Raw genomic sequence first — 144,179 nt, 5'->3', positions numbered from 1 at the left:
CCCCTTACACAGGTGTGTGGCTGAAGTCGGGGTAAATGTCAGATTATTGTAAACCCTGAGAGACTATGTGTGAGGGAGATGGAGACTCCTCTTACACAGGTGTGCGGCTGAAGACAGGGTAAATGTCAGATTATTGTAAACCCTGAGAGACTACGTGTAAGGGAGGAGGAGACTCCTCTTACACAGGCGTGCGGCTGAAGACAGGGTAAATGTCTGGTTATTGTAAACCCTGAGAGACTACGTGTAAGGGAGGAGGAGACTCCTCTTACACAGGCGTGCGGCTGAAGACAGGGTAAATGTCTGGTTATTGTAAACCCTGAGAGACTACGTGTAAGGGAGGAGGAGACTCCTCTTACACAGGCGTGCGGCTGAAGACAGGGTAAACTTCTGGTTATTGTAAACCCTGAGAGACTACATGTGAGGGAGGAGGAGACTCCCCTTACACAGGCGTGCGGCTGAAGACAGGATAAATGTCAGATTATTGTAAACCCTGAGAGACTACGTGTAAGGGAAAGGGAGATTCCCCTTACACAGACGTGTGAGCGAAGACAGGGTTAACCCACAGTTATTTGTCGAATATTACTTTCCACGGTTCTAAGTGTTATCTGTTATTTACTGTCAGTTTTACAATAAAATCCTATCTTAAAGGGGTATTCCCTTCTGAGACAATGGGGGCATATCACTAGAATATGCCGCCATTGTCTGATAGGTGCGGGTCCCACTGCTGGGACCCGCACCTATAATGAGAACGGAGCGGGGAGAGCTGTGGCTGGAGGACCCCATATTTCCCACCCCGTCTACCACCAAGCGCTGCTCCCATAGAAGTTAAGTGGAGCGTACCGCGCATGCGCAGCCCAGGCTCCTATTCATTTCTATGGGGCCGACAGAAATAGCCGAGCCAGCGCTTGGCTATTTTTCGGCGCCCCCATAGAAATGAATGGAGGGGGGCTGCGCATGCGCAGTGCGCACTCCTTCACTTGCGGGGCCCAGTTCTCGATATGGGTGCGGGTCACTTCCAGTGTCCTGCTACAGAGCCACTATTGTGATGCTGCTACCCGCCTGGTGCCACCCACCTGCTGCCTCTACTGTCATTCCTACAATGGGGCTTCTTGGCCTACTGATATGTAGATGTTACATTTTTACAAGGATGTGCATAACACTAGCCCTTGCTATCACACTGTTGTTGGATTCTGCAACTGCTGTGATCAGCCACCATCTTGTGCTGTTCGCCACTGCTGCTGCCCCCTCCTCACTCTGTCATTGGGCCACTATTGTCACTGTTTGGCCGTGTTCACATGACTGTTTATTATTCCGTTGTTCTGTTAATCCTTTTTTTTGAGTGTCCGTAAGGCCTCTTTAACATTCAATATTTGGTCAGTATTTTGCATCAGTATTTGTAAGGGTACATTGAGTTCCGTCATAGGGGCTCAATACCGGACAAAAACTGATCAGTTTTATCCTAATGCATTCTGAATGGAGAGCATTCCATTCAGGATGCATCAGTTCCGTCCCTCTTACTTTTTTTTGCCTGGAGAAAATACCGTAGCATGCTGCAGTTTTCTCTCCAGCCAAAAATCCTGAACACTTGCCAGAATGCTGGATCCGGCATTCATTTCCATTGAAATGCATTAATGCTGGATCCGGCTCCAAGTTTTCCGGCAAAATGGGTCCATTCTTCTGGTCCGCGCATGCGCAGACCTTTAAATCTGTGAAAAAAATAAATACCGGATCCGTTTTTCCGGATGACACTGGAGAGACGGATCCGGTATTGCAATGCATTTGTCAGATGGATCCACATCCGGATCCGTCTGACAAATGCCATCCGTTTGCGTCCGGATTGCCAGATTCGGCAGGCAGTTCCGGCGACGTAACTGCCTGCCGGAATCCTCTGCCGCAAGTGTGAAAGTACCCTAAGCCAAAACCAGGAGTGGTTGAAAATGCAAAATATATGCAAATATTTCCATTGTATTGTATCTCTTTATGTTCCACTCCTGGTTTTGGATTACAAATACTGATCAAATACTGATGCAAAATACTGACCAAATACTGACTATATTAAAGAAACAAAGAGACCTTACATGTGATCAAAACAAAGGATCATTTTTTTTTGTTTTTGTTCTTATGATGGATCAGAAGAATGGAAAAATAAACGGTAATGTGAACACAGTCTTACTGCTTCTGGACCTACTTTTGTGACTGTTGCTGATACCCTCTGTAGCTGGCCAGCTAGGACCTGTCCTAGGTTGCTAGTATAGCTTTTTTTTTTTTTTTTTTATTCTTTTATGTATATTCACAAATACAGTTAAAAGTTACAACATATTAATCCACAGGTAACAGGATAAATATGAAGGCACCAGGTCAACAACAGGTCATAAGAAATACAGTTACATCCTGACATCAAGGTCTAAATGTATGCATGGTATTAGAGCAGTCTTATTAAAATAAAAAAAAATAGCATGAGAAATAAATACTACCACTCTGTGAGCGGTACAAAATAATAGAACTTGATCCAACTAATTTAAGGAGAAATAAGAGAAGGGGGGGGGGGGGATCATAGTAATGACTGGACAAGCCTAGGGGGACAACAAGACTAACACACAAGAGGAAAGGTGGGCTACACAAGGTAAGAGAGGACAGTAATAGGATAAGCCAGGTACAGAGGTAGAAGTAACCTCTTCAGGTCAGTAAGGATTGGTATTCCGAGGAGTCCTGAAAGACAAACCAAGGAGACCAGGCAGTAACAAAAGCTTTGTGATCATTCTTCATAAACGCTGTTAGTTCCTCCATTCTCCGGATCTCTTCCAGTTTCTGTACCCAAAGCTCAGTGGATGGTGGAGCAGGGGATTTCCATTTCGCTGGGATGCAGGACCTGGTATGCCATGCTAGTATAGCTTATATGTGTATACAGCTAGACCTGCCAATAGCCTTAATACAGTTCCTATGTTTATGTGTTAAAGAGAACCTGTCACCAGGATTTTGTGTATAGAGCTGAGGACATGGGTTGCTAGATGGCCGCTAGCACATCAAGCAATACCCTGTCCCCATAGCTCTGTGTGCTTTTATTGTGTACAAAACCCGATTTGATACATATGCAAATTAACCTGAGATGAGTCCTGTCCCTGACTCATCTCAGTTATTATCCTTCCATCCCTGCTCATAAAAACAAATAGAGGCCTAGTCTAGTGTTAGAAAAAAGGTGTGTCAATTTACTCTCTATCTCTACCAGAAAAGATGAAGAGAAGGACTCGGACCGGATGATTCTATTCCTAGATGCCACGGCAATGCTCAGGAGAATGTTACAACCATTGTCCCAGCAAAACCACAGAGAGCAGTCCTAGCTAGACTTCCCATTCCGGAACCTACTGTATTTTCAGGAGAAGTACTGAAGTTCATAGAGTGGAAGGCAAGTTTTAAAATGACCATTGAGCATCATTGCGTCAGTTCAGTTGACAAGTTATTCTACCTTCAGAGATATGTTGGTGGAGAAGCCAAGGAAGTTCTTGAAGGTAACTTCTTTAGAAAAGACGAAGAAGCCTACAAACAAGCTTGGGAAAAATTGAATGCAAGATATGGTCATCCTTTCTTAGTACAAAGAGCCTTTAGAAAGAAACTGATTAACTGGCTTAAAATAGGACATAAAGAACACTTCAGATTCCAAAAGTATGGTGACTTCCTGCAAGCATGCAGCAATGCCATCCCACATGTTCAAGGACAGGAAATACTTAACGACTATCTAGAAAACCACAGGATGCTACCTAAGCTACCTGAAGAAGTGGCTTCTAGATGGAATCGCTATGTGACTAAACAGTTAGACCTAGGTAAGAACTTCCCAAGTTTTAAAGAGTTCTCTGAGTTCGTCAATGAGGAAGCACTGATAGCATGTAATCCAGTAACATCATCTTATGTCTTAAAATCCTTAGAAGAAAGGCCTGCAAGAGAGATAAGACATGCAAGAGCAACTAGCTTTGCAACCAACACAGCAGCTAAAGGTCCAGATACCTACGAGAGCAAGTTCAAAGTCACTACTGGGATCAGTAGAGAGACAGAACCGACAAATCTTCAAACTACCTTCAAGTGTATGTTCTGTTGAGAGAATCACTCCATACATAAGTGCCAACAATTGAAGGCGAAGTCCCCAGAACAAAAGAAAATATGTGTGCTGGATAACCAAGTATGTTTTGGATGTCTAAGAAAAGGCCATGTTACTAAGGAGTGTAAGAAAAAGGCCACATGCAGCATTTGCAAAGGATGCCATCCTACACCACTACATGAAGAACGTCCAAAGAAAGATAAATCCTCAATACCTAAAGATACTGAGGAAGGAAAGAAAGTATCGGTATTCTCTTGCAGAGTGAGGGAAGGAAAAAGCAATGGCATATCAATGGTTGTACCAGTGTGCATATTAAATCCTAAAAGGAGGAACAAGAAGGTATACTCCTATGCGCTACTGGATGCCCAGAGTGATGTCACCTCTATTGATCAAGAAATCTGCAAGAAATTACAAGTGGCTACAGAACCAGTGAAGCTCAAAGTCACCACAATGATGGGGAGAGACACATTAGTGAACAGTCAAAGGGTCAAAAGACTAAGAGTTAGAGGACTTCTTTCAAACTGCACATTAGATCTACCTCCAGCTTATACAAAAAACAATATACCTCTATATCGAGATCACATACCTACCTGTGAAACAGCCAATAAATGGGAGCACCTATCTGTCATATCTCATGAAATGTCCCCGCTGAAGGAGTTTGGTGTTGGACTGCTGATAGGTTACGATTTTCCCGAAGCCTTGGTACCACAAAAGGTAATCACAGCAAAAGTAATCAAGATCCTTGAATCCGACTTTGCAGACATAAGTTCTAAAGAAGACACAGTCTTACTGCTGCTGGAGCTACTTTTGTCACTGTTGAAGTAACCTCTTCAGGTCAGTAAGGATTGGTATTCCGAGGAGTCCTGAAAGACAACCCAAGGAGACCAGGCAGTAACAAAAGCTTTGTGATTATTCTTCATAAACGCTGTTAGTTCCTCCATTCTCCGGATCTCTTCCAGTTTCTGTACCCAAAGCTCAGTGGATGATGGAGCAGGGGATTTCCATTTCGCTGGGATGCAGGACCTAGCCTCAATTACCAAATGGCGCAAGCATGACCGATGGAGTAAGCTCAAGGGTAAATACGAAAGAAATAATAAGAAAAAAAACTGTCGTGTTTGGTACAGAAAAAGAGAACATAGTTGCCAAGGTCTTGTGGATTGATTCCCAGAAACGTTTGATTTTTTTCACATTGCACATCCCCGCTGAAGGAGCTTATATGTGTATACAGCTAGATCTGCCAATAGCCTTAATACAGTTCCTATGTTTATGTGTTAAAGGGAACCTGTCACCAGGATTTTGTGTATAGAGCTGAGGACATGGGTTGCTAGATGGCCGCTAGCACATCCGCAATACCCAGTCACTATAGCTCTGTGTGCTTTTATTGTGTAAAAAAAAAACATTTGATACATATGCTAATTAACCTGAGATGAGTCCTGTCCCTGACTCATCTCAGTTATTATCCTTCCATCCCTGCTCATAAAAACAAAGAGAGTCCTAGTTTAGTGTTAGAAAAAAGGTGTGTGAATTTACTCTCTATCTCTACCAGAAATATCTCTACCAGGTATACAAAAAACGATATACCTCTAGATCGAGATCGCATACCTACCTGTGAAACAGCCAATAAATGGGAGCACCTATCTGTCATATCTCATTAAATGTCCCCGCTGAAGGAGTTTGGTGTTGGACTGTTGATAGGTTACGATTGTCCAGAAGCCTTGGTACCACAAAAGGTAATCACAGGAGGAAAGGGTTAACCCTATGCTGTTCAAACTGAACTAGAATGGGGTGTTGTTGGAGGAAAACAGCAGATCGCAAACTCAAGACAGGTGACAGGATTGTGTCATCTAATATCTCTCCAAGAGTTACCAACTGTAAGTCCAGCAAAAGTAATCAAGATCCTTGAATACGACTTTGCAGACATAAGTTCTAAAGAAAAGAGTGTATCTCAAGAAGACATAAAGTTCGTACACACTCTAGAAGAAAGTATTCAGCAGAGTCAACAAGGTCATCTTGAAATGCCCTAACCTTTTAGAGAACGACCTCGTTTGCCAAATAACAGAAATCTTGTCCTAGCAAGATTGAAATATTTGAACAAAAAGATGGGAAGAGATCCTAAATTCAAGCAGGATTATTTGAAAATCATGGGTGGCATCCTCGAAGAAGGACATACAGAGAAAGTTAATAACAAACCAAAAGAAGGAGAAGTGTGGTACATGCCACATCAAGGTCTTTACCACTAAAAGAAACCAGATAAGATTAGAGTAGTATTTGATTGCTCAGCAAAGTACAATGGTGTTGCATTGAATATTCATCTACTAAATGGACCAGATCTTAAAAAAAAACTCTGCCTGGAGTACTCTGTAGATTCAAAAAGTATACCGTAGTGGTCATGTGTGACGTTGAAAAGATGTTCCACCAGTTTCATGTGACAAATGAAGATAGAGACTTCCTGAGGTTTATATGGTGGGAGGATGGAGATACAGATACAGAGCCAGCAGAATACAGAATGAAAGTACACTCATCTGAAGCAACAGAGAGGTACTGGAATCCATGAGTGACTCTGAACGTGCAGCAACAATAAAGAATGTAGATCTCAATTATGATCATCTTCCAGTTCAGAACATATTTGGATTGGGATGGAATGTAGAGAACGACAAGTTCTTCTTTGAAGTATCTATTGAAGAGAAAGTTGCAACTAGATGAACCATTCTTTCTGCAGTGGCTTCTATATTTGATCCATTCGGATTCTTGGCCCAGTAATCCTCAGAGCAAAATAAATACTCCAAGAATTATGCAGACAGAAGTTGAGATGGGATGAGCCCATACCTGAAAATTTTAGACCAAGGTGGGAGAGTGGGATAAGAGACTTTCAAAATTTGAGAGAAGTTCGAATACCCAGATGTTTTGTACCTCATGATTTTGGAAAGTACAAGAAAATAGAACTTCATAATTTTTCAGATGTCAGTAGTTATGGTTATGGTCAGTGCTCCTACATCACAGTATTAGGAGAAGAAAAGATACACTGTGCCTTGGTTATGGGAAAGGCAAAAGTTGCACCTACCAGTATTCAGACAATACCAAGAATTGGGATTCTCCTACCACTTGTAAAGCCATCATATGTTGCAATAGCAGCTGGTTGGTTTCCTGCTGCTGCTTATTAGCCTTATTAGCCTCCCGCTGTTGCAAGTTAGCCTCCACAATGGCTTTTACGACAGCTACCATTTTGTCGAGAAACAAACGGGTTGTAATATTTTTGGACAGACTCACAAGTTGTCCTAGGATACATAACAACGAAGCTCGAAGATTCCATATCTTTTTCGCCAACAGAGTTGCGAAAATTTGGGATATAACATATCCGGAACATTGGCATCACATTGGCACAAAGCATAACCCAGCAGATCATGCTTCAAGAGGCCTGAATGTAACTGAATAAAAAAATTCAAACTGGTTCACCGGTCCAGAGTTCCTTTGGGAAAAGGAAATCACACCCAGTAAAGGTTACACAGAATTGTCTATGGGTGATCCAGAAGTAAAAGTTGTACAAACATTGAGCACTGCTGCCAAGTGTCAAGATGACATACTTAAAAGACTAGCCAGATGTTCAAAATGGAATACAGTTATAAACGTAGTAGCTCGAATTCAACGTTTGGCAAAGGGAATCAGAAAGAACGAATTGTTGAATGTAGAAGAAAGAATGAAAGCTGAAAAAACAGTCATAAGACTCATTCAACAGAAATTCTCCAGTGAAGAGTTGAAGAGACTTAGTCAAGAACCTAAAAGGCTTCCAAACAACCACCCATTGTACAAGCTTAATCTTGTTCTGCAGGATGGTATACTGAAGGTGGAAGGGAGACTGAGAAATGCATTGTTACCTAGCAGAGTGAAGCATCCAGCAATTCTACCCAAAAACTCTACCTTCACAAGATTGTTTATTGATCACTACCACAACATGTCCTTGCATCAAGGAAAAAGCTTTACCCAAAGCTGTTTGAGAGAAAGTGTTTACTGGAATGTGAAAGGAAATTATGTATATAAGTAAATGTGTAGTCTGTAGAAAGGCATGTAGACCTACAGAAGAACAAAGAATGGCAGATTTACCGGCTGATCGTTTAAACCGATCACCACCATTTCTTTATAGCGGAATGGATTGTTTTGGCCCATTCATCACCAAACAGAACCGCAAGGAGTACAAGAGATATGGACTAATATTTACATGTCTGAGCTCGAGAGTAATTCACCTGGAAATGTTAGAGAAAGTTGTTTGAAAAAGAACACCGGAAAAATAGATGATGCTTCACTTAGGACCCTATTCTATGAAGTAATTTCTATTGTTAACACCCTTTAACTCTTTAAGTCTGATTACATACAGCCACCGCCTGGCAAGTTCACCAAAGAGGATACATATGCCAGAAGGAGATGGCGAAGAGTTCAATATCTATCAGAACAGTTTTGGAATAGATGGAGGAAAGAGTACAATCTGATGCTAAGAAGTAAATGGCAAACACCCAGAAGAAATGTCCAAGTTGGTGACATAGTGTTAGTAAAAGAAGACGATTTACCTAGAAGTCAATAGAAATTGGCCAAAGTTTTAGAAGTTCAAAAGGATGAAGACAAACTAGTAAGAAGAGACTAGTAAGAAGTTGTTACAAATAGGAGACTCAAAACTTGACAAAAAAGGAAAACGTCTCACTACTCCACTCAAGTTGGAACGTGCTATACAGAAGTTAGTTGTTCTACTTCAGACACTTGGAAGTTGAGAACCTGATGGAAAATTCCTCAAATTCATGTTCAAGCCCTACCACTAAGAACATAGAATTATAGGTAATTTTGGTGGGAGTGTAGCTGGCCAGCTAGGACCTGTCCTAGGTTGCTAGCATAGCTTATATGTATATACAGCTAGACCTGCTAATAGCCTTAATACAGTTCCTATGTTTATGTGTTAAAGACAAAAGCAGAGTTATTTACTGTGACATCATGTTTTGGATTTCATATAACTGTTATATTTTGTGTTCACAGAAGCAGAAAAAGATAATATGCCTTTAAGATTCATTTTGTAATGTAAGGTAAACTCAGTGACACAGCAGAAACAACAGAAAGCATATTATTAATCTGTTGTTGCTGGGCAGAAGTCTAGACCAATCACAGCCAGCTTCTCACACAGCAAGAGTTTTCACCAATCACAGCCAGCCTCATACACAGCCTGTCTGGGAATTCCCCTAGCAGGAGCTGCTAGAATCATTATTCAAAAAGTGAAAAAAAACTAACACACATAAATAATTAATAAATATATCTTTATTATTACCAAATAATTCATTGAAATATCAAGTAACAAAACAGCAGCAATGTTGGAGATACTGATCAGCACAAGTCTGTCACAGCTATACTCCCAGTACAAAGTATGACCAAACCAAGTGACAATAGACACTGGTGCATATTATATTCCAGGCTATTTTGTCCCATAGATAGCTACTAAATCATGCCACTAATTGCATTTAATTACATGCAGGTAAATTGCACAACTATGAATATGTGCACAGGGAACAAAGTCCTCAATATGCACTCCACCATACAAATCAATTCGCAAGGCACCGCCATCGGCAGTAATGCATGTGTGAAATAGCTATGGGTATCCTTGTCCCACAGGTAATTCACACACCATATCATTGTTTAATATTGCCATGTAGGTTGGTTTCACTGCTGTGTGCATATATATAGGGAAAAACGTTCTCAATATGTAGTCCACAGTGCACCTCAAATCAACAAGGCAATACCCTTAATAGTATTACATGTACAAAAAATAGCTGTGCAAAAAATAGCTAACATAGTCAACCAGACCGAGGGAATCACAGGACTCACCAACCCCAATGCACATTTTGCCTGAGCTTCTTCCTGGGGCGTGTCTACACATCCCACCCATCCCTCCTTTTATCCTATCTAAAAGCCTGTCATCATCCCTTTCACCTAAAAGTGGACTGAAGGATCCGGCTATGCGGCCTATCCGCCTCCTAATCTCGCGATAGTTAGCCCTACTCATGTGATCCATGTGCGGTCACACGATCGGACCAAAACATCAACAGAGTGTGAATTGTCCAAGTCTCGCAGTGCGAGAGCTGGCTGCCCACATGACTAACCACGTGAGCAGGCCAACTCGCGCACGTCACAAAGTCGGACAGCCCCAACCCGGATATAACCTAAACATCTCAACTATGTAGCTGGTTACGTCACGGAAGCATAAGCATAGCGTAAGTCAGATGTTTCATATAAACCATCGCTACAAAAAGGATCACATCCTAGCCAATGGAGCACCAGCATACGTCTATCCACATATCCATATGCACAAGAGGACATTGAACAATAATGAATAAACAGATGAAAAGATAGATGGATAAAATTAAGTAAATTAATACAATAGTATCCCACACTACAAATGGGTTGAGGTAAATACAGTCAAATCCTAGTAATTGTTATCCTTAAAAAACATAATATCCCAATAATCAGCACAATATCATATCCCACCCCCATTAAAGTGTCACAATAAATATAATAAATATAATAAACGTTATATGCAATGAAAACATAATACCGTGATTAGATGACTAAAACTTTCATAACCTTCATACGTGATTATAGTGTTATTTAAAAAATCACTGTGATATGTTTTATTTTTCAAAAATATCCTATATAAATGTTGTCATGGTTATATGAGTCATGATACCTTATTAGTGTCAACATAATTCCTTACTTAGAAGGGTGAATAGATACCCTAATAGAAAACTTAAAAACAAAAGTGCCCAGCAATAAAGTGCAAGTGCATAGTGAGATGGTACATGCAGTAGAGTGAAAAAGACTGTGAAGTTAAACAAATAAAGTGAGTGATTGAGGGGAGGTATAATAATACCATATGTTGACACTCTTGGTAAGCTGAACCACCTACAGAAGACCATTCTACAGTAGGTCCAGAAAGTCATCATATAGCCAATAACCCCATTTACGCCATTATTCTGATCATAATCACACATGGCACAAAATCAGTACATACATACATTGTTATGGTATAATAGACCTATATTCCACTGTACAATTGTGTCTCTATCCATAAGACTCGACTAAATTGACCACATGATGTCTCTATTTTGTATTTTGTTTAGATCCTCCGCTGGCACATCTCCAAAGAATCATCGATCCCAAGAACAACTCCAACAGGCCAGACCACTCCACCTCCAGCCCCGGCCCACCTGGACCGGCACAGGATCCTAACACTGTTAGAATCATTATTCACCAGACACAGGAGCTGAAGTGACATTCACTCCACTGAGAGCTGTGTTTTTATGGGAGCAAGAGGCCAAAATAGGTATTTAGAACAGTTACATAATGTTCATATTGTTAGTATTGTGATTAGAACTGTATACTGAACCAGTTATATATGTGTTTACTTAAAGTTCCACCAATTGCAACCATACAATTGCAAACTACAAAGTGCACAATCCAAATTCAAATTCCATATTGCAATCCAAATTGCATACAACCATACCAAATCATACTCAACCAATCTGCAAATAGTTACTGCAAACCCAATTTAGCCAGTAGAACTGTTAGACCTCAGATATACCTCTCAGAGAGATCATAAAGTGCTTAAATAACTTAAAGTGAGAGTACAGATACTCAAGAGAGAAATATATCCACCATTTTATGTTGAACGACAAGATTGAACAGTTGAACCACCATCTTATGCATACCGCCATTTTGTGATATCTTTTCAACACGTGTTTTGTACATGGACTATCTGCTGCGGAGGTAGCAGTGTTATATATGAAGAAAAGTTGAAGTTAATAAAGAAGTTATTTGAAGCATTTAATGTGCTCTTTAAACCTACTGTTTCCATAGAACCTCACTAGAAGAATTACAGAGTAATAGACAGTCTGGTTAGACTAAAAGTCAGAGATATCAAAATTCTTCTAATGCCACCGGGTATAAAAGGCACTTCATAGTGCTGTGACTGCCACACTCTCCCCACTCTGTCATGGGGCCACTACTGTCACTGCTACTGCGACTGCTGCCACCCTCTTCACTCTGTCATGGGGCCACTATTGTTACTTTTAGTTCCACTGCTTCTGCCACCCTCCCCACTCTGTCATGGGGCCACTACTTGAATATTGGTGCACTGCACAGTTATGTACATGGCGATAAATTGTAGCAGAATCCGTAATTTAGCAGTCTCCTATGCTCTCCCTCCACTCTCCCTGTAGTTTCACTCCCAAGCCTTCACACTCAGATTGGGTCACCATGTGGGAAGAATATGATTAGGCAGATTGACCTGGGTATACCTGACCTATCGCAATTCGTGACAAATTTATTCAGAACGAATTTCTTGTCGAACTTAGGCAATGCTTCCGAATTGAATTTTTTTAAAACCTTGCTTATCTCTAATCTTCAGTCTTGATGGACTCCTAATACTTTATGAATTCTTGTTGCCGAAGCCTTTATTTTTAATTCTGTTCAGGAAACAATGTCTGACAAAGCACAAATAATGACATTTTGCTACTTACAATAACCCCTGAACCTTCACTATAAGGCTACATTCACATGGCATATTTTCCACACACAAATTCATTTGTCATCTGCATCCCATGCATTAAAATGGGGGTTTTGCAGTCCTGTTCACATACATAGGATAATTGCAGTGTGGACTTCATGTGGTCTGCCACCTACTTATGATGGAAAAACATTTGAATGACAATGGGACTAATCCTCATTAGAATCTGTGGCATTTCAAACTGCAAATTCATGGCACATCCATGAAAGAAATGAAAGAGCCAGGCTTGCAGACAATACATGTTGTATTTGAATCCATCGTGTGAACATACCCCAAAAAAAATTCATGAAGGAAACAGTAGTGCATGCAGATACGTTTTTCACAGATTCAGGGAAGGCATGATATTTCATTTGAAATTAGAGATTACTAAGGTTACTTTCACACTAGCGTTTTGGCTTTCCGTTTGTGAGATCCGTTCAGGGCTCTCAAAAGCGGTCCAAAACGGATCAGTTTTGCCCTAATACATTCTGAATGGAAAAGGATCCGCTCAGTTTGCCTCCGTTCAGTCATCATTTCGCTCTGGAGGCGGACACCAAAACGCTGCATGCAGCATTTTGCTGTCCGCCTGACAAAGCGGAGCCAATCGGATCCGTCCTGGTATACAATGTAAGTCAATGGGGACGGATCTGTTTTCTCTGACACAATCTGGCACAATAGAAAACGGATCCGTCCCCCATTGACTTTCAATGGAGTTCAAGACGGATTCGTCATAGCTATAGAAGACATAATACAACCGGATCCGTTCATGATGGATGCATGCAGTTGTATTGTTGTAACAGAAGCGTTTTTGCAGATTCATGACGGATCTGCAAAAAACGATGTTTCTATACCTTGATTGGAGTCCACCTGTGGTAAATTCAGTTCCTTGGACATGATTTGAAAAGATACACCCCTTCCTATATAAGGTCTCTCAACTGACAATGCATATCAGAGGAAAAACCAAGCCATGAGGAGGAAAGAACTGCCTGTAGAGCCCAGAGACAGGATTGTATGGAGGCACAGATATGGAGAAGGGTGCAAAAACATTTCTGCTGCACTGAAAGTTCACAAGAGCACAGTAGCTTCCATAATTCTTAAATGCAGAATTCTACCAATCTGGACTTTATGGCAAGCAGGAAACTAGGCATTCCCAATACAATCCCCAAGCATGGTGGTGTCAGCATTATGCTGTGGGGATGTTTTTCAGCAGCTGGGACAGGGAGACTGGTCAGTGTTTAGTAAAAGCTAAATGGAGCAAAGTACAGAGATATTTTTAATGAAAACCTGATCCAGAGTGCTCTGGAACTCAGACTGAGCCAAGCAGGGGCAGACAAACTGCATGTGCAACTGATTCAGCTGCACAGGGGCCCAGCAAGGGAGGGGGCCCTTTCCAGTGCCAGCAGAGGTGTTTATTTTTTATTTTATCATATTTTTCATTCCATACCTCTGCCAACAGGGTAACCTGGGCACCTTGAGGTGGAGGTCAGGAGGGATTGGAGTTTGGGGGGGCCTGATTAGGACTTACTGCGAATTTGCTGCCCATTGTATCTACACTCCCTAGATGATGGTCCTGCGATAACATCATAGTCATGCGATCTTTTCAACAGTGGAAGTGGTGGTAGTACCTGTGATGAAGTCACCATCATGTGATCAGTGCAGAAAAAGGCAGGACTCAGCAGTGGAGACCTGTGATGCCATGGAATGAATGTAAGTGCCAGAGAAATGCTGGGAGATGTGGTTCTCCCCTGTTATACCTTCTCCTGCTTAGTGGGAGGGAAATATGCTATTTAACTGAGACTGTATGTTAGAGGGGCTGGAGGGGAGGGGTGTTAGTTACATGGGACTGTATGTTATAGAAGACTTTAAGAAAGAGATGTGTTATTTACAAGGGGCTGTATGTTACAGAAGACTGTAAGAAAGAGAGATGTTTTTTACATGGGACTATATGTTAAAGAAGATTGGATGGTAAGGAGTGATGGTATTTACATGAGACTATGTGTTAGAGGGGGCGTGAAGGAGGGGATTTAAGTTATTTACATGGGACTGTATGTTATAGAGAACTATAAGGAATAGACGTTATTTACATGGGCTTGGAGGGAGAGGACTGGTGTTATTTAAATGGGACTGCATGGTATAAAAGACTGTAAGGAAGAGAGGTTATTTATATTGGACTGTATCATATAGAAGATTAGTGAGAGGGGTGTGGTAGGTGCAGCACTATGAAGTGCCTTTTGCGCTGTGGCATTAGAAGAATTTTGATATCTCTGACTTTTAGTCTAACCAGACTGTTTATTACTCTGTAATTCTTCTAATGCGGTTCTATGGAAACAGTAGGTTTAAAGAGCACACCAAATGCTTGAAATAACTTCTTTATTAACTTATACTTTTCTTCATATGTATCACTACCGCCTCCGCAGTAGATAGTCCATGTACATAACACGTGTTGAAAAGATATCACAAAATGGCGGTATGATTAAGATGGTGGTTCAACTGTTCAATCTTGTCATTCAACATAAAATGGTGGATATATTTCTCTCTTGAGTATCTGTACTCTCACTTTAAGTTATTTAAGCACTTTATGATCTCTCTGAGAGGTATATCTGAGGTCTAACTAATAGTTCAGTTTCTTAATTTGGTCTCAATTTGCAGTATGCAGTTAGCAGTAACTATTTGCAGATTGGTTGAGTATGATCTGGTATGGTTGTATGCAATTTGGATTGCAATATGGAATTTGAATTTGGATTGTGAACTTTGTAGTTTGCAATTGAATTTGTATGCTTGGAATTTTTAGCTAGCAATTTGTATTTGGTGGAACTGTAAGTAAACACATATATAACTGGTTCAGTATACAGTTCTAATCACAATACTAACAATATGAACATTATATAACTGTTCTAAATACCTATTTTGTCCTCTTGTTCCCATAAAACTAGACTCTGACTGGAACTGTGTGTCTGTTCAGCTCCTCTCTCTGGGAAGTAATGATTTCAGCAGCTCCTGCTAGGGGAATTCCCAGACAGGCTGTGTGTGAGGCTGGCTGTGATTGGTGAAAACTCTTGCTGTGTGAGAAGCTGGCTGTGATTGGTCTAGACTTCTGCCCAGCAACAACAGATTAACACTATGCTTTCTGTTGTTTCTGCTGTGTCACTGAGCTTACCTTACATTATAAAATGAATCTTAAAGGCATATTATCTTTTTCTGTGAACACAAAATATAACAGTTATATGACATCCAAAACATGATGTCACAGTAAATAACTTTGCTTTTGTCTTTAACACATAAACATAGGAACTGTATTAAGGTTATTAGCAGGTTTAGCTGTATACAAATATAAGGCATATTAGCAAACTATGACAAGTCTTAGCTGGCCAGCTACACTCCCACCAAAATTACCTATAATTCTATGTTCTTAGTGGTAGGACTTGAACATGAATTTGAGGAATTTTCCATCAGGTTCTCAACTTCCAAGTGTCTTTTATTGCTCTCAAGTAGAGCAACTAACTTCTGTATAGCACGTTCCAACTTGAGTGGAGTAGTGAGACGTTTTACTTTTTTGTCAAGTTTTGAGTCTCCTATTTGTAACAACACTCTTCTTACTAGTTTGTCTTTATCCTTTTGAACTTCTAGAACTTTGGCCAATTTCCACTGACTTCTAGGTAAATCGTCTTCTTTTACTAACACTTTGTCACCAACTTGGATATTTCTTCTAGGTGTTTGCCATTTACTTCTTAGCATAAGATTGTACTCTTTCCTCCATATATTCCAAAACTGTTCTGATAGATATTGAACTCTTCGCCATCTCCTTTTAGCATATAAATCCTCTTTGGTGAACTTGCCAGGCGGCGGCTGTATGTAATCAGACTTAAGGTTAAGTAGATGGTTGGGAGTTAAAGGGTCCAAACTTGTTGGATCGTTGATGTTATCAACTGTAAGTTGACGACTGTTAACAATAGACATTACTTCATAGAATAGTTCTATGTTGAATCCTACTTCGTAGCATATTGAAACATGAAAATGTATAAATTCTTGCTACATTCAAACCATACTACCAATACTTTGATGTAACTGGAAACGTTTGCAAATTATTCTTTATTGCTTGTACTGTATTTACATAAACATACTTCAATGTTTTAAATGTAAGTTTACATTGAAAAATCCTAATAAAAATCATCTTTGAAAGAATAGGGTCCTAAGTGAAGCATCATCTATTCTACCGGCGTGCTTTTTCAACACTGAACTTAACACATTGCATGTGGAGCATTCATATGAAAATCACACTGTTTCTCTAACAAATACTCAGTTACTTTTTCTTTAACAATCTCTTTTAGAGCTTTCTTCAATTCATTCTTTACTCTGACAAAATTAGATCCTTGGTCAGATCTAAGCTCTCTGACGGTACCTCTAATGGCTATGAAGCATCTTAAGGCATTGATGAATGCGTCAGTTCTAACATTTCCAGGTGAAATAATCTGGAGCTTAGACATGTAAATATTAGTCCATATCTCTTGTACTCCTTGCGGTTCTGTTTGGTGATGAATGGGCCAAAACAATCCATTCCGCTATAAAGAAATGGTGGTGATGGGTTTAAACGATCTGCTGGTAAATCTGCCATTCTTTGTTCTTCTGTAGGTCTACGTGCCCTTCTGAAGACTACACATTTACTTATATACTTTGCTATAACTTTGCTTACTTTCACATTCCAGTAACCACCTTCTCTCAAACAGCTTTGTGTAAAGCTTCTTCGTTGATGCAAGGATATGTTGTGGTAGTGATCAATAAACAATCTTGTGAAGGTCGAATTTTTGGGTAGAATTGCTGGATGCTTCACTCTACTAGGTAACAATGTATTTTTCAGTCTCTCTCCCACCTTTAGTATACCGTCCTGCAGAACAAGATTAAGCTTGTAAATGGGTGGTTGTTTGGAAGCCTTTTAGGTTCTTGACTAAGTTTCTTCAACTCTTCACTGTAGAATGTCTGTTGAATGAGTCTTATGACTGTTTCTTCAGCTTTCATTCTTTCTTCTACATTCAAGAATTCCTTCTTTCTGATTCCCTTTGCCAAACGTTGAATTCGAGCCACTACGCTTATTACTGTATTCCATTTTGAACATCTGGCTAGTCTTTCAAGTATGTCATCTTGACACTTGGCAGCAGTGCTCAATGTTTGTACAACATTTACTTCTGGATCACCCATAGACAATTCTGTGTAACCTTTACTGGGTGTGATTTCCTTTTCCCAAATTAACTCTGGACCTGTGAACCAATTAGAATTTTTCAATTCAGTTACATTCAGGCTGCATGATCTGCTGGGTTATGCTTTGAGTAAATGTGATGCCAATGTTCTGTATTTGTTATTTCCCAAATTTTCTCAACTCTGTTGGCAACAAAGATATGGAATCTTCGAGCTTCGTTCTTTATGTATCCTAGGACAACTTGTGACTTGAGTCTGTCCAAAAATATTACAACCCCTTTGTTTCTCGACAAAATGGTAGCTGTCGTGAAAGCCATCGTGGAGGCTAACTTGCAACAGTGGGAGGCTAATAAGCAGCATCAGGAAAACAACCAGCTGCTATTGCAACATGTGATGGCTTTACAAGTGGCAGGAGAATCCCAGAGCATCCACAATGCCCGAAAAGTGGTCCGTGCGGCGATCCCTAAGATGACCCCCTCAGACAATATAGAGACCTATCTGGTGGTGTTTGAAAAGGTGGCCGTGAGGAAGAAACTACCCCAAGATCAGTGGGCTGAGGTCGTTGCTCCGTTCATGGCATCCGGACCCCAGCAAATGTTTTTCGACATACGGTACCAGATGATCAAGCCGCCGATTACACGACAGTAAAGGGTGAGATTCTGGAAAGACTGGGGTGAATGTGTTGATCCAGGCCCAGCGGGTGCATCAGTGGGAGTTTAAACCGGCTGAACCCGCAAGACCTCAGCATTATGATCTGTTACACCGGTTGCAAAAATGGCTGCAGCCTGACGTGTTGAGTTCCACTCCTATGCTGGACCGTCTGTTGGCTGATGTATTCTGGAGGGCTTTGCCGTACCCTCTCCAGCACTGGATCGGCCAGGTGTCTCCTGGTAATGCGCTTGAGATGGTCGACCTGGTGAAGCGCTATCAGGCTACCAAGACTCTACAGGGGGGTTCTTTTGGGAGGGGGGTCAGTCAAACCCCTTAAATCTCCACCCCAGACCCGGCGACTGGTGCCAGCAAAACCCGCCCGGGATGTACCCCCTACATACCTAGCTCCGATATCTGCTGGTGGTGTCAGGAGCCTGGCCACATAAGGGCCGACTGTCCCCATCGGGGAGAACCCATGGATATTAACTATGGCTACCGCCACCACTTGTATGCCAGGAAGCTGTGTGCAACAGGTACCCCAGAGACTATAGATAATAGCCACCTGTACCACGTGGAAGTAGGAGACACTCTGGCGGTAGCTCTGGCGGGAGCTCTGCTGGACTCAGCGAGTCTGGTGTCCCTGGTAAGAGCTTCCCTGGTGCAGCCCGCCGAGTATACTGGCCAAAAAGACGGGGTCGTGTGCATCCATGGAGATTTAAAGGACTATCCCACCGCCCTGGTGTCTCTGTCCACGGTGGTCAGCAAGTGGACTCATGAGGTGGCCGTCGCCACCAATTTACATTATGAATATATAATTGGGAGAGACTTCCCGGGTTTCCCGGAATTGTGGCCTGATACGTAAGTTACCGATTCCCTTGAGAGTGGCGTAACCCCAGTAGAGTGGCCTTGCTCAGGGGGAGGCCAGAACCCTGGGAACCTGAGACTGAAGGGCCAGCAGTAGGGGTGGCCGCCACTTCGGTGGAAGAGGGAAAGACAACCCCGCTGAGTGTAATGGTGGGAGACGTGGAGGATTTGCCGCCGGGTCCTGAATTGGCAGACCTCAATGTCTCTGGGGAAAATTTCGGTACAGCACAACACAGGGACCCAACACTATCTTGGGCCTGGGAAAATGTTGTAATAGTTGATGGTGAACCTCAACAACCAGGGGCCGAGTTGATGTGGTTCATCAGAAGATGCTGTATCGGGTAAACCAACTACAGGGTGAGCATGTTGAACAGCTGGTGGTGCCCAAGGCGTATCGCAAGCTTGTGTTGGAGCTAGCCCACTAACATGTTCTTGGGGGACACCTGGGATGGCAGAAAATGCAGGACTGGATACTACAGGATTACTGGCCCAGGACCGGATTACTGGTCCAGTGTGTTCAAAGAGGTGGAAGAATTTTGTAAGTCTTGCCCAACCTGCCAGATAACTAGCCCCCAGCCACATTTCCCTAGTCCCCTGGTACCTCTCCCGAATATTGAGGTTCCGTTCGAGCAAATCGCTATGGATCTCATAGGCCCAGTACCTAAGTCCGCTAGAGGGCACCAACACATCTTGGTCATCCTAGACTATGCCACTTGATACACGGAGGCGGTGCCCCTGTGACATACATCTGCCAAACTCATAGCTAAGGAGTTAATGGAGATGTTTTCCCAAGTGGGGCTACCTAAAGAGGTTTTGACCAAGGGACCCCTTTTATGTTAAAGGTCATGAGGGAACTGTAAATTAGTGCAGATAAAACAGCTATGGACGTCTGTTTATCATCCGCAAATGAACAGCCTGGTAGAAAGGTTTAATCAAACATTAAAAAACATGTTAAAAAGAGTGGTGTCTAAGGATGGGAGGGATTGGGACTTTCTTCTCCCATATCTCATATTCGCAGTGTGAGAGGTGCCCCAGGCTTCTACTGGGTTCTCGCCCTTAGAACTGCTATATGGCCGGTCTGTTGGACATTGGACAGTGTTGGACAGTGTTGCAGCTTGTTAGGGAACATATGGAGGCAGCCCAGTGAGCCCAGAGTGGGGTCTATAATCGGCAGGCTCAGGTCCGGATATTTAACCCGGGAGATAGGTTTTGGTTCTGGTACCGATAGTCGACAGTAAGTTCCTGGCTAGGTGGCAGGGACCCTATGAAGTACTAGAAAAAGTTGGTGAGGTAAACTACAAGGTACACCAGCTAGGGCGGCGAAAGCCGGAGCAGGTGTATCATGTGAATTTACTCAAACCTTGGAAAGATAGGGAGACCAGTACAGATGACAGCTCGCAACCGGGTTTTCTGGGGAAGAGGTTCCAGCCCCACAGTCTGATACAAGAGAAGCAGTTGCCACAGTGAAGATTGCTGAAAGCCTTTCCTCTAAACAGACTCAGGAGGCCAGGGAGTAGTCAGCAGGAACCCAGACGTGTTCTCGGACCTCCCTGGATGCACTTCTATCATCCAACATGACATTGTCACTGAGCCTCAGGCCAGAGTCCGGTTGAAACCATACCGGGTACCCGAGGCTCGGTGTCAAGCCATCTCGGAAGAAGGGCAGCTAATGCTACAACTAGACGTAATTGAAAAGTCCAAAAGTGAATGGGCCAGTCCAATAGTTTTAATTCCCAAGGCAGACAGGACGTTACGGTTCGTAATGATTTCTGCAAACTAAATGAGATTTCCAAATTTGATGCATATCCCATGCCTCGAGTGGATGAGCTTATTGAGAGGTTAGGCCAAGCGCTGTATTTTTCTGTTTTGGACCTCACCAAAGGGTACTGGCAGGTACCCTTAACGGAGGTTGCCAAAAATAAAACTGCCTTCATCACTCCAGAGGGGCTGAATCAGTATAAGGTGTTTCCCTTTGGTCTGCAAGGCGCCTCTGCCACCTTTCAACGGCTCATGGACATTGTGCTGCATCCACACCATCGGTACGCTTCGGCTTACCTGGACGATATTGTCATCCACAGTACTGACTGGGAAAGTCACCTACCCAAGGTACAGGCTGTAGTGTACTCCATTCGAAAGGCTGGACTAACAGCCAGGGGCGTTGCTAGGTTAAAACATTCGGGGCCTGGGCACCTGATGTTTTGTCCCAGGCCCCGAATGTACTGTCAGATAGACAGTAGCGCACCTACAGGAGGGGTCCAGCAGGTCTGGACCCCCCCTAGAACAACCAGCCAATATTATTTTTTTTTTATCCTTCAGGGCCGCACCGCCGATCACCACAGGTGGTGCGGCCCTGGATGTAATTGCGGCGGCGGTGGTGGGGGGGGGGCGGGGGTGCTGTAGGAGTAACTAGGAGATGGGCGCTTCCATTGTGGAAGCGCTCATCTCCATATCTAATCCATCTGTATCGCCGTCCTTAGGACAGCGATACAGATGCCTGTGCTGTGCTGCGGCAGGGGAGGGAGAGGTGTGTCCCTCCCCTGTTCTTCTGATAGGCCGCAGGCACTAATGCCTGCAGCCTATCAGAGGCCGGCTCAGGCGGCGCGATGGCGTCATCATCACGCGCCTGAGCCGGGCAGCACACAGCAGGGACACAGGCCAGAAGAGCCTGCATCGCATCGCTGCTGATGGAGGTAAGTATCAGTGTATTTTTTGTTTTGTTTTTTTGGAGGGGGGGAGCTGGCACTATGGGGGCACTAAAGGGGAGAACGGCACTATGGGGCATCTGGTGGTATTTTTTTTTAGGTGGCACTTCTTACTGGCACATTATGGGGGGGGCACCATGGGGGAGAGGAGCACTATAGGGGCTCTAAAGGGGCTTTTTTTTTTTACACCTTATGGGGGGCCATATAGGGGAGAACGGCACTAGGGGCATCTGGTGGCACTATAGGGGCATTATTTGGGGGGCACCATGGGGGAGAGGAGCACTATGGGGGCTCTAAAGGGGCTTTTGACACATTATGGGGGACACTATAGGGGAGAACGACACTATGGGGCATCTGGTGGCACTATAGGGGCATTATTTGGGGGCACTATGGGGAAGTGGGGGTTCTAAAGGGGCCTTTTTTTCTTATTGGCACATGGGGGCATTATGGCATCTGGTGGCACTAAGGGGGCATTTTTTACTGGCACATTATGGGAGGCACTATATGGGAGGGTGGCACTATGGAGGAGTGGAGCACTATTGGGGCATATGGTGGCACTTTGAAGGGGCATTTTTTACTGGCACATTTTGGGGCGGCACCATGGGGGAGAGGAGCACTATGTGGGCATCTGGGGGGTATAAAGGGGCTTTTTTTTATTGACATATTATGGGGGCACTATAGGGGAGAATGGCACTATGGGGCATCTGGTGGCACTATAGGGGCATTATTTGGGGGCACTAAGGGGAAGTGGGGGCTCTAAAGGGGCCTTTATTCTTATTGGCACATTATGGGGGCATTATGGCATCTGGTGGCACTAAGGGGGCATTTTTTTACTGGCACATTCTGGTAGGCACTATAGGGGAGAGCGGCACTATGGGGGAGAGGAGCACTATTGGGGCATATGGCAGCACTTAGAAGGGGCATTTTTTACTGGCATATTATGGGGGACACTATGGGGAAGGGGGAGAGGAGCACTATGAGGGCATTTACTGGGGCACTATATAGGGGTATTTTATACTGGCATACATTATGGGGACATTAGCTCAACAGCGGGCACTAAGCGGGGGTTTTTCATGTACTGTCATATTGTAGGGAGAATTATTAGTACTAGGAGGTATTATGCGGAGCTTTGCTAAAACTCGGGGGCTATGAGGAACATGATTACTAGTATGGGCACTATAGGGGCATTATTACTACTAAGTGTGCTCTGGCAGAGAATTGTTTCTATTTTGGGGAGCCCTGTTACTTTGGGGGGCACCCTGCCACAGTATCAGCTTAGCACAATAATTTTTGGGGGACATTATCTTTATACTATTAGTGTCTGGGCGCAGTTATTTTTTTAGAGCACTGTGTGCCAATAATTGTTGAAGGGGGCACTATCTGTGTGGTAGTAGTATTTCCAGGGGGACTGTTTCTGCAGTATAGTATTGGGGGCACAGCGGGCACAGTATTGGGGGTGGCAGGAAAGGGTGTTCAGAAGATGTGAAGATGATGGAAATGTGGGAAACTAATGTCTGTTTGTTAATCTCTGCAGAGACGGGAGATGGCTGAAAAATCATCATGGCGGTCTAGTCTGAATGGAGAAGATGAGGAAAGAGAACGTCTACAACAAAGGTGACATCACTGGATGTAAGTGGTATGGGGCGCTATGTAGGAGAGGAGATGCTCCGGCTCCTCCCCCTGCCATTTGCAGAAGGAGGATTCAGAGCTGGGTGAGGCCGGTCAAGGGGGGCAGCAGGCCACGGGCGGGTGGCAGATGGTGGGGGGAACCACAGGCCTTGAGCAGGATCAGGGGAGGGAGGAGAGCGGAGGAGCTTCCTGGCTGTAGCCGGCTGTCTATTGTATAATGTGAAGCAGGCAGTGCAGCCAGGACAGACCTCCCCTCTCTCCGTATGATGTTGTCACGGCTGAAGATGGGGGAAACCCTCAGCCGTGTGCCGGAAGGAAGATGGTCGCTGCTTGACCAGGACGAACAGGATTAGGGAGCAGGTCACCTCCTAACAGCGTCCCTAACCTGACCCTAACTCCTACCTGCATGGGCCGACCTTGAAGGTAGGAGGACCCATGCGCAGGAACCTCGGATCCCTACTCGCCCTCCGCCGGTCCCTAGGCTAGGAGTCAGAGTAAGACATCCTGTTCCTTCTGGATCCGGAGGAACAGGAGTCTCACTGGCCAAGCTGCAAGCAAGGGGAACAAGTGCAACCTGTGGCAGTGGCAGGTACTTGCCACAAACATCACACTGACCTGCCACAGACAACCAAACCTGGAACCCATGTGGGTGTACTGCCCACAGACAGCAGGACTCAGCACACAAACATACAACACACGGGAACCCAGGACCACAGGTGCAATAAAACAACATAAAAGCAAACACATCTTCAGACACCAAAGGACATATATAAGCTTATGACCAGAAGGTTGGCCCCCACTGGCAGTTGGTAAGTAACCAGGAGGATGTCTACAGCCAGCATGGCTGAAACACCCTCCCTGGCTACTGCCTACAACTGAGGCTATATAGGGCCAAGAGGCCACACCCAACAGTCAGACACACCCCGTGACTCAGACACACAGAAAGGGAGTTAACCCTTCCAATACCACAGAAGGGAAAACATAACATAAAGGGGAAGTGTCAAAACTACAAACACACTGTGGCTGTTGCCGCAGGCAACGACATGGGTGGCAAGTGTGCCCTGGGAGTCAGCCCGAAGGCCGGGACACTGCCACCACATGTACACATACAACCAAACGTTGCCACGGGCAACCACAGTGAAGGGAAGATGTCAGTGCACACCACACACAAAACAGAGTGCACACAGACATACGAAAGTGCATACAAAACGTGCACATAACTCCAAGGGAACCGCACACATAGCTGTTGTCCACGGCAACCGCACCTGAGGCCAACTACATTATGCCTCAAGCTGCGGTTGACACAACAACCCAAAACCGCGGGCAACAGTATGCGGCTCCCAAGGAGTCACGGCCAAAACCGTGGCCGTGACAGATGTGTAGAGACAGGCCGCAACTATAGAATGTCAGCTGTACAGTGTTTGTTGGGAGTGGCCTATTATATGTAGGCGGGGCTTTTAATAATGGGCGGGGCGGCAATACAATTAAATCTAATGCCCTGCAAGAGCTGAAGGACCTGTGATGACATCACAGTCCATGTAATCAGTTCTTAATGCAGTAGCTCAAAAGGACCTGCGATGATGTCACCATCATGTGACCAGTGCAGGAGAGGACGGCACAGCAGTGAAGAGAATTCCTGGGAAGAAGTTGTGGTGAGGTCTCCTACATGAGGAAAAGTAAGTGAAGGGAGAGGCAGAGCAATGCTGGGAGTTGTAGTTATTTAACTGGGACTGTATGTTAGGGATGAAGGGAGGGAAGTTATTTACATGGGACAGTGGGGTGGAGTGATGTTGTTTACATGGACTGAAAGTTGAAGGGGTGATGTTATTTACATGGGAATGCATGTTGGAAGTGGCTGGGGCACGGTGATGTTATTTACATGGGACTATATGTTGAAGGCAGCTGTGGGAGGAAGTGATATTATTTACATGGGACTGAATGTTGAGGGGAATGTTATTTACATGGGACTGCATGTTGGAGGTGGCTGGGGAGGGGGTGATTTTATATACATGGGACTGTATGTTGAAGTTGTCTGGTGGAGTGATGTTATTTACATGAGACAGAATATTAAGGGGGTGATGGGACTGTATGTTGGAGGTGGCTGGGGAGGGGGTGATGTTCTTTAGACGGGAATATATGTTGAAGGCGGCCGGGGAGGAGGTGATGTTATTTATGTGGGACTGTATATTGGAGGGGGCAGGAGAGATGGTGTGATGTTATTCACATGGGACTGTATTTTGGAGGGGGCTGTAGATAGATAGGGATGTTATTTACATAGAATTGTATATTGGAGGGGGCTGGGGAGATGGTGTGATTGTATTTACATGGGACTCTATGGCGGAGGGAGGGAAAAAATGTTATTTACATGGGATTGTATGGTGGAGGGGCTGAGGAATTATAATTTCTGAGGACACTAAACTGAGGAATATAAATACAGGGCGAGCATTATAACAGTAGGGGGCGATATAAATACTGAGGGCAATGTAGGGGCATTATAACAATAGGGGGCGATATAAAAACTGGGGGCACTGTAGGGGCATTATAACAGTAGGGGGCGATATAAATACTGAATACTGGGGCACTTCAGGGTGAGCATTATAACAGTAGGGGGCATTATAAATACTGGGGGCACTGGCGGGCATTTAAAATCCAGGTGACATTAGGCGTTCTTATTACTACTGGAAGCTCTATAGCAGGGACTTATAGATCCACATTATTTTTACTAAGAGCACTATGGGGGCCTTATTACTACTGAGGGGTCTGCAGGGAGCTTTATTACCACTGGGGGAACAATAGGGGGCCTTATTTCTACTGGAGGCTCTGTAATGGCACTCTCTTGGGGAGCACTATCACTGTTGTAGGCACTGTAGAGGGTATTCTAGAAGGGAATTACTATTGGTGGGACTATGAGGAGCACTATTACTATGGGAAAGATTATCTGTATAGCACCAATTTTTCTTCAGGATAGTGTTTGGGGGTACAGAAAAGTGAGGAAGCTAAGATGTCTGTGTGCTACACTCTGCAGAGACGGGGCGGCTGAGAGAAGTTGTCCGGACTGAATGACAGAGAAGATCTACATGAGAGGAGATGTCACCTGGGTTGCACTGGATGTGAGAGGTATGTGCTGCTGTATAGCAAGTACAGTAAAATGTCTTCAGTGCTTAGTGTTTGCGAGGGAAGGGGGCGGTTGGTCGACTTAGAGAATTGGGCCATATGCATTGGGGTTTCTGCCCCAGAACTTTTGAGACCCTAGCAACACCCCTGCTAACAGCTAACCCCCCAAAAATGTGCAATAGGGTTAGAGGAGACAAAATACCTGGGGTATGTCATTGGGAGCGGAGTCATCAAACCCCAAGTGAACAAAATAGAGGCGATATGGAATTGGCCCCGACCTGTCACTACTAGGCAAGTAAAGTCGTTCCTGGGAATGGTGCGATATTATGAGGTTTGTCCCCCACTTTGCTACGGTGGCAGCACCCTTGACAGGGATCTTGAAAGATCTTGATCACTGCAGGGGTCCGGCAGTCCCTGGTAGCTGGGCCCCTGCTGTATCCGCCGGCATTGCTGTATCAGAGATTCATTGACCCCTTCTATGCCGAGGTCCGCGCTGACCGCGACATAGAAGTGGTTTGCGGCAGGTGAAGCAGCGCATCGAGTCCCCGCGCTGCTGTGGCGGGGACTCGATGCGTGACAAGGCAGCCCGATGCCGTGCAGAGGCTGCCAAATGCCCTGCATGGCATCGGGACCTGCCTTCTACGGGTGCCGAGGAGATCCAGCCTCAGGCTGGGTCTCCTAGGCAACCTGTTTGTGTACTACTCACTGTAGTACACGAACAGGCAATGGATTACAATACAGATGTTTTGTAATGCATTGCAGAGGGGATAAGACCCCCAAAAGCTGAAGTCCCAGAGTGGGACAGAAATAAAGTTTAAAAAAAAAGTTAAAAAAAAGTTTGAATAAAAAAAAATAAAGTTCGAAGTAAAAAATAAAAAAAACGCCCCTTTCCCCTGATTTTATAATGAAAAAAATTAGAAAAACCGCACATATTAGGTATTGCCACGTCCGTAATGACCGACTCTATAAATATATCACATGATCCACCCCGTCCGATAGACACCATAAAAAATTAAAAATATAAACTGTGTAAAAAAAAGCCATTTTTGTCACCATGCATCACTAAAAGTGCAACACCAAGCGATCAAAAAGGCGTATGCCCCCCAAAATAGTACCAATAAAACCGTCACCTCATCCCGCAAAAAATGAACCCCTACATAAGACAATCGCCCAAAAAAAAAAAAAAAACTATGGCTCTCAGACTATGGAGACACTAAAACATGATTTTTTTGTTTCAAAAATGCTTTTATTGTGTTAAATGTTAAAAAAAAAATGTATACATATTAGATATCGCTACGTCCGTAAAAACCTGTTCTATAAAAATACCACATGGCCTAACCCCTCAGATGAACACCGTAAAAAAAAATGAAAAACGGTGTCAAAAAAGATTTTTTTTTTGTCACCTTACATCACAAAAAGTGAGCGATCAAAAAGTCATATGCACCCAAAAATGTTACCAATCAAACTGTAATCTCGTCCCACAAAAAAGGATACCCTACCTAAGAGAATTGCCCAAAAAATTAAAAAAAACTATGGCTCTCAAACTATGGTGACACTAAAACATGATAAATTTTTTTTCAAAAATGATATTAGTCTATAAAACTTAAATAAATAAAAAAAAGTATGCATATTAGGTTTCACCGTGTCCGTATCAACCTTCTCTTTAAATATATCACATGATTTAACCCCTCAGGTGAACACCGTAAAAAAATAAAAAAATAAAAACAATGTAAAAAAAACATGTTGTCACCTTACATCACAAAAAGTGTAATAGCAAGCGATCAAAAAGTCATATGCACCCAAAAATGTTACCAATCAAACCGTAACCTCGTCCCGCAAAAAAGGATACCCTACTAAAGAGAATTGCCCAAAAAAAATAAAAACTATGGCTCTCAGACTATGGTGACACTAAAACATGATAATTTTTTTTTCAAAAATGATATTAGTCTATAAAACTTAAATAAATAAAAAAAGTATGTATATTAGGTATCACCGTGTCCGTATCAACCTTCTCTTTAAATATATCACATAATTTAACCCCTCAGGTGAACACCGTAAAAAAAATTAAAATAAAAACAATGTAAAAAAGCCATTTTGTCACCATACATCACAAAAAGTGTAATAGCAAGCGATCAAAAAGTCATATGCACCCCAAAATTGTACCAATCAAACCGCCATCTCATCCCGCAAAAAATGATACCCTACTTAAGAAAATCGGCCAAAAAATTTAAAACTATGGCTCTCAGACTATGGTGACACTAAAACATGATTTTTTTTTATTTTTATGACATTAGTGTATAAAACATAAATAAATTTAAAAAAAGCATACATATTAGGTATCGCCGCATCTGTATAAACCTTCTCTATAAAAATATCACAAGATTTAACCCCTCAGGTGAACACCGTAAAAAAATAAAAATAAAAACAGTGTAAAAAAGCCATTTTGTCACCCTACATCACAAAAAGTGTAATAGCAAGCGATCAAAAAGTCATATGCACCCCAAAATTGAAATAATCGAACCGTCATCTCACACAAAAAAAAATTAGCCCCTACATAAAATATGGCTTTCAGAATATGGAGACACTAAAAAATAAAATTTTTAAAAATGCTTTATTATGTAAAACTGAAACAAACAACCAAAAAAGTTGACATATTTGTTATTGTCACGTCCGTAACAACCTGCTCTATAAAAATAGCTCATGACCTAACCTGTAAGATGAACGATGTAAATAACAAAAAATAAAAACAGTGGCAAAACAGCTATTTTTTTGTTACATTGCCTCACAAAAAGTGTAATATAGAGCAACCAAAAATCATCTGTACCCTAAAATAGTACCAACAAAACTGCCAGCTTATCACGTAGTTTCCAAAATGGGGTCACTTTTTTGTAGTTTCCACTCTAGGGGTGCATCAGGGGGTCTTCAAATGTGACATGGCAAGTTAAAATTATCCCAGTGAAATCTGCCCTCCAAAAACCATATGGCATTCCTTTCCTTCTGTGCCCTGCCGTGTGGCCATACAGCAGTTTTTGACCACATATTTCTGTTTCTGTAAACTCCAGAATCAGGGCAATAAATATTGAGTTTAGTTTGGCTTTTAATCCTTGCTTTGTTAGCGGAAAAAAATTATTAAAATGGAAAATCTGCCAAAAAGTGAAATTCTGACATTTCATCTCCATTTTCCATTAATTCTTGTGGGGAGAGCAGGCCACCTAAAGCCTGCATTTAGACTGCTGGAGGCAGAACCGCCGACAAGGTGACGTTTTTGTTATGCATGAACTTTCTACTCGGTGTGAACAAACACCAACCCTGCAAAGAGTGTATTTTGTTTGATCTTATGTGTGAATAAACACAGAAATTTTAATTACGAACTTGTACTTTGCCTCTGCACTGCACCCGCTTATCCCAACTACCAGAGCGAATCCCCACAATATATATACATATTGACCCATATTAACAAGAGGTTTTTTGTTTGCACATACAGTATGTGTTTATATTTGTATGTGTGGTTGGGGGGTGGGGGGGCCCAGGTACATCCTTTGCAAAGGTTTACCTTCCAAAAAGATAATGACTCTAAGCACACAGCCAAGAGTTGTCCGTAAACCACTCTTGTCCGACACCCCCACCAATCAGCTGTTTGAAGAGGAGGCGGCGCTCCATCCTTTTCATTACACTATGCGTCGTCTCCCTTGCAGCCGCGATGTAGTGTAATTATAAGTACTCAGAAAGTTTTTCCTTGGCAACTTGGGGTGGGTTGCGGAGTGAGCACCATATTTGTATCCAGTAACTAGGTGTAGCCACTGCTACCCCTATTGTTACACATAATTACAAGTACGGTACTCGCTCAATTCATGTGATGTGCCAGGTGTCGGACCCCCACAGATCAGATATTGATGACCTATCATGAGGCTAGGTCATCAATATAAAACCACCGCACAACTTCTTTAACCGTTTGGCAAGTTATTCACCAATCAGATACTGATGACCTATCCAGAGGGCCAGAGGATAGGTCATCAGTAAAAACTGTTGGAAAACCCCTTTAATGCTGTAAATAGTATTGTGTGGTATTACGGTAATACATATGAAAACAATTAGCAGCGTCACAGTGTCTTTTGCTGACCATGGTGCCAGGTAGGCCAGACTTGGAGACATTGTGACAATGGTCACAAATACAAGTGCAATAAATCTACATATTTTAGACATGGATCATGATATGTCTCAAGATCCTTTACCACCTCAGGGATTAAAGGTCTTCCTGAAGACAATGACATGAAATCTTACTAAACGTATTGTTCGATTTCCTCTTACTTACAGGACACCTATCAGACTTTTCTTAACCCCCAAACAGGAACCTTTGTCACTCAGATCCCCTTCTGTTTCCTGTTATGTGGCTGCAGTTCGTGGTGTCCCTTCATTTCCATGGTAACCTGCATCCTTGACTGTCTGTGACCGAAACTATAAAAGGGGACAAAGGGCGAGAAGCTTAGAATTTTTCTGTGGTGACTCATGCGGCTTCTGTTTTGTTTTGCAGTTGCAGATAAAATTCCTCTGGACTTGAAAATTTCAGGAAGCTGCAGTTAGTAAACACAAAATCCTGTTTTGCTGACTAGAAAGTTCCAAAAAATTAAGAACTGAAGAAATAGGAAAAAGGGGGGGGGGGGGAGTTTTGGGTTACTTCATTGTCTGATTACAATGATATAATATTAACAGTGTAGTAATAAACCATTTTGTCTCCTAATATGTCCAGATCAACCACTACAATTAGGCTACATTTTTAACATACGTTTATTTCACTGATGCCTTTCTGAGAAACGGACGTTAAAAATGGACTCATACAATTGTATGGGCAGTCTGTCAGTGAAAAATGGACAAGATAATACATGTTCTATATTTTTACGTCCGTTTTTCACTGAAAAAAATGCAGTGTGAATAACCCCACAGACTACCATTGGTCTTAAAACAGACATGTGATGGCTGTTAAAAAAACATCCAGCACATGTCCGTTTTTCACTGTCGTGTGCATGTAGCCTTATTCTTCTGAAATGTATCATAATTATATCATTCATACTGTTGACTAATATAGCATACTATACACCAGACTGGATCAAGACCTCTAGAGGCCCATGGGATAAGCAAGTATGAACATACCATATTTGCGGGTGCAAATAGGGGAGACATGGTGTCATGACCCCATTATTTGCATGTGCACATTTACACATTAATAATCTACTTACCTGGAAACAGATGGACATGGATCAGGCTGAAATCCTCATGCAAGAGCCAAGGAGCAACTTGATTGGAGGAAGAGTCAACAGTTGCCACAAGGATCGACCTATAAGAGAAGGAGAAAGACAGTTAGCTGCGCACGCACGTAAGTGGCAGTGAAGAAACCTGCACTTGCATGAAAAATGGAAGACCTCCTAAAACAATTAATTAAAAAAGCAGAAACTCTCAAAGGAGAACAATGGCTAAAGCGATGTCTTTGGGAGGAGCGCAACATCGATGAAGCGGATCTTCAATCATCCAATCCGGTCTGCTCCGTCGCAGCGATGCTCCTCAGTCTCCACTTCCATCAAAAAGAAACCACAAGGAAAAAAGAAACTATTCTCCACATCAAGACACCAGAAGACGCACGAATAGAAATTATTCTGCATCATGCAGCACAAGAGGCAGTGAATAGAAAAGATCTTTATCTCACCAACAGTCTCCTCCAGTAACTGCCAGTACGGCTCTTAAAACCAACCGCATCAGATCTTCTAGCAAGACACAAGAGGGTGAGAATATAACTAATATACCCACATTGAATAGTGACTGCTTTTTACAGTGCACTAAGTCAAATATAATAAATAATACTCTCATTTCTGACACATTATCCGATAAAAAAAATACAACTCTTTAACCACCTCCTGTCCGCAAGTTGACTAAAAACGTCCGGGAGGTGGTTCTATATCTCTGAATGGACGTTTCTGAACGTCCATTCAGAGATTGCAGCTGCACGCTAATCATGCAGTTGCAAATCGGGTTGCCCACTGTCAGTGACAGTAGGGGAACCCTTAGAGAAGGCAGGGACAGTTCCCAGGTGTCCCTGCCTTTTAGATCGCTATGCGCTTCCTGTTCCGGCCCGGAAGTCATGTGACCGCCGGGGCCGGAGAGTGCAGGAGCTGTCAGGTCTTTCACAGACCTCGATCAGCCTTGCACTGAGGCTGTACAGCGCAGTATACCGCTGTACAGCCTCTCTGGGGGGTGTATTTCCCCTATAACTGGGGCCACTATGTCAGCCCCAGTTACAGGAGAAATAAATAGTGAAGTTAAATGCCCCCCAAGGGTCTAAAAAAAATTAGGGTTCACATGTAAAAATAAAAATAAATCCCCAAGTATGGAATACATATTTTTTTGGAAAAATAGAAAAAATTAAATAGACATATTTGGTATTGCCGCGTCCGTGACGGTCGGCTCTATAAATATATCTCATGATCCACCCAGTCCGATAAACACCATAAAAAATAAAATAGAGATAAATGTGTCAAAAAAAGCAATTTTTTCACCTTACATCACAAAAAGTGCAACACCAAGTGATCAAAAACCGTGTGTCCCACAAAATGGTACCAAAAAAAACGTCACCTCATCCTGCAAAAAATGAGCCCCTACATAAGAAAATAATTTAAAAAATTAAAAACTATAGCTCTCAGAACATGGACACATTAAAACATAATTTATTTGTTTAAAAAATGCTATTATTGTGTAACTTAAATAAATAAATAAGAAAAAGTATACATATTAGGTATCACCACATCCATAACAATCTGATCTATAAAAATGTCACATGACCTAACCCCTCAGGTGAACGCTGTAAAAATAAATCAATAAAAACTGTGCTAAAACAACCAACTTTTTGTGTCACTACCAGAGCTTTGGGACGTTCTCACAGCTCTGTTTCTCCACCCCTGTGAGTATATCACTACTAGAGCTGGGAGGAGTTCTCGCTGCTCTGTTTACTTTTGGTTTCCTTCCTCCCAGCTGTTCCCTTATGCGTTTGATTTCCCTCTCTTTATATCACCCCTCCTCCTATTGTAGGGCGTGGATTATAGTTCTCATTTCAGTTGTAGCTCTTGCTTTAGTATCTTCACTTGTAGCTATCAGTTCACTGGACCTGTGTTCTGCTGCAGCAAGCACTCCGGATATTGCCAGCTGTCCTTGGATCTGTCTTCTCTGCGGCTGCAACACCTTCAGCTAAGTGTACAGACATTGTTGTGTACCTGATTATTTTCTGACTGGATCTGAGGTGGCCACGGTTCCCTCCATATACTGAGTAGGGCACCGGTGGCCGTGCCCCTTCCACTATTGTAGGGGTTACAGTGGTCATCAGTCTTAGGCACGTGGGCATGCCTCGTTCCGCCATTTGGATCCGGGCATGTGCTTTAGCAGAATAGGGAGAGCTTTGAGGGTCTGACAGGGGTCACCCTTTATCCTCCCTAGTTTGGGTCCGGTCAGTAGCTCTTTTACTGTGTATACTATTGTTGCTCACATACAGCCGTGACATTATAATCCACCAAAACCGTCCTTTTTTGACATGGATCCGCTTTCTGGCCTGGTTGACCGCATGCAGGGTCTTTCTTTGGAAGTAGCGGATCTCCGTCAATCTATGACTCAGCTTCAAGCATTGGGCTCTGCTCCGGCTCATGGAGTCTGTTGCGAGCCAAAGGTCTCACTTCCGGAAACGTTCTCCGGGGGCAGTGAGAATTTTGTTCGCTTCAGAGAGGCATGCAAACTCCATTTTTGCTTGTGTCCCCACTCCTCTGGTAAGGAGGAGCAGAGGGTGAGGATTGTCATCTCCCTGCTCAGGGGTAATGCTCAGACTTGGGCTTTTTCGCTGCCTTTAGGGGATCCCTCCCTTCGATCCGTGGAAAGATTTTTTGTGGCCCTGGGGCAGATTTATGATGACCCGGATCGTGTTGCTCTGGCCGAATCTAACTTACGTGTTTTATGCCAGAACAAACTGTCTGCGGAGCTTTATTGTTCTGAATTTCGGAGATGGGCAGCTGATTCGGGTTGGAATGATGCTGCACTCCGGAGTCAGTTCTGTCATGGTCTCTCAGAGAGATTGAAAGATGCGTTTGCTTTCCATGAGAGACCAACGTCCTTAGAGTCTGCCATGTCATTGGCGGTACGCCTTGACAGGCGTCTAAGAGAAAGAAATGAGACCTCTCTGTCCAGCCATTGTCAGTCTAGGGGCAGTGGTGCGGACTCATTCAGTGTGCAGGGGCCTCATCCTGTCTTGCTCCCCTCTGAGGAGGAGCCCATGCAGCTAGGTCGACTTGCCCCTGATAAAAGAGGATTTAGTCCTCAGAGTATGGTGTGTTTTTGTTGTGGGGGCATAGGTCATTTGGCAAATGTTTGTCCCTCTAGGAGATTCTTGAACTGTACTAAGAGCGATAATAAGAGAAAAACCTCAAAAGGTAAATCATCAAATTCTGCTTCATCTGCTACTTTGGGCAAAGTTGATGTAGGAATTGATGCTTTTCCTCTGACCTGCAGTTCCCGTTTTCTCCTGTCTGCCAGGGTGGCGCTAGAGAGCAAAGTCATTTCTTGTCAGATTTTTGTCGATAGTGGAGCGGCCGTCAATCTTATTGACACTCAATTTGTAGCCATGCATGGTTTTCAGGTTTGCACATTAGAAAAGGATATACCTGTTTTTGCTATTGACTCTGCTCCACTCTCACAGAGATCTCTGAAGGGCATTGTTCACAATATCCGGCTAGCTGTAGGTGACACTCATGTGGAGGATATATCTTGTTTTGTCCTTAACGGATTGCCTTCTCCTCTAGTTTTGGGGTTACCCTGGCTCACTAGACATAACCCCACTATTGATTGACAAGGAAGGCAAATAAATGAGTGGAGTGACTTTTGTAGAGAGAATTGTCTCACAGCGACTTTTGCAGAGGTGTCTACTAAAACTGTGCCATCATTTCTCTCTGATTTCTCGGACGTGATTTCCGAGAGCGGTGTTCAGGAGCTACCTCCTCACCGGGAGTTTGACTGTCCCATTAACCTCATTCCCGGCGCCAAGCTGCCAAAAGCACGCCTCTACAATCTCTCACAACCGGAAAGAATCGCAATGCAAACTTATATCTCCGAGAGTCTCGAGAAGGGGCATATTCGTCCCTCAAAGTCACCTGTGGCCGCGGGTTTTTTTTTTGTTAAAAAAAAAGATGGCTCTCTGAGACCTTGCCTAGATTTTAGGGAGCTGAACCGTATCACGATTCGCGATCCCTATCCCCTTCCTCTGATCCCGGACCTCTTCAACCAAATTGTTAGGGCCAAGGTGTTTTCCAAATTGGATTTGAGAGGCGCGTACAACCTGGTCAGGGTCAGAGAGGGGGATGAATGGAAAACGGCCTTTAATACCCCTAACGGGCATTTCGAGAATCTCGTTATGCCTTTCGGCCTGATGAATGCTCCGGACGTCTTTCAGCATTTTGTTAATAGTATTTTCTACCATTTAATGGGGAAATTTGTATTGGTGTATCTTGATGATATTTTGATTTTTTCCCCTGATGTTCAGACCCATCAGGATCATCTTTTTCAGGTTCTGCAGATTCTGCGGGAAAATAAATTGTACGCCAAGCTGGAGAAATGTCTTTTTATGGTATCGGAGATTCAATTTCTGGGTTTTCTCCTCTCTGCTTCTGGTTTTCGCATGGATCCGGAGAAGGTCCGTGCTGTACTTGAGTGGGAGCTTCCTGAGAATCAGAAGGCATTGATGCGCTTTCTGGCTTTTGCGAACTATTACAGAAAGTTCATTTTGAATTATTCCTCTGTTGTCAAACCCCTTACTGACATGACAAAAAAAGGGGCGGATTTTTCCTCTTGGTCGGAGGAGGCGCTTGCAGCCTTTTCTAAGATTAAAGAGAGTTTTGCGTCTGCTCCCGTCTTGGTGCATCCCGATGTTTCCTTACCTTTTATTGTTGAGGTGGATGCTTCCGAGGTGGGTGTGGGTGCGGTTTTGTCCCAGGGCCCTTCTCCTGCCGAATGGCGACCCTGTGCCTTTTTCTCTAAAAAACTCTCCCCGGCAGAGAGAAACTATGATGTGGGAGATAGGGAGTTGTTGGCCATCAAGTTGGCTTTCGAGGAATGGCGCCATTGGTTGGAGGGGGCCAGGCACCCTATCACCGTTTTTACCGACCATAAGAATCTGGCATACTTGGAGTCGGCCAGGCATATGAATCTGAGACAGGCCAGATGGTCTCTGTTCTTCTCCAGATTCAATTTTGTTGTTACATTCCGACCTGGGATAAAAAATGTGAAGGCTGATGCTCTCTCTCGCTGTTTTCCGGGAGGAGGAAACTCCGAGGACCCGGGTCCCATTTTGGCGGAGGGGGTAGTTGTTTCTGCTCTATATTCGGATTTGGAGGCCGAGGTCCAGGCTGCCCAGACTGAGGCACATGCCCGTTGTCCTTCTGGGAAGTTGTTCGTGCCTCCTGAGCTACGTCACGAACTCTTTAAGGAGCATCATGATACGGTTCTTGCTGGTCACCCCGGGAGTAGAGCCACGGTAGATCTCATTGCTCGGAGATTTTGGTGGCCGACTCTTCGTAAGTCGGTGGAGGGTTTTGTGGCTGCTTGTGAGACGTGCGCTCGCGCTAAGGTCCCTCGTTCACGGCCTTCAGGTTCCCTTCTCCCGTTACCCATACCTTCCCGTCCTTGGACACACCTGTCCATGGACTTTATCACGGATCTTCCTCGTTCCTCGGGGAAGTCGGTGATCCTGGTGGTGGTGGACCGTTTTAGCAAGATGGCTCATTTCGTACCTTTCCCTGGTTTACCCAATGCTAAAACGTTGGCGCAAGCTTTTGTCGACCATATTGTTAAATTGCACGGCATTCCCTCTGAAATTGTTTCCGATAGAGGCACGCAGTTTGTGTCCAGGTTCTGGAAGGCTTTCTGTTCTCGCATGGGGGTTCGGCTGTCCTTCTCTTCTGCTTTTCACCCGCAGTCGAATGGTCAGACTGAGCGCCTCAATCAGAATCTGGAGACATATTTGCGCTGTTTTGTGGCAGAGAACCAGGAGGATTGGTGTTCATTTCTCCCTCTTGCTGAGTTTGCTCTGAACAACCGTCGTCAGGAATCTTCTGATAAGTCACCATTCTTTGGTGCATATGGGTTCCATCCGCAGTTTGGGACATTCTCGGGAGGGGCTCTTTCTGGTTTACCTGAGGAGGAGAGATTTTCCTCGTCTTTGTCTACCATTTGGCACAAAAAATTCAGAGTAATCTTAAAAAGATGAGTGAGAGGTATAGGTGTGTGGCTGATAAGAGACGTGTGCCTGGTCCGGACCTGAATGTGGGTGATCTGGTGTGGTTGTCTACAAGAAATATTAAACTGAAGGTTCCCTCCTGGAAATTGGGTCCCAAGTTTATTGGGCCTTATAAAATCTTGTCAGTCATCAATCCTGTTGCCTTCTGTCTTGATCTTCCACGGGTTTGGAAGATACATAATGTATTTCACAGATCTCTCTTAAAACCATATGTCCAGCCCACGGTACCCTCCTCTTTGCCTCCTCCTCCGATTTTGGTTGATGGCAATCTGGAGTTTGAGGTTTCCAGAATTGTGGACTCTCGCATTGTCCGCGGTTCTCTTCAGTACCTCGTTCATTGGAAGGGTTATGGTCCTGAGGAGAGGATGTGGGTTCCGGTGTCGGACATTAAAGCCACTCGCCTCATCAGGGCATTTCATAGGGCTCATCCTGAGAAGGTGGGTCCTGGGTGTCCGGAGTCCACCCGTAGAGGGGGGGGGGTACTGTCACTACCAGAGCTTTGGGACGTTCTCACAGCTCTGTTTCTCCACCCCTGTGAGTATGTCACTACTAGAGCTGGGAGGAGTTCTCACTGCTCTGTTTACTTTTGGTTTCCTTCCTCCCAGCTGTTCCTCATGCGTTTGATTTCCCTCTCTTTATATCACCCCTCCTCCTATTGTAGGGCGTGGATTATAGTTCTCATTTCAGTTGTAGCTCTTGCTTTAGTATCTTCACTTGTAGCTATCAGTTCACTGGACCTGTGTTCTGCTGCAGCAAGCACTCCGGATATTGCCAGCTGTCCTTGGATCCGTCTTCTCTGCGGCTGCAACACCTTCAGCTAAGTGTACAGACATTGTTGTGTACCTGATTATTTTCTGACTGGATCTGAGGTGGCCACGGTTCCCTCCATATACTGAGTAGGGCACCGGTGGCCGTGCCCCTTCCACTATTGTAGGGGTTACAGTGGTCATCAGTCTTAGGCACGTGGGCATGCCTCGTTCCGCCATTTGGATCCGGGCATGTGCTTTAGCAGAATAGGGAGAGCTTTGAGGGTCTGACAGGGGTCACCCTTTATCCTCCCTAGTTTGGGTCCGGTCAGTAGCTCTTTTACTGTGTATACTATTGTTGCTCACATACAGCCGTGACATTTTGGTCACCTTGCCCCATAAAGTGTTATAATGAATTATCAAAAAATCATATGTACCCAAAAATAGTACCAATTAAACTGGCACCTTAGCACCTAGTTTCCAAAATGGGGTCACTTTTTGGGAGTTTCTACTGTAAGGGTGCATCAGGGGGCTTCAAATGGGACATTGCATCTAAAAACCAGTTTATCAAAATCTGCCTTCCAAAAACCATGTGGCGCTCCTTTTCTTCTGCGCCCTGCCGTGTGCCCATACATCACAGTTTATTACCACATGTGGGGTGTTTCTGTAAACCGCAGAATAAGGGTAATAAATATTGAGTTTTGTTTGGCTGTTAACCCTCGATATGTTAAAGAAAAAAATTTATTAAAAAGGAAAATCTGCCAAAAAAGTCAAATTTTAAAATTTGATCTCCATTTTCCTTTAATTCTTGTGGAACGCCTAAAGGGTTAACAAAGTTTGTAAAATTAGTTTTAAGTAACTTGAGGGGAGTAGTTTCGACAATGGGGTCATTTATGGGGGTATCCACTATGTAAGCCCCACAAAGTGACTTCAGACCTGAACTAGTCCTTAAAAAGTGGGTTTTTGTAATTTTCTTAAAAATTTTAAGAATTACTTCTAAAATTCTAAGCCTTCTAACGTCCTAAATAATAAAATGACATTTCCAAAATGATGCTAACCTAAAGTAGACATATGGGGAATGTTAAGTAATACCGTATTTTTCGCACCTAGGTTTTTGAGGAGGAAGATAAGAAAAAAACATTTTTTAACCAAAAGGTGTGCTTTTGGTGGGTTTTGAACTAATGGTGGTCTGTGCATGACACTATTATGGGGGATCTGTGGATGACGCACTGTTATGGAGGGGATCTGTGGATGGCACTGTTATGGGGGATCTGTGGATGGCACTGTTATGGGGGGGTGATCTGTGGATGGACTGTTATGGAGGGGGATCTGTGGATGGCACTGTTATGGGGGGTGGATCTGTGGATGGCACTGCTATATATGTGTCACCCACTGATCCCCCAACCAATAACAGTGCCATCCACAGATGCCCTAATATACCATAGCTAAACCTGTGGGAGGGGGGAGGGAGGAGGGGCCGATGTCATGCAAATGCGGTGGGGCCGGTGCGGTCACTGTACTCCGGCCCCGCCGCTCACTCACTGCTTTATTGCTTAAACCTTTTATAATAATAACTTTAATTGACGTTCCGATCCCCAGCCCCATCTGTACTACCGTACTTACTAAATGTCCTGTAGCAGGCAGAGCAGGGCGGGCAGCCAGAACTCACTGATGTCACGTGACGTGCCTGCGCTGCCTACTTTGTGAATGAAGTAGGCGGCGCAGGCACGTGACGTCAGTGATTTACGGCCGGCCGCCCGCCCTGCTCTGCCTGCTACAGGGCATTTTGTAAGTACGGTAGTACAGATGGGGCTGGGGATCGGAACGTCAATTAAAGTTATTATTATAAAAGGTTTAAGCAATAAAGCAGTGAGTGAGCGCCGCATTTGCATGACACCGGCCCCTCCTCCCTCCCCACTCCAGCTGATACATCGCAGTCTGCGATGCTGCAGCATCGCAGACTGCGATGTAAAATGGCAGCATTTGCCCCATAAGACGCAGGGGCATTTTCCCCCCACTTTTGGGGGGGAAAGTGCGTCTTATGGGGCGAAAAATACGGTAAATATTTTATGAGGTATCACTTTCTGTTTTAAAAGCAGAGAAATAGAAATTTTTAAAATTGTGAATTTTTAAAAATTTTGGGTAAATTTGGGATGTTTTCATAAATAAAGGTGAAATATATTGACACATATTTATGACTGTAATGAAGTACAATTTGTCACAAGAAAACGATCTCTGAATGGCTTGGATAAGTAAAAGTGTTCCAAAGTTATTACCACATAAAGTGAGATATGTCAGATTTGCAAAATTAGGCCTGGTCAGGAAGGGGGCAAATGGCCCAGATGTGAAGTGGTTAAAGAATGTATTTCTTTTATGTCTCACAAGGAAGCTATGAAGTATACAGCTACAGCTTATTTGGTTTGCAATTATGTTGATTCAGGTTTTTATTTGACTCGCGGCAATATTCATATCGTATAACTTTTCGGCACGCAGGCCTTCTTCAGATACTGTACATGATAAAACATAGAGAGAGACATTTAAAAAAAATGTATCCCAAACATAATGACCATGATTCAGTACAATTGATATCGTATGGAGGTATATATTACCAGCATTATGCTGTTAATATATACCTCCATACGATATCAATTGTGCTGAATCATGGTTATTATGTTTGGGATACATTTTTTAAATAAATCTCCACTGAGTCTAGTCCCAAAAAAGGAACATAATAGTTACTGCCTCATTCACCATTTATCATTTCCCAAAGATGATTCTTTGAATGATTTCATTGATAAAAATTCAACTACTGTCCATTATTCTTCATTCGACCAAGTATTGTAATTAATGGCTAAAACGGACATAAAATCTGCCTTCAGATTATTACCAATAAACCCAACGAGCTACAACTCACTTGTTTTTCAATTTGAAGGCAAATATTATTATGACAAAGCAATACCGATGGGTTTCTCTTTATCCTGTTTTTACTTTGAGGCATTCTCGACCTTCTTGCAATGGATGTTAGAAAGTAATTCAAGTGGCGGTTATGTAATACACTACTATTTCTATTTATTGGAAAAAGCAACACGGATGATTGCAATAAACTTCTAACTACTTTCTATAACATAGCAGAGTACTTCAATATTCCAATAGCCGAAGAAAATACTGTCTATCCCACAAACACTATAATGTTTTTGGGCATTTCCATAGACACAGAAAAAATGAAATTTAAAATACCAGAAGAAAAAATATTATCCTCACGTATTATATTAAACAACTTATTATCAACAAAGAAAACCACCTTAAAATGGTTACAATAAGCCCTAGGCTCCAGGGACGGTGCAAGGATTTTTGCCAACACAAGTGAAGCTACATTTTGGCGCCCCGCCCCCCCCCCTCGCAGCTCAACTGGCCCTGGTCCCTTCTGTAGCAGCTGGCTTATCCTCTGTGTGTTCCTGGTCTCTTCTCTCTGCTTCAGACAATCACTGGTTTGAGGACTGTATTTTTTCCGCCCTATGAGATGCACCGGCCCATAAGACGCACCTAGGTTTTTAGAGGAGGATAAGAAAAAAATATTTTCCATTATACCTCAGGTCAGACCAGCAAACAGACCCCCAATGCTAATCAGACCTCAGCTCACAGCCCCAATCAGACCCCCAATGTTAATCAGACCTCAGATCAGCCCCCTATGTCAGCCATCAGCCTCCCATGTAAGCCATCAGTCTCCCATGTAAGCCATCATGTCCCCCATGTAAGCCATCATGCCCCCATGTCAGCCATCATGCCCCCATGTCAGCCATCATACCCCCATGTCAGCCATCATACCCCCATTGTCAGCCATCATGCCCCGATGTCAGCCATCATGCCACTATGTCAGCCATCAGCCCCCCATGTCAGCCATCAGCCCCCCATGTCAGCCATAAGCCCCCCCATGTCAACCATCACCCCACATTGTCAGCCATCATGCCTCCATGTCAGCCATCAGCCCCCATCCATCAGCCCCCATGTCAGCCATCATGCCCCCATGTCAGCCATCATGCCCCCCCATGTCAGCTATCAGCGCAAATAAAATTAAAAAAAATAACTTACCTCTCCTGCTCCTGGACGCCGCTCCTCACCACCAGAGCTCTCTCTCTTCTTACTGGTTCTTGGCTGTCAGCTGTGAAGGCTGCGCACAGTGAGTTCACATGGTGCGCAGCCCTGCACAGCAGACAGCCGAGCGGTAGACCAGGAAGCGGCGAGTACAGATCCTTCACTGCTTCCCGGTCCTACGGTACTAATGAAGCGCTTACAAAAGGGAAGCACTTTATTAGTATTTGCCCCATAAGATATCACGCAGTGGCATTTTTCCCCCACTTTGGGGGGCAAAAACTGTGTCTTATGGGGTGAAAAATACAGGGTATTTAAAAAAGTTTCATTTTAAACCCCCGTCTCTCCCCCCCATCCCATCTCTGCAACCTAAGGCAGCCGTTTGGTCTGCCTTATTATAGAGCCGGGCCTGCTAGGCTCATTAAACTTTATATCCAGATTCATCCCAATGGTGAGAGTTTTTGCGAGACGCATGTATGCAGCCACCAAAGGAAAAAACTCCCCATTCGATCATATCAGCTTAACAAAACAAATAAAAGACCACATACAAATTTGGTTACGTTTTTTAGAAAACTATGTGGCAACAATAATTTATTGATTCAGATTCTCTGCAACTATATACTGATGTGGCTGCTTCTGTAGGTTACGAAGCAATTTTCAAAAATCATCTGAAAGGTGGCCATTAAACTGGTCAAGTCAATCCTTTTGTAATAACATCGTACTTTTTCCCGTACATGTAGCATTAACTATTTGGCAAGAAGAATTTAGAAATAGACGCATTTTATTATTTTCTGACAATAAAGGAGTGGTATTCTCCATAAATTGTCTATCTGCTAAATCAGAGGTAGTAGTACATTTATTAGGACAAATTGTTTTAACTTGTTTAAGCAATAACATATGGCTTAAGGCCAAATATATAGAAGGTAAAACTAATTTAATTGCACATTGTTTGTCTCGGCAGAATTTCGCTTTTTTCAGACATTTGGTACCAGAAGCAGTGGAGATCGGAATTCCTTGCCCACAACAACTTTGGAAGACAATATGGAAATGATCAACGGATTAATCAGTTATTAATTAGATCAGAACACATGGGCTGCTTATACAGCAGCATTGAAAAATTGGGGGACATTTTGTTATGCCAATGATGTAAAAATTTTAGACAACAACGTTGATCATGCTATCCTTTTTGTTTTGGAACTGACAAAAAATGGCAAAAAAGCCGATTACATTAAAAAAAAATGTAGCCGGAGTTTAATTTTTCCAAAGAATCTACAATTTAATCCCTTTTTCATCTAATTTCTTATTAAAACAAATATTAAAAGGTCTAAAAAGAGGCAATACAGTCAAAATCAGAACTGGGCCTTTATCGCTAAAAAACAACAAAAAATTCCTTGACTACTTACCTTATATCTGTACGTCTTCTTACGTGGTTTCCTTATTCAAAGCTGCATATTTAACCGCCTTTTTCGGAGCTTTCCGAATAAGCAAAATAGTAGCTGCGAATAAATTAAAAGAAGCACCATTACAAATTAATGATTTATTCTTACATCCTGACTACATCAAATTGGATGAACATGGATAAAATTAAATAAATTACAATACTCAGCACTGTGCCCAGTTCAGGCCTTGAAAGAATGGGTAACCAATAGGTCATGTAAACCAGGCCCACAATTTATGCACAAAGACAGATCCCCATTAACAAAATTTCAATTAAATTCCATTTTGTGTAAATGTAAAAACCATTACGGTTTACAAAAATAAATAAATTACAGCACATTCTATCCGCATTGGTGCAGCAACTTTAGCTTCAAAGATAGGTTTAAAGGAAAAAACTATAAAGAAAATTGGTAGATGGAATTCTGCAAGATATAAATTATACATCAGACCTGAATTAATAATTTAATCTCTTGCAGAGATCTGGATAGTCGGAAATGAACTCATATTTTCCGCCAGAAAACACTCTTCTTTTAAATTTAATGCAGATAATTTAGGTTTCGGTACTAATGTCAATATTTTCTGGAAAAGTATTTATGGAATTCGCATAAATTTTTTTTTAAGGATTGTATACAGTTGTTAGAAACTTGTCCGACACCTGACATGCTAATTATTCATGCCGGTTTGTTTGATATGGGCAGATTGCGTACACACAAACTAATAAACGACTTAAAAAATACTATTAATTTCCCATTGACTAAAATCATCTTTCAGAAATACCGCCAAGATGGGCCTGTAATTGCAAGAAAATGAAATTCATGGAAAAAATATATGACTTCAATTCTTGGTTCTTCGTATAGACATAAAGAATTGGAAGGATATGTTAGAGGTCTATATGACAAATATAAACAAACATTGTCAGATATTGGCCTAGATACTGTATGTTTAATGTTGGACTACAAAATGTGATTAAAGTAGGCTTCGGTGCACCGTGGCCAATATCTTTCCACTAATAAAAGATTTAACAAATTTAAGGTGGTTAATCATTATTTACTAACGGCTAATAAATGATAATCATAGTTGGGCTCTATGACACCTTGAACATACCTTATTTGCAGATGCAAATAGGGGAGACATGGTGTCATGACCCCACTATTTGCATGTGCAAATTTACGCATCAATAATCTACTTACCTGGAAACAGATGGACATGGATCAGGCTGAAATCCTCATGCAAGAGCCAAGGAGCAACTTGATTGGAGGAAGAGTCAACAGTTGCCACGAGGATCAACCTATAAGAGAAGGAGAAAGACAGCTGCGCACGCACGTAAGTGGCAGTGAGGAAACCCCCTCCTCCCCCCCCCCCTATTTTATTAATTTAATTAATTTAATACACAATGTCACAGTTCTGAGAATGGGGTTAAGTCACTCTTCAAGTGGACTATGTTGTTTATTAAGTTATTATGTATATTGGATATGGATAATTTAATTGGTTAGTAGTGTTGATCAAGCACCAAAGTGCTCGGGTGCTCTAGGCGAACACATCGGGATCTACCGAGCACCCAAGTATAATGGAAGTCAATGGGAGAACCCGAGCATTAGGAAAGGTCAGAAATTGATGGAAACACCACAGAAATGGTTCGGGAACAGCATGGGGAGGATTTCTGGATGCATCTTGGACTCCTAGGTCGCTGATGGGAACGATGTTGTCTGAGTAGTACGCCACTTTTGCAGACTGACAATAATAAGTACAAATCAGAAGAAGAAAAAATCGATTTTAGAGGAAAAATTGTTAGGAAACATTCTTTCCTGTATATTTACTTGTATATAAAGTGCAAGTGCTGCCAAAAATTACAAGGAAGAGGCACTCCGATACAACCTGTATATCACATAAAGGAGGGCCTCATTCACATTGTGGTACAATTGTTCATGTAGTGAGACTCCTAAACTCATAAAGCCTATGCACTAAGTGAAAGGGCTGCCAAAAATTTCAAGGAACTGGCACTCCAATACACCCTTTGTTACACATAAAGGAGGGCATCATACACAGCCTTGAAAAATTATGATTGATGGCCTGCTGGTGACCCTCAAAAACATTTGGAGAAAGGGCCTGCTGATCTGACCATCTAAAACATTATGGGCGAGGGCCTGCTGCCGCTTTGGTGACTGTAGATAACCTGGGGCCGATCAGACGTCCCCGTGACGGCGCCGATCCATTCGGATGTCTACCCTATCAACTTTCGATGTTATTTTCAGCGCAAACCATGGTGACCACGGGTAACGGTGAATTAGTGTTCGATTCCGGAGAAGGAGCCTGAGAAACAGTTACGTCTACCACATCCAAGCAAGGCAGCATGCGCGCAAATTACCTATTAGGTATAATTAGGTGAAGGCTTGCAGGTGTGCTGACCCTGTAAAAGATTTTAGGTGTGGGCCTGCAGGTGAGCTGACCCTGTAAAAGATTTTAGGTGAAGGCCTGCTGGTGAGCTGACCCTGTAAATAATTATATGCGAGGGCCTGCTGGGGAGCTGACCCTGTAAAACATTGTAGGTGAGGGCCTGCCGGTGAGCTGACCCTGTAAAACATTATATGCGAGGGCCTGCTGGTGAGCTGACCCTGTAAAACATTGTAGGTGAGGGCCTGCTGGTGAGCTGACACTCTAAAAAATTATATACGAGGGCCTGCAGCTGAGCTGACCCTGTAAAACATTATATGCAAAGGGCATATATGCGAGGACATTATATGCGACGAATAAGCATGTTGATATGATGGAAGAGGAGAAGGAGGATGAGAAAAGGAGGATTCAACCATATACCCTTGTTTGCGGTGGAAGGGGTGCATGGGAATACAGAGTATTCAGTACATTTTAAACAACACATTTAAAGTGCCTTTATGTTCATCAGCTTTAATCTGATGGAGTCGAGAAGTCATGGTCAATCCAGGCCTTGTTGATTTTTATAAGAGTCAACCTGTCAGCATTTTCAGTTGACAGGCGGATACGCTTATTTGTTATAATGCCACCAGCAGCACTAAATACCCGCTCAGACAAAACGCTGGCGGCAGAGCAGGCCAGCACTTCCAAGACGTACAGCGCCAGTTCGTGCCACGTGTCCAGCTTGGACACCCAGTAGTTGTAAGGCACTAGGAACCGGTGTAGAAATAAGTTAACTGTTCACAGTTTTTTGTAGGGCCTATTTATTTAAAGGGGTTGTCTCACCTCAGAAATAGCATTTATTATGTAGAGAAAGTTAATACAATAATCATAATAATAATATTTATATAGAGCCACCATATTCAGCAGTACTTTACAAATTACTTACTAATGTATTGTGACTGTCCATATTGCCTTTTTTCTGGCATGATTCATTTTTCCATCACATTATACACAGCTTGTATCCAGGTGTTACGACCACCCTGCAATCCAGCAGTCGTGGTCATGCTTACACATTATGGGAAAAAATTGTGGCCTCTCTGTCAGCTGGGACTGGGGAAGTATGCATAGGCCAGCACTTTTTCCTATAATGTACAAGCATTGCCACCGCTTCCTATATTGTGCAAGCACGACCACCACCAATGGATTGCAGGATGGGCTGTAACTATGGAATCGGGCAGTGTATAATGTGATAGAAAAATGAATCCATCCAGCAAATGAAGCAATATGGATAATAACAATATATTAGTAAGTGGCTTGTATTATCTTTATCTACATGATAAATGCCACTTACTGAAGTGAGACAACCCCTTTAAAGAAGTTACCCCATGATTAATGTAAAAGATAAAAATCAGACATCATATAGTACATGACAGTGTCTTTCTAACAAAGCTATAACCAGCCCTGTATCTAACATGGATCCAGGTGTCTCCTCAATCATTCTCAGGGGGCGTGTCTATGACCATGTAATATGGAATGCCTCTTACAGGCTTCCGTGGTGCATTCTGTCATAAAATTCTGTTATGGTCCGTTGTAGCGGAATCCATAACGTGATTTTTTGATAATCCTTACCTGTCAGCCGAACTTGAAAACATGAGTTCGCTCATCAGTTATCTCAATATCTCTCCACTGAACTTTTGGCTAACAGTTGGAAGCTGACAGTTGTGGTTGTAGGTGTCTACTTGGTAGAAAAACTGGCTTTTATTAGTTGGCTTGGCTTGGATGTGATCTAGGTGATGGGTGTCTGGTCCCTAATGCCCTTGTAGCAGACTGATTCGGTGCAAAGAGCTCCTTGACCTGAATCATGGGAGCCGGCTCCCAAGCGAGAGTGAGCCGAAAACACAGACAGGGCAAAGGGCAGGCACAGTAGCAGTCTGCAGAAAATAAATGTTTTGGGGAGGCATCAGTGGCCCAGCCCTACTAGTCTCGTTATGATCAACAGGCATTAGATTACATTATTGAAGAACTGGAGCATACCTCAAAACTTTTGAAAAACAGAAAGAGGGGTAATATGGATGGTGCACATAGCTCGCCACAGCAATTGTTTTCATACCAGCGCTGCTCCAGATGTTTAGAACACTTATAGAGAAAATCGCGAATATCAGCAGACTTCCTCCATCATAAATTTATGCTCAAAACATACAATTCGGCCCTCAACATTGCCAAACAAAAGTACTTCCCCTCTCTCTTCGCCTCACTCTCAAATAACCTAAAATGACTTTTTGACACTTTTCATTCCCTTCTAATCCTTAAGATTCCAGAACCTGTCACTGACCTCTGCGCTGATGGCATGGCCACTTACTTCAGAGACAAGATTGGCAGTATCCGGCAGGAAATAATCTCCCAGTCCTCAAACAATTTCAATCCTCCTCCCTCCCATTCTTCCATATGCTCTCTCTCCTCTTTTGACCCTATAACAGATGAAGAAGTCTCCAGGCTCCTCTCTTCTTCTCGACCCACGACCTGTAGTAGTGATCCTGTTCCATCACACCTCCTCCAGTCCCTCTTCCCGGCTGTCATTACTCACCTAACTACAATTTTGAACCTCTCTCTCTCTTTTGGTATCTTTCCCTCCTCTTTCAAACACTCTGTTATAACCCCACTACAAAAAAAAAATCTCTTGACCCGACCTGTGCTGCTAACTACCGACCTGTTTCTAACCTCCCCTTCATCTCTAAACTGCTTGAACGTCTTGTCTACTCTCGCTTAATAAGCTATCTCTCTGCAAACTCTCTTCTTGACCCCTTACAATCTACCTTTCACCCTCTTCACTCTACAGAAACTGCCCTAACTAAAGTGTCTAACGATCTCCTGACAGCAAAAAGAAATGGTGATTATCCTCTACTGATTCTTCTGGATCTCTCTGCAGTGTTTGATACCATAGACCATAAACTCCTCCTCACCATGCTCCGCTCAATTGGCCTTAAGAACACTGCTCTCTCTTGGTTCTCTTCCTATCTCTCTGGCCGCTCCTTTAGTGTATCATTCGCTGGCTCCTCTTCTTCTCCTCTTCCTCTTGATGTTGGCGCTCCTCAGGGCTCAGTACTAGGCCCTCTAATCTTCTCCCTCTACACAGCCCCCATCGGACAGACTATCAGTAGATTTGGCTTTCAGTACCATCTCTATGCTGATGACACCCAACTATACATTTCATCCCCTGACACCACCCCTGCTTTACTCCAAAACACCAGTAATTGTCTGGCAGCTGTCTCTAATATCATGTCCACTCTGTATCTAAAACTGAACCTCTCAAAAACTAAACTTCTTGTCTTTCCCCCATCTACTAACCCACCTAAACTTCATATTTCAATTTCAGTCTGCAGCACTATCATAACTCCTGTGCAACATGCCCGCTGTCTTGGGGCCACGTTTGACTCAAATCTTTCCTTTGTTCCCCATATTCAATCACTTGCACGCTCTTGTCGTCTGCACCTCGAGAATATCACCAGAATGCGCCCTTTTCTTACGGTAGAAACATGAAAAACTCTGTTGCCTTGATTCATTCTCGTCTTGACTACTGCAACGCATTACTAATTGGTCTCCCTCTCACTAAACTGTCCCCCCTTCAGTCTGTCCTAAATGCTGCAGCCAGGCTCATCTATCTATCCAACCGCTACACTGATGCTACTAGCCTGTGCCAGTCACTTCACTGGTTGCCCATTCACCAGAGAATACAGTTCAGACTTTTCACCCTGACCCACAAAGCTCTCCACAGTGCTGCACCTCAATACATCTCCTCCCTCATTTCCATCTACCACCCTACTCGTGCTCTCCATTCTGTTAGTGACCTAAGATTAACATCCTCCATAATTCGTACCTCTCACTCCCGTCTTCAAGACTTTTCTCGAGCTACACCTACTCTCTGGAACACTCTGCCCCGGAATATCAGGTCAATTCACAATTTCTCCACCTTCAAACACATCTTTTCAGGCAGGTTTATCAAGCTACTTAAAATTACTATTCCCCGAGTAGACCTCTCCCCCACCAACTCCTCTGGCCTGAACTCGATCCTCTAACTGTTCCAAACCCGAAGCAGATCGTCCGGCACCACTTCTTTCAGTTCAATAATGGCTTGAATCAGTGGCGTACATAGAGAAGTAAGGGCCCCGTAGCAAGGGTCAAACTAGGCCCCCCCACACAGGACAGAAGGGTTTCTGCCTAAACTCCTTTTAATGACCCTTGGGCCATTTTTTCACTGCCTCATTTGCTAAAAGTTGTTTCTTTAGAGGGTAGAGTCCTGACCAAGTTTTCACCTCCAGTAGAAGAGGAGATAATCCCAACTAAGACTGTACCCCCTCTTGCTCTGGGCCCCATAGTAACATGGTCTGCCACTATGGTAGTTACACCCCTGGCTTGAATCCTACTTATCACAATCAACTTACTTATGTGTCACCCCCAATTCCTCATAGATTGTAAGCTCTTGTGAGCAGGACCCTGACTCCTAGTGTCTCAGTTCTATATTAGCCAGTTACTTTTGTTTTGTACACAAACCCAATGAAATTGTAAAGCACTGCAGAATATGGTGGCGCTATACAAATAAATATTATTATTGTTATTATTATTATTACTAGACCAACCCTCTAACGCCACCCAAAACAGAACGATACACACCCAGTACTCTTAATGTACCCACATAGTAATTACTCCCCTTTTGTGGCAGCACACAGTAGTAATGTCCACACTGTGCCTCTTTCACAGTAGTTATGACCTCACTGCGCCCCTCACAGTAGTAGTTATGGTCAGTTATATGCCCCCTTCAGAGGAAGTAAAAAAAAATATATATATAAATACTCACCTGGTTCCTCTGATGATCACAGCTGTCGGCGCTCCCCAGCAGCAGCAAGGAGGATATACATCATGCTTGCTATGTAGGAGGAGAAGAGGCAGATTCACGGCCGGCATACTCCTCCTACACAACCAACAGTGCGATATGTGACAGATATCGTGATGCTGCTGGGGAGAGCGGGGTGCGGATAGCTCCTGCTTCACAATTACAATCAGCTATCTCTGCATTCAATGGATGCAGAGACAGCTGAGAGCAGGACATACCTCAGCTATTCCGGGACCGCAGGACAGCAACTAAAATCCAGGACTGTTCCACTGGATCTTGGATGGTTGGGAGGTATGCTGGAGGTGTGGACTATAATGTCATTATTGAGCCATCCACCTACTCAGTCCTTCAAAGAGAATCTTCAGCAAACCAGGGCAAATAATAACATACAGAAGCATCTTTCCCTGCTCTGATGATGTTCCATGTACAAGCCCGAGGGAGCAGTAGGGGCAGGTCTGCCTCTGTGCACGACTGTGTTGGTTGGAGTTATAAGCCACGCACCCTGCACTGCCCAATCTGCTGTCTGCTCTGTCTCCCCTCCCACTGGATTCTTCAGCAAAGTTTAACCCCTTCTACCATCAGCAGCACAGACTCAGGGCTGGAAGCTCTGCCTCAGGTGCTGAGCAGCTTCAGGGTTTCCTCTTCTCCAGGCGCTGAAGAGACAAATGCTGTGCAAAGGATTCTCCTTTCCTCCTAACCCTGCAAACATAGAGCTGACATACACCGGAGGAGTTCTCTCCTCTGTACTCTTTTGCTGGATGTGAGGAAGTGTCTGCAGAGCATTGCACAAGAACAGATAGGGAAGGATCCTGTGTGCATCAGCAATGTCATTGTACCATACAGCTGGGACTTCTATTCCTACATATACAACATGGGTATCTTAGCAGTCAGACTGCAGGCAGGGCAGCAATTTTATTTACTCCCTTTGTAGAGCAGGGGGAGGAGAAAGGCGGTCTTTGTTGACACCCACAAAATATTCATGACCTCAGAGATTATTGTTACACGCCCCAACAGCTCTGCAACTGCTTGTCAACCAAGGGCCAAAAGAGAACTAGGGAAATGAGGAAATATATAGATTTTTTTTTTTGCCTAAAACTTAATTAGCTTATGTATACAGGGTGGGCCATTTATATGGATACACCTTAATAAAATGGGAATGGTTGGTGATATTAACTTCCTGTTTGTGGGACATTAGTATATGTGAGGGGGGGGACTTTTCAAGATGGGTTGTGACCATTTTGAAGTCAGCCATTTTGAATCCAACTTTAGTTTTTTCAATAGGAAGAGGGTCATGTGACACATCAAACTTATTGGGAATTTCACAAGAAAAACAATGGTGTGCTTGGTTTTAACGTAACTTTATTCTTTCATGAGTTATTTACAAGTTTCTGACCACATAAAATGTGTTCAATGTGCTGCCCATTGTGTTGGATTGTCAATGCAACCCTCTTCTCCCACTCTTCACACACTGATAGCAACACCGCAGGAGAAATGCTAGCACAGGCTTCCAGTATCCGTAGTTTCAGGTGCTGCACATCTCGTATCTTCACAGCATAGACGATTGCCTTCAGATGATACGAGATGTGCAGCACCTGAAACTACGGATACTGGAAGCCTGTGCTAGCATTTCTCCTGCGGTGTTGCTATCAGTGTGTGAAGAGTGGGAGAAAAGGGTTGCATTGATAATTCAACACAATGGGCAGCACATTGAACACATTTTGTAAGTGGTCAGAAACTTGTAAATAACTCATGAAAGAATGAAGTTACGTTAAAACCAAGCACACCATTGTTTTTCTTGTGAAATTCCCAATAAGTTTGATGTGTCAAATGACCCTCTTCCTATTGAAAAAACTAAAGTTGGATTCAAAATGGCTGACTTCAAAATGGCCGCCATGGTCACCACCCATCTTGAAAAGTTTCCCCCCTCACATATACTAATGTGCCACAAACAGGAAGTTAATATCACCAACCATTCCCATTTTATTAAGGTGTATCCATATAAATGCCCCACCCTGTATATTGCTTACATCAGATTTACAGTAGTGATGAGCGAGCATACTTGGCCGAATACCTGTTCGGCTCAAGCATCGCTATGCTTGATAGATCCGAGTGCTCGGCCAAATAATTTGGGTGCTTGAATACAGTTTAATACAAATGGGAGACAACCAGGCACCCCCTGCTCTGAAGACAAGAGGGTGGCTGGTTCATAAAAAAGGTTAGAAATTCATAGAAACCCCATCAAAATGGTTTAGCAACAGCATTAAGAGGATAGCTGGATGCATCTTAGACTCCAATTATGTACAACATACAATAGACAACCACACAAAGGCTATATGCCAAAAGCCAGGTATGTGCCCAATCTAACCATGAGACAGATAACAGCCTTGTACACTATGAGCTATTCCAAGCCAGCTCTCATCTGACTGAGATCCAGTAAATCTCAAAGTTATTTTGCATCTGTTGGATGGCTTGGGTGGACCTGCACACCTAGATCAATATCATTAGGGCAACAAAAAGTTTTACCGATTGTCCTAACAAAATATTCAATAACCTTTCTATACAGTTTTGTCATGTAACTCATTTGCATAAATATGGGCTTATGGGAAAGACATGCAAATTAGCAGAATCTGCCTTGTTTTTCAGCTGTCATAAGACTATGAAAACCAATAGATGGCGCCCTCTATTGGTTTTACAGTCTTATGACAAGTCTAATATTCTTGTCAGAAGACTATGAAACCAATAGAGGGCGCTGTTCATAACTCAATAGCGCCCTCTATTGGTTTCATAGTCTTCTGACAAGAATATTAAACTGTATTCTTATGACAAGCTTATTAGTCTTTTGCATGGAAAATTCGAGATTAGAATATTCACGATCTACACTAGAATGATATCTGACACTGGGAAAGCTGGGTAATAACTCAGTGAAAAAATCTGACACTGGGAAAGCTGGGTAATAACTCGCAATCTACACTGAGTTATTACCCAGCTTTTCCAGTGTCAGATATTATCACTGACTTACTACATAATTATTACATTTTATTCGCTATATTGCATTATATTTGTTTTTTAGAATATTCGTAATATTCTAAAAAAGAATATATAGCAATATAGCGAATATTATGTAATAATTATGTAGTAAGTCAGCTCTCAGATGAGAGCTGGTTTGGAATATCTCATAGTGCACAAGACTGCCATTGTAGGGTATGCTGGCTGTTATCTGTCTCAGGGATAGATTGGGCACATACCTGGCTTTTGGCATATAGCTTTTATGTGGTTGTCTGTTGTATGTAAGGGGAGTCTAAGATGCATCCAGCTATCTTTAAAATGCTGCTTCCAAACCATTTTGATGGGATATCCATCAATTAATTTTTTTCATTTTTTAAATCAGATAGTTTTTATTAACAATATTCCACAGACTAAAGAATGCTTGTACAATTTCTTGGTAATAAAGAATAAAACGGTTACAAATATCATCACAGAGTCCGTCTGTTCATTAAACGCATGAAAAGGATATAATATACTCGATACAATAATAAATGTCAACAGTGACCGCCATTACAGTGTGTTATGGTCAATTGTACAAGGCATATACATCGACTTTTTCACTTTAAAATAATGAACAAAAAATTTCCCACCCAACCAACAAACTTCCACCCCCCCTCCCCCCCAGGCCGTGAAACGGGCACTAGGCTTCCAACCCAGTACAATGTTCATAACTCTAGTGGTCAATACCTGAAGTACCACCCATATAAGTACAGCAGGCATTATCCTACCATATCAACGGTATTTCAATTATACATACCAGGGAACCCAAACTTGGCGCCATGTATAAGCATCATAGAGAGGAGAATATTTTGATCGACACAGCAGCTCCCGAATCTACCGTACATCCTTAGTAAGGACTAGTCAGGGTAACGTATCCTATAGTTTTCCCAAGTTTCCCATATATTAGCAAATATCGCCACACACTTTCTTTTAACATAAACACCTTTTTCTAGTCACAAGACTTCCGACAACTTATTTAAGAATTCTTTCCTAGTCGGAGCTTGCGGTCGAAGCCAGTGTTTGGCGGTCAATTTCCTGGCCTGAAAAAGCATGCGTTGTACTCCCAGACGGTGATGACGATTTTTAATGTCCAATATCCCAGCCATGCATGCCCTCGGTCCAGGCGGAACCACTATGTTATAGGCGATATCCATCAATTTTTAACCTTTTATTATAAACCAGATACTCTTTTCTCTTCCAAGCAGGGGGTGCCTGGTTGTCTCCCATTGACTTCCATTATACTCGGGTGCTTGGCTGAGCACACGAATATAGCAATGTGTTCAGGCGAAACACCGAATACTTTGGGGCTCGCTCATCATTAATTTATAGTGCTTAATTGTTATTTTTTTTTTCATAAATCAAACAACCCCTTTAAGTAACTCTTAATTTTAAGTAAATCTTTAAATACATACATGCAATTGCTCATTTGAGAAATGTCGAATATTTTTTATGGGACAATCCCTCCATGTATAGGGTCATTTATTAAACTAGTGTAAAGTAGAACTGACTTTGTCGCCCATAGCAACCAATCAGATTCTACCTTTCATTTTTGACAACTCCTTTGGACAAGTCCTTTGGAAAATGAAAGGTGGAATCTGCTATGGGCAACTAACCGGTTCTGCTTTACACCTGTTTGATAAATGACCCCAGTAGTGTATATTTCAGCCATAACATTAAATCCAACTGCCTAACACTGTGTAGGTACCTCTCATACCAACAAAACAACTCTAACCCATGAAGGCATGGACTCTACAAGACTAGGGATGAGCGAACCTGAACTGTATAGTGTATTTTGGGGTGTTCGTGACACGGACCCGAACATTTTCGTAAAAGTCCGGGTTCGGGTTCGGTGTTCGGCGCTTTCTTGGCGCTTTTTGAAAGGCTGCAAAGCAGCCAATCAACAAGCGTCATACTACTTGCCCCAAGAGGACATCACAGCCATGCCTACTATTGGCATGGCTGTGATTGGCCAGTGCAGCATGTGACCCAGCCTCTATTTAGGCTGGAGTCACGTAGCGCCGCACGTCACTCTGCTCTGATCAGTGTAGGGAGAGGATGCAGCTGCTGCTGTTAGGGCGAGATTAGGCAGTGATTTACTTACTGAAGTGATCGATGTACAGCTGTGTATCATTCAACCTCTGCTATTCAATTGCTCACTGTTTTAAGGCTGCCCAGAGCGTTTTTCAGTCACTTTTTTCTGGGGTGATCGGCGGCCATTTTGTGTCTTGTGGTGCGCCACAGGGGTGAAATTATACAATTGCCAAAATAGCAGTACCCTAAATCTGGTGTTTCAGCTGTGGCTAGCCAAATGCAATACTGTCTGCTGTCTGGCAAAGGATATATTTTTTTCTGGGTTGAAATACAATTCCCTAATTCAGTGGTTTCTGCTGTATCAGGCCAAGTTTAAATCTATCCATAAAAGGGTATATTAGATTGAAGGTGCGGATAGGGTCATTCTCAATAACTTCAAACGCTACAGTGCATCTCCAAGTCTAATTCGGTCCGTAAACGAATACCTGTCATCCACCGCCTAAATACTGGGCCTACAATTTATATTCAGCTAAATCTGTGGTTACTGCTGTGCCTGGCAAAGTTATTTAGTGTCTGCCAAGGCACAGTTTTTGTTCTGGGTTGAAATACAATTCCCAACTTAGCAATTCCCCAAATCAGTGGTTTCTGCTGTATCAGGCCAAGTTTAAATCTATCCATAAAAGGGTATATTACATTGAAGGTGCGGATAGGGTCATTCTCAATAACTTCAAACGCTACCGTGCATCTCCAAGTCTAATTCTGTCCGTAAACGTATACCTGTCATCCACCGCTTAAATACTAGGCCTACAATTTATATTCAGCTAAATCTGTGGTTACTGCTGTGCCTGGTCAAGTTATTTAGTGTCCGTCAAAGCACAGTTTTTGTTCTGGGTTGAAATACAATTCCCAACTTAGCAATTCCCCAAATCAGTGGTTTCTGCTGTATCAGGCCAAGTTAAAATCTATCCATAAAAGGGTATATTACATTGAAGGTGCGGATAGGGTCATTCTCAATAACTTCAAACGCTACCGTGCATCTCCAAGTCTAATTCTGTCCATAAACATATACCTGTCATCCAGCGCCTAAATAATAGGCCTACAATTTATATTCAGCTAAATCTGTGGTTACTGCTGTGCCTGTATTAGTGTAATACGGTACCTAAGTAGATAGCCAGATAGTGTTAGGTGCCTGTAAAAAAAGGCCTGAATTTGAATTCAATACATTGGGCCAAATAATTTTTTTCTTATTGTGGTGAATGGTAACAATGAGGAAAACATCTAGTAAGGGACGCGGATATGGTCGTGGTGGTGTTAGTGGACCCTCTGGTGCTGGGAGAGGACGTGGCCGTTCTGCCACAGTCACACATCCTAGTGTACCAACTACCTCAGGTCCCAGTACACGCCAGAATTTACAGCGATATTTGGTGGGGCCAAATGCCGTTCTAAGGATGGTAAGGCCTGAGCAGGTACAGGCATTAGTCAATTGGGTGGCCGACAGTGGATCCAGCACGTTCACATTATCTCCCACCCAGTCTTCTGCAGAAAGCGCACATATGGCGCCTGAAAACCAAGCCCATCAGTCTGTCACATCACCCCCATGCATATCAGGGAAACTGTCTGAGCCTCAACTTATGCAGCAGTCTCTTATGCTGTTTGAAGACTCTGCTAGCAGGGTTTCCAAAGGGCATCCATCTAGCCCTTCCCCAGCGGTGGAAGACATAGAATGCACTGACGCACAACCACTTATGTTTCCTGATGATGAGGACATGGGAATACCACCTCAGCACGTCTCTGATGATGAAACACAGGTGCCAACTGCTGCGTCTTTCTGCAGTGTGCAGACTGAACAGGAGGTCAGGGAGGAAGACTGGGTGGAAGACGATGCAGGGGATGATGAGGTCCTAGACCCCACATGGAATGAAGGTCGTGCCACTGACTTTCACAGTTCGGAGGAAGAGGCAGTGGTGAGACCGAGCCAACAGCGTAGCAAAAGAGGGAGCAGTGGGCAAAAGCAGAACACCCGCCGCCAAGAGAGTCCGTCTGCTACTGGCCACCGCCATCTGGGACCGAGCACCCCAAAGGCAGCTTCAAGGAGTTCCCTGGCGTGGCAGTTCTTCAAACAATGTGCTGACGACAAGACCCGAGTGGTTTGCACGCTGTGCCATTAGAGCCTGAAGTGAGGCATTAACGTTCTGAACCTTAGCACAACCTGCATGACCAGGCACCTGCATGCAAAGCATGAACTGCAGTGGAGTAAACAACTTAAAAACAAGGAACTCACTCAGGCTCCCCCTGCTACCTCTTCTGCTGCTGCCTCGGCCTCTTCCTCCGCCTCTGGAGGAACGTTGGCACCTGCCGCCCAGCAAACAGAGGATGTAGCACCAACACCACCACCTCCGTCACCAAGTACCTCAACCATGTCACACGGCAGCGTTCAGCTCTCCATCTCACAAACATTTGAGAGAAAGCGTAAATTCCCACCTAGCCACCCTCGATTTCTGGCACTGAATGCCAGCATTTCTAAACTACTGGCCTATGAAATGCTGTCATTCAGGCTGGTGGACACAGACAGCTTCAAACAGCTCATGTCGCTTGCTGTCCCACAGTATGTTGTTCCCAGCCGCCACTACTTCTCCAAGAGAGCCGTGCCTTCCCTGCACAACCAAGTATCCGATAAAATCAAGTGTGCACTGCGGAACGCCATCTGTGGCAAGGTCCACCTAACCACAGATACGTGGACCAGTAAGCACGGCCAGGGATGCTATATCTCCCTAACTGCACACTGGGTAAATGTAGTGGCGGCTGGGCCCCAGGCGGAGAGCAGTTTGGCGCACGTCCTTCCGCCGCCAAGGATCGCAGGGCAACATTCTTTGCCTCCTGTAGCCTCCTCCTCCTACTCGGCTTCCTCCTCCTCTTCTTCCACCTGCTCATCCAGTCAGCCACACACCTTCACCACCAACTTCAGCACAGCCCGGGGTAAACGTCAGCAGGCCATTCTGAAACTCATATGTTTGGGGGACAGGCCTTACACCGCGCAGGAGTTGTGGCGGGGTATTGAACAACAGACCGACGAGTCGTTGCTGCCTGTGAGCCTCAAGCCCGGCCTGGTGGTGTGCGATAATAGGCGAAATCTCGTCACAGCTCTGGGACTAGCCGGTTTGACGCACATCCCTTGCCTGGCTCATGTGCTGAATTTGGTGGTGCAGAAGTTCATTCACAACTACCCCGACATGTCAGAGCTGCTGCATAAAGTGCGGTCCGTCTGTGCGCGCTTCCGGCGTTCACATCCTGCCGCTGCTCGCCTGCCTGCGCTACAGCGCAACTTCGGCCTTCCCGCTCACCGCCTCATATGCGACGTGCCTACCAGGTGGAACTCCACCTTGCACATGATGGACAGACTGTGCGAGCAGCAGCAGGCCATAGTGGAGTTTCAGCTGCAGCACGCACGGGTCAGTCGCACTGCGGAACAGCACCACTTCACCACCAATGACTGGGCCTCCATGCGAGACCTGTGTGCCCTGTTGCGCTGTTTCGAGTACTCCACCAACATAGCCAGTGGCGATGACGCCGTTATCAGCGTTACAATACCACTTCTATGTCTCCTTGAGAAAACACTTAGGGCGATGATGGAAGAGGAGGTGGCCAAGGAGGAGACGGAGGAGGAGGAGGAAGAGGGGTCATTTTTAGCACTTTCAGGCCAGTCTCTTAGAAGTGACTCAGAGGGAGGTTTTTTGCAACAGCAGAGGCCAGGTCCAAATGTGGCCAGACAGGGCACACTACTGGAGGACGAGGAGGACGAGGATGAGGAGGAGGTGGAGGAGGATGAGGATGAAGCATGTTCACAGCGGGGTGGCACCCAATGCAGCTCGGGCCCATCACTGGTGCGTGGCTGGGGGGAAACGCAGGGCAATGACAATACGCCTCCCACAGAGGACAGCTTTTCCTTACCTCTGGGCAGCCTGGCACACATGAGCGACTACATGCTGCAGTGCCTGCGCAACGACAGCAGAGTTGCCCACATTTTAACGTGTGCGGACTACTGGGTTGCCACCCTGCTGGATCCCCAGTACAAAGACAATGTGCCCACCTTACTTCCTGCACTGCAGCGTGATAGGAAGATGGCGAGTACAAGCGCACGTTGGTAGACGCGCTACTGAGAGCATTCCCAAATGTCACAGGGGTACAAGTGGAAGCCCAAGGCGAAGGCAGAGGAGAAGCAAGAGGTCGCCAACGCAGCTGTGTCACGGCCAGCTCCTCTGAGGGCAGGGTTAGCATGGCATAGATGTGGAAAGGTTTTGTCAACACGCCACAGCTAACTGCACCACCACTGCACCACCACCTGCACCCCTCCACGTACTGACTGATGGTTCGGCCCCATTCAACTTCTGGGTCTCCAAATTGTCCACGTGGCCAGAGCTAGCCTTTTATTCCTTGGAGGTGCTGGCCTGCCCGGCGGCCAGCGTTTTGTCTGAACGCGTATTCAGCACGGCAGGGGGCGTCATTACAGACAAACGCAGCCGCCTGTCTACAGCCAATGTGGACAAGCTGACGTTCATAAAAATGAACCAGGCATGGATCCCACAGGACCTGTCCATCCCTTGTGCAGATTAGACATTAACTACCTCCCCTTAACCATATATTATTGTACTCCAGGGCACTTCCTCATTCAATCCTTTTTATTTTCATTTTACCATTATATTGCGGGGCAACCCAAAGTTGAATGAACCTCTCCTCTGTCTGGGTGTCGGGGCCTAAATGTGTGACAGTGGCCTGTTCCAGTGGTGGGTGACATGAAGCATGATTCTCTGCTATGACATGAAGCCTGATTCTCTGCTATGGGACCTCTCTCCAATTAATATTGGTTAATTTTTATTTATTTTATTTTTATTTTCATTCATTTCCCTATCCACATTTGTTTGCAGGGGATTTACCTACATTTTTCTGCCTTTTGCAGTCCTCTAGCCCTTTCCTGGGCTGTTTTACAGCCTTTTTAGTGCCAAAAAGTTCGGGTCCCCATTGACTTCAATGGGGTTCGGGTTCGGGACGAAGTTCGGGTCGAGTTCGGATCCCGAACCCGAACATTTCCGGAAAGTTCGGCCGAACTTCTCGAACCCGAACATCCAGGTGTTCGCTCAACTCTATACAAGACCTATAAAGGTTTCCTGTGGTATCTGGCACTGAGATGTTAGCAGCAGCCTTTTTATATTCTATATGTTGCAAGGAGGCATCTCCATCAATCAGACTTGTTTTTCTCACTGCAGTTGCATGATCAGATTGAGTTCTATGGAATTTGAAGGCCAGATTAACACTGAATTCTTTGTTCCTCAAACAATTTTTTTTGCATTGTGACAGAGTTTATTATCCTGCCTGCCTTCTTCCTATGTTGCATCCTAGTGTCATCTCTTCTACAGGCAAGTGACATAAATGCACCCTGACATACACATGATGTAAAAGACTGTGATTCATCCGACCAGGTCACCTTCTTCCATTAGTTCATTTTCCACTTCTGATGTTCACTGTAGGCATTTTCAGGGGTAGGCAGGTGTCAGCATGGTAACTCTGACTAGTCTTTAGATAAGCAGTCCCATGCACAGCTGTGGCACAATGCACAGTATGTTCTGACACCTTTCTATTATTAAGGAAGTACTCCCACAAAATGTTTTATTTTCTGACCTGTTAGAAAGGTACATGATGTAAACCGTAGGTAATTTTCTTACCAGTGACTGTATTTGTTCATTATCCCCTATTTTCTGATACTCAGCTGTGTCATGTGACCAAAACTCTGACTTTCCAAATAACACAGCATCCTATTTGTGGACAGGAGGACAGTTTCTCTATGTATTCCTATGGGAGCCTCAATGTCAGTCTCATAGGAACGAATAGAGAACTAACTGACTTCCTGTCCTGTGTCAGTTGCAGATCAGAGTACTGGTCACATGACACAGCTGAGGATCAGAAGGGAGGTTATAACTCACAAATACTGGTTAGAAGATTACATTCACTACAGTTTACATTGTACATTTCTAACAGGTCAGAGAATAAAAATTATTGTGGGAGTGCTTCTTTAATTTTATTTCAGCAATTTCTGCTAAAGTAGTTATTCAGTTGAATCAAACTAAACAGGCTAGCCTTCCCTCCCCATATACATTAATAACCCACAATCCTGATGCAGGTTCACCACATTTGGTAGCCCTAACCACTGCAACATGCCACAAAACCTGCTTTTTTGAAGAAGCTCTGACCAAGTTGTCTGGCTTTTATTTTTTTAAAGAAAGTTAAAGATTGGGCTGAGCACTCAAATACTGGAATACTGCATACATACGGTAATAAATTAATAATATTTATTCTCTGCAAGGCATACACAATAAAAGCGATTTAAAACTGACATATATAACAAACACGGACATATAAGTCCTAAAATAAACTCTGCATTATATGGATCCAAATAAATGTGATGATATATTGCAATATAGTATCAGTTGATCCTCTCACATAAAGGGGTTAAAATACGTGAAGGGTTTCCACTATACCCCTTCCTCAGTGGTCACCACTGAGGAAGGGGTATAGTGGAAACCCCGAAAGGCGTTTGGTCAGGACCTGTTATATTTACAGATGAGCAACTGTATATTTGCCTTCATCCACCATCTTCTTTGAAAAATTGCAGATTGAAAGATATCCCTCTGGAATCCCACCGACTCCCTGGTGTTGCTGGACACTGGCTGTACTATACGCCTTGAGATTTCTGCCAACATCTGAACGTATTACTCATCACAAACTTGGTCAATTGAGGACCATATGAACGGGCCCGTTCACAAAGGATACTTACAGCAATAGAAGCCGTCCGGAAAGGTAAAAGGCGTTTTAGGCAGCGCGGTATAGTGGGACGCCACAAATACACCGTTAATTCTTCTGCCATATCTCCTTATTTTATGACTGTTTTACAGTTCATTATATGACCGCTTCACATTTTACTATTCTGTCCTGGAACAGTGTGGGTATTTTCCTGCAGGTGGACAAACACACCTGTCGATTAATTAATTAATTAATTAATGACGCTGGCAAACTGAACTTGAGGTGTATACACACTCACCATTGAAACCTAATGTGGATATATACCAAACCTTGCTGATTCTACTACTTCACGTATTTTAACCCCTTCATGTGAGAGGATCAACTGATACTATATTGCAATATATCGCCACATTTATTTGGATCCATATAATGCAGAGTTTATTTTAGGACTTATATGTCCGTGTTTGTTATATATGTCAGTTTTAAATCGCTTTTATTGTGTATGCCTTGCAGAGAATAAATATTATTCATTTATTATTACCTTATATATGCAGCATTCCAGTATTTGAGTTCTCAGCCCAATCTTTAACTTTCTTTATATATAATTGTGTTGGTTGGGTGGATCAACGGGGCTTTGTAGCACCACTCCTTTGTTAAAGGTACAGTGAGCCACTATTACCTTTGTTTTTTATTTTTTTTATTCCAAAAAGCAGCACTGTTTTTCCTGTTTCACATAAACACAGACAGCACAATGTGTAGATTACAGAAATGAGAAAGTTTGCCGTAGTATATAAGCAGCATTTCTGTTTTTTCCAATTTCATAAAGAAGGATGTGTGTCAGCACAGTCCAGAGTACAGATATTTGTAAAAAAAAATAATGTAAGTTTGCTGATGTGTAATAGTAGACTCTTTGGGGCACATTTTAGACACCGGTCTTAATAACCTGTATACCTGCCTGTGGATCCGCTGCAGGTAGTGGCACCGGCCTCTTTATAACTTTGACGGATCCTCCGCCACTTCTAAATGTAAGGCAGCTTCCTAGCTGTCTTACATTTAGGCCATTTTCTACGCCTAAAACAGGCGTAGAAAATGGTAAAAAAAAAAGGGCCTGCCTTCCCGTCCCCTTCCCTACCCACACCACGCACACTTTTTTAGACCTGGCATAAGCATAAAGAAGTCGCAGATTGCGGCGCAAATTATTATAATATCTCTCAGCAGTGCTCCCTGCCAGGGGCGTAACTAGAAGTGACTGGGCCCCACAGCAAATATTTGTAAGGGCCCCTCCAGCGTGCTTCACACCTCCCTCCTCCTGTGTAAACCCCACTCCTTTGGCACAGTGTAGCGGTATAGTGTATATTGTGTGGCACAGTGTAGAGGTATACTGTACATTGTGTGGCACAGTGTAGAGGTATAGTGTATATTGTGTGGCACAGTGTAGAGGTATACTGTACATTGTGTGGCACAGTGTAGAGGTATACTGTATATTGTGTGGCACAGTGTAGAGGTATACTGTATATTGTGGGGCACAGTGTAGAGGTATACTGTATATTGTGTGGCACAGTGTAGAGGTATACTGTATATTGTGTGGCACAGTGGATGCTATATGTGTATAACATAAACATATTTCATATGAAAACTTACAGTTACTTGACCCTTGGGGATCTCGGACGCCACTTCAACACTTGGCCGGGGGCATCCTAATGAGAAAGATTTCATAATAAGGATTTGGAGAAGGGGCAGAGGGATAGCAGAGCAGGGAGAGGCTGGTGCTGCTACTAGGGGGTCATACCATGGGGGAGTAATAAAGCCCACTATAATGCCCCCCCCCCCAGTAGTACTAATTCTCCTTATAATGTGACAGTGCAAAAATACCCCCTTGTAATGCCCCCAGTTGAGCTAATGTCCCCATAGTGCCCCCATAATGTCCCAATATAAAATACCCCTATATAGTGCCCCCAGTAAATTCCCCCATAGTGCTCCTCTCCCCCCTTCCTGCTAGTGCCCCCCATAATGTACCAGTATAAAATGCCCCATATATAGTGCCCCAGTAGATGCCCCTCAGTGTCCGGCCTCTGATAGGCTGCCGGCCTAGTGTCCCCCATGATGCCCCCCAATAATGTGCCAGTAAGTGTCCCCATAGATGCCCCCCATCATGTGCCAGTATCAAGTGCCTCTCTCCTCCCCCCCACATGTCCCAGTATCATAGTGCCATCTCCCCCCCCCCCAATGTGCCAGTATCAAGTGCCTCTCCCCTTCCCACCCCCATGTGCCAGTATCATAGTGCCAAACCCCCCCATGTGCCAGTATCAAGTGCCTCTCTCTTCCCCCCCATGTCCCAGTATCATAGTACAATTTCCCCCCCCAAAAAAGTGGCAGTATCAAGTGCCTCTCCCTCCCCATGTGCCAGTATCATAGTGCCAACCCCCCCCCCCACATGCCAGTATCAAGTGCCTCTCTCCTCCCCCCCATGTCCCAGTATCATAGTGCCATCTCCCCCCCCATGTGCCAGTATCAGGTGCCAACCCCCTCCCCCCCAGGTGCCATTATCAGGTACCTCTCTCCCCCCCATGTGCCAGTATCAGGTGCCAACCCCCCCCTCCCCCAGGTGTCAGTATCAAGTGCCTCTCCCCCCCCATGTGCCAGTATCAGGTGCCAACCCCCCTCCCCCCCAGGTGCCAGTATCAGGTGCCTCTCTCCCCCCCATGTGCCAGTATCAGGTGCCAACCCCCCCTCCCCCCAGATGTCAGTATCAAGTGCCTCTCTCCTCCCCCCCATGTCCCAGTATCATAGTGCCATCTCCCCCACCACAAAAAAAGTGCCAGTATCAAGTGCCTCTCTCCCTCCCCCCCCATGTGCCAGTATCAGGTGCCTCTCTCCCCCACCATGTGCCAGTATCAGGTGCCAACCCCCCCCCCCCCACCCAGGTGTCAGTATCAAGTGCCTCTCTCCTCCCCCCATGTCCCAGTATCATAGTGCCATCTCCCCCCCCCCACAAAAAAAGTGCCAGTATCAAGTGCCTTTCTCCCTCCCCCCCATGTGCCAGTATCAGGTGCCTCTCTTCCCCCCCATGTGCCAGTATCAGGTGCCCACCCCCCCCTCCCCCCAGGTATCAGTATCAAGTGCCTCTCTCCTCCCCCCCATGTCCCAGTATCATAGTGCAATTCCCCCCCCCCCCCAAAAAAAGTGGCAGTATCAAGTGCCTCTCCCCCCCCCCCATGTGCCAGTATCATAGTGCCAACCCCCGCCTCACATGCCAGTATCAAGTGCCTCTCTCCTCCCCCCCATGTCCCAGTATCATAGTGCCATCCCCCCCCATGTGCCAGTATAAGGTGCCAACCCCCTCCCCCCCCAGGTGCCAGTATCAGGTACCTCTCTCCCCCCCATGTGCCAGTATCAGGTGCCAACCCCCCCTCCCCCCAGGTGTCAGTATCAAGTGCCTCTCCCCCCCCCATGTGCCAGTATCAGGTGCCAACCCCCCTCCCCCCAGGTGCCAGTATCAGGTGCCTCTCTCCCCCCCATGTGCCAGTATCAGGTGCCAACCCCCCCTCCCCCAGATGTCAGTATCAAGTGCCTCTCTCCTCCCCCCCATGTCCCAGTATCATAGTGCCATCTCCCCCACCACAAAAAAAGTGCCAGTATCAAGTGCCTCTCTCCCTCCCCCCCATGTGCCAGTATCAGGTGCCTCTCTCCCCCCCCCCCATGTGCCAGTATCAGGTGCCAACCCCCCCTCCCCCCAGGTGTCAGTATCAAGTGCCTCTCTCCTCCCCCCATGTCCCAGTATCATAGTGCCATCTCCCCCCCCCCCCCACAAAAAAAGTGCCAGTATCAAGTGCTCTCTCCCCCCCCCCCCCCATGTGCCAGTATCAGGTGCCTCTCTTCCCCCCCATGTGCCAGTATCAGGTGCCAACCCCCCCCCCCCCCTCCCCCCAGGTGTCAGTATCAAGTGCCTCTCTCTAACTGTGTTCTTGAATGTAGTACTGCAAAATACCGTTCAGTTATAGCAAAGTTGCAAATGCATTTTACTGCAATACTGCCATTAGTATACGGATGTTAGTGAATGCATTGTATTACTGCAAGGTACCATTTAGTTACAGCACTACAGGGCAAAGTTGAAAACACATTTTACTGCAATAACACCATTAGTACAACCATATTAGTGAACTCGTTCTACTGCAAAAACTGCATTAGTATACCCATTTTAGTGAACGCATTGTATTACTTTAGATATTGTGTAATTACAGCTAAAGCATTTTACTTCAAAAACTGCAATGGCGTATGGCAATGGCGTACACACAATCCATGGGGCCCCGGTGCGAAACTGATCTATGGGGCCCCCTCCCCGTCGCCCCCCCCCCCCCCCCCCCAACCTGCCTCCAAGCCCCCCCCCCCACTACCTCCCCTACTAGTGTTGTAACTATAGTGTAATGGGCCACAGTGCAAACATTTTTACAAAGAAGCGGCAGATTTTCTTACTAAGGGCTCTTTCCGTGCGGGTAATCCGCGGCGTGACTGAGTGCCAAGCCCCATTCTGGACAGCAGAGACACGGAGCAGTAACATGATTGACTGTGATCTTTTTACTACAAAATCACGGTGACAACTTTATGTCTCTGTGATTTTGTAGTAAAAAGATCACAGAGAGGCACAGAGCGTTACCAATCATGTTAATGCTCCGTGTCTCTGCTGTCCGGAATGGGGCTTGGCACTCTTTCACGCAGTGGAGTACCCGCACGGGATCCGCTCGTGTTAAAGAGCCCTAAGCCCAATGCATGGCTACACTCACCCATTCCTAATAAAATCTGGTCCTACCCCATCCAGGGTGTCGCTGGTATCGGCGTGATGTCCGCTGGAGCCAGAACAAGGTCCCTGTGGTGAGAAAAAAAGAATAATCACATAAGGAAGGGATGGTGACTGCCCCTGTGAAATCATCAGCAGGGGGCGCTGTGCTGGCCTGTAACACTGAGCCATGCCAATGTATAGCAGGGTAATCTAGGACATTTCCTCTAAGTGCAACCACACAGTACTAATGCCCACCTTGTGGCCCCTCACAGTAGTTATGCCCACCTTTGTTCCTGTCACAGTAATTATGCCCAGATATGTGCCCCCCTCATAGTAGTTATGCCAAATATGTGTCCCCTTACAGTAGTTATGCCCAGATATGTGCCCCCTCAGAGTGGTTATGCCAGATTATGTGTCCCCTCATAGTAGTAATGCCAGGTTATGTGTCCCCTCACAGTAGTAATGCCAGATTATGTGCCCCCTCAAAGTAGTAATGCCAGACTATGTGCCCTCACCTAGTAACGCCAGATTATGTGCCCCTCACAGTAGTAATGGCAGATTATGTGCCCCTCACAGTAGTTATGGCAGATTATGTGCCCCTTCACAGTATTTATGCCCGGTTATGTGCCCCCTCAAAGTAAATATGCCCAGATATGTGCCCCCTCAGAGTGGTTATGCCAGATTTTGTGTCCCCTCACAGTAGTAATGCCAGATTATGTGCCCCTTCACAGTATTTATGCCCGGTTATGTGCCCCCTCAAAGTAAATATGCCCAGATATGTGTCCCCTCAGAGTGGTTATGCCAGATTATGTGCCCCTCACATTAGATATGCCCACATATGTGCCCCTCACATTGGTTATGCCAGATTACATGCCCCATCACAGTAGTTATGCCTTCATATGTGCCCCTTCATAGTTATGCTTTTATATGTGCCCCCCTCACAGTAGTTATGCCACATTAGGTGCCCCCTCAAATTAGTTATGGCAGATTAGGTGCCCCCCTCAAATTAGGTATGGCAGATTAGGTGCCCCTCAGTAGAGATGCCAACTTTTGTGCCCCCTCACTTTAGTTGTGCCCATCAAACCCCCCGCCCCCCTGCCCCCCTGCCCCCAGTCTGCAGCGTTAGAAAAAAAAAATACACATACTTACCTTCTTCCGTGATGAGAGGAGGCAGATTGCCGGGCTTTCAGGTCTCCTCCCACAGCAAGCAGCTGGGGCCAGCAGGGGGAGCTCCTGAGCTCTGAAGATCAGTGAAGCAGGGAGCAGAGAGGTTTCCCTGCTTCACTATATGGAAACGGAACTGCCTGGCCGGATGTGAGTGAGTGCGCTCCCCCGCTCCCCCCCCCTCCCTCTACCTTGACCCTCCGCCCCCCCCCATATTATACATGTAATGGAGGCATAGAGCGCTCTGATGGGGCCCGAAATTGCCACTGTACTTCATGCCGGGCCCCATCAGAGCACTCCATTACATGTGAGTACAGCGTGGGCCCTGCCAGCGGCCTGGGGGGGGGTCCACAGGTGGCTGGGCCCCCTGGAGTGCCGGGCCCGGTCGCAACTGCGACCCCTGCGACCCTGGTATGTACGCCACTGCTACAGAGACTACTGTAGTGTACCCATGTTATTGAATGCATTTTACAGAAAAAACTGCATTAGTATACCCATTTTAGTGAACGTGTTGTATTACTTTAGATATTGTGTAATTACAGCTAAAGCATTTTACTGCAGAGACTACTGTAGTATACCCATATTAGTGAATGCATTTTGAAGAAAAAAAACTGCATTAGTATACCCATTTTAGTGAACGTGTTGTATTACTTTAGATATTGTGTAATTACAGCTAAAGCATTTTACTTCAAAAACTGCATTAGTATGCCTGCTTTAGTGAACACATTTTTTCCTGCAATAACTGCATTGGTATACCCATTTTAGTAAACATTTATCACTTTAAGATACAGTGTAGTTACAGAAAAAACATTGCATTATTGCCAATGAAAATTGTTAATACCAGTGTGCTGCATGTTTAAAGAAGGGGATTGACATTTAATTGTACCTCTGTTATAAAATACAGCAAAACACTTGCAACTTTGCTAGTACCGTTTAATTATCTGTGTACCAGACTCGTGACTTTTCATTTATGGGCCTCATAATAAAATGTCTGGTAAATGGAAGACTCAAAATATGAGTAGTATTGCAAACAGCAGTAGCAGCACCAGCTGTCCACCCAGTTATAGTAGTAGTAGCAGGCCACATTTCCCCCTCGCTTCCAATAGGTGCCACGTTATTCCAATGTGTTGCCAAGGAGCATCAGGTATTGGCAAAGGAAGAAGTAGACCAGCTAGTCTAGGTCTGGAACGCTTGTTTTGGGGTCAAATCACACAAACAGAAACAAAGTCTTGGATAGCATGACGATGAGATGGCCACCAATAATATCTGGACATAAGTTCAATGCTTTTATGAACCCCTAGATGCCCTGTTAGTAATAGTTAGGACTTATGTCCCCAGGAGTGGAAGTGTGAATGTCTGGCCAAAGAAACATATGTTCTTCCTGGAGGGATATCTTTAATCTGAGCCAGAGCAATGGACACAATATAGGCTGGATCTATATGTGCTGAGGCTCCATCTCTTGATCAGAAGGATCAAAGAAACGAGACAAGGCATCAACCTTAATGTTCCTGTCTGCTGTATGACAATGCAACAAAACATTAAAACACAAAAAATAGCAACCATCAGGTATGGCAGAGGTGGAGTTGCTGAGCGGATTGGAGAATTTTTGTGATCTGTGTAAATAACTACCTGATGATTTACTCTTTCTAACAGATGGAGCCACTCCTCCAAGGCCAACTCAATTGCCAGGTGCTCCCAGTTCCCAATGGAATAATTCCTTTCTGCAGATGAAAAGGCTTTAGAAAAAAAACACAGGTGCGCATCTTCATACAATCCCCCTTGTACGGCACCAGCACCTACAAACGACCATATCTATAATTGTTTTATGATATCTGGATGGTGAAGGGCAGGTGCAGAGGAGAAGGTCTGTTTCAACGTCTGTAAAGCAGACTTAGCTTCCGGTGTCCACCCCTTGGCATCACACTTTTTGCGCGTCAGGGCAGAGATTGGTGTGGTTAAGGAGGAAACTTGGGGAACAAACTGTCTATAGTAAATTGGCAAAGCCCAGGAATCATTGAATTGCACGTAAGCCGGTGGACAAGGCCAATTGAATACAGTTGTCAACTTCTTGGGATACAGATAAAGTCCTTGATCAGAGATGACATAACCCAGGAAGAAAAAGGAAGTTCTCTCAAAGATATACTTTTTAAATTTAGCATACATGTACTCTCTCTAAGGCGCTGGAGAACAGTGCGGACGTGCCTGCAGTGAGATGTCATATCAGACAAGATGATTAAGATGTTGTCGAGATATTACACAACAGAAGTGTAGAGGAGGTCCCAGAATATATCATTTATGAATCCTTGAAAAACCACTGAAGTCCAAATGGCATAACTAAATATTCATGATGACTGTTCATAATGCCATCTTCCATTCATCTCCCTCACATATCTGGATCAAGTTGTATGTATTCCATTTGGAAAAGATTTTAGCACCAGGGAGCCTATTGAACAATTCTGGAATCAATGGCAGTGCCATATTTTTCGCTTTATAAGACGCACTTTTCCCCAAAAAAACTGGGGGGGAAATGACTGTGCATCTTATAAAGTGAATACTAGTGAGCACTTCCATTATGTAGCTGGACAGAAAGGAAGAGGGAAGGTTAATATTTTTATTACTACAAGGAAGTTTCACTGCATACTATTCATCATACAGACAGGGTGAGTAAAGCGACAAACTTGCTTGCCCTGGATAGCAAGGCAACAGTGGACCTGGGTTATCTGTGTGACACTCAGCCTCACTAACAGTTACCTAGCCACCATTATTCCTCCAAAAAAATCATCCTTGCTTTCTACTTTCATATGGCAGACAACAACTGTTGCTATGTGGCAAGATGCACGCCACCTTGGACACCTGGGGCAGCTGTTACAGACATGGACCATACATATCTTTCATGCCCCACTGTGGCCATTTTTTCGTGGCACAAAGCACTCACCTGCCTCCTTCATGTCTTCTTCAATGGGCATCCTCCCATCCCCAACAGAAGCAGAAAAGACCATTGCTTCTGTTGGCCTCCTTCCAAGCATATGTGTAAACTGAAGTGTTGCCAGGCTTTGTGAAAGCTAATAAAACTGGGCGAGAGTAGCCACATAGCCAATCAGTTGCTAAAGTGCATCAAGCGGCAAACATCCGGCTCGCTGTTTTCCCGCCAATTCCAACTGGGCAAAGTGGTCAGTGACCATGGCAGGAACATCATGGCTGCTCTGCACATGATAAATTTAGTCATGAAATGCTTTTTGAAAGAGTACTGTGGCTTTTAGAGAGTGCTGGGCATGTCCAGGAGATTGTCCTCACATTCCAGACATTCTTATGTGTCAAGGAACTTACCCCTAGACTTGCAGCAACAGAATGGTCTGCCATTGGACTGCTTGATCTGCAACATGCCAACATACTTGAATTCTACCTTGCATATGCTAGAGCATCTGTATGAGCAGCGTAAAGCAGTGAATGATTTCTACATGCACCAGACCACCTCAGCAGGCAGCATGTGTTATTTTGAAGGCAGGCAGTGGCAGCTCATCAGAGACGTGTGTTGCGTACACATGCCCTCCGAATAAGCCACCATATTTGTAAGTAGGGACAACTTCAGCATGAACAAAGTCATCCTACTGATATTTATCAAACAGCAGATGCTTATGCTGATGCAACAAGTGATGGTGGAAGAAAATAGTTTTCACACCATGCTGGCCACCTTGAAGCTGTTGGGGACCCACACAGACAGGAGGATGAGGATGAAAAACTACCACTGGAGGAGGAGCAGAAGGAGAAGTAGTCACTTGTGCGGGAGGATGAAGTTGATGATGATAACGGTGACACTGGCCATGATGACCAGTCACTGCAGTGGGCAGTGGGGTGCAGAGCTGAAAAGAACTGGGTTCTCGGGCACACTGACAAGCATGACAAACTGCATGCTTGCTTGCTTATGTACTAGCAGGTGCATTGTTAGCATCAAGAAATCTGTTGATTACTGGATAGCCATGCTTTTAAACCCTCTCTATCAAAGCTAAATGGGGGAATGTTTTCCTGTTGTCCAAAGGGAGGCCAAATTGATGCGTTACTAGGATACTCTGCCACAGATTCCTGCCACCTGCCTGTCTGACCAGAAGGCCCCTCTCTACCCCCCACCAAGTCACACACCTCTCGCCATCTCTGCTACCACAAGTAGCAGAAGCTGAGGCAGCCAGTTCAGTATTATAAACATGATGGAGCCATCAGCTGACAGTGTGCAAAACACCACTTTTTTCAAAATCAATCAGGCATGGATCCATGAGGATTTTCACACATCTCTGGCTGAGGCCATCTGCCATTGCTGACGGTGGCTATTTATCACTAGTTGCATCATGCCACTGTCTGCCTGCCTACCATCATTCTGCATACTGTATTTGTTCTGCCACAGCTGCTACTTCCTGCTTCTAATCTCTCTACTGCCACTTCCATTACCTCTACTACAACTACCATTATCCCTACAAAGCCGCCACTTTTTCAACTACTACATCTAAATAGCCACACACATCTAATGCCTTTTCTGTTCCATGCTGTGCTGCTAATGCTGGCACTACTATTGCTGCCGCTATTACCCTACACACCTCACCCTTTTAACTTCCACATTTTACTGCTGTTGCTCCCAAACAAAATGGAGAATTTTTCCAGGCTTGTTCAACTTCAGAACAACCCACTGTTTCTTATGACAACACTTGTGTGGATAATTACGGGCAGGTGTTCTGCACCCGTTAATGCATAATTTTTAGATGCTTGTGCAGAACAAGCCACTGTTTCTTATGACACTAACATGTGTGTGTATAAACAAGGACAGGGATTTGCCTTAGTTAAAGCATAATTTATGGACGCTTGGTCCCACCAAGCTACTGTTTTTTTTTCAATAACACTGTGTGTTTAAACACCATCAGCCCCTATAAGGGACAATTTTTGAAAGGTTTCTAATATTAAAAAGCATACCAAACGCAAGTGGCGCAGTGTGCTTTTAAACATGCTACTTGTTAACACCATCAACCATGTATTTACCTATAGCCATATTGCTGTCATTGCGCTAATGAGCTTAAAATGAAGGGGAAGGAGAGAAAGAGCAATAATTCTTAAAAAAATATAAAAAAGAGACAATGACAAGATATTTAAAAAAAAAATCCTAGGAGACCTCAGAGTGTCATATACCAATTCTCAAGCTAATTAGAGGACTTTTGATTTGTGGAGACCTGATTCAGCCACAAATTTCCGAGATTAAACAAATTTAAGAAAGTCACTCATCTCTACTGCAGCCTCTTCACTCTCAGAATCCCTGGGAGATCCAGAGGTCAGAATGATCATAAAGAGATTACATATTAAAATGATATACCATCACTTTACAAGATAGAGAATACCTCTTTGGAATGGTCAGAAGGTATTACAAACACAATATATGAAGACAAGGTACTCTGGACCGATCAGTACCTTGCTGATAAGGGTTGATACTTTGGTTTGCTCCATGTCTCAGGTTCCTTCCACAGTACTCTTTTGGCATTGTATCTTTTTATTAGAATAATATATCCTGCAATATCAAGCAAAAGGGTTGAAGGAATTGTCTCACTATGACAACCCATCTGGAGGCCATAGACAGGGGTCTCCTTCCTTGAACCATCCTCTAGGACCTAAAGATGAATGCCAATAACAAATTGCCACCATGTAATGTTCAATTTACCTGGCTGGCTGCAACTGTCCTTGGAAGGGGGGGGGTTCAAGCTGTCCCTGCTCAATTTATGAAAGTAGTTATCTTAATGAGATTTAAAATACATTGAAAAAGTGTTTCCTCTAGTCACGTAGCACAGAACATATTTTGGCCACAGCTGAACTTCCTACCTAGTTTTGCTAGCCATCAGTTACGCAACAGCATGTTTTCCAAACTTTTCAGGATGGAACACACTGCTCTTTTGGTACACAACTTAAACTGTTAGCACATTTCCTACATGCTTCCTATTTTCTTATAGACTTTGTGCCCTTGAAGAGCAAGAATTAGTCACTCATGGTTCACAGCTTTATCTTATGATTTTACCCACTTACTGTATGCTGTATATCCACCTTGTAGTAGTCGTGCAGCAATAGCTGCTGAAACGCAACATTCTACTACAAGCAGTTTTACCATGTTCATCAAATTAAGGTTTTTTATTGTTTTAAAAATGTAAACTAGCCCCACATTTTGGGTAAATGTTCAGTGTGTTTTGTAGGAAAATTAAGTAACATATCTGTAACATACCTATGGACTTTCATTATCCAGACATGCCAAATGGCATACAACTGTATGAAATTTTTTTTTACAATTGTGTTCAAAATAATAGCAGTGTGTTTAAAAAAGTGAATAAAGCTCAACATCCGTCTAATAGCTTTTATTTCCATACACACAAATGCATTGGGAACACTACACATTCTATTCCAAATTAAAACATGAAGAAAAGTGTATCAAATTTGTGTTGTTCCTCTAAGAAAATTGAAGAAAAGTAAATAGCAGTGTTTGTATTCTTCTTTACAAACTTAAACATTCACTATATAAACTGAAAAACGTTTGAAGATTTTGCTTTCCTTTGAATCACTTCACTAATATTTAGTTGTATAACCGCTGTTTCTGAGAACTGCTGTACATCTGTGTTGCATGGAGTCAACCAACTTCTGGCCCCTGTGAACAGGTATTCCAGTCCAGGATGATTGGACTACATTCCACAGTTCTTCTCTATTTCTTGGTTTTGCCTCAGAAACTGCATTTTTGATGTCACCCCACAAGTTTTCTATCGGATTAAGATCCGGGGATTGGGCTGACCACTCCATAACGTCAATCTTGTTGGTCTGGAACCAAGATGTTTCACGTTTCCTGGTGTGTTTGGGGTCGTTGTCTTGTTGGAACACCCTTTTCAAGGGCATTTCCTTTTCAGCATAAGGCAGCATGACCTCTTCAAGTATTCTGATGTATTCAAACTGATCCATGATCCCTGGTATGTGATAAATAGGCCCAACACTGTAGTATGAGAAACATCCCCATATCATGATGCTTGTGCCACCATGCTTCACTGTCTTTAGTGTACTGTGGCTTGAATTCAGTGTTTGGGGGTCGTCTGACAAACTGTCTCCGGCCACTAGACCCAAAAAGAACAATCTTACTTTCATCAGTCCACAAAATGCTGCGCCATTTCTCTTTAGGCCGGTCAATGTGCTCTTTGGCAAATTGTCACCTCTTCAGCACAGGTCTTTTTTTCAACAGTGGGACTTTGTGGGGGTTTCTTGCAGATAGCTTGGCTTCACATAGGTGTCTTCTAATTGTAACAGTACTCACAGGTAACTTTAGACTTTCTTTGATCTTCCTGGAGCTGATTGTTGGCTGAGTCCTTGCCATTTTGGTTATTCTTCTATCTATTGGAATGGTAGTTTTCGCTTTCTTCCACGTCTTTCAGGTTTTGGTTGCCATTTTAAAGCATTTGCGATCATTTTAGCTGAGCAGCCTATTATTTTCTGCATTTCTTTATATGTTTTCACCTCTCCAATCAACTTTTTAATCAAGGTACATTGTTCTTCTGAACAATGTCTGGAACGACCCATTTTCTAAGAATTTCTGAGAGAAATGCACTGTAACCAGCATGTACATGCTGCCTTCCTTCCTTAAATAAGGGCAATAATTGCCACCTGTTTTTGGCCTCACTAATTGAACTCCACACTGCTATTATTTTGAACATGCCCCTTTCAAAAAGTGATTGAATTACAGAGAATCAGCAGCATGCATGTCATGACTGTTGGGTCTGTTGGATTTCTATTACTCTACTACACCTGCTAGTAAATAATTTGCCATGTAGAAATATCATTTCTACCAAAAACAGTGATTGATCAGGTTAGTGATGTCTGACTGCTATTATTTTGAACACAAATGTATTTTGCTTGCCATATGCAGCTGAACAGACATTCATTTGCATATCGACAAACATTGTGTGAACTTAACCTTATGTGTACTTATTTTCCAAAGAAATTAACCGCCTCACGTCCGCCCATAGACTATAAACGTCCTATGGGTGGACGTCTATTTCTGACAGCACGTTTTAAAACGTCCTGTCAGAAATAGCAGCTGCACGCTAATCGTGCAGCTGCTGATCGGGTTGCCCGCTGTCAGTGACAGCAGGGCAACCCTAAGACAAGGCAGGGACAGTGCCCAGGTGTCCCTGCCTTCACGATCGCTGCAGACACAGCGCTCACCGAGCGCTGTGTCTGCAGAGCAGGAAGCGCTGTGCGCTTCCTGTTCCGCCCGGCGGTCATGTGACCGCCGTGACCGGAGTGTGCAGGAGCTGTGTGAGGTCTCTCAGAGACCTCGATCAGCCCTGCACTGAGGCTGTACAGCGCTGGATTGCTGCTGTACAGCCTCTATAGGGGTGCATTTGTCCTGTAACTGGGGCTACTATGTCAGCCCCAGTTACAGGAGAAATCAACTGTGAAAAAAAAAAGAAAAAGTGAAGCAAATGTCCCCCAGAGGTCTTGTATGACCTTATGGGGGACGAAAAGTGTAAAAAAAAAATAAAAAAAATAAAGGGTTGAAAAAATAAAATAAAATAAAGTTTCACATGTAAAAAAAAAAAAAGTTCCCAAGTTAGGAATAAAAAAAAAAAATTAAAAATAGAAAAAATAAAATAAAATAGACATATTTGGTATTGCCGCGTACGTAAAAACCAGCTCTATAAAAATATCACATGACCTAACCCCTCGGGTGAACACCGTAAAAAAAAAACTGTCATAACAAGCAATTTTTGTCACCTTGCATCACAAAAGGTGCAACACCAAGTGATCAAAAACGCGTATGTCCCACAAAATAGTACCAATAAAACCGTCACCTCATCCCACAAAAAATGAGCCCCTACATAAGAAAATCTTTAAAAAAATAAAAAAAACTATAGCTCTTAGAACATGGAGACACTAAAACATCATTTTTTTGGTTTCAAAAATGCTATTATTGTGTTAAAGTGAAACAAATAAAAAAAAGTATACATATTAGGTATTGCCGCGTCCGTAAAAACCAGCTCTATAAAAATATCACATGACCTAACCCCTCGGGTGAACACCGTAAAAAAAAAAAAAAAAAAAACTGTGTCAAAACAAGCAATTTTTGTCACCTTGCATCACAAAAGGTGCAACACCAAGTGATCAAAAATGCGTATGTCCCACAAAATAGTACCAATAAAACCGTCACCTCATCCCGCAAAAAATGAGCCCCTACATAAGAAAATCTCTCAAAAAATAAAAAAACTATAGCTCTCAGAACATGGACACATTAAAACACAATTTTTTTGTTTCAAAAATGCTATTATTGTGTAAAACTTTAATAAATGAGAAAAAGTATACATATTAGGTATCGCCACGTCCGTAACAATCTGCTCTATAAAAATGTCACTTGACTGAACCCCTCAGGTGAACGCTGTAAAAATAAATAAATAGAAACTGTGCTAAAACAACCAATTTTTTGGTCACCTTGCCCCATAAAGTGTTATAATGAATGATCAAAAAATCATATGTACCCAAAAATAGTACTAATAAAACTGGCACCTTATCCCCTAGTTTCCAAAATGGGGTCACTTCTTGGGAGTTTCTACTGTAAGGGTGCATCAGGGGGCTTCAAATGGGACATGGCATCTAAAAACCATGTGGAGTTTCTTTTCTTCTGCGCCCTGCCGTGTGCCCATACAGCAGTTTATGACCACATGTGGGGTGTTTCTGTAAACCGCAGAATCTGGGTAATAAATATTGAGTTTTGTTTGGCTGTTAACCATCGATGTGTTAAAGAAAAAAATTGATTAAAATGGAAAATCTGCCAAAAAAGTGAAATTTAAAAATTTGATCTCCATTTTCCTTTAATTCTTGTGGAACGCCTAAAGGGTTAACAAAGTTTGTAAAATCGGTTTTGAATACCTTGAGGGGTGTAGTTTCTACAATGGGGTCATTTATGGGGGTATCCACTATCTAGGCCCCACAAAGTGACTTCAGACCTGAACTGGTCCTTATAAAGTGGGTTTTGGCAATTTTCTTATAAATTTGAAGAATTGCTTCTAAACTTCTAAGCCTTCTAACGTCCTAAAAAAATAAAATGACATTTCCAAAATGATGCCAACATAAAGTAGACATATGGGGAATGTTAAATAATAAATATTTTATGAGGTATCACTTTCTGTTTTAAAAGCAGAGAAATTGAAATTTAGAAAATTGCAAATTTTTCAAATTTTTGGGTAAATTTGGGATTTTTTCATAAATAAAGGTGAAATATTTTGACTCAAATTTATGACTATCATGAAGTACAATGTGTCACGAGAAAACAATCTCTGAATGACTTGGATAAATAAAGGCGTTCCAAAGTTATTACCACATAAAGTGAGATATGTCAGTTTTGCAAAATCTGGCCTGGTCAGGAAGGGGGCAAATGGCCCAGATGGGAAGTGGTTAAAGAAGAACATGGCAGTCACCATCTGACCTTTTCATCCACTTTATTAAAGCATAAAAACAGCCTGGTGCGGACAGGGTTAGAGCGATGACTGTTTTGTGCTGTCTTCACTTCGCTTGGCTCCATAGCTGCACAAGTGTTCCTCCCCTTTTGTATCCATATACGCACACACATGATTAATTATGCAACTTCAGAATAACACAAATTACATAAAATATATATTGTGTCGATACTTAAAGATACAAAAAAATTCATTAAAACAATAATAGATCCTTGTGAAATCATCACATTTTACCTAATCCAGAAATATGCCCTTGTAATTTCTATCATTGTGGCCGAGCGGTCCTAGTGCCCTGCTTAATATAATCAATTCAGCCTCTTTCCATAATAACTTTCTATGCCTATCACCCCTAGTATGCAACAGCTGAATTATTTTCAAGCCCAAAAATTGCATCAATCTTGGCTACCTTTGCTTTCAGTAATTGTAGTAGTGCTGCTGAAACGCAAAATGCTACAGTACTACAAGCAGTTTTACTATGTGCAGCAGTTTGTTTTTTTATGTTTTAAAAATGTAAACCAGCCTTTTAAGGAAAATAGTCTATCTTAGGCTACTTTCACACTAGCTTTTTTGCTGGATCAGGCAGGGTTCAGCATAAACGCTTCCCTTACTGATAATACAACATCTGCATCTGTTATGAACTGATCCGGTTGTATTATCTGTAACATAGCCAAGATGGATCCGTCATGAACTCCATTGAAAGTCAATGGGGGACGGATCCGTTTTCTATTGTGTCAGATCGTGTCAGAGAAAATGGATCCATCCCCACTGACTTGCATTGTAGGTCATCGCATCCCAGGACGGAAATCAAACCGCAGCATTTTGGAGCATTCCGTTCTGTTCAGTTACGTTTTGTTCCCATTGACAATGAATGGGGACAAAACTGAAGCATTTTTTTCCGGTATTAAGACCCTATGATGGATCTCAATACCGGAAAATATTAACACTAGTGTGAAAGCAGCCTTAGGCTAGGTTAAAACCACATCTGGGGTAAAAGTTCAGTGTGTTTAATTGGAAAATTAAACAACATATACACTCACCTAAAGAATTATTAGGAACACCATACTAATACGGTGTTGGACCCCCTTTTGCCTTCAGAACTGCCTTAATTCTACGTGGCATTGATTCAACAAGGTGCTGATTGCATTCTTTGGAAATGTTGGCCCATATTGATAGGATAGCATCTTGCAGTTGATGGAGATTTGAGGGATGCACATCCAGTGCACGAAGCTCCCGTTCCACCACATCCCAAAGATGCTCTATTGGGTTGAGATCTGGTGACTGTGGGGGCCATTTTAGTACAGTGAACTCATTGTCATGTTCAAGAAACCAGTTTGAAATGATTCGAGCTTTGTGACATGGTGCATTATCCTGCTGGAAGTAGCCGTCAGAGGATGGATACATGTTCTCATTCTGTTTATGCCAAATTCGGACTCTACCATTTGAATGTCTCAACAGAAATCGAGACTCATCAGACCAGGCAACATTTTTCCAGTCTTCAACAGTCCAATTTTGGTGAGCCCGTGCAAATTGTAGCCTCTTTTTCCTATTTGTAGTGGAGATGAGTGGTACCCGGTGGGGTCTTCTGCTGTTGTAGCCCATCCGCCTCAAGGTTGTGCGTGTTGTGGCTTCACAAATGCTTTGCTGCATACCTCGGTTGTAACGAGTGGTTATTTCAGTCAACGTTGCTCTTCTATCAGCTTGAATCAGTCGGCCCATTCACCTCTGACCTCTAGCATCCACAAGGCATTTTTGCGTGAAAATCCCAGTAACTGAGCAGATTGTGAAATACTCAGACCGGCCCGTCTGGCACCAACAACCATGCCACACTCAAAATTGCTTAAATCCCCTTTCTTTCCCATTCTGACATTCAGTTTGGAGTTCAGGAGATTGTCTTGACCAGGACCACCCCCCTAAATGCATTGAAGCCACTGCCTTGTGATTGGTTGACTAGATAATTGCATTAATGAGAAATAGAACAGGTGTTCCTAATAATGCTTTAGGTGAGTGTATGTGTAACATACCTATGGACTTTCATTATCCAGACATGCCAAATGGCATACAACTGTATGCAAAAAAAAAAGTATATTGCCTACCATATGCAGCTGAAAAGACATTAATTTCCATATCGACAAATATGGTGCGAACTTAACCTTCTGTGTAGTTTATGTGCAGCTGGGTATACCATGCTTCCCTGTAAGCAGCTTTCTCCAGCTTGGGAGAGGCCAACTATAGTGCTCCTCAACAGAAAATTGTCTTCTCCCCAAATCATGCCTGCACATATCTCTAGTTCTGAGAACCTTCAGACACGTATATGCACATGTGTGACAGCAGCACAACTATAAGCTGAATAGTTCTATGTGTCAAATCAAGACAAACCCTTCCATAAACGCCCCTAGCAATCAGGTAATCACCACAAGTCCAGATCCTGGATCCCTCAGCTGGGGGACGTTTTAGCTAGCCAAATACAGTATTACACAAACAGGCCATATCAGAAAATGCTCTTAAAGGGGTTGTCTCACTTCTTACTTTAGCAAATGGCATTTATCATGCAAAGTGAATACAAGGCACTTATTAATAAACCTGATTAATTTTTCCATCGCATTATACACTGCTTGTTTACAGGGGTTACAACCACCACTGCAGCGCAGATACGAGACATATCTGGAGCTGCTGCGCATAGGTACATGCTTATGTGCACCCCACAGTCCCCAGCCACCAGAGAATCCAGTGCTTTTATCCATAGTGTGCAAGCATGGTCACCACCGCTGGATTACAGAATGGTCATAACTCCTGGAAACGACGCGTGTATAATGTGATTGTTGTAGAAATATTAATAATCCGCTCTCCAATATCTTTGTGTAAGGAAAGGTAAAAATCTCAACCGCAGTCAGCCAAAGGTGTTTTCATGTTAAGTTCTGCTGAGCAACTGCCCCGCCCTGCTCAGTCTGTTCACTTTTATTTACTCACAAAAGGTGTAAAAGAGGCTGGCCCAAGACAAGGATGCAGGAAGTGATGACATACAGGAAGTGATGACATAGGAAGACAAGACACCATCATTTAGAATACCCTAGCCAACAAACACATGTATGCAATAATCTACCATTACCACTGGAGTTAATTTTATCTAGCCTTGCTCAGTGATCAATGCCAGATAGTTACTCTGTTCCTCATGCATGCTTATTTACAGGACAACGTCATTATCTCCAGCGGCTGATCAGGCGCACTAGAGACAACAAACGCGCGTTCCTTTCGTTATATTGTTCTCTTAACAAATGCATCCACGCCAAGCCAATAAATCTGCGTCTTGCGCGGGGGCCCTTGCCGGCGTCCATACATCAGCCAACAAAACACTGCTCTGCTGAACACATCAGTCTCCCCCGGCCCACAGCCCAGTGCTTAGCACATGGACCATTCGCCGACGGAGACCTCTGCGCCCAGCAGCTGTGACAGGACATACACGGGAAGATATCCACTCCAATGGTTTACCCTGACACTGAGAGACATGATGACAATACACAATATATTAAATACACATCCTAATAAAATTTCCACAACAGTCCCTCCTCTTTGTCATATGCTCCCCAGTGTCCTTTGACGAATCTCGATCTTCTTCTTTGAAAAAAACTGTCTTGTCTACGAAAAGTCCTCCTGAATCCATAAAACAAAACAGATGATGGAAAACAGAAAGTCATTCTTGACCTGTAGCTTAAAACAAATCTTGACTCGGAGATTCTTTTCTCTGGGAGCTGACTCAGGAGGTGGTGTTTCGCACTGGTCGCCGGCTGATTTGGAATCCTCTACATCTGGTCCATGGTTTGGTCTTCAGGGCATCTTGTCTGTTCGGGCTTCGGTAGCTCAGTCGATTAGACATCAGGAACATCTCACTCCGGCGTATAGAAGGAATGGAAACAAAAAAAATAAGTACATGTCCTATTTCCTTTCGCCCGGATCCAATGGAAAACCAGTGAGCCCCAAGACCTCCCAAAGCTTTAAAAAGGATTCCGACCCTCACTAGTCATAGCTCCACCTCTGCCCTGCTCCTGTCAGTATGGGCCTGACCATTGTCAATGGTGTCTGCTAGCCAGGCATAACCGTATACCTTCCTCACAACTGGAGGATCCCACAAACTTATGCCCTTTACCACATCTATGGGCCGCATAGCTGCCCGGACACCCATAAGGATTAACAAGCGAGGAGCAGGAGCCAGAGCTAATATTAATATTACCCTCTAGGAATGTAAAACCAGTGCTATCAACAAATGTCTCCTAGTAACAAATAAACAAAAGTGATACTCTTCATTCTTTGACTTAGTTGAGCAGCTTCTTGCAATGACTGGTGTGGATCCAGTTGTCTCGTCCCTCGAACTTCAAAGAGGTTGGCGTCATCAGCAGCACCTGGAATGGCCCAAGATATCTCGTCTCTAGTCCTGTCCTCGGATGTTTCTTTAGCACGACCCAATCACCTGGTTGACTAGAATGAACACTGGTTATTGAGTCTGGGTCCGGGAGAAACTCCCGAACCCGGTGGTGGACATCGGGTGATAACCCGTGGGGCTGCCTGGGGGCATACCTGATGGATTAAAAGGGTTACAGCGGAACCTTCAGGCCATGGATCGGCCGTGATTTTTACCTTCTTTGCAAAAATCTGACCCAAGTACCGTCAAAGAAAAGGCAGTCGTGATGGTTCTCAACGTAATTCCCTACTAGGTTAGAAATTGATTGACATTTGAGAGGTTAGAGTGGTTAGTAAAAAGTTTGAAGATCGCTGTTTTCGGCACCACTTTCCCCCCTTTTCATCGTCCTTAAAACCAGGACGAAGAGAAGCTGGATTAGGATTAAACATGGTGCATCGTCTCAAGGTTAGATGGAGAGATGAGGGAGGGATGAGAGAGAGAGGGAGAGATAGCGAGAGAGAGAAAGAGAAAAGAGAAAAGCGCTTCTCTTGGACTCTCCAGTCTTAGCGGGACGGGAGTACATGACAGTGTTAGTTTGCACTGTCTGAGACTTTTGAATGCCCTGTTGCTGGAGATCGATGGATTCGTGTAGCCACAGTTATGCTTTCTGGAGGGAACCATGGCTTTGGAGTCTAGTGGGGAATTTACGGACAAACGTTTTCCCAATCCAGACCTCAAAGGTCCCTTCTGTGGGGATGGTCCACTCAGAACCTTCAGTCCCTTGGTGCCAATCTTTGAGGGGCTTAACAACTCCTCCTCCATAGATGGATTTCATGTACTGCTTGGCTGTCCTATTTATGTTGAGGGGCACACAAAATCTACTTTATGCACTAACTAGTGTATTTATTCATTCATGGCATACTGATATTAAAAGTTTGATAAAATAAATAAAAAGCTGTTAAACAATGAAAAGAATTATCTTTTTTTTGTCCATGTGTATCCAGCATATGTGTCACTTACATCTCTTGCCAAAGATCCAATCTATGGGGGTTGCACTTGCATAAAGAATTTTCACAGCAAAGATTCAAGCACATGCTGCACCCTATAACATTCTTTAAATAATTTTGCCAAAAAGAGGAATTCAGTTCTCTGGAAATAAAAGAGTTTGCCATTATATATTACATGCAGACTTTAATTGTTGTAGGGACTGAGATTGTCACCTAGCAACAATTAGTGGGAGATATTAAATGTTCATGGGAGGCCCCCAACTGCAGACACAATAACAGATTGTGTAGATGTAAACTAACCAACTGTGATATAAGAATAAACATCACATTGACTAAACAACTCAGAAAGATTTACTCTTACATGGATAGATACACAGATATAAATTCAAAATGTTACAATAATTTATAGGCAGCAGACATGCAAACACAAATCATTCCTGGAACATATTTTATTGTGTAGCTTTGGTAAATCTAAGTTTCTGTAGTTGTAGAATCCTATATACAAGGAATCATTCTCCTTGGAGGCTGCAAGTTTAATTAATAGATGAATAAATGCATGTAAAATAGAGGGAGAAATGGCAAGGTGCAGAGGTCTAAAACTAGAGTCACACTGGAAGATATAAGATGGTATTGAGCTTCATAATATAATAAGGATAAACTCCACTCAAAATTAAAGTTTTTCATGTGTCCCATGAGTTGTACAGGTCAAAAAACCCATTTTTCTACTTTCCTCTAAAGCAGTGGTTCTCAACCTTTCTAAAGCCCCCTTAATACAGTTCCTCATGTTGTGGTGACCCCCAACCATTACATTTCCCATATGAGCCGCTGACGCGGCTGGGTATGACATAGTTATGGGGGATCTGTGGATGACGCTGAGTTATGGGGATCTGTGGATGACGCGGTGTTGTGGGGGATCTGTGGATGGCACTGTGTTGTGGGGGATCTGTGGATGGCGCTGTGTTGTGGGGGATCTGTGGATGGCACTGTGTTGTGGGGGATCTGTGGATGGCGCTGTGTTGTGGGGGATCTGTGGATGGCGCTGTGTTGTGGGGGATCTGTGGATGGCGCTGTGTTGTGGGGGATCTGTGGATGGCGCTGTGTTGTGGGGGATCTGTGGAGGGCGCTGGTTGTGGGGGGATCTGTGGAGGGCGCTGTGTTGTGGGGGATCTGTGGAGGACGCTGTTATATGGGGGATCTGTGGAGGACGCTGTTATATGGGGGATCTGTGGAGGACGCTGTTATATGGGGGATCTGTGGAGGACGCTGTTATATGGGGATCTGTGGAGGACGCTGTTATGGGGGATCTGTGGAGGACGCTGTTATGGGGGGATCTGTGGAGGACAGTGTTATGGGGGATCTGTGGAGGACACTTATGGGGGACCTGTGGATGGCACTGTTATGGGGTGGATCTGTGGAGTACGCTGTTATAGGGGGATGTGTGCTATGACACATAGGGCCATGACGGGGGGCCAGCATAAGACATATAGCATCTTATGCTAGTCTACCTCATGGCCCTATGTGTCCCCTCATGTGTCCTAAACTGCGCACATAACTGTCTTTGCGTGTAAAGTATGTTACTCCTGTGTGAAACAATCTCTCTCCTATTTGTAGCGTTATACTACCCTACCTCGTGAGATTTCCCTACCTCCTGACTTCCTGTCGCACTGCTAATGACGTGAGGAGGCGTTCCTGAGTTTTGATCTGCGCATGCGAAAACCGACAGTTTATGGAAAATCTCAGCGGAGTTCAGCTTTACACCGGGACACTGCGCATGCGCAGGAGAGCCTTAGTAGGGAAATATTACGGCCCAGTTCGCAAGCGCGGCTAACTCCGGCCGGCGCATGCGCAGTGTCCCGGTGTGAAGATGAACTCCGCTGAGATTTTCCATAAACTGTCGGTTTGCGCATGCGCAGATCGTCAAAACTCAGGAACGCATCCTCACGTCATTAGCAGTGCGACGGGAAGTCAGGAGGTAGGGAAATCTCACCAAGTAGGGTAATGTAACGCTACAATCGTGCAGCCCTAATAGGAAGCCTCAGGGCGACCCCCCGAAAGGGCCGATCGACCCCCAAAGGGGTCGCGACCCCTAGGTTGAGAACCGCTGCACTAAAGGGACACATCCATCATGTTTTGCCCATATTAATCAAAATATGTGAATATTCAGTAATTTTTTTCTAAAAACCGGCTGATGGTTTTCTGGATAGAATTTGTTTTACGCCACTTAAAAAGGACCTTTCAACCATTTATTTTTTATTTTTTGTTAAGCTTAGTACCTTTACAAGCGGGAAACGCTCCACTGATACTGCTATAACTTTTCTTTTTTTTTCAAATGCCTCTAGGCTGCCCTGCTGTGCCCCCGTTCTGTTTTCGCGCACTGTATCATAATAGAAAGCATTCGTACAGTGAGGAGGAGACACCAGCGTTTCACAGTGGGCGTCTCCTTCGCCCTGGCTCTGGCGCAATCCAATTGCAGTGGACCATGTCACAGCCAGGGAGAAAACACAGCTCATCTTCTCCCTGGCTGTGATGTGTTCCGCTGCGATTAGGCCACACCACAGCCAGGGAGAAGCAGACACCCACTAAGAAGCACTGGTGTCTCGTCCTCCCTGTGTCGATGCAATCTATTAGCATACAAGGTGCTAAAGCAGTACAGAGGCACAGTGGGGCAGCCTGCCAATTATGGTCATTAAAGCATTTAGCTTCCGTGATCAAGTGAGATCATGGCATCTAAAGGGTGAAAAACGCAGAAGCTTGCACTTTCGGGGTTCTTGGCGGCATCCTCTGCGGCCAATGAGGATGCCGGTAATTGACTTCAATATGCTGGGTCTCCCTGAGACCCATGGTATTGAAGCTCCAATTCTTATTTTGGCAAACAGGTGGCAGGCCAACATAAGAAATGATCAATTCTCCTCAAATCATGGGTCTAAAAGAGAGAAAAAAAAGGGCTTTGTAGGCCCAAATACGAGCTTCAGAATAATAAAAAAGTTTTAAAAAAAAACTATAAAAAATATATAAAAAGATTTAAAAAATATAAAATTACCCCCGTTTCTGTAGAATAAAAAACTAAATACACAAGGAACAAAAAAAAAAAAATCATGGTGATTACTGCGTCCAAAAATGCCTGTACTATTAAAAAATATAAATATTTTTCCAATACGGCGAATGGCGTAATGGAATAAAGGGTCAAAGTGACCAATTTGCCATTTTTTCATTGCTTCTTTACCCAAATTTTTTTTATAAAATGTGATGAAAAACTCACACCTACTCCAAAATGGTATCATTAAAAACAACATATTGTCCCGCCAAAAATTAGCCCCCACACAGCTCAGTAGATATAACTATTAGGGTTGAGCGAACCCGAACTGTAAAGTTCGGGTTCGTAACGAACTTTAGGATTTTTGGACCCCGGACCCAAACCCGAACTTTTCAGTAAAAGTTCGGGTTCGGGTTCGGGTTCGGTGTTCGGCGAGTTAATGGCGCTTTTTGAAAGACTGCAGAGCAGCCAATCAACAAGCGTTTAACTCGTGTGCCCTTAGAAGCCATCACAGCCATGCCTACTAATGGCATGGCTGTGATTGGCCAATGCAGCATGTGACCCAGCCTCTATATAAGCTGGAGTCACGTAGCGCTGCACGTCACTCTGCTGTTACTAGTGTAGGGAGAGGATGCTGCTGCTGGGAGGGAGAGAATGATAATCTTTAATCAGAAGTGCTTGTTAACTCAGAGATCTACCTAGGTTTAGTTTTGTGGGTGCAGTGCACAATCTTTTTACCCTGCCCTGAGCCCAGTGACACAGAAAAATAACTTTTATACGTCTATTAGTTAGGTGGGCAACAGCGGCCATTTTATGCAAGCTCAGTGCACCAGCACAGCATATGTGCTTTTGTGACATTCAAATCCAAGCTTGAAATACTACAATAAAAAAACACCCATTTTTCGCAATATCCTACATCTGGTGCCTTTTTAGCATCTTTCAGTGTGAAATAAAAGCTTGCAATGCTTCAATAATTTTCTGGGTTTAAAAAATCACCCATTTTTTGCAAGACCCTACATCTGGGGCCTTTGCAGCATTTGTCAGTGTGAAATCCGATCTTAAAATACTGCAATAATTTTCTGGGTTTAAAAAACACCCATTTGTGGCAATACCCTACATCTGGGGTCTATGCTGCATTTTTTTGTGTGAAATTCAAGCTTGAAATACTGCAATAATAATCTGGGTTTAAAAAAATACCAATTTTTGGCAATATCCTACATCTGGTGCCTTTGCAGCATTTGTCAGTGTGAAAGACAAGCTTGAAATACTGCAATAATATTCAGGGTTTAAAAAAACACCCATTTTTGGAAATACCCTACATCTGGGGCCTATATTGCATTTGTTAGTGTGACATACAAGCTAGAAATACTGCAATAATATTTTGGGTTTAAAAAAACACCTATTTTGGGCAAAAAACTACATTTTCAGCCTTTGCTGCATCTGTCAATGTGAGATACATGCGTTAAATACTGGTGAATTATTCTGTTATTAAAAAAACACCCATTTTTGGCAAAATAATAAATCTGCGGCCTTTGCTGCATCTGTCAGTGTGAGATACACGCGTTAGATACTGCTGTTCTATTCTGTTATCAAAAAAACCTAAGATCCTAAATTTGAGAAATACGAGGAGAGCGTCAAATAAGGGATGTGGCCCCGGTCATGGTGCTGCTGGTGGAGCTCCTGTTGCAGGGAGAGGACGTGGTCAATCTGTGCCAGCTACACGCACAAGTGAAACACCTTCCTCAGGTGCGAGTAGGCAACAGAACCTTCAGCGTTATTTGGTCGGGCCCAATGCGGCTCTAAGAATGGTGAGGCCAGAACAAGTATAGGCAATAGTAGATTGCCTCCAGTTCCTTTACATTGTCTCCCACCCAGTCTCCTGCTGAAAGATCAGAGTTGGCACCTGCAGCCGATGGTCATCAGTCTTTCACCTCACCCCCTTGCAAATCAGCCAAGCAGTCTGAGCCCCAAGTCATGCAGCTGTCTCTTCTGCTTATTGATGACTCTGCTAGCAGGGTTTCCCAGGGCCATCCATCTAGCCCTGCCCCAGAAGTGGCACCGATGCCCAACCACTTATGTTTCAAGATGAGTACATGGGAGGACCACCGCAGCACGTCTCGGATGATGACGAAACACAGGTGCCAACTGCTGTGGCTTTCGAAAGTGTGCAGACCGACAAGGAGGGCAGGGGTGAAGACTGGGTGGAAGATGATGTGGAGGACGATAAGGTTCTCGACCCCACATGGAATCAAGGTCATGCGAGTGACGTGTGTAGTTCGGTGGTCGCACAGAGCCACTAGCACAGCAGAAGAGGGAGCAGGGTGCAAAAGCGGAGCCGCCGTCCTCTAGACAGTATGCCTGCTACTGCCCACCGCAGCAAGGGACCGAGCACACCAAAGCCAGCTCCAAGGAGTTCCCTGGCGTGGCAGTTCTTCAGACAATGTGCTGACGACAAGACACAAGTGGTTTGCACGCTGTGCAATCAGAGCCTGAAGCGAGGCATAAACGTTCTCAACCTGAGCACAACCTGCATGACCAGGCATCTAAGTCCAAAGCACGAGCTGCAGTGGAGTAGACACCTCAAAAACCAAGAAAGGTCTTTGGCTCCTCCTGCTTCTTTTCTGCTTCAGTCTCGGCCTCTTCATCCACCTCTGGAGTGACAGTGCCACCTGCCACCCCGCAGAGGATCTGACAGCATCACCACCACCTGGGTCGCCAAACATCTCCACAATGTCCCACAGAAGTGTTCAGCTCTCCATCTCTCAAACACTGGAGCAGAAGAGGAAGTACCCCCCTACCCAACCGCGATTCCTGGCCCTGATTGCCAGCATTTCTAAATTACTGTCCTATGAAATTCTGGTGGAGACTGAGAGTTTTAAAAGCCTTATGGCGGTGGCTGTCCCACAGTACGTCGTGGACAGCCGCCACTACTTTTCCAGGCGTGCCATCCCTTCCCTGCACAACCAAGTGGGGGACAAAATCAGGTGTGCACTGCGCAACGCCATCTGTGGCAAGGTGCACCTAACTACGGATACGTGGACCTGTAACCCCACACCACGCAGTAGCTGTGGATGGGCCTTGAGCAACAGACCGATGAGTGGTTGGAGCCAATGAGCTTCAAGCCCGGCCTGGTGGTGTGCGATAATGGGCGAAATCTCTTAGCAGCTCTGGGACTAGCCGGTTTGACGCACATCCCTTGCCTGGCGCATGTGCTGAATTTGAGGGTGCAGAGGTTCCTTAAAAATTACCCCAATATGTCAGAGCTGCTGCATAAAATGTGGGCCGTCTGTGCCAGCTTTCGGCGTTCTCACCCTGCTGCTTGCCTGTCAGCGCTGCAGCGTAACTTTGGCCTTCCCACTCACCGCCTCATATGTGACGTGCCCACAAGGTGGAACTCCACCTTGCACATGCTGAGCGAGCAGCAGCAGGCGATAGTTGAGTTTCAGCTGCAGCACGCAGGGGTGAGTCGCTCTGCGGATCAGCACCACTTCACCACCAATGACTGGGCCTTCATGCGAGACCTGTGTTTCTTTTTTGCACTATTTCGAGTACTCCACCAACATGGCCAGTGCCGATAATGCTGTTCTCAGCGTTACTATCACACTTCTATATGTCTCCTTGAAAAAACGCTTCTGGCGATGATAGAAGAGGATGTGGTACAGGAGGAGGAGGAAGAGGGATCATTTCATAGGGTTTCACTCCGTGGCTTCGAGGGTGGGTTCCTGCACCCACAAACGCCAGGTACACATTTGTCCAGCCAGGGCACAGTTCTGGAGGATGATAAGGTGGAGGATGAGGAGGAGGATATGGAGGAGGAGGAACCGTGTTCACAGCAGGGTGGCACCCAAACCAGCTCATGACCATCACTGGTGCGTGGCTGGGGGGATACAGAGGACACAGACAATACACCTCCCACAGAGGACAGATTTTCTTTGCTTTTGGGCAGCCTGGCACACATGAGCGATTACATGCTGCAGTGTCTCAGCAATGACCGCCGAGTTGCCTACATTCTAACTTGTGCTGATTACTGGATGGCCACGCTGCTGGATCCCCGTTCCAAGGACAACATACCGTCCTAAATTCCCTCACTAGAGCGTGATCGTAAAATGCGCGAGTACAAGCGCATGCTGGTAGACGCGCTGCTGGTGGCATTCCCACCTGACAGCGGGGGCACAGTGGAAGCACAAGGCGAAGGCAGAGGGGGAGGAAGAGGTCGTCAACGCAGCTGGGGCACCACCAGCACCTCAGAAGGCAGGGTTAGCATAGCCGAAATGTGTAAAAGATTTGTCAGCACGCCACAACAACCAGCACCACCAGCTGATATGGAACGTCTTAGCAGGAGGCAGCATTTCAGCAACATGGGGGAGCAGTATGTGTGCATACGCCTACACGTACTGAATGACTGGTGTGCCCCCTTCAACTTCTGGGTCTCCAAATTGGGCACATGGCCTGAGCTTGCCCTTGACGCCTTGGAGGTGTTGGCCTGCCCTGCAGCCAGTGTATTGTCTGAACGTGTGTTTAGCACGGCAGGGGGTGTTATCACAGACAAGCGCAGCCGCCTGTCCACAGCCAATGCGGACAAGCTCACGTTTATTAAAATGAACCAGGCATGGATCCCACAGGACTTGTCCGTACCTTGTGCAGAGTAGACACGTATACCGGCCTTACCCAGCCATTATTATACTACAGCGCAATTGCTCATTGTTGTATTTTGGATATTTCCCACTCTTTTGGAGTGTACCCTAATAAAAATAAAAAATAAAAACCAAAAACCAGTGTTGGCTACCTCGTCCTCCTACACCGCTATGTCCGCCGCCTCCTCAAACACCTACTCCATATGGACCTCCACCTTTTTTTTTATTTGTACATATTTTATTTTATGTAATTTCACAAATTTTTTCACTAATTTGTCTGTTACATTCTCGGGTGAAATTCACCAATTTTTGGCTGTGATATATCCCTGATATACCTAGTAGACAGGTAAAAAAAAAACATTTAACTAATTTGTCTGTTGCATTCTTTGGTGACATTTGACAATTTTTGCTGTGATTAAACCCCTGCTCTGCATAGGTGACAGAGACATAAATTTTTAAAAAATCATCTGTTACATTGTCAGGTGACATTTTACCAATTTTGCCGTATACAAACCCCTGCTCTGCATAGGTGACAGGGAATTAAATTTCAAAAATTCTTCTTTAATTGACGCGCGCCTCGTCCTTTACTTGTCAGCTTCGGCATCAATAATTTATCACACTTTTCCGCTCGATCAACATTCAATTTCATCTATTGACCTCCCTTTGATGTGATATCTCTTTCTCACACTCCCTCTCTGGCGTGGAACCCTGATTCGCCTATAACCGTGATCAACATGGTAGGCTCAGAAAAGAACATCGAAATTTGATAGAGAAGATATCCATATGGATCGTGGACGTCACGGGGACGTGCGATCAGGCAGAAGTTATCTAGAGTCAACAAAGCGACAGCAGGGCCTCTCCTGTCTAACGTTTCCAAATTCAAAATACCCCAGTGACATTCCTTATAATTTTTTATTAATCATTCCAATAACCGGCATCTTAAGAGTCTTGTATTCTTATTTATCGTCACTACCTCCCCGAGTCGGGAGTGGGTAATTGCCGTGCTCCCCCTCCTTTCCTTCGATTATTCCGTTTTAATAGCTTCTGCCACATTTCCGCTCGATCACAATAAAATTTCATCCATTGATCTCCCTTGGATGTGGTATCCCTTTCTCGGGCTCCCTCTCCGGCGTGGAACCCTGATTCGCCGCTAACCGTGATCAACATGGTAGGCGCAGAAAAGAACATCGAAAGTTGATAGAGCAGATATCCAATTGGATAGTGAACATCACAGGGACGTGCGACAAGGTGGGGCAGTATGTGTGCACACGCCTACACGTACTGAATGATGGGTCTGCCCCTGCAACTTCTGGGTCTCCAAATTGGGCACATGCCCTGAGCATGCCCTTTATGCCTTGGAGGTGCTGGCCTTCCCTGCGGTCAGTGTATTGTCTGAACGTGTGTTTAGCACGACTAGAGGGGGTTATCACAGGTTATATTTCCCAATGTTTTGTGGTGTACCCTAATTTAAACGAAAAATAATAAAAATGAAAACCAAAAAACAGTGTAGGCTACCTCCTCCTCCACCGCTGCTTCCACCTACACTGCCACATCCACTGCCTCCTCAACCTCCGACTCCAGATGGACCTCGTCCTCCTAGATCAAGATTATAATTTTTTTTATTTTACGTATTTTATGTTATTTAAAGTCATTTCCCTATCCACATTTGTTTGCAGAGCACTTGCCATGCTCTTAACCACATTTTGCTGGCATTTGCAGCCCTCTAGCCCAAAGTTTACATTTATTTTTACAATATTGAGACATAAAAAAACAATACATATGTGGTATCGTTGTAATCGTACTGACCCAGAGAATGAAGGGCACAGGTCAGTTTTGCCGCAAAGGGAACGCCGTGGGAACACAACCCGTAAAACAGCGGAATTGCATTTTTTCCAATTCCGCCCAATTTGGAATTTCTTTCCTGCTTCTCACTACATTGTATGCCATATTAAATTATGGCATTAGAAAGTACAACTTGTCCTGCAAAAAAAAGCCCTCATACAGCTATGTGAACAAAAAAATAAAAAAGTTATGGTGCAAGGAGGATAGCAGGGCTCGAGTCCTGCGGGAATGTGTGGCAACGGCGTTCTTGCACTTTTTTCATAGCAGGAACGCCGTTCCCTTTCAGGGCTGCCCTTCTTTAACGCCGAGCAAAAGGACAAGGAAGTGGTGAAGGCTTTGTACTCACCGCTTCCTGGTCCTCGGTAGGTAACGCTTGAATTTTAAATATACCATCGGATTGGAGAAAACTCCGATCCGATGGTATATTCTAAATCCGAGGCGTTCCCATGGTGATGGGGACGCTGCATCATTGGTGGGCAGTGCGCCCTCCCCCCCTCCCCGGTATTAAAATCATTGGTGGGAAGTGCGCCCTCCCCTCGCCCTTCCCAGTATTAAAATCATTGGTGGGCAGTGTGCGCCTCCCCCAGTATTAAAATCATTGGTGGGTGGTGTGCCCCCCCCTTCATTGGTGACAGCGGCAGTTCTGATCGGAGTCCAAGCAGTGTAATGCTGGGGCTCTGATCGGTTACAATGACAGCCAGGACGCTACTGAAGTCCTGTCTGCCATGGCCAGTTACTCTGAAGCATTATACTTACATGTGCTGTGGCCGCCCGGTTGCTCCTTCTTCTTGTAACTCACAGGTCTGTGCAGTGCATTGCTATAAGCATAAGCAATGCTACGCACAGATCTGTGAGTTACAAGAAGTAGGAGCGCCGGGCAGCCACAGCGCATGTAAGTATGCTGCTGACTAACTGACCATGGCAGCCAGACAGGACTTCAGTAGCGTCCTGGCTGCCATGGTAACCGATCGGAGCCCCAGCATTACACTGCTGGGACTCCGATCGGAACTGCCGCTGCCACCAATGATGGGGGTGGGGAGGGCGTACTGCCCACCAATGATTTAAATACTGGGGAGGGCGCACTGCCCACCAATGATTTTAATATCGGGGAGGGCACACTGCCCACTAATGATTTTAATACTGGGGAGGGGAGGGCGCACTGCCCACCAATGATTTTAATACCGGGGAGGGGGGGAGGGCACAGTGCCCACTAATGATTTTAAAAACTGGGGAGGTGGGGGAGGGTGCACTGCCCACCAATGATTTTAATACCAGGGAGGGGGGGAGGGCGCACTGCCCACCAATGATTTTAATATTGGGGAGGTTGCACTGCCCACCAATGATTTTAATACCAGGGAGGGGGGGAGGGCGCACTGCCCACCAATGATTTTAATACCAGGGAGGGGGGGAGGGCGCACTGCCCACCAATGATTTTAATATCGGGGAGGGTGCACTGCCCACTAATGATTTTAATACTGGGGGGGAGGGCGCACTGCCCACCAATGATTTTAATACCGTGGAGGGGGGGAGGATGCACTGCCCACCAATGATTTTAATACCGGGGAGGGTGCACTGGGGGCTGATGGAGAGGCACTGGGGGCTGATGGAGAGGGTACTGGGGGCTGGTGAGAGGCACTTGGGGCTGATGGAGAGAAACTGGGAGCTGATGGAGAGGCACTGGGGGCTGGTGAGAGGCACTGGGGGCTGATGGAGAGGCACTGGGGGCTGGTGAGAGGCACTGTGGGCTGATGGAGAGGCACTGGGGGCTGGTGAAAGGCACTGGGAGCTGGTGAGAGGCACTGGGGGCTGATGGAGAGGCTACTGGGAGCTGCTATGAGGCTACTAGGAGCTGCTATGAGGCTACTACGGCCTGCTATGAGGCTACTGGGGGCTGCTATGAGGCATGGGGCTCTTATCTGAGGTCTGATTGGGGGTTATTACTACTGGGGTCTGAGCTGAGGTGCGATCTGAGGTCTTTTTGGGGTCTTATTAACATTGGGGATCTTATTGGGGCTGTTAGCTGAGGTCTGATTAACCACCTCCGGACCGCCTAACGCAGATTCGCGTTCCGGAGGTGGCAGCGCTGCGCACAGTCACGCATATACGCGTCATCTCGCGAGACGCGAGATTTCGCTCCAAGCCGGCCCGCGCATGCGCATCGCGGGCCGGCAAAAGTTAAAGAACAAGTTAGTCACCAGCCTGCCAGCAACGATCATTGGCTGGCAGGCTGGCGATTTTTAAAAAATCCAATCACAAGCCATATAACAGATCATATTAGTAAATATGATCTGTTATATGGCTTCTCTGCTCCTGTGCTGGTCATTTTCGGCGGTTGGATCCAGCACAGGAGCAGACTGAACTGTGAGTAGCACCAACACTACACCTTAGCCCCAGATCACCCCCCTGCACCCCAATTAACCCTTTGATCACCCCTTTGATCGCCCCTGTCAATCACCAGTGAAAGGAAAAAAAGTGATCAGTGTAAACTGTCACTTTTTTTTTTTCACTAGTATTGGCTGTTAGGTTTTAGGGATAGTTTAGGCCCCTTGGTTAGGTAGTTAGCGTCAGTTAGCGCCCACCCCACCGCACCGCAGTCACTTATATTCGCTGAATAGCGTATCGCTAATCAGCATTTGTACTTTTATAGTATCTGTAAGTGATCAAAACTGATCACGGTCAGATCTATAATAGTATTAGTGTCACTTTAGTTCGCCCTCCACCCAAAACGCAGTGTTTGCCCGATCAGGCCTGATCGGTCTCCCACACGTGCGTTCACCCACGCCCGCCCCACCGCAGTGACAAAAAATATATATTTTTTGATCACTGCACATTCATTTTACACGCACTGCGGCGATAAAAAAATCAGTTTTGATATTTTTTATCAACCGCAGCGGCCTCCGGTACTTCGCTAGCCTCCCCTTTGTAAGACAGGTTTGCTTTTTTTCTTGGGTAGTCTCAGGGAATACCCCTAAATTTAGTAGTCCAAAATGTCAAACAGGGGGTATTCTTCTGAAGAGGCCTACAGGATTCTGACCCAGTCGGATGAGGAGTGGGAACCCTCATCTGATGAATCTAGCGGGTCAGAATATGAACCTGTGGAAAGCAGTGGCTCTCTGACCCAAAGTTCGGACGAGGAGGTGGAGGTCCCTGGCAGCACCAGGCGTACCCGGCCCCATGTCGCTAGACCACAGGTTATGCAGGATCCGCTTCAAGAGCAGCAGAGTGGGGCTGTCGCTGCCGGATCACGTGGTGAGGCATACACCAGCAGCGCAGCCCTCCCTGGACCTAGTACCAGCACTGCCGTACAACATGGTGACGTGGCGAGCACCAGAAGGGCAGTTGAAGCTGGTACGGTGGCACGTGCACTAGTTACCCCGTCGCAGCCACCGCAAAGACAGGCCCGTAGAGCCCCTAGAATCCCTGAGGTGCTGGCAAACCCTGATTGGCAGTCACCAACTTCAGCCGCACCTGTAGTTCCCCCTTTCACCGCCCAGTCTGGAGTTCGGGTTGAGACGGCTCAAATCGGTTCGGCCCTGGGATTTTTTGAGCTGTTCTTGACTGCGGAGCTCTTGGACTTAGTCGTGGCAGAGACCAACCAGTATGCCACACAATTTATATCCGCCAACCCGGGAAGCTTTTATGCCCAGCCTTTCCGGTGGAAACCAGTCCAAGTTTCCGAAATTAAAATTTTTTTGGGCCTTCTCCTCAACATGGGCCTGACAAAAAAGCATGAATTGCGGTCATATTGGTCAACGCACCCGATTCATCACATGCCCATGTTCTCTGCTGCTATGTCCAGGGCACGATTTGAGGCCATCCTCCGTTTCCTGCATTTTAGCGACAACACCACCTCCCGTCCCAGAGGCCACCCAGCTTTTGACCGGCTCCACAAAATTCGGCCCCTCATAGACCATTTCAACCAGAAATTTGCAGATTTGTATACCCCCGAGCAAAACATCTGCGTAGACGAGTCCCTAATACATTTTACCGGGCGCCTTGGCTTCAAACAGTACATCCCAAGCAAGCGTGCCCGGTATGGGGTCAAATTGTATAAGCTCTGTGAAAGGGCCACAGGCTATACCCACAAATTTCGTGTCTATGAGGGAAAAGATCAGACCCTGGAGCCGGTCGGTTGCCCTGACTACCTGGGGAGCAGTGGGAAGACAGTCTGGGACTTGGTGTCACCCTTATTCGGCAAGGGGTACCATCTTTATGTGGACAATTTTTACACAAGTGTGGCCCTCTTTAGGCATTTGTTTCTAGAACGGATTTGCGCCTGTGGCACCGCGCGAACTAGTCGCGTGGGCTTCCCCCAACGGCTTGTAACCACCCGTCTTGCAAGGGGGCAGAGGGCTGCCTTGTGTAACGAAGAACTGCTCGCGGTGAAATGGAGAGACAAGCGTGACGTTTACATGCTCTCCTCCATTCACGCAGACACGACAATCCAAATTGAGCGAGCAACCCGTGTCATTGAAAAGCCCCTCTGTGTCCACGACTATAATGCGCTCATGGGAGGGGTGGACTTCAATGACCAGATGTTGTCTCCGTATTTAGTTTCCCGCAGAACCAGACGCTGGTATAAGAAGGTGTCTGTATATTTAATTCAATTGGCGCTGTACAATAGTTTTGTTCTCTACAGTAAGGCTGGGAGAACACGATCTTTCCTCAAATTCCAGGAAGAGATCATCGAGAACCTCCTTTACCCAGGAGGTTCCGTGGCCCCATCCCCCAGTGTAGTTAGCCGTCTACACGAGCGACATTTCCCCAGTGTCGTTCCTGGTACCTCAACCCAACCGTCACCCCGAAAAAGATGTCGTGTCTGTAGCAGGAGTGGAATAAGGCGTGACACCCGCTATTTCTGTCCTGACTGTGCTGACCACCCTGCCCTATGCTATGGAGAGTGTTTCCGGAAGTACCACACACAGGTACACCTAGCATAGGGATTGCATCTCACAGGACAGGCACACAGGGCTATTAGGGCCCTTTTACTCTCAGCTGCTGCAAACCTCTCCTTTCACCTGGGATAAAGTGCATAACGTACTTCGCCACATCTTTGGGCGATTTGCGCTTTGCACATTGTCCCATGGGGAAGGAGAGGTTTGTTCTATAAAGGTAAAAAAAACTAAACAAAAAAAAAATTACCGGTAAGTAAAAAAGTTAAAAAAGTTTAAAAAAGTTAATATGTTCTGTTCTAAAGTTAATAAAGTTATTGCTTTGCGGCCTGGTTTTTTCTTTTTTGTTTTGTTTTTTTTACCTTCCAGGTGGACCAACCGATCGACCAGCTGCAGCACTGATGTGCATTCGGACAGAAGCATTGTGCTGCTGTCAGATTACACGCAAGTCGGTGTATGCGGCGCTGCAAGACGAGATTTCTCCTCTGCAGTAAAAGATATGTTTGCCGAGGCATATGAGCTGAGGAGGTGGCGGTGTTCATATACTTTGGCAAACACTTTGTATATATAAAAAAAAAAATCCCGGCAATGATTTATTCATCCACATCGATTGATGTGAATGGAGAAATCTGGTTTGCCAGGGCATACGAGCTGAAGTGGGTATGGATGTTGGGCGGAGCTCCTATGTCCTGGCAGACGCCTTTCCCCTCCTTTTTCTTTTTTTGGCAGAGATTTTTTCATCCACATTGATCGATGCGAATGAAGAAATCTGTGCCGTTCATTTTTTTCTTTCAGCCCAGAGGCTGAACGAAAAAAAAAAATCTCATTACCCGTATGCTCAATATAAGGAGAATAGCAGAAACTCCTAATGCTGGGCATACATGTAATGATTGCGGAGACCCTCAAATGCCAGGGCAGTACAAACACCCCACAAATAACACCATTTTGGAAAGAAGACACCCCAAGGTATTTGCTGAGGGGCATATTGAGTCCATGAAAGATTGAAATTTTTGTCCCAAGTTAGCGGAAAGGGAGACTTTGTGAGAACAAAATCCAAAAAATCAATTTCCGCTAACTTGTGCCAAAATTTTTTTTTTTCAATGAACTCGCCATGCCCCTCATTGAATACCTTGGGGTGTCTTCTTTCCAAAATGGGGTCACATGTGGGGTATTTATACTGCCCTGGCATTTTAGGGGCCCCAAAGCGTGAGAAGAAGTCTGGTATCCAAATGTCTAAAAATGCCCTCCTAAAAGGAATTTGGGCCCCTTTGCCCACCTAGGCTGCAAAAAAGTGTCACACATGTGGTATCTCCGTATTCAGCAGAAGTTGGGGAATATGTTTTGGGGTGTCATTTTACATATACCCATGCTGGGTGAGATAAATATCTTGGTCAAATGCCAACTTTGTATAAAAAAAATGGGAAAAGTTGTCTTTTGCCAAGATATTTCTCTCACCCAGCATGGGTATATGTAAAATGACACCCCAAAACACATTCCTTACCTTCTCCTGAGTACGGAGATACCAGATGTGTGACACTTTTTTGCAGCCTAGGTGGGCAAAGGGGCCCATATTCCAAAGAGCACCTTTCGGATTTCACTCGTCATTTTTTACTGAATTTGATTTCAAACTCCTTACCACACATTTGGGCCCCTAGAATGCCAGGGCAGTATAACTACCCCACAAGTGACCCCATTTTGGAAAGAAGAGACCCCAAGGTATTCGCTGATGGGCATAGTGAGTTCATGGAAGTTTTTATTTTTTGTCACAAGTTAGTGGAATATGAGACTTTGTATGAAAAAAAAAATCATCATTTTCCACTAACTTGTGACAAAAAATAAAAAATTCTAGGAACTCGCCATGCCCCTCACGGAATAGCTTGGGGTGTCTTCTTTCCAAAATGGGGTCACTTGTGGGGTAGTTATACTGCCCTGGCATTCTAGGGGCCCAAATGTGTGGTAAGGAGTTTGAAATCAAATTCTGTTAAAAATGACGAGTGAAATCCGAAAGGTGCTCTTTGGAATATGGGCCCCTTTGCCCACCTAGGCTGCAAAAAAGTGTCACACATCTGGTATCTCCGTACTCAGGAGAAGGTGGGGAATGTGTTTTGGGGTGTCATTTTACATATACCCATGCTGGGTGAGAGAAATATCTTGGCAAAAGACAACTTTTCCCATTTTTTTATACAAAGTTGTCATTTGACCAAGATATTTATCTCACCCAGCATGGGTATATGTAAAAAGACACCCCAAAACACATTCCTCAACTTCTCCTGAGTACGGGGATACCAGATGTGTGACACTTTTTTGCAGCCTAGGTGGGCAAAGGGGCCCATATTCCAAAGAGCACCTTTCGGATTTCACTCGTCATTTTTTACAGAATTTGATTTCAAACTCCTTACCACACATTTGGGCCCCTAGAATGCCAGGGCAGTATAACTACCCCACAAGTGACCCCATTTTGGAAAGAAGAGACCCCAAGGTATTCGCTGATGGGCATAGTGAGTTCATGGAAGTTTTTATTTTTTGTCACAAGTTAGTGGAATATGAGACTTTGTATGAAAAAAAAAAAAAAAAAAAAATCATCATTTTCCACTAACTTGTGACAAAAAATAAAAAATTCTAGGAACTCGCCATGCCCCTCACGGAATAGCTTGGGGTGTCTTCTTTCCAAAATGGGGTCACTTGTGGGGTAGTTATACTGCCCTGGCATTCTAGGGGCCCAAATGTGTGGTAAGGAGTTAGAAATCAAATTCTGTAAAAAATGATGAGTGAAATCCGAAAGGTGCTCTTTGGAATATGGGCCCCTTTGCCCACCTAGGCTGCAAAAAAGTGTCACACATCTGGTATCTCCGTACTCAGGAGAAGGTGGGGAATGTGTTTTGGGGTGTCATTTTATATATACCCATGCTGGGTGAGAGAAATATCTTGGCAAAAGACAACTTTTCCCATTTTTTTATACAAAGTTGTCATTTGACCAAGATATTTATCTCACCCAGCATGGGTATATGTAAAAAGACACCCCAAAACACATTCCTCAACTTCTCCTGAGTACGGGGATACCAGATGTGTGACACTTTTTTGCAGCCTAGGTGGGCAAAGGGGCCCATATTCCAAAGAGCACCTTTCGGATTTCACTCGTCATTTTTTACTGAATTTGATTTCAAACTCTTTACCACACATTTGGGCCCCTAGAATGCCAGGGCAGTATAACTACCCCACAAGTGACCCCATTTTGGAAAGAAGAGACCCCAAGGTATTCGCTGATGGGCATAGTGAGTTCATAGAACTTTTTATTTTTTGTCACAAGTTAGTGGAATATGAGACTTTGTAAGAAAAAAAAAAAAAATCATCATTTTCCGCTAACTTGTGACAAAAAATAAAAAGTTCTATGAACTCACTATGCCCATCAGCGAATACCTTAGGGTGTGTACTTTCAGAAATGGGGTCATTTGTGGGGTGTTTGTACTGTCTGGGCATTGTAGAACCTCAGGAAACATGACAGGTGCTCAGAAAGTCAGAGCTGCTTCAAAAAGCGGAAATTCACATTTTTGTACCATAGTTTGTAAACGCTATAACTTTTACCCAAACCATTTTTTTTTTACCCAAACATTTTTTTTTTATCAAAGACATGTAGAACTATAAATTTAGAGCAAAATTTCTATATGGATGTCGTTTTTTTTGCAAAATTTTACAACTGAAAGTGAAAAATGTCATTTTTTTGCAAAAAAATCGTTAAATTTCGATTAATAACAAAAAAAAGTAAAAATGTCAGCAGCAATGAAATACCACCAAATGAAAGCTCTATCAGTGAGAAGAAAAGGAGGTAAAATTCATTTGGGTGGTAAGTTGCATGACCGAGCAATAAATGGTGAAAGTAGTGTAGGTCAGAAGTGTAAAAAGTGGCCTGGTCTTTCAGGGTGTTTAAGCACTGGGGGCTGAGGTGGTTAACATTCGGAGTCTGTTTGGTGGTCTGACCTGAGGTGTAATGAAAAATATTTTTTTTCCGGAGCAGCTTGGAGAAAAAAGGCCTCACAGTCTCCCACACTACTTCTGCCCGGCCAAGCGAGCCAGCACCCCTGAGGCCAAGCCTGTCAGCACCCCTGAGGCCAAGCCAGCCAGCACCCTTGAGGCCAAGCCTGTCAGCACCTCTGAGTCTTCAGAACTGTTAGTAAATTATATATAAGGGGAGCTTATAATATGAAAGAGACTAATTATAACTGAACAGACATATAGCGCAAATTCCAGTTTTTGTTTACATTTTATGTTGCGTTGAATTTTCTGCGAAATATATATATGTGTTAAGCAAAGAAGTTTGCTGAATTTGTGGGAGGGGAGGGTCATTACAAGGCTAATTACACGCACCTGTGGGCCCAGGCTGGCTGATTACTAGGCTATTTATAGGCACCTGTGGGCCCAGACTGACGATGATTCAGCTGATTTCACTAACTCTGGCTCAGCTCTAGGATACAGCAGCATGGTGTGGAGGCTCCTTACGGCTGGGCGACGGCAGGAGGGCGCTGGTATCCATGGTAGGATCGGAATTGGTTGTACGGGACCCACGCTGCGGCCCGCGATATGTTAGCGCTCTGGGATACAGCAGAGTTTGGGCGCTAATGGTCAAACCATGGTTGTTTGTATTGTTTGTCTGGCTATTCAGAGGCCTGATGAGGCCATTGCATACAGTTATTGGGGTAGCATGTGCTTAGAGTGGGCATGGTTGTATGTTTTCTGATACCTGGTTTACATGCGGGGCGCGTGTCTGCAGTTGGTTCAAGCTACGCTTGCTGGGTTTAAGTGATGGTAAATATGGATCAATGGTCGCTGATTTAAAAAAAAAAAAAAAAAAAAAAAAAAAAAACTCCTGCAGCATCATGTGGAGGTTCGGTTGCGCCTGGGCAATGGCAGAAGGTGCCAGGCAAGTGCTGGCATTCACGGTAGGATTGGACTTGGTTACACGGTCCGTGACTTGTAGCGCTCTGGGGCAAAGGGGGTTGGGCTTCAATGGTCAAATGATCGTGGTTAGGATTGTTACCTTCAAAGCTACGTCCGTGTGTCTGCATTTACATTTTGTCCTATACACCGTTCACTACTAGAGCTGCGTTCATACGTCCGCTGTTGCATTACATTAATACTCTGCTCACTTTCAGATTGCATTCATATGGCTGCTCTATACCATGCTCCTCATACTCATACACAGAGCTGTGCCCATACCATGTTTTTAGGCACCACTCACATCCAGAGCTGCATTCACCCACTTGTTCTTACATCATGTGTTATACTCTGCTTCCACTTAAAGCTGCATTTCTTTTCATTGCTACATAATGGTTACTCAGTATTCTTACTAGGGCTATAAGCACACCGCTCTGATACTGCTCTTCCGATAAAGATAGCCGCTTTCTTTTCAGGCTTACGTTTTGATATCTGCTTAAAAAAAAAAAAAAGTGTGGGGTTTCTGTTACCTGTTTTACATGTGGGGGCACATCCGCAGTTAACGCCAGACATGCTAGGTGTGGGGGTTTGTATATCAGTGGTCTGTATATGGGTACTCAAGCAGATCGGTCTAGGTGCCTGTATTTGAGTTCTGATGCTCTTGTATGGAAGTGTGTTTAATCTATAAACCGTATGTTATGGGCACGCATGTGTCAGCGGTTTTGTGCTAGGTCATAGGTGCACTATATGTTGATTAATTGGCGTTGCATCAGGGTTTACGTTCAAAACGCATTTATGTTTTCTTGGGTGGTGGTGATGTCCATTAAAAAAAAACAAAAAAAAAAAAAACCTACAGCATTATGTGGAGGTTTCATTCGCACCTGGGTAATGGCAGAAGGTGCCAGGCGAGTACTAGCATTCACGGTAGGATTGGACTTGGATACACCATGGGGGACTTGTAGCGCTCTGGGGCGAGGGGGGTGGGGCGCTAATGGTCGAATGATCATGGTTAGGTTCGTTACCTTCAAAAGCCACGTCCATGTGTCTGCATTAACAATGTTATACTCCATTTACTACTAGAGCTGCGTTTATGAGTTGCTGTTGCATCACATCAATACCCTGTCACTTCAGGTTGCATTCATACAGCTGCGTTATACCTTGCTCTTCATGCTCAGAGCTGGGCCCATACCATGTTTTTAGGCACTACTCACATCCAGAGCTGCATTCACCCACCTGTTCTTACATCAGTTGCTGCATATTCGGCTTCCACTTAAAGCTGCATTTTCCTTTTCGTTGCTACATCATGGTTACTGAGTATTTTCTCTAGGGCAGTCAGTGCACCGCTCTGATACCGTTCTCCCGATAAACATAGCTGCTTTCTTTCAGGTTACGTTTCTTTCCTCACTGGTGGTTATGTTATAGGCCTACTTTTTCTGTTTCACTTCAGCAGGAAAAAAAAAAGTGTCCTGTTCTTTAGTCCTGGTTCGCATTCACTCAGACTTGTCTCCTTTACTTCTGGTTCGCATTCACTCGGATTGGCCTCCTGCCCCGGTTCACCATGCAGTCCTCAGCGGTTAGTTGGCTAATAGGAGTAAGATTCCTACTATGTTTCACAAGTAGTTCATTTGTTTTCACGATAAGGGTCTTCTCTTAGCGAACTGTAATGCCTCTGGCGCTTTTCTCCCATCTGTTTATTCACGGTTGGTTTAATGTTTTATTTAGGCACGTGGTTCGGTTCACTAACGTCGATGCATATCCCATCAGGTCTAGCTCACCTTTTAATTACTTATCGTCACTGCAATGTCATCGAGTGCAGTCTTGGCTTCGGGAGCCTGATGATCTCTTCAGCCTCATGGCTCTGTGGGGCCTATGACCGATCTTCATGTTAGGGGTACGATATGGTTATAAGCTTGCTAGTGTCCTAGGTTTATTGTCGAAGGGGGTCATGGTTATGCAAGTCCCCAAGTCATACTGGTGCTGCATAAGTGGATAAAAAGAAAATAAATATATATATATTAAAAATAAATAAATAATAATAATAATAATAAATCGCCATTTGTTTCGCATTCATGGCTACGCCATTAGAGTCTCTGACGCATTGCTTCTCCGTTTAAGTTTGACGCGCATGGCCCCGCCATTAGTGTCTCTTGCGCATGGCCCCGCCATTAGTGTCTCTTGCGCATGGCCCCGCCATTAGTGTCTCTTGCGCATGGCCCCGCCATTAGTGTCTCTTGCGCATGGCCCCGCCATTAGTGTCTCTTGCGCATGGCCCCGCCATTAGTGTCTCTTGCGCATGGCCCCGCCATTAGTGTCTCTTGCGCATGGCCCCGCCATTAGTGTCTCTTGCGCATGGCCCCGCCATTAGTGTCTCTTGCGCATGGCCCCGCCATTAGTGTCTCTTGCGCATGGCCCCGCCATTAGTGTCTCTTGCGCATGGCCCCTTTCGCGCTTGGTTCCACCATTAGTGTCTTTAGTCCCTTTCGCGCTTGGTTCCACCATTAGTGTCTTTAGTCCCTTTCGCGCTTGGTTCCACCATTAGTGTCTTTAGTCCCTTTCGCGCTTGGTTCCACCATTAGTGTCTTTAGTCCCTTTCGCGCTTGGTTCCACCATTAGTGTCTTTAGTCCCTCTAGCGCTTGGTTCCACCATTAGTGTCTTTAGTCCCTCTAGCGCTTGGTTCCACCATTAGTGTCTTTAGTCCCTCTAGCGCTTGGTTCCACCATTAGTGTCTTTAGTCCCTCTAGCGCTTGGTTCCACCATTAGTGTCTTTAGTCCCTCTAGCGCTTTAGTCCCTTTCGCGCTTGGTTCCGCCATTAGTCTCTCACGCATGTCTTCAGTTTACATTTTACTCACACAACTCCGCCATTCGAGGTTGGCTGCGTGGTCCCGCCACAGTATGTTCATGCCTTTTCTGCATTCAGGCCACTCGCATGCCTCGGTCAGCTGTGGCTCGCGTTACAATTCTTCTCGTGGTGGCTCGTAGGCGCGGCTTTGCCATTAGAACCTCACTCACATTATTGTTGTAGGTCGTTGGGTCTTCATTGTTTCTTTTCAAGCAGTCATCCCAAGCCTTCCTTTCGGACATCACCTTCTCCCGGGTTCGCATTTTCTCACATTTAATCTCTCTAGGTTCTTGAATTATAGACCTATTCTCCCAGGGAAATGACCCTGGGGTCTCACAATTCCGCTTCTCAAGGGGTTGTTAAAAAAAAAAAAAAAAGGGAAACAACTATACTGTGGCATCAGGTTCGTCCACAGGGAGTCCGGTCACCACTACAGGTGATTACGAAGTCTGTCACGATTACAGACTAATAAGTCCTGTCACGACTACAGGCGATTTACGAAGTCTGTCACGATTACAGACTAATAAGTCCTGTCACGACTACAGGCGATTTACGAAGTCTGTCACGACTACAGACTAATAAGTCCTGTCACGACTACAAGCGATTTTACGAAGTCTGTCACGTTTACTGACACGATAAGTCCTAGCACGACTACAGGCGCAGCATAGGTAGTCTATCATGACCTTAAGCTCGTCCTGTCATAGCAGTAGGCATTGTGTGTACATTATGTCTTCATTATAGGCACGCTTACTTCATCTTCAAACTCGGGCTGAGGGTGTTGGTGTTGCACCTTGTACCGGTCCATCTTCAAGTGGGAGGTACAACAATAAGGCGCAATATATATAGTCTGTCACGTCTACGGACACAAGTCCTATCACTATCACAGGCGCAACATACATAGTTATCATGACTTTAAGCTTATTTCCTGTCACAACTGCTAGTATAGTGGGTATGTTTTTTCCTCAGTGCAGGCGACATTAGCTCGTTAATTTCAACCAGCCATGTATTCGTGCTTATGGTTCCCCAGGCCTGGTGAGTCTACACATTTCACTTGATCCATTACTAGAGTTAAACGGCATACGCCATCTTCTAACTTTTGGGTCCTTTATAAAATAATAATAATTAAAGCGGTCGCCTGGGGAATAAGTATAGGTGAAGTATTTGCCACCAGTAACAGTTGGTGTCCAAGCAGGACCCTTAGCGAATGGTTGGACTTAATTTAAGCCCTTCCATCAGATTCACCATTGTTTCAGTCTGCAGCTCTCGGGATTCAGACCTCCTCGTAATATGTTCATATGTTTGTCAACATAGGAGTAAATCGTTCCTGATTACCGACCACTCTTTCAAAAGCATCAACTTTAGCTACCTTCAAGGGCAATGTGCCGTCGCACGTGACAAAGAGGTAACATATATAGAAGTCTCTGATATGTACGGTATATTCCGCACCTTCATCATGTAGTGTCTTTTGAGTGCAAAGCGGGTGTCGTAATGGTATGTATATGTTTTACTCTAAACTAAGGTCTACGCTTTTTGGCCACTTTAGGCTGCCCTACCGCAGCAGTTATGGCACAATTCTACTGCTTGTTGTAGATGGGTGTACCCATCCTATCTAACCCTTTCTGATAGCCGATCCGACCACAAGTGTTAAGCAAAGAAGTTTGCTGAATTTGTGGGAGGGGAGGGTCATTACAAGGCTACTTTCATGCACCTGTGAGCCCAGGCTGGCTGGTTACTAGGCTATTTATAGGCACCTGTGGGTCCAGACTGACGCCGATTCAGCTGATTTCACCCACCCACCCACTCACTCCATCTTAGTCACTTCATACTAGGGTGGCCCACTTTAGGCTGCCCTACCGCAGCAGTTATGGCACAATTCTACTGCTTGTTGTAGATGGGTGTACCCATCCTATCTAACCCTTTCTGATAGCCGATCCGACCACAAATGTGTATGTGTGTGTGTGTGTGTGTGTGTGTGTGTGTGTGTGTATATGTGTATATATATATATATATATATATATATATATATATATATATATATATATTATACTGCTCAAAAAAATAAAGGGAACACAAAAATAACACATCCTAGATCTGAATTAATTAAATATTTTTCTGAAATACTTTGTTCTTTACATAGTTGAATGTGCTGACAACAAAATCACACAAAAATAAAAAAATGGAAATCAAATTTTTTAACCCATGGAGGTCTGGATTTGGAGTCACACTCAAAATTAAAGTGGAAAAACACACTACAGGCTGATCCAACTTTGATGTAATGTCCTTAAAACAAGTCAAAATGAGGCTCAGTAGTGTGTGTGACCTCCAGTTGCCTTTATGACCTCCCTACAACGCCTGTGCATGCTCCTGATGAGGTGGCGGACGGTCTCCTGAGGGATCTCCTCCCAGACCTGGACTAAAGCATCTGCCAACTCCTGGACAGTCTGTGGTGCAATGTGACGTTGGTGGATAGAGCGAGACATGATGTCCCAGATGTGCTCAATTGGATTCAGGTCTGGGGAACGGGCGGGCCAGTCCATAGCATCAATGCCTTCGTCTTGCAGGAACTGCTGACACTCTCCAGCCACATGAGGTCTAGCATTGTCTTGCATTAGGAGGAACCCAGGGCCAACCGCACCAGCATATGGTCTCACAAGGGGTCTGAGGATCTCATCTCGGTACCTAATGGCAGTCAGGCTACCTCTGGCGAGCACATGGAGGGCTGTGCGGCCCTCCAAAGAAATGCCACCCCACACCATTACTGACCCAATGCCAAACCGGTCATACTGGAGGATGTTGCAGGCAGCAGAACGTTCTCCACGGCGTCTCCAGGCTCTGTCACATCTGTCACATGTGCTCAGTGTGAACCTGCTTTCATCTGTGAAGAGCACAGGGCGCCAGTGGCAAATTTGCCAATCTTGGTGTTCTCTGGCAAATGCCAAACGTCCTGCACGGTGTTGGGCTGTAAGCACAACCCCCACCTGTGGACGTCGGGCCCTCATATCACCCTCATGGAGTCTGTTTATGACCGTTTGAGCAGACACATGCACATTTGTGGCCTGCTGGAGGTCATTTTGCAGGGCTCTGGGAGTGCTCCTCCTGTTCTTCCTTGCACAAAGGCAGAGGTAGCGGTCCTGCTGCTGGGTTGTTGCCCTCCTACAGTCTCCTCCACGTCTCCTGATGTACTGGCCTGTCTCCTGGTAGCGCCTCCATGCTCTGGACACTACGCTGACAGACACAGCAAACCTTCTTGCCACAGCTCGCATTGATGTGCCATCCTGGATAAGTTGCACTACCTGAGCCACTTGTGTGGGTTGTAGACTCAGTCTCATGCTACCACTAGAGTGAAAGCACCGCCAGCATTCAAAAGTGACCAAAACATCAGCCAGGAAGCATAGGAACTGAGAAGTGGTCTGTGGTTACCACCTGCAGAACCACTCCTTTATTGGGGGTGTCTTGCTAATTGCCCAGAATTTCCACCTGTTGTCTATCCCATTTGCACAACAGCATGTGAAATTGATTGTCACTCAGTGTTGCTTCCTAAGTGGACAGTTTGATTTCACAGAAGTGTGATTGACTTGGAGTTACATTGTGTTTAAGTGTTCCCTTTATTTTTTTGAGCAATATATATATATATATATATATATATATATATATATATATATTTTATTTTTATTTATTTTTGGGGGGAGGGTCGGGGTGGCAGTGGATCTTGGGTGAGTTCCCACACATTTTTTTTGTCAGGACTTGACCCCTGGAAGATAGGGAAGAAAAATAAAACGCAAAAACAAAAAAAACCTTTGGTATACTAAGACATTTTGTCACACAACAATTTTTATAATGATAGTCTATGGTGTTGCATTGCAACATGCTGCAATTGTCATGTCGCATGTCGCAGTGCGACACCATAGACTATCATTATAAAAATTGTCGTGCGACATTGGTGCGAAAAAATGTCGCGCGACAAATGTCGACGTGTAGCCCTAGCCTTACTGGGACCAGAGGGAGACCCTTGTATTCACTCAAAAATTGCTTCACCCATTATACTAATCAATGGTTTTTCATGTGGAACGATTATGCATAAACCCAGTGGGCCAGATTTATCATTACTCTGACCGCTCAATCCACTTTCACATGTGGCTAAAGTCAGTTTTAGCCAAGTCAGATTTATGATCGGCCCTTTAAGACTGTAATAAATGTGGTTGGACGGTAGCAGTTTATCCGTCAGTAAGCAGCTTTACAAATGTTGCACGTCTTTACGAAAAAGTCGCATGTTCTATTAAAAAGTCTCATAAGATAAGCATGGTCCTCACTGGAGTGAAATTGCAAATTTTTTTGCGACTTTTTAAATAGTCGCAATAGTAAATCTGTCTAGAGATTAATTTACATAAGAAAACACACCCACTTTAAAAGAACTGGCGAGCATAGCGCAGAGCCGAAAAATGTCGCAAATTTTTGCACAGTTTTTGCGCAAAAATTTGGGGCTTTTTCACTCCATTATTCTGACTTGAGCTAATGATAAATCTGGCCCATTAACTTTAAAGGGACAGGTGTCAGGTGTCTGATTTAAAGGGCTTCTGTCAGCCCACTAAACCGTTTTTTTTTTTGTTTACTAATAATCCCCACACTGCGAGCTCTGCATACATAAGTTAAATAATCATTTCTGTTCAGTAGAATTTGCTAAAAAGCTATTTTTAAAATATGCAAATTACCTTGCTACCAGCAAGTAGGGCGGCTACTTGCTGGTAGCAGCCGCATCCTCCGACCCTAATGACGCCCCCTCCGCATTGTGATTGACAGGGCCAGGGAACGGAATCGTTCTCTGCTGGCCCTGCCTGTTAGCATTCAAAATCTGACGCCTGCGCCGCGGCCGTACCTATCTTCAATCTGCGCAGGCGCACTGAGAGACGGCCACTCGCTCGGCCGCTCCATTCTCAATGCGCCTGCGCCGATGACGTCACATCTACACCCGGCGCAGGCGCATTGAGGAGAGAGCGGCCGCCTCTCAGTGCGCCTGCGCAGATTGAAGATACGTACGGCCGCAGCGAAGGCGCCAGATTTTGAATGCTAACAGGCAGGGCCAGCAGAGAACGATTCCGTTCCCTGGCCCTGTCAATCACAATGCGGAGGGGGCGTCATTAGGGTCGGAGGATGCGGCTGCTACCAGCAAGTAGCCGCCCTACTTGCTGGTAGCAAGGTAATTAGCATATTTTAAAAATAGCTTTTAAGGCCTCTTTCACACTTGCGTTGTCCGGATCCGGCGTGTACTCCACTTGCCGGAATTACACTCCGGATCCGGAAAAACGCAAGTGTACTGAAAGCATTTGAAGACGGAACCGTCTTCCAAATGCTTTCAGTGTTACTATGGCACCCAGGACGCTATTAAAGTCCTGGTTGCCATAGTAGGAGCGGGGAGCGGGGGAGCAGTATACTTACAGTCCGTGCGGCTCCCGGGGCGCTCCAGAATGACGTCAGAGCGCCCCATGCGCATGGATGACGTGATCCATGCGATCACGTGATCCATGCGCTTGGGGCGCCCTGACGTCACTCTGGAGCGCCCGGGGAGCCGCACGGACGGTAAGTACACTGCTCCCCCGCTCCCCGCTACACTTACCATGGCTGTCAGGACTTTAGCGTCCCGGCAGCCATGGTAACCACTCTGAAAAAGCTAAATGTCGGCTCCGGCAATGCGCCGAAACGACGTTTAGCTTAAGGCCGGATCCGGATCAATGCCTTCCAATGGGCATTAATTCCGGATCCGGCCTTGCGGCAAGTGTTCCGGATTTTTGGCCGGAGCAAAAAGCGCAGCATGCTGCGGTATTTTCTCCGGCCAACAAACGTTCCGTACCGGAACTGAAGACATCCTGATGCATCCTGAACGGATTACTCTCCATTCAGAATGCATTAGGATAATCCTGATCAGGATTCTTCCGGCATAGAGCCCCGACGACGGAACTCTATGCCGGAAGACAATAACGCAGGTGTGAAAGAGCCCTTAGCAAGTTCTACTGAACAGAAATGATTATTTAACTTATGTATGCATAAATCGCAGTGTATGGATTATTAGTAAACAAACAAAAACGGTTTAGTGGGCTGACAGAAGCCCGTTAAACACATACTGTACCCATCCGTGAAAATTGCTTGTGTGCGTAAGATCTTAGGGTACAGCTACACAGCGCAAGATTTGTTGTGAATTTGCTGCATATTTTATCCTATGCATTGTGAGAAGGTGAAATCAGCAGTGGAAATCCACAGCATAGAATGACATGCTGCAGATTTAAAATCCACACCGCATGTCAACTTCCACAGCAGATTTTTTATTCAGAGTGCGGATTACACTTGTTTTAATCTCATTCACTTTGCTGCTACTGTTAAACAGTATGGATTCATATACAGTATCTGTACATATTAATATTTATCTTTATTATTTACATTCTACCCATAAAAAATGGCGGTACATATTACATGAATAGGTCAGGCAGGGGTGCAAATCTTCCCCTAAAAAACTAAATACTGTGGTTTACAGTGTGATATAACCAGCACAGCTTTCAGATTTGATCTTCACTGGCTCCTACTGACAATGAAGATCCTTTTTATGGACCAATAAGGGAGACTTCACACACGGCACATTTTGTGGCAGAGGATTCTGCGACAGAAATCAGTTCCGTTCATTTGAATAGGGCAGAAAGCACATGGATTTCTGCAAGCCCCATTAAGGTTATTGGAACTGATTTTCAGTCACTGAATTTTCTGCCACAAAATCTGCCACTTGTGAAGGCACCCTAATTATGCCAATTACCAGAGATGAGCATTTGTAGAAACGCTTGTTCCTGAAAATGGGCCCTTGTAAAGGTGCCAGCAATCACAAGATGAAGCTGGCACCTTTACAAGCTTGTTCATCGGGTGATTGTGTCTTTCCAAAACCGTGGTTTATGTGCAGCACATCTCCCTGTGCAAACAAGGATCTGCAGCCCAGAAACAATGATTTTCTATGGAAATGTAGCTATCGCTGTCCCCATACAGAGGAGATGATTGCTGTGTGTACAGTCCTTTGAAAAAGTATTCATACCACTTGAACTTTGCCACAGTTTTTCAAGTTGCACCCACAAACTTAAATGTATTTTATTGGGATTTTATGTGATAGACCAAAACAAAGTAGCTAGTACTGTATATGTGTGATGTGAAAAGAAAATTACTTTCAAAATGTTTAATAAATAAAAATAAAAGTGCGGTGTGCATTTGTATTCAGCCCCCCTGAGTGAATACTTTGTAGGACCACCTTTTGCTGCAATTACAGCTGCAAGTCTTTTGGGGTACGTCTCTACACATCTAGAGGCTAAAATTTTGCCCATTCTTCTTTGCCAAATAGCTCAAGCTCATTCAGATTGGGTGGAGATCATCTGTGAAGAGATATTTTCAAGTTTTGCCACAGATTCTCAATGGGGTTTAGGTCAAAGACTGGACCATTCTAACACATGGATATGCTTTAATCTAAACCATTACATTGTAGCTCTGGCTTTATGTTTAGGGTCGTTGTCCTGCTGGAAGGTCAACCTCTGCCCAGTCTTAAGTCTTTTGCAGCATCTACCAGGTTTTCCTCCAGGATTTCCCTGTATTTAGCTCCATCCATCTTCCCATCAACTCTGACCCACTTTCCTGTCCCTGCTGAAGAAAAGCATCCCCACAGCATGATGCTGCCACCACCATGTTTCGGTGGGGATGGTGTGTTTAGGGTGATGTGCAGTGTTAGTTTTCCACCACACATATCGTTTTGCATTTAGGCCAAAAAGTTCAACTTTGGTCCCATCTTACATAAATTCCAGATTTGTGAAGTACATGACTAATAGTTCTCTTGTGGACAGATTCTCCCACCTGAGCTGTGAATCTCTGCATCTCTGCATCTCCGCCAGAGTGACTGTGGGCCTCTTGGCTGCCTCTCTAATTAGTGCTCTCCTTGCCTGGGCTGTCAGTTTAGGTGAACAGCTATGTCTTGGTAAGTTTGCAGTTGTGCCATACTTTTTCCATTTTCAGATGATGGATTGAACAGTGCACTGTGAGATGTTCAGAGCTTGGGATATTTATTTTTTGTTTCAAAATGTATGCATTGGAACAACAGCAAAAATAAAAACAAACTCACAAAGCATGCATGTGAATACATAAGAAAAAAGCATAAGCATCCATTATTGGAATATTTTTTTATAATATAACCCTACTTTACACTTCTCCACACCTTTATCCCTGGCCTTTCTGGTGTGAAGTGGCGGATTATAATTGGGGCGCTTGGGTCTGTAGCCCTGGGCCCGGCATCGCTGGCGGGCCCAACACCTACCCAAATGCCCACAAACTATGGCGGGGCATGGGAGTGCATAGGTCCCTACCCCTCCGCCTATCACCACCATAGGCTTCAAGCCTAGTAGGCCTGAGGTCTATGTGGTGGTAAAAGCCCAGCGTGGCGTGCGTGGTGATGTCATCTCCCGGCGTGTGTGATGACGTCATCGCACACCTATATAGGGGCGCACGCAGGGCTTTGACGTACGCACGCCTGCCTCACCATTCCGGACACAGGTAAGTATTAGCCTTTTTTGTTTGTTTGTTTTTTTGTGTGTGTGCCAACTTTGGGGGGCAGAGGAGAATATATTACTACAGGGACAGTGGGGGAAAATGTTTCCATGAGGGCAAATTACTTAATTGGGGGCAGTGTGGGGGCAAATTACTTAATGAAGGGCAGTGTGGGGGCAAATTACTTAAAGGGCAGTGTGGGGGCACATTATTTAATGGGGGGCAGTATGAGGGCACATTACTTAATAAAGGGCAGTGTGGATGCAAATTACTTAATTGGGGGCAGTGTGGGGGTAAATTACTTAATAAAGGGCAGTGTGGGGGCAAATTACTTAATGAAGGGCAATGTGGGGCAAATTACTTAATGGATGGCAGTTTCGGGGCAAATTACTTAATGGATGGCAGTGTCAGGGCAAATTACATAATGGGGGACAGTGTGGGGGTTATTAGTTGATGGGGGCAGTGTGGGGGCAAATTACTTTGTGGGGGTAAACTACTACATGGGGAACAGTGTGGGGGGAATTGCTATATGGGGGCAGTGTGGAAGAAATTACAGTATGGAGCAGTGAGGGGAAATTACAGTATGGAGCAGTGTGGGGGAAATTACTGTATAAAGCAGTGTGGGGGAAATTACTGTATAAAGCAGTGTGGGGGAAATTACTATATGGGGCAGTGTGGGGGGAAATTACTATATGGAGCAGTGTGGGGGAAATTACTATATGGGGGTAGAGTGGGAGAAATTATTATATGGGGCAGTGTGGGGGAATTGCTATATGGGGCAGTGTGGGGGGAAAGTACTATATGGAGCAGTGTGGGGGAAATTACTATATGGAGCAGTGTGGGGGAAATTACTATATGGAGCAGTGTGGGGGAAATTACAATATGGGGCAGTGTGGGGTAAATTACAATATGGGGCAGTGTGGGGTAAATTACTCTATGGGGCAGTGTGGGGGAAATTACTATATGGGGCAGTGTGGGGGAAATTACTATATGGGGCAGTGTGGGGGAAATTACTATATGGGGCAGTGTGGGGGGAATTATTATATGGAGCAGTGTGGGGGAAATTACTATATGGAGCAGTGTGGGGGAAATTACAATATGGGGCAGTGTGGGGGAAATTACAATATGGGGCAGTGTGGGGGAAATTACTCTATGGGGCAGTGTGGGGGAAATTAGGGAAATTACTATATGGGGCCGTGTGGGGGAAATTACTATATGGGGCAGTGTGGGGCAAATTACTATATGGGGGCAGTGTGGGGGGAATTATTATATGGAGCAGTGTGGGGGAAATTATTATATGGAGCAGTGTGGGGGAAATTACTATATGGGGCAGTGTGTGGGAAATTACTATATGGGTGAAGTGTGGGGGAAATTACTATATGGGCAGTGTACTATATTTTGTTCGTTCGTTTTTTTGTGTGTGTGACAACTTTGGGGGGCAGAGGAGGACATATTACTACAGGGACAGTGGGGGCAAATTTTTCCATGGGGGCAAATTACTGAATTAGGGGCAGTGTGTGGGAAATTACTATATGGGGCAGTGTGTGGGAAATTACTATATGGGGGCAGTGTGGGGGAAATTACTATATGGGGGCAGTGTGGGGGAAATAACTATATAGCACAGTGTGGGGGATAATTACTATATGGGGCAGTGTGGGAGAATTACTATATGGAGCAGTGTGGGGGAAATTACTGCAGGTAAGTAAAGAAAGGTCCCGGAGACAAATAGAGTTCCTCTGTCAGCTCTTCTTTATTGATCAAATATAGTTGACAGACATGACCACCCCATACACGGCAGGAACGTTGACGCGTTTCGGGTGAGTAACCTTAGTCGTAACCACGACTAAGGGTACTCACCCGAAACGCGTCAACGTTCCTGCCGTGTATGGGGTGGTTATGTCTGTCAACTATATTTGATCAATAAAGAAGAGCTGACAGAGGAACTCTATTTGTCTCCGGGACCTTTCTTTACTTACCTGCAGCCTGCCACGGGAACACTCCCCTAGGGCCTCTGGAGCCGGGACTTTACATTCTACCAGTGAGGTGAGCTGGATAAAAGTTTTTCATTATCTCTGGGGGAAATTACTATATAGAGCAGTGTGGGGGAAATTACTATATGGGGCAGTGTGGGGCAAATTACTATATGGGGGCAGTGTGGGGGGAATTATTATATGGAGCAGTGTGGGGGAAATTATTATATGGAGCAGTGTGGGGGAAATTACAATATGGGGCAGTGTGGGGGAAATTACTAGATGGGAGCAGTGTGGGGGGAAATTACTATATGGGGCAGTGTGGGGGAAATAACTATATGGAGCAGTGTGTGGGATGATTACTATATGGGGCAGTGTGGGGGAAATTAATGTATGGAGCAGTCTGGGGGAAATAACTATTAGGAGCAGTGTGGGGGAAATTACTATTAGAAGCAGTGTGGGGGATAATTACTATATGGATCAGTGTGGGGGAAATTACTATATGGGGCAGTGTGGGGGAAATTACTATATGGGGCAGTGTGGGGGAAATTACTATATGGGGAAGTGTGGGGGAAATTACTATATGGGGGCAGTGTGGGGGAAATTACTATGTGGAGCAGTATGGGGGGAAATTACTATATGGAGCAGTGTGGGGGAAATTACTATATGGAGCAGTGTGGGGGAAATTACTATGTGGAGCAGTGTGGGGGGAAATTACTATATGGGGCAATGTGGGAGAAATTACTGTATGGAGCAGTGTGGTGGAAATAACTATGGCGCAGTGTGGGGGATAATTACTGTATGGGGGCAGTGTGGGGGGAATTACTATATGGAGCAGTGTGGGGGAAATTACTATATGGAGCAGTGTGGGGGAAATTACTATGTTTGAACAGTGTTGGGGAAATTACTATATGGGGCTCTGTGGGGAAAATTACTATATAGGGGCAGTGTGGGGGAAATTACTATATAGGGGCAGTGTGGGGGAAATTACTATATAGGAGCAGGGTGGGGGAAATTACTATATAGGGGCAGGGTGGGGAAAATTACTATATGGGGAAGAGTGGGGTAAATTACTATATGGGGAAGAGTGGGGGAAATTACTATATGGGGCAGTGTGGGGGAAATTACTATATGGGGCAATGTGGGAGAAATTACTGTATGGAGCAGTGTGGGGCAAATTACCATATGGGGGCAGTGTGGGGGGAATTATTATATGGAGCAGTGTGGGGGGAATTACTATATGGAGCAGTGTGGGGGAAATTACTATATGGGGCAGTGTGGGGCAAATTACTATATGGGGGCAGTGTGGGGGGAATTATTATATGGAGCAGTGTGGGGGAAATTACTATATGGAGCAGTGTGGGGGAAATTACAATATGGGGCAGTGTGGGGGAAATTACAATATGGGGCAGTGTGGGGGAAATTACTATATGGGGCAGTGTGGGATAAATTACTATAAGGGGCAATGCAGGGGAAATTACTGTATGGAGCAGTGTGGGGGAAATAACTATATGGAGCAGTGTGGGGGGAATTACTATATGGTGGCAGTGTGGGGGGAATTACTATATGGAGGAGTGTGGGGGAAATTACTATATGGAGCAATGTGGGGGAAATTACTGTATGGGGGCATTGTGGGGAAAATTACTATATGGGATAGTGTGGGGAAAATTACTATATAGGGGCAGTGTGGGGGAAATAACTATATGGAGCCGTTTGGGGGATAATTACTATATGGGGCAGTGTGGGGGAAATTACTGTATAGAGCAGTGTGGGGGAAATAACTATTAGGAGCAGTGTGGGGGAAATAACTATTAGGAGCAGTGTGGGCGAAATAACTATTAGGAGCAGTGTGGGCGAAATAACTATTAGGAGCAGTGTGGGGGATAATTACTATATGGAGCAGTGTGGGGTAAATTACTATGTGGAACAGTGTGGGGGAAATTACTATATGGAGCAGTGTGGGGGAAATTACTAGATGGGAGCAGTGTGGGGGGAAATTACTATATGGGGCAGTGTGGGGGAAATAACTATATGGAGCAGTGTGTGGGATGATTACTATATGGGGCAGTGTGGGGGAAATTACTATATGGGGCAATGTGGGAGAAATTACTGTATGGAGCAGTGTGGTGGAAATAACTACGGCGCAGTGTGGGGGATAATTACTGTATGGGGGCAGTGTGGGGGTAATTACTATATGGAGCAGTGTGGGGGAAATTACTATATGGAGCAGTGTGGGGGAAATTACTATGTTTGAACAGTGTTGGGGAAATTACTATATGGGGCTCTGTGGGGAAAATTACTATATGGAGCAGTGTGGGGGAAATTACTATATAGGGGCAGTGTGGGGGAAATTACTATATAGGGACAGGGTGGGGGAAATTACTATATAGGGGCAGGGTGGGGGAAATTACTATATAGGGGCAGGGTGGGGGAAATTACTATATGGGGAAGAGTGGGGGAAATTACTATATGGGGCAGTGTGGGGGAAATTACTATATGGGGCAATGTGGGAGAAATTACTGTATGGAGCAGTGTGGGGGGAATTACTATATGGGGCAGTGTGGGGCAAATTACTATATGGGGGCAGTGTGGGGGGAATTATTATATGGGGCAGTGTGGGGGAAATTACAATATGGGGCAGTGTGGGGGAAATTACAATATGGGGCAGTGTGGGGTAAATTACTCTATGGGGCAGTGTGGGGGAAATTACTGTATGGAGCAGTGTGGGGGAAATAACTATTAGGAGCAGTGTGGGCGAAATAACTATTAGGAGCAGTGTGGGGGATAATTACTATATGGAACAGTGTGGGGGAAATTACTATATGGAGCAGTGTGGGGGAAATTACTAGATGGGAGCAGTGTGGGGGGAAATTACTATATGGGGCAGTGTGGGGGAAATAACTATATGGAGCAGTGTGTGGGATTACTATATGGGGCATTGTGGGGGAAATTAATGTATGGAGCAGTCTGGGGGAAATAACTATTAGGAGCAGTGTGGGGGAAATTACTATTAGAAGCAGTGTGGGGGATAATTACTATATGGAGCAGTGTGGGGGAAATTACTATGTGGAGCAGTGTGGGGGAAATTACTATGTGGAGCAGTGTGGGGGGAAATTACTATATGGGGCAGTGTGGGGGAAATTACTATATGGGAAAGAGTGGGGGAAATTACTATATGGGGGCAGTGTGGGGGAAATTACTATATGGGGCAATGTGGGAGAAATTACTGTATGGAGCAGTGTGGTGGAAATAACTATGGCGCAGTGTGGGGGATAATTACTGTATGGGGGCAGTGTGGGGGGAATTACTATATGGAGCAGTGTGGGGGAAATTACTATATGGGGCAGTGTGGGGGAAATTACTATATGGGGAAGAGTGGGGGAAATTACTATATGGGGCAGTGTGGGGGAAATTACTATATGGGGCAATGTGGGAGAAATTACTGTATGGAGCAGTGTGGGGGGAATTACTATATGGAGCAGTGTGGGGGAAATTACTATATGGGGCAATGTGGGGGATAATTACTGTATGGGGGCAGTGTGGGGGGAATTACTATATGGAGCAGTGTGGGGGAAATTACTATATGGAGCAGTGTGGGGGAAATTACTATGTTTGAACAGTGTTGGGGAAATTACTATATGGGGCAGTGTGGGGGAAATTACTATATAGGGGCAGTGTGGGGGAAATTACTATATAGGGGCAGTGTGGGGGAAATTACTATATAGGGGCAGTGTGGGGGAAATTACTATATAGGGGCAGGGTGGGGGAAATTACTATATAGGGGCAGGGTGGGGGAAATTACTATATGGGGAAGAGTGGGGTAAATTACTATATGGGGCAGTGTGGGGGAAATTACTATATGGGGAAGAGTGGGGGGAATTACTATATGGGGCAGTGTTGGGGAATTTACTATATGGGGCAATGTGGGGGAAATTACTGTATGGAGCAGTATGGGGGAAATAACTATATGGAACTGTGTGGGGAATAATTGTTATATGGAGCAGTGTGGGGGGAATTACTATATGGAGCAGTATGGGGGAAATAACTATATGGAACTGTGTGGGGAATAATTGTTATATGGAGCAGTGTGGGGGGAATTACTATATGGAGCAGTGTGGGGGAAATTACTATATGGAGCAGTGTGGGGGAAATTACTATATAGCGGCAGTTTGGGGGAAATTTCTATATAGGGGCAGTGTGGGGAAAATATGGGGGTAGTGTGGGGGCATTGCTATTAGGGGACAATATTTTTGGGGACACTATACAGGCATTATTACCTGGAGCACAATATTATTACTGGGGGCACTCTAGGGGACATTATTGCTGTAGACACTATAGGGACCTTTGGGGTAATTTATCAAACTGGTGTATTGGTCCAGTTTATCAAACTTGATTGCTATGGGCACCTAAGCTAGTTATACTTTACACCAGTTTGATATATGACCCCATGAGAACTCTAACATGTCTGTGTAACAAACTGTAGAGACGAGATGTGGCTTAAAGAATTTGTCATGGCGGTCTGTGTCAAATGGAGGAGAAGAGGAAAGAGAAGGTCTACATGGCAGGAGATGTCACTGGATGTAACAGGTATGTGATGTTGTATTGCCCTATATGTAGAGCTGGCTCACTACTGTGACCTGCATCTCATCTTCTCCTCCAAGTCTTTTTTTATCATAATCATATGTATTTTAAATTTGGCATCTGCAGTCCTATGTAACAGCCCAGATAACAGATAACTTTCTGTGTGCAGATAATGTAGTAGATGTTCCATGCAGTCCTATGTAACACCCCACATAACACAATAGTTCACTGTGTTATGTGTGGTGTTAAATCGGACTACAGGCAACATCTATAAAATCTGTACTCAGAGAGTTATGAGATGGTGGGGGTCCGAGTCCTGGCACCCCCGCCAATCAGCTGTTTGAGGAGACCGCGATGTCAAAGTGAGCGCCGCAGCCTCTTTGCTCCATACCAAGCACAGTGCTGTCCTTTTGATAACACTGTGATTGGTACTGCAGCTCAGCCCCAATCACTCAAATGGGACAGAGCTGCACCAAGACTATGTGACCGATGTCATATGGCCTAGAAAGAGACTGTGGTGCTTACGAAGCACCGCAGCTTCTTCATACAGAAAAAAAACTAAAACTAAAATGGAGGGGAGGGGAGGGGGGGTCGAGACAGGTAGACAGCCCCGGGTCTATCATACATTTAATCCGCAACTGCTGGTGTGTTCCTTGGTTTTCATGATGCTGTTTGATCACTAATGTTCTCTAACAAACCTCTGAGGCCCTCACAGAACAGCTGTAGCTATACTGAGAATAAATGACACACAGTTGAGCTCTATTTACTAATGAGGTGACTTCTGAAGGCAATTGGTCACACTGGATTTTATTAAGGGGTATCAGAGTACAGGGACTGAATATATATACATATGCACACCATTTCAGATTTTTATTTATTAAACATTTGAAAACCTTGTATAATTTTCTTTTTACTTCATACATACTTGCTACTTTGTGTTGGTCTATCACATGAAATCCGAATAAAATACATTTTGGTTTGTGGGTGTAATGTGAAAAAATTAGGGTATGAATACTTTTTCAAGGCACTGTATACGCAACAATTATCTCCTCTGACAATCAGAAAATTATTGGGAATGAACGGTTCATTTTTGATGATTGCGTACGACATTGATCTTTATAAAAAAAAAGACCATAACTTCATAACCACATCTCTGAACACTGGGAAATGCATTGTCCTGACCTCCCCTAGCAAAGGTGAGAAGCCTGCTGGCTAGCATGCACTCTTCTAGTTCAATGCTACTTGAATCTAATTAACAAAGACCTCTTTACTCTCCACTCTATTGTCTGCAGAGTGTTACTAGATGCTTAGGAATTACTGTTAACAAGCATCTTTCCACAAGACAAGCTAAAGCTGGCCATACATTTCTGATAGCTGTCAGCTGGACACTTGTTTGGCTGACAGCTATTCCTTCAGACCTTACACACACATGCATGCTTGGAGAATGAGATGAATAGAGAGAGTGGAGTAAGCCACTGGCAGACACTTCTGATAGTGCTTATCTCCCCTTCAAACAAAACAAAAAGATTGGGTATGTCAAAATGAAACAGTCTGATCCTTCTTTTCCACAACATCTACCCTCAGGGAAAAGTTGGGGCACCCAGCAAGTTCTGCGGACATTCATGTTCATGGCTACCTCAAAGGGAATCTTTGAATATAGGTGAAAAACTTGGTGTCCTTCACACACACTTTATTCACAGTTTTCATTTTCAAATGTTTTTCATTGTGTTTTGCAAGCATCTTTGGTAGTATTTTTTCCATTTATTTGAAACATTTGTTTTCCTTGTTATTCAAGTCCTAAAGATCATCCTATGGGTAACGTCAGAAAAAGATGCCATACTTAGAGTATGCTGCATTTAAAAAAGGGGAAATACCACTTCTGCACCGTTGGATGAGTGCACGCATACTGTTGTCTCTTTGCAACTGCCTCAGTGATCGATTTCTGGTGAAACACATGATGAAGGGAGTAGGAGGCAGAGGAGAAAGGAGCATTATTATTATTTTTTTAAACATTTTTATTTAGGAAACACCAAAACAAATACATAAATAATCAATGACACCATAATTCTTATTCCTCATTTTCTTTTTTGTTTTCTTTTCCAACCCAGTCAACCCAAACCCACCTCCCTATCTTGCGGTGGAAAGTGGGGGAGGGGGGAGCCACGAAAAAGAACTACCACCTCCAACCTCGGCATATCCTGCACCATTTATCCTCAGAATTTCTTTGTTTATATAAAACATTCTCATATCTCTTAACTTTATTAACCAAGTGCAACCATCTTAGGAATATTTTGGGAGATCCAAACTCGCACGATCAGCAATCTGGCTAGAAACATAATTCTAATCAAAAGAATCTTTTTATGACAATTTACCGAGGTTTAGTCACTCAATATCCAACATTCAGGTGTAAACGAAATTACTACCCTCAATTTTTGGGTGATAAAATTCTTAATTGAATCCCAGTAAGCTTTAAGATCCGTACACAACCAAAACATGTATAAGAAATCTGCCCACTGTTCATCACATCGTGGGAACTTCAAAGTTTCTCTTAATCCACATTTATTAAGCCAGGTTGGCGTGATATACACTCTGTGTAAAATATTAAACTGTACCAATATGTGATTCGCATTATGTGATACTAATCTTAAATAAGCATATATATTTCCCCATTCCTGTGACGTAACCCTTGGGCAGTGAATTCCCCAAGCCTTCTGACCTGGGGAAGCGACCTTGTTAAATAGTGACCTAACTAATAATTTATATAATTGGGAGATCTTGCCCGTCTGGGCTGAGGTCCCTGTCAAAACATTCAGACGTGAAGAAGTGTCTATCTCCAACAAAGAAGCTTTTTTAACACTAGATAGTGCTGAACATACAGTCAGGTCCATAAGTATTGGGACATCGACACAATTCTAAAAATTTTGGCTCTATACACCACCACAATGGATTTGAAATGAAACAAACAAGACGTGCTTTACCTGCAGACTGTCAGCTTTAATTTGAGGGTATTTACATCCAAATCACGTGAACGGTGTAGGAATTACAACAGTTTGCATATGTGCCTCCCACTTGTTAAGGGACCAAAAGTAATGGGACAGAATAATAATCATCAAACTTTCACTTTTTAATACTTGGTTGCAAATCCTTTGCAGTCAATTACAGCCTGAAGTCTGGAACGCATAGACATCACCAGACGCTGGGTTTCATCCCTGGTGATGCTCTGCCAGGCCTCTACTGCAACTGTCTTCAGTTCCTGCTTGTTCTTGGGGCATTTTCCCTTCAGTTTTGTCTTCAGCAAGTGAAATGCATGCTCAATCGGATTCAGGTCAGGTGATTGACTTGGCCATTGCATAACATTCCACTTCTTTCCTTTAAAAAACTCTTTGGTTGCTTTTGCAGTATGCTTTGGGTCATTGTCCATCTGCACTATGAAGCGCCATCAAATGAGTTCTGAAGCATTTGGCTGAATATGAGCAGATAATATTGCCCGAAACACTTCAGAATTCATCCTGTTGCTTTTGTCAGCAGTCACATCATCAATAAATACAAGAGTACCAGTTCCATTGGCAGCCATACATGCCCACGCCATGACACTACCACCACCATGGATTACTGATGAGGTGATATGCTTAGGATCATGAGTAGTTCCTTTCCTTCTTCATACTCTTCTCTTTCCATTACTCTGGTACAAGTTGATCTTGGTCTCATCTGAACATAGGATGTTGTTCCAGAACTGTGAAGGCTTTTTTAGATGTCATTTGGCAATCTCTAATCTGGCCTTCCTGTTTTTGAGACACCTACCTCCTGGAGAGTGTTCTTCATCTGGCCAACTGTTGTGAAGGGTGTTAATCACCAGGGAAAGAATTCTTCGGTCATCCACCACAGTTGTTTTCCGTGGTCTTCCGGGTTCTTTTGGTGTTGCTGAGCTCACCGGTGCGTTCCTTCTTTTTAAGAATGTTTCAAACAGTTGTTTCGGCCACACCTAATGTTTTTGCTATCTCTCTGATTTTTTTTTTTTTTTCAGCCTAATGATGGCTTGCTTCACTGATCGTGACAGCTCTTTGGATCTCATCTTAAGAGTTGACAGCAACAGATTCCAAATGCAAATAGCACACTTGAAATGAACTTTGGACCATTTATCTGCTCATTGTTATTGGGATAATTAGGGAATAACACACACCTGGCCATGGACCAGCTGAGAAGCCAATTGTCCCATTACTTTTGGTCCCTTAACAAGTGGGAGGCACATATGCAAACTGTTGTAATTCCTACACCGTTCGCCTGATTTGGATGTAAATACCCTCAAATTAAAGCTGACAGTCTGCAGTTAAAGCACATCTTGTTCATTTTATTTCAAATCCATTGTGGTGGTGTATAGAGCCAAAAATCTTAGAATATTGTCGATGTCCCAATATATATGGACCTGATTGTAACTGAAAATACCTAAACCAACTTAAGTTACCTAAATTACCCATGCGCTCTAGATCAGAAAAGGGAAGTACTTCACCTTTCCTCACCACCTGTGAAACATAAATAATACTGTATTACTTTTCTGCCAAAACTTATCCCCAAATAATTTATAAACATCCTGTAAGTAAAAATGATGCCAGAGAGGAGTGCACAACAGAGATCCCTTTATCCCCATCCAACTTCTAATAGTGGTCCAAGATCTAGAGAATAGCTTTCCTGTCGCTCTAAATTCATGTTCGAGATTAATTAATCGCCCCGATTCCAACAAGGTAAATATATTATCAAATGGTGATCGTTTCACCAAGATTTTACACAGAGGACTTTTCTCCCATTCACAAAATAACCATATTTGCCCAGCCAGAAAGTAACCCTTAAGTTGGGAAGATTCAACCCTCCCTGCTCGAAGGGCTATTAGAAATTATTCAGCTTTAACCTCACTCGTTTTCTTCCCCAGGGAAGATTGTTAATTAACCTCTCAATGAGTTTAAAAAACTTATCTTCAATCCAAGTTGGAGGAGCATTATTATTATCATTAGGAGTTATAGACAAAGGGAAGGAACGACAGCTTCCTTCTGCTGAGGTTGAGGAGACCTGACTGCTGGAGAAGGCATGCGGGTCGCTGGGAGATGCAGCAGTTGCTGCGGCAGACTGTACCATTACATTAGTGCCACGTTTTTTCCAGGCCACCTTATAGTGACACATATCTACATATCCTGCATAACGCCACGCTAATGTCCTCTGGCGACTTGATAAAAAATTCCCACACTGCCGAGTCTGACATTTTACCCCCACCACTCTGTCCTGACTGGATGCTGCTGCCTGTATGAACCCAATTGCTTCCTGACAGGTAGGCTGGATGGATGGAGTAGCAAATGGTCTACCCAGGGCGCGTTTGACTCCAGATCTCCCACTGCTTCCACCCTGCTGGTTCATTGCACGCTGCCACCCTGCTGCTGTCTCATGGGCCTGATGCTACCCTCACCCCCGATGATGATGAGGTCCCCTCTTCAGCCTTGCCAGTCTCATGACCACGTCCCCGACTGCTCGCAAAATGTGCTCCCACCCGACTGTCATCATCGCTAGTTGCATGCCTAGGGGAGGACCCAGCAGACTTCTCCTCCAAGTCTATGCTGCCTGTAGCTGGTGACTGTCCTCACTAAGCTTGTCCTCACTGAAAAGTGGAACAGAAGTAGCAGCAGGCATTACTTCCCGAGTAGAAGGAGTAGCAAAAGAAAGAGGCAGTGGCTGTGTGTATCTGTTGTCACCTGAGATTATGCAGAAAAGAGTGTTAACCATTCCAGTACAGCTGGATTGTTGGTCAAAACATAACAGCTGGATGACAGTGGCAGCTCTGGCCTGTTGCTGCGGCTACTGCTACTACCACCCCTTTTCCTGCTGCTACTTGTGCCAGCTATAGCAACATTTTTGCCACTGCCCGTTCCTTTTGAGGGCCTAGGCAACTGTCTGTTGGCCATAGTGTACAGTAACTGAATCAGTAATGTAACATATTAAGTATGAATGGTGCAGGAAGTGTACTAGTTAAATACGCCTATGTATTAGACCGTCAATTGACAATGAGTCTGATGCACAGTAAGTCTATGTATAACAGAACAGATTAGGTATTAATGGTGCAGTAAGTGTACTAGATAAATGCGCCTATGAATTAGATCGCCTGAGACTAAGGGCTCATGCACACGACTGTATGGCTTTTTCAGTGTTTTGCGGACCGTTTTTTACTGATCCGTTGTTCCGTTTTCTTTCAGTTTTTCCGTTTCATTTTTCCGTATGCCATATACAGTATACAGTAATCACATAGAAAAAATTGGGATGAGCATAACATTTTCAATAGATGGTTCCGCAAAAACGGAACGGATTAGGAAGACATACGGATGCATTTCCGTATGTGTTCAGTTTTTTTTGCGGACCCATTGACTTGAATGGAGCCAAGCACTGTGATTTGCGGACAAGAATAGGACATGTTCTATCTTTTCACGGTACGAAAATACTGAAATACTGAAACGGAATTCACACGGAGACACTTCATTTTTTTTTGCTGATCCATTGAAATGAATGGTTCAGTATATGTACCGCATACTGAACTAAAAAAACGGCCAGTATACTGAACGCAAAATACTGTCGTGTGCATGAGCCCTAAGTCTGATGCACAGTAAGTCTATGTATAACAGAACAGATTAAGTATGAATGGCACAGTAAGTGAACTAGATAAGCGCACCTATATACTAGACCGCCTATTGACAATGAGTCTGATGCATAGTAAGTCTATTTGTATAACAGAACAGAAAAAGTGTGAATGGCGCAGCAGATGAAGTAGAAAAATACACCTATATGTTACACCACCTGTATACAATGAGTCTGATGCACAATAAGTCTATGTATAACATAACAAATTAAGTATTAATGGCGTAGTAAGTGTACTAGATAAACGCACCTATGTATTAGACAGCCTGTTGACAACAAGTCTAATGCACAGTAAGTGTATGTATAACAAAACAGATTACATATTTATGGTGCAATAAGTGTACTAGATAAATACGCCTATATATGAGACTGCCTGTTGAGACAAAGTCTGATGCACATTAAGTCTAATTAAGTATGAATGGCGCAGCAGATGAACTAGAAAAATGCGCCTGTATTAGACCGCCTGTTGACAATGAGTCTGACATACAGTAAGTCTATGTATAACAGAACAGATTAAGTCTTAATGGTGCAGTAAGTGTACTAGATAAGCATGCCTATATATTAGACCGCCTTTTGAGACTAAGTCTGATGTACAGTAAGTCTACATATAACAAAACAGATTCATTATTAATGGTGCAGTAAGTGCACTAGATAAATGGGCCTATGTATTAGACCGCTTGAGACTAAATCTGATGCACAGTAAGTCTATGTATAACAGAACAGATTAAGTCTTAATGGCGCAGTAAGTGTACTAGATAAGCATGCCTATATTTTAGACCGACTGTTGAGACTAAGTCTGATGCACAGTAAGTCTATGTATAACAAAACAGATTCAGTATTAATGTCGCAGTAGGTGAACTAGATAAACATGCCTATATATTAGACCGCCTGATGACAATGAGTCTGATGAACAGTAAGTCTATGTATAACAGAACAAATTGAGTATGAATGGCGCAGCAGTTGAACAAGATGCACAAGGTGATTACACTGAGACTGCACTGTCCTTGCAGTCTCCCTATGTTGTCCCTACAGTGTATAAAAATTGTCCCTACGATCTCCCTGCACTGTCACTTGCACTACAATTAAAAGCTTTGTTAACCACTGTCACTAGCGCTTGGCACATCTGTCCCTATGCTCAGCTCACAGTAAAGTGGCAGAGACCAGGCGGGATGAGGCTTTTATAGGACTGTGACATCACTGGGGATCTGTTGATTGGCTGGCTGCACGGCATTATGGGTCTTTTCACATTCCCGGGCTTCTACTTTGTAACATGTGTAGCTGCCATTTTAGGGAAATAATGATTTGTTACCACGAAGCGCGAGGAAATTCAGATTCGTGGCAAACCCAATTTTTCCTGAAATTCAGATCAAAGTCAATTTGTTTTACTTCAATTCGCTCAACACTAATAGCAATAAAACAGAAACATATCACTTTGACATTACATTACCTACAATATAAAGTAATTATTATTTTTCTTTTACTGGAAGATGTAATGGATAACACATTTTTAGAAATCAGCAGTGAGAGGAAATGTCTTGTGAAATATACATTTTCATCTTATCAAGTGGAAAATAAGCTGATAAGATCTCATCCTCCTCTGCATTTCAGGCTCCTCTTACGTTTTTATTTTTAATGCTTTTAAATGCTACAAACAAGTATTATGTAGTATACTGTATATAGTCTGTGTATCCTTATATGTAAGCAAAAATAAAAATGACAAACTGTGGAGAAAAAGATATGGATCACACATCCACATGCTATGCATTGATCTATTTCTGCTAAGTATAAATTTATAAACATGGAGACAAGGCACTTTCTCTGCATTTTGATCAAAATGCATAGGCCCACTGACCATGTCAAATTCCCCTCTTTTGCATGGGTCCCAACTCACATACTCACCTCTTTCATCTGAGCACAAAGAGGCCACTACGGCCATTCTCATTGAAGATCCTGCGCAAAATCTTGTGCGTGGTGGCGTATGACGTCACCACGCCGGCCAGCATGATGACGTCATGATGCACCGCACAAGTTCTTTTTTTAAACCCCCAAAAGGCCTTCATTTTTACATCAGATGCCGTGATCAGCGATGAATGCGGCATCTAAGGGGTTCAATGATGGGGGGGGCGCAATAGCTGTTCCCCGCCATTGCAAACCGCCGCTACTTACAAAAAAAGTTATTAATCACGAGGCGAATTTCTTTGTTAAATTCGGCGAAGCAGCACAATCGAAGTTTTCATATCTTCTCGCAACATTAATTTTGATTAAAATGTATACAAACTGTCTCATGTTCAGGGTTATAAACTATACTTAGGCTAGTTTCACATGCGTTGCAAGAGATCCAGCGGGTTGTTCCAGCAGAAAAGAGCCTCTCTGAGCTCTCTCGATCCGGAGGCTGTTCTCAGCCGTAACAACATGCCGAATCTCTTGCTGCGTATGTGAAACTAGCCTCAGCAGCAATAGATCAATGCATGGAATATGGATTAGCGATCCACTGTTTGTCTTAAAGGGGTTATCCCACCTTCTAATTTCATCGCAGCGTCTCCTGTTCGCTCTGTACTAACTCCTATTTCCTGGGGCGTTGTCCTTTCTATTGATGGGCAGCTCGTCAGCGCTCTGCTGATCAGTTGACTCCGCCTCCCTTACCTGCGTGCGCGCTCCCGTTACAGCCGATCTTCATTCCGGGAGACGCCGCAGCGCTTTCTCTACCCTCTCACGTCCTGCATTCCGGACTTGCTGGCACAATAATTACTACTGCACTTGTGTTGCGCTAAAAACAGAGCATGCGCGGCTCTGTTTCAGAAGCAGCACAAGGGAATGAAGAACCGCGCATGCCCGGCCGGCGGCGTGCACGTTCATGGAAGAAATGCAGCCACACACTGGATCAAGGTGGTTTCGCTCACCACGCATGCGCGGCCATTGCATTCGGCCGGCAAAAGGTGGCCGTAACTAAGGGAGGACACAGTACAACAATGAGGTAAAAGGGGGAGGTTTTTAGCGAGAAGGGTAGGAATTGGCTTAAACATTATATTTAGGAAAGTGATCATTGTCGCATCGTGGACAAATTAAACTATAATCCTTTTGATGGGATAACCCCTTTAAATCTGAATATAGTTAATGGTATTTTATACCACTGACATGAGTCTGCCCAGGAGTTTCACTTCGGCACTGGAGTAATGAGATTCCTTTTTGTCACATTTTGTGCCCCTCAGGCTCAGTTCTGTGTATAAGGCCTCTTGCACACAAACGTATTTTCTTTCCGTGTCCGTTTTTTTGCGGACCGCATGTGGAACCATTCATTTGAATGGGTCCGCAAAAAAAACGGAAGGTACTCCATTTCCGTATTTCCGTATATCCGTTCCGCTAAAAGATAGAGCTTGCCCTTTTATTGTCCACATAACGGACAAGGATAGTACTGTTTTATTAGGGGCCAGCTGTTCCGTTCCGCAAAATACGGAATGCACACGGACGCCATCCATATTTTTTTGCAGATCTGTTTTTTGCAGACCACAAAATACATACAGTCGTGTGCAAGAGCCCTAACAATGATATATACTTGTAGTATACAGTGTGTATATAGGACAGCCTGAAGAGTTGGTACCTGACACAGAGGATTTGTCTTGCCCGAGCGCCAATGAAAGTGACTCTTGGGCAGTTTTGTGTCTTGCTGCCTGTTATTTGACCGATTTGCAACCACATGAATGTTAGCATTTATCTGCAGATGAAACAACTCAGAGGCAGATTTCTTAAAAACTGTCCTTGTTGCTCATAGCAACCAATTGCAGCGCAGCTTTCATTTCCTATTCTGCTCTTGAAAAATGAAAGCTATACTGTGATTGGTTGCTATGGGTAACATAGACAGTTTTTATTTTAGACAGTTTTTGGATGTTCAGAAAATGTTACTTTTCTTATTGGAGAAGGAGTTAAGTGACTAATCTTTTACTTTTTACCGGTAAATCATTTTTGTTGTTGCCTTGCCCTACTGATTTGGATTTCAGTACTATATTTATTACACAATGCGCTAGTAATTACAAATCTCCTATTAATTTAACTCTGAGACTGCTGCAGCGGTGTAGTAGCTATAGGGGGTGCAGAGGTAGCAGTCGCTACCAGGCTCAGGACCCTTGTGCCATATAAGAAGATACTGGTGTTATATAAAGTTCATGCTGGTCAAGTTACACCTCTGGCTGCAGCGAAGGGGTTAAGTCAAGTATTTGGCATGGCATGGCATGGCATGGGGGGGGGGGGGGTGCTGCTGTTTAAATTTTTGCCTCAGGCAGCAGAAAGGCTAGGTGCTCCCCTGTCCCTGGCCACAAAGCACTGAGGGAAGGGGGCCCTAAGCTGAAGTCTTGCACCAGGGCCCATGAGCCTTTAGCTACGCCCCTGCACAGTGCACAACCAACAGACACATTGGGGGAGATTTATGGTGTAAAGGAAAACTGGCTTAGTTGCCCATAGCAACCATATTCCACCTTTAATTTTTCAGAGAAAATGAAAGGTGGAATCTGGTTGGTTGCTATGGGCAACTAAGCCAGTTTTCCTTTACACCAGTTTTGATATTTGATAAATCTCAACAATATGACTCAAGGAAATTTACATGACACAAATGATAATAAAAGTCGCATGATGCAATTTGACTTTTGTAAAGTGTCAGACGTCCCTGTCTAGCCAGGGCATTACAGACTGCTACACTTGCCCAGTCTGTGGGTTACCCCTATAATCAGTTAGAACATGTGTTCTCATTCTCCAGCTCCAGAAATGTGTGCGCTCCAAAGGCACGCAGCTGCATGGCTGTAGGCTGAGTCCCACCCATGACGAATGTAAATGCACAGGTGGCAGGCTGGAAGGAGTTAAAAGGGCTGCGTTGTACTGCCCTGATGAAGATAGTAGTATCTCATGGATTTGTTTACACAGGTATTCATATTCTGGACCTAGCTGATAAACCAAATGCAGAGATGTGCCCTATTCATGAGCTAAGAATTCTGCTGCCTCAGGATAGTCAAAAATCCCTATTACAAAACACCAAACTAGAATAGATTACTTGTGAATCATGATCTTCTAAACGGAGATTTTGGTCACCTTATCTTTCCCTGTGGTAACATCCGTCAAGGTAATTGCCACTAATCTGGGCCAGCTAGTTCTCAAGCAGAAGATGTGCAATTTGTAATCTGAAATTCCTTCATGCCCTACCTTAGGTTTAGATTCTTTTTCTGATAAATTTAACTTAAAGCAACTGATAAGACGGAGATTCCTTCAGGCTCTTCAAAAGAAACGTAAAAAGGCTTTTCAGGCAAGTATTTTACTACTTTATTCTCCATTCTAATTATTTTAATTCCTTTTAATGAGCCCAGAAGGGACTAAACTTTTGCCCATCACATTCTGCTCTTCTGGATGATATTGTCCAGACAGACAGAAAATTTATATCTGTATAAAATACCAACATGGAAACGACTATTTTTGCAAGGTTGGAATGAGGTAAGCCTGTCTGACACTGCATGTGGGGTTGTAGACTGCTCGGTGCATTCTGGGTAAGGAATGAGTGTACACTGGTACATATAATACCAGATGTTGACTATAAAGCATATTTTAATGCAAACATTTCTCAACAGCTAATAAATCATAGAAACACTTTTTTTTTTTTTTTTTCAGAAAGAGAACCCTGGAGGAAATGCTGAAGAAAAAACAGAACACATATATTTTTATTGAATGTGTGCCCGAGGAAGGTTGATTTTTGTTAAGACTTGTTTGGTGAAAATGTGTGTACAACTGCATAATAATGTTATGCACACAGCATGCCAACATTTTAAGGTATAGCACCTGAAATGAGTGGGTGAATAAGAGAAACATATACAGTAGCTTATTGCTGTAAGGTCCCCTGGCACCCTCACCTTGTTATTGTCAACCAGAGGAGAGCGGTCGGCAGATTGGATTTGGGTATGAATAAATTAAACTTGAATCAAAACTGCTCAGATTGCCCTGAAAAGTCGTGTATGACACTCTGAGGTCCCCTAGGACTGTATCCAACCCCTTTTCAAGCTCTTTAACATTAGTAATGTCAAAGTGACAGCAACATATATGACTAAGGGTAAAGGGATGGTAATAACAGACACTGGTTTGTCAGATTTTTTTTTTCCAAATTACAACATGGTCCAAAATTAACCCTTTTGATGGCAGATGCCTTCTTCTCTGTCTTCTGAACTGTAAAAGGGTGGCTGTCATTTTGAGTTATTAGTCTGAACTGAATTGCAAACCATTGAGTTTCATCTGGAATCAGAATATTTTGGAATTCAAGATGAATTTGATTCATTTAGAATCAATACACTCATTTCTATTGTCAACCCATTGAGGTTGGAGGACATTGTGTTCTCTTCTGTTGCTGGAGTAGATGTGATGGTGGTGCATACTGTTAGACTGCCACTCAATTTTAGCATCTAGAATCACTTAAAACAAATACCGCGCACTACCTTCCCCGCTATCAGACCTGTCAAGCACTACTGGGAAGAGTCCACATACATGTATCAATGTATCAACCAAGATTACCTTGCCATTGAATTCTCTTCTGCGATTCTATCCAACTCCCACTGCAGGCTTGATTATAGGGTTTATGTCGGGTCAGGTATCTTGTTTTCTCTGGACCATGCCCCAGCCGGTGGCGTTGCTCTGTGCTACTGAGTTTGAAAGCTCGCGCTCACGTGGAGCGATACTAGTGACATCACTGTTCGAGCTACGGTTTACTGCGAATGCCAAACTTCCAACGCGTTTCGGACAAAGCGTTGTCCTTTGTCAGGCAATCAATTTGGCAGTACTCGATACCACCCCTTTTATACCTCCTATGTTACCCTGCTTTAACTCTTAATGTCCTACACCTTGTTCTTTCTATCATTCTCATGAAACAATTCTATCTCCATGTTCAAACCCTTTGGTGCCAGTGTATCCATATTAAAAATCCATTTTGTTTCCATTCTCGACATGCTTTTAATGTAATCTCAGCCTTCCCCCCCCCCCGATCGTCTGATTTAACCATCTCTATTCCATAAAATGTTGACCCTGCAAATTTCCCCACATGTCTATCTATAAAGTGCCTTGATAATGGATGCCCCTCAGATTTTCTCTGTATCTGAAATTGTTTCTTATTTATTAGGGATTTTTTACACCCCATGCATTTTTTACACGGAAAGAAGCCCTTTGGTAAACTTTTATTTTGTGTCTTTTTATTCCCTATTGCTGCGCATTTTCTTGTAGAGGCCACCATATTTCTGGCTTTTCGATATACAAAACTTGGGGCATCTGGAATATATTCTCCAATTACCTTATCTTCTTTTAAAATACTCCAATATTTATTCACTATTTTTTAAAATGTTTTGTTTAAAGGGAACCTGTCACCGGGATTTTGTGTATAGAGCTGAGGACATGGGTTGCTAGATGGCCGCTAGCACATCCGCAATACCCAGACCCCATAGCTCTGTGTGCTTTTATTGTGTAAAAAAACCTATTTGATACATATGCAAATTAACCTGAGATGTGTCCTGTCCTTGACTCATCTTACATACAGGACTCATCTCAGGTTAATTTGCATATGTATCAAATCGTTTTTTTTCCACAATAAAAGCACACAGAGCTATGGGGACTGGGTATTGCGGATGTGCTAGCGGCCATCTAGCAACCCATGTCCTCAGCTCTATACACAAAATCCAGGCGACAGGTTCCCTTTAACCATTATATGGTATAATAATGGATGGAATCTCCTCTTCTCTTTTTGCCTCCAATTTTTGTAGTTTTTTTTTTTTTTGGTCTTCTATCAAGGTCTGTCTATTTAATTGCCCTTATTCTATTTTTTGTTTTATTAACACCTCTTTAATATTGATTCAAACCTATTTTGCATATGCTCCGATGCCTTCTCATATTCCTCTATTTTACTACAGTTCCTCTTAATATGTAAGAATTGTCTTCTAGGTATATTATCAAGCCACCGAGGCAAATGGCAGGTTTCCCTAGAAATTAAGCTATTGGCATCCGTAGGTTTATTGAAGGTTTTTGTATATATTGTTTCTTTTTCAATATAAATAGTCAAATCTAAAAAATGTATAGGAACATAGGAAGACAGGCACTCTATATGAGGTCACCAGCAGATATCAACAAAGGACAAGGGATAGTGTGTATATGATAAAAACTATATTTATTTGGGTAGTAATAAAAAAGTTATTAATATAGGTCACTCCCAATGTACGGGGAGAGGAGTGGGTGGTGTAAAATAGATGAATGGATAAATGAATAAAGAAAAAGAAAAATAATGTGAAAATGTGATGATAAAACAACCTGTATTGGGCTATAAGTCCAGAATCATGGTATGTAGAACTTTAAATATTAGACAAATATAGTCAATAGTCTGAGATTGATTCAGTTGATTAACCCCTTCACGACTGCAATCTGTATATATACGTGATAGTTGCACATGCCCCGTGCAGCTACCACGTATATATAAACGTTCTGGCAGCTCTTTAATCCAAGCGCTGCAAAGCGCTTGGATTAAAGCTTCTGCCCCTGCCCTGCTGCTGTCACGGACAGCATACAGTGCAGTAATGCCGGCAAGGGACCAATCAAAGTGGCCCCTTGCCGGCAATCAGATCAGAGCCTGAAATCAGGTAATGTGTCCTGAAGCCCCCAATCTGTGCCCCCTTCTTGAAGCCCCCGATCTGTGCCCCCTTCTTGAAGCCCCCGATCTGTGCCCCCTTCTTGAAGCCCCCAGATCTGTGGCCCCTTCTTGAAGCCCCCGATCTGTGCCCCCTTCTTGTCCTTGTCCTTCTTCTTATCCTGCCCCCGATGCTGTCCGCCCCCTCCTTCCCCGATCTGTAATTTGTAAAATGCTGCCCCCCCCCTTTCCAGTGCTGCCCCGATCGGTCCCCCTTCTGTGTGTGATGGCGGCGGCTCCTTTCCTGAGCCGCCGCCATCAGCAGCGTGTGTCAGCTCTATGCTGACACTGCTGTAACCCCATAGATGCCGCAGTAGCGGCATCCATGGGGTTAATAGAGGGAGGGGGCGCGATCGCAGCGCCCGATGGTTCCCATGGCAACCGGATGCTTTGCAAAGGCGTCCGGTGCTGCCACCTACAGGGCATCTGATTGTATTCTACTTTGCAATGCAAGAGCATTGCAAAGTATAGTACAACCATCAGCCCCACTGGATCTTCAAGATCCAAGAGGGAACTGATAAAAAAAAAAAGTGAAAATAATAAAAGTGAAAATAAATAAATAAAAATGTAAAAAATAAATTGCCTTTTCCTATAAAAAACAAACAAAAAAACACACATACTAGGTGTCACCGCGTCCGTAACCACCATCTCTATAAATATATCACATCATCAACCCCATCCAATAAACACCATAAAAAAATAAAATATAAAAACGGTGTTAAAAAAATAAGCCATTTTTGTCACCTTACATCACAAAAAGTGCAACACCAAGCGATCAAAAAGGCGTATATACCCCAAAATAGTACCAATCAAACCATTACCTCATCCTGCAAAAAATGAGCTCATATTTAAGACAATCGCCCAAAAAATAAAAAAGCTATGGCTCTCAGACTATGGAGACACTAACATCATTTTTTTGGTTTCAGAAATGCTATTATTGTGTAAAACTTAAATAAATAAGAAAAAGTATACATATTGGGTATTGCCACGTCTGTAGCGATCTGCTCTATAAAACTGTCACATGACCTAACCCCTCAGATGAACGCTGTAAAAAAAAAAAAAAACTGTTCCAAAACAGCCAATTTTTTGGCCACCTTGCCCCATAAAGTGTAATAATGAATAATCAAAAAATCATATGTACCCAAAAATGGTACCAATAAAAACCTCAACTCTTTCTGCAAAAAACGAGCCCCTGCACAAGACGATCGGTAGAAAAATAAAAAACATATGGCGTTCAGAAAACCAATTCAGCAAAATCTGCCTTCCAAAAACCATACGGTGTTCCTTTCCTTCTGCGCCCTGCCATGCGCCCTTACATCAGTTTACGACCACATGTGGGGTGTTTCTGTAAACCGCAGAATCAGAGTAATAAATATTGAGTTTTGTTTGGCTGTTAACCCTTAATGTGTTAAAGAAAGAAATTTAATAAAATAGAAAATCTGCTAAAAGAGTGAAATTTAGAAATTTCATCCCCATTTTCCTTTAATTCTTGTGGAACACCTAAAGGGTTATCAACGTTTGTAAAATTGGTTTTAAGTAACTTGAGGGGTTTAGTTTCTACAATGGGGTAATTTTTGGGGGGTTTCCACTATGTAAGACCTGAACTAGTCCTTAAAAAGTGGGTTTTGGAAATTTTCTTAAAAATTTTAAGAATTGCTTCTAAACTTCTAAGCCTTGTAACGTCCTAAAAAAATAAAATAACATTTCCAAAATGATGCCAACATAAAGTAGACATATGGGCAATGCTATGTAATAAATATTTTATGAGGTATCACTTTCTGTTTTAGAAGCAGAGAAATTGCAAATTTTTACAATTTTTTGGTAAATTTGGGATTTTTTCATAAATAAAGGTGATATATATCGACTCAAATTTATGACTGTCATGAAGTACAATGTTCAACCAATATTAACCGGACAGAATGATATCAAAACATCAGACCCCCAAGGAGTCATAATAATCACCCAAAAAAATGAAACTAACTTTCATATGTATGAAATTCCAAAAATCTTTATTGTAAATATATATATAAACAGTACATACATGTATTATAAAACAGGCAGCACAAGGCGGGACACACAGATGAGGAGCAGGACCCAAGGAGAGGCCGGGAGATCAGTGCACAAAAATACAGGGAAAAAGAATACTAGCTGAAAGAGCATACCTCAGAGTCTCATAGCAGCAACGCCCCAAACACAATGCAACAGAGGCAATTGTGGAGACTGAGGTTTAAGATGGAGGGAACACAAAGGAACACAATTAAACATACCCTGAATGGTGCCTAACCCAACGCCGTTTCGCTAGTAGATCTGGCTTCTTCCGGGGATATGGAAACACATAAAAACATCTCCCCTATATAGTGCCCACACAGGTGTGTGGAAGATAATTAAGATTGCAGGACCTGAATGACGTCAGCACCAATGGAATTGGAGCCCTAGTACTAATGGGGGCAGGACTAAGCTGACAGAGCGAGCATGTGAGCAAGCACATGACCGCAGTGTCAGAGGTGCATCATAAGACATGCCCTGACCATGCCAGGAAAGCCAATCAGTAGCCCATGTGGTCATATGGAGGAGGAACTGGGGGCAGTGCAGTAGGTGCGGCCAAACGTCTGAGTAACAGCGGCACCAACAAACATGAGGCCTCAAACTCCAAGGGGCGGAGGGATAGTGATGCGGCGATCGCGTGACACAGCACGTGACCGCAATGTCACAGGCGCCGCCAAGGCAACGCCCCCACTGCAACACCACAAGCAGTGGTGGACGCCCCACCCCGGCAACGCAGGCAAGCCTTAGTGACAGAGCGGTCACGTGATGCGGCACACGACCGCGGCGGCACATTTAAGGCCACTTTCACACCTGCATTCAGAGTGGATCTGTCTGGTGTCTGCACCGACGGATCCGCTCCCACAATGCAGACGTTGGGATCTGCTCAAAACGGATCCGTCTGCACCATAGCTCAGAAAAATTCCAAGTGTGCAAATTAGTCAGATGGACCCGTCCAGACCCCACACCGAAAGTCAATGGGGGATGGACCCGCTCAAAATCGCACCACATTGTGTCAACTTCAAACGGATCCGCACCCACCGACCCACACTGCAAGTCCGGACGGATCCGTCTGGCTCCGCACGGCCAGGCGGACACCCGAACGCTGCAAGCTGCTCTTTCAGCTAGTATTCTTTTTCCCTGTATTTTTGTGCACTGATCTCCCGGCCTCTCCTTGGGTCCTGCTCCTCATCTGTGTGTCCCGCCTTGTGCTGCCTGTTTTATAATACATGTATGTACTGTTTATATATATATATATATATATATATTTACAATAAAGCTTTTTGGAATTTCATACATACGAAAGTTAGTTTCATGAAGTACAATGTGTCACGAGAAAACAATCTCAGAATGGCTTGGATAAGTAAAAGTGTTCCAAAGCTATTACCACATAAAGTGACGCATGTCAGATTTGTAAATTTTGACCTGGACACTGGGGCATCAATGACCTTTGGTCATGAAAGGGTTAAAATAGGTAATAAGTTAGTACAAAGATCTAAATTGTGACAGGTTTAAAAGAATATATCAGCAGCATTCCAAATCTGATGTATGTGTATACACAGCTATGCGAAAGTTATTTTCAGCGAACCAGAGCCTGTTCTTCTATGTGGGTGTCTCCGCGCAGGATACTCTGTGTGCTGTGGATGCTTAGTGTGGTTATGGATAGACGGGGCCGGCAGCGCGGTTGCAGATGGATGCGATGACCGCGAAGGGCTGCTGTTTGTGGATCGGTCTGTCGGTGCGAATGTTGCTGTCTTTTCCTCTGGTCAGAGGGCTGCTGACTGTGTCTGGCGTTCTTGCCACGTGCGGCAGTTTAGCGCGCGCTTTAATTCCCGGTGTTGTCAATGGATGGAGGCAGCCTGATGGTGCAGGGGAGTTTGAAAGCGCTTCCCAGGGAATGGATAACCATATGCGTTTCGAAGGATTGCAGCCTTCTTCATCAGTGGTATCCCGTGTAACAGCCTGCCAGGGTTTAAATGTCCTCATCAGGTTGCATCAAAAAACCGGGATGGATTGAAAAGGGCGGGAAAAAAAGGGTGGGGGAAAAAAAAAATCTAAAAAATGTATCCCCTTAAAACTATAGTTTGGTGTAAATTCTAGATAAAAATAATTTTTATTTATTTCTTTAAAAAATTCCAGAAGTGTTTCCTCCCCTCCCTTCCATATAAAAAGCATGTCGTCAATAAAATGCCGCCAGAGGACGAGGCCCGCCCGGAGCTCACATTTGGGTGTATGGCTATATGTTCCCACCACCCTACAGAAGTGATGGACAAAAATATAATAATAAGGGGAGCGTAAATGAAAATCAAAGAGAGAAAGAAGAAAAAGGGAATAATAGTGCAAGTAGAAATGATAACAGGAAGAAAAATATGGTTGTCAGGAAAACTGTGAAACAGGATTTTTTCAAGGCCCAAAAAAAAGGGAAGGGGGAAGGGGGGAAACTCACCAAAAAGAAAAAAACAACAACAAATAAGGAAAAAGAACGAAGATGAAAATGTGGGGCAGAAAATTTATAATTTAAGCAGACACAAATTAACTAAGGGGGAAGACTTGATTCTCAAAAAGAGTTTAAAATATGCTCCAACCACCTTTTTCAATAAATTCAAGGCTTTCATAGGAATAAGAAAATTTATCAGAAAATTGTCCCACAAGAAATATTTTATGAAAAAAGGAATGAAAAAATTTGATAAGTTAAATGAGGGGAAGATAGAATCAGAGGATAGTTATATAGACACCCATTTTAAACCTAAGTTAAAATACCATCCATTACAGGAATACTCTGCAGCCTTTAATACTTTTATGAATCAGCTAACTAAAGATACAAGAAAAAAAATCCTAAATATATGAGTAACATCACAAAAATAGAAAGAGAAGCTATTATCGTTATGCAAGAAAATAATATAATTATTATCCGCCCTGCAGATAAGGGCAGAGGCATAGTGATTTTAAATAGAGAAGATTATGACAAACAGGCGCAGAATATATTAAGAGATGAAAAAAAGTATAAACAGTTAAAAAGAGATCCTACTGAAGTGTTTAAAAAAGAACTAAGAGAGTTAGTTCAAAAAGGGAAGAGACAAGGTTTCTTACATAAAAATGAGGCAGCGTTCATTGATATCAAGCACCCCAAAATTGCAGTTTTTTACTATAACCCAAAAATACATAAAAATATCCAACAGCCCCCGGGGAGACATATAGTCTCCGGAATAGACTGTTTAACTAGTTCCCTCTCAAGGTATGTGGATCAATATCTACAACCATGTGCCCAGTCCCTCCCTACATATTTAAAAGATACTAAACATACTCTACAAATTTTAAATAACACTAAATGGAAGCCGGAATATATAATGGGCACATTGGATGTAAAATCATTATATAGTGTAATTGAGAACAAAAAAGTATGTGAAGCAGCGCAATACTTTCTATATGAAAAGGGTGACATGCCAAAACCACAAATAGAGTTCATAGGGGAATGTATAATGTTAATTTTACAGAAGAAATATTTTAAATATGAGTACAATTTTTACCTCCAGACGTGGGGGACCGCGATGGGGACGAGGTTCGCACCAGGGTTCGCTAATTTATATGTAGGATGGTGGGAACATATAGCCATACACCCAAATGGCGAGCTCCGGGTGGGCCTCGTCCTCTGGCGGCGTTTTATCGACAACGTGCTTTTTATATGGGAAGGGAGGAAACACCTCTGGAATTTTTTAAAGAAATAAATAAAAATAATTTTTATCTAGAATTTATACCAAACTATAGTGTTAAGGAGATACATATTTTAGATTTTACAATTTATATTGAAAAATAAAAAATATATACAAAAACCTACGGAATTCAATAGCTTCATTTCTAGGGAAACCTGCCATTTGCCTCGGTGGCTTGATAATATACCTAGAAGCCAATTCTTACGTATTAAGAGGAACTGTAGTAAAATAGAGGAATATGAGAAGGAGGTGGAGCATATGCAAAATAGGTTTGAATCAATATTAAAAAGGTGTTAATGAAACAAAAAATAGAATTAGGGCAATTAAATAGACAGACCTTGATAGAAGACCAAAAAAAATTGAAAGGACAAAAATTGGAGGCAAAAAGAAAGAGGAGATTCCATCCATTATTATACTAT

The sequence above is a fragment of the Bufo bufo genome, chromosome 9 (genome assembly GCF_905171765.1).
Source record: "Bufo bufo chromosome 9, aBufBuf1.1, whole genome shotgun sequence".
Lineage (NCBI taxonomy): Eukaryota > Metazoa > Chordata > Amphibia > Anura > Bufonidae > Bufo > Bufo bufo.
Note: the sequence above shows the minus strand (reverse complement) of the source record.